General features: G+C 42.6%; 16 protein-coding genes and 1 long non-coding RNA gene across 17 annotated transcripts; 11 read left to right on the top strand and 6 right to left on the bottom strand.

Annotated features, from left to right (window-relative positions):
• Positions 1-4,741: 4,741 nt before the first annotated feature.
• Positions 4,742-6,479, top strand: LOC117549060 (olfactory receptor 2K2-like). Its single transcript, XM_034220649.1, has 3 exons — positions 4,742-5,103; positions 5,747-5,973; positions 6,121-6,479. The coding sequence occupies exons 1-3, from the start codon at positions 4,742-4,744 to the stop codon at positions 6,477-6,479; spliced, it is 948 nt and encodes a 315-aa protein (XP_034076540.1).
• Positions 6,480-7,650: 1,171 nt separating this feature from the next.
• LOC117549061 (olfactory receptor 2K2-like) lies at positions 7,651-9,771 on the top strand. Its single transcript, XM_034220650.1, has 3 exons — positions 7,651-8,012; positions 8,939-9,165; positions 9,407-9,771. The coding sequence occupies exons 1-3, from the start codon at positions 7,651-7,653 to the stop codon at positions 9,769-9,771; spliced, it is 954 nt and encodes a 317-aa protein (XP_034076541.1).
• A 4,980-nt stretch (positions 9,772-14,751) lies between these two features.
• LOC117549062 (olfactory receptor 146-like) lies at positions 14,752-15,700 on the top strand. The gene is given in 2 exon segments (XM_034220651.1): positions 14,752-15,159; positions 15,161-15,700. Coding segments are annotated over 2 exon segments (945 nt in total). The 5' UTR covers positions 14,752-14,754.
• Positions 15,701-29,456: 13,756 nt separating this feature from the next.
• Positions 29,457-30,401, top strand: LOC117549063 (olfactory receptor 146-like). The gene has a single exon (XM_034220652.1). The coding sequence runs from the start codon at positions 29,457-29,459 to the stop codon at positions 30,399-30,401; it is 945 nt and encodes a 314-aa protein (XP_034076543.1).
• A 6,949-nt stretch (positions 30,402-37,350) lies between these two features.
• On the top strand, positions 37,351-38,208 carry LOC117549084 (olfactory receptor 5AC2-like). The gene has a single exon (XM_034220677.1). The coding sequence runs from the start codon at positions 37,351-37,353 to the stop codon at positions 38,206-38,208; it is 858 nt and encodes a 285-aa protein (XP_034076568.1).
• A 7,450-nt stretch (positions 38,209-45,658) lies between these two features.
• LOC117549082 (olfactory receptor 146-like) lies at positions 45,659-46,606 on the top strand. The gene has a single exon (XM_034220675.1). The coding sequence runs from the start codon at positions 45,662-45,664 to the stop codon at positions 46,604-46,606; it is 945 nt and encodes a 314-aa protein (XP_034076566.1). The 5' UTR covers positions 45,659-45,661.
• Positions 46,607-52,487: 5,881 nt separating this feature from the next.
• LOC117549083 (olfactory receptor 146-like) lies at positions 52,488-53,423 on the top strand. The gene has a single exon (XM_034220676.1). The coding sequence runs from the start codon at positions 52,488-52,490 to the stop codon at positions 53,421-53,423; it is 936 nt and encodes a 311-aa protein (XP_034076567.1).
• A 7,405-nt stretch (positions 53,424-60,828) lies between these two features.
• Positions 60,829-64,463, bottom strand: LOC117549092. The gene is made up of 3 exons (XR_004569416.1): positions 64,338-64,463; positions 63,714-64,095; positions 60,829-63,059 (listed from the first exon to the last, which is right to left on the bottom strand). It is a non-coding gene; the product is annotated as an uncharacterized LOC117549092 (long non-coding RNA).
• Positions 64,464-65,847: 1,384 nt separating this feature from the next.
• On the top strand, positions 65,848-67,464 carry LOC117549064 (putative olfactory receptor 52L2). Its single transcript, XM_034220654.1, has 3 exons — positions 65,848-66,199; positions 66,329-66,745; positions 67,454-67,464. The coding sequence occupies exons 1-3, from the start codon at positions 65,848-65,850 to the stop codon at positions 67,462-67,464; spliced, it is 780 nt and encodes a 259-aa protein (XP_034076545.1).
• A 1,380-nt stretch (positions 67,465-68,844) lies between these two features.
• On the top strand, positions 68,845-70,461 carry LOC117549065 (putative olfactory receptor 52L2). The gene is made up of 3 exons (XM_034220655.1): positions 68,845-69,196; positions 69,326-69,742; positions 70,451-70,461. Exons 1-3 carry the CDS (start codon positions 68,845-68,847, stop codon positions 70,459-70,461), a joined length of 780 nt encoding a protein of 259 aa, XP_034076546.1.
• A 1,384-nt stretch (positions 70,462-71,845) lies between these two features.
• Positions 71,846-72,784, top strand: LOC117549066 (putative olfactory receptor 52L2). Its single transcript, XM_034220656.1, has 2 exons — positions 71,846-72,197; positions 72,327-72,784. Exons 1-2 carry the CDS (start codon positions 71,846-71,848, stop codon positions 72,782-72,784), a joined length of 810 nt encoding a protein of 269 aa, XP_034076547.1.
• A 2,387-nt stretch (positions 72,785-75,171) lies between these two features.
• Positions 75,172-78,114, top strand: or101-1 (odorant receptor, family B, subfamily 101, member 1). The gene is made up of 4 exons (XM_034220658.1): positions 75,172-75,214; positions 76,184-76,365; positions 76,667-77,329; positions 77,950-78,114. The coding sequence occupies exons 1-4, from the start codon at positions 75,172-75,174 to the stop codon at positions 78,112-78,114; spliced, it is 1,053 nt and encodes a 350-aa protein (XP_034076549.1).
• A 2,765-nt stretch (positions 78,115-80,879) lies between these two features.
• LOC117549068 (olfactory receptor 5B17-like) lies at positions 80,880-81,836 on the bottom strand. Its single transcript, XM_034220659.1, has one exon. It carries the CDS (start codon positions 81,834-81,836, stop codon positions 80,880-80,882), a length of 957 nt encoding a protein of 318 aa, XP_034076550.1.
• A 5,862-nt stretch (positions 81,837-87,698) lies between these two features.
• LOC117549069 lies at positions 87,699-96,562 on the bottom strand. The gene is made up of 5 exons (XM_034220660.1): positions 96,051-96,562; positions 94,742-95,171; positions 88,695-89,117; positions 88,332-88,646; positions 87,699-87,893 (listed from the first exon to the last, which is right to left on the bottom strand). The coding sequence occupies exons 1-5, from the start codon at positions 96,560-96,562 to the stop codon at positions 87,699-87,701; spliced, it is 1,875 nt and encodes a 624-aa protein (XP_034076551.1).
• A 16,386-nt stretch (positions 96,563-112,948) lies between these two features.
• LOC117549070 (olfactory receptor 5B17-like) lies at positions 112,949-113,896 on the bottom strand. Its single transcript, XM_034220661.1, has one exon. It carries the CDS (start codon positions 113,891-113,893, stop codon positions 112,949-112,951), a length of 945 nt encoding a protein of 314 aa, XP_034076552.1. The 5' UTR covers positions 113,894-113,896.
• Positions 113,897-116,290: 2,394 nt separating this feature from the next.
• Positions 116,291-117,241, bottom strand: LOC117549071 (putative gustatory receptor clone PTE03). The gene has a single exon (XM_034220662.1). It carries the CDS (start codon positions 117,239-117,241, stop codon positions 116,291-116,293), a length of 951 nt encoding a protein of 316 aa, XP_034076553.1.
• A 21,281-nt stretch (positions 117,242-138,522) lies between these two features.
• Positions 138,523-139,473, bottom strand: LOC117549072 (putative gustatory receptor clone PTE03). Its single transcript, XM_034220663.1, has one exon. The coding sequence runs from the start codon at positions 139,471-139,473 to the stop codon at positions 138,523-138,525; it is 951 nt and encodes a 316-aa protein (XP_034076554.1).
• Between the last annotated feature and the right edge of the window lie 3,120 nt (positions 139,474-142,593).

The raw sequence follows: 142,593 nt of genomic DNA on the forward strand, positions 1-142,593 counted from the left end.
ACAGTCCCTGCAGGGTTCTGATCTCTGTGTGGTTGTAACCCCGAAGGAACCACCTATTAAAGTTTCTGCAACAACAAAACATTCAGATCCTGTTCCATTACTTACTTTTATATTTCTAACTTCAAAGTTTATTAGACAGGTTTCAAGTTATTTAACATGTTGCTGGTTCAGACGTACAACAATCATGGGTCATTTGTTTGACATAAGAACACATTTATAACTAAACTGTTTACTGTATTTTCAGACTGCTTTGACAGTGACACTTAGCGAGTGTACTGATTGCCATGCTCCTCTTAAGTTTCGCACTACAGTCCAGTGGAAGGCATCTCTAAACTGTATGCGGGGAGAAGGGCCAGTTTGCTTGCATCTCTGAATGTAGATGTACCTTGTGGCCAGCTAAGCCAAGAAGGCACGTTTATTTATATAGCACCTTTCAACACAAGGCAATTCAAAGTGCTTTACAAAAAGACATTAAGAAAATGGCATTTAAAATCATCATTAAAAAGAAAAGATAATAAAATTAAAAGAAAAAATACAAGGGGTAGACCTCGGACCAAGGTGGAGGGGGTTATATCTCTTCTCTGGGCCTGGGAGCGCCTTGGGACCCCCAGTCAGAGCTGGTTGATGAGGGGGGAAAGGAACGTTTGGGGCTCTCAGCTGGAACTGCTACCCCCGCGACCCGACCAACGGAGAAGCGGGAGAAGATGGATGGAAAAAATACATGGATAAAAGTTACAGTGCAGTTTAAGATGTGATTAGTTCAATTAAAAGCAGCGGCAAAAAGAAAAGTCTTTAGTCTGGATTTAACAAGTAGTCAGAGTTTCAGCGGACCTGCACAACAAAATAAGATTCCATCTTGTATGAGTGGTAGATTCGTCTTTTCACTTATTATTCCGTCCCAGGCCCAACACGCCCTGACCTGATGTTAGACAACAGCAAAAAACAAGACGAAGTTGACTTTCTGGCACTGTTCCTATTTGTATACATCTATAAAAGCTACATACAGTAAAGTAGCTTAAGGAGGTGTAACGCAAGGTTAATACTACAATAATTGTCACATGTTACTATATAGTCAATCAGGTGGTGGAAAAGAAAACAAATCATTCTGAATGGTTATTATTTTTGATTGAACCAGGTGGCAAAAGTTGCAGTTTCATGAAAGTCAACTTGAGGCTGACTCCAAAAGGTACCAATCTCTATAGACACACATGTTTACGGCCTGGTGCAAGGAGTTTCAGTCTCTGTACCCCTTCAATAGCAACTGTACAGGAGGGAATCTTTACGTAACTCATCTGTTCAAAATGTAGTTGGGCTGAAATTCACGTATTCGGGGATGGTGGAATTGAGTTACAGGTAGGTATCATCTCAGGTCGCTAACTGCTCGCTGTCTGCTCTGCTGTCTCACACAGGCCCCTTCAGATCCAAAAACAAGCTGCAAGGTAATGTGACGACTTTCAAAGAGAAAAGCAAGCACAAGTAATGTCTTCGTTCTTTTTTTGAAAAAAACACAAAAGCATTGTACACAATTAAAACCATGAATGTTGTGTAATTAACAAACTGGACAAACTGGTGTTGTTAGTTGATGAGTACTGCAGATATCAAATCAATCAACAGTGACGAGAATACTCATTTCCGGGTGTATGCAGCGAGAGCTGCGTCCCTAGCAACCACGTTACTATGAAAATACTGACACCGGAAATACTGTTTTCGAGCCGTGAGAGATGACGATAACTTTACGTGGACACTGGCCATTCTAAAACCTCTTCAGTAACATAGCGTAGTATATATATATTTCCCTGGCGAGACCTGAACACATCTTAATTTTCTCCACAAAATGTTCTGTCATAGTGAACCAAAAGTCGTGATCGAGGCTTGCTTGTCAATATTCCGGGTATTTCTCCACTGGTGGGCCATGTTAACAATCCTGTGTAACTGTGACGTGTGAGGGGTGAAATGGTGTGGTGCTGTGCATCATTGTCATCGACCACAACCTGCACAGGCCCATGTTTGTAATGGTTTGTAACCTGGTAGTCTGTGATCTGCTGGGGGGCACGACGGTGCTGCCTCGCTTCATGGTGCACTTCTTGACGGGCCCAGAAGAAAATAGCCTACATCTCAGCCATCGCCCAGGCCTTTTGTGTGCACACCTACGGCTTTGCAATGCAGACTATTCTGGGTGTGATGGCCTATGACAGGTATTCAAATGCATCAGCACATGAAGAGAACTACTCACATATTCTCATCCTTCAAACTGTGATGTTACTGTCATGCAGAACTTGGACAGACTGACTCAAAGGATAACGTGTTTGAGAAATCTCAGTAGACATATTCCAGTGATGTCAGGGCACATGCATTTTGGTGATGTTCTGTTTACTGAGGTTATTAGTGCTCTACATTACTTTAGTCTTTAGTCCTAAATTATGGATCATTGTTTATTATCTTTCCAACAACATTTTATTTTGTGTAAAAAGTCCTGAATGAAGACTTCTGATTCGACAAGTTGTTTTGCAGTAAGACGCTGCATACATTGTTCTGCTGATATGAGTCATTTGTCTTTTCGGTCAAGGGACTTTGTTTCGCTCATTGCAACCTGGAAACTGATCACTTTCGCACGTGGATGTTGCATTTTATGCTGCTTGATTATGTTGGTCGCTAACAGGCTGGAATCTGGAATTAGTGCTTACAGCTATATTTCTGTTTGTGTTTGTACGAGAGCCAAGACTAAATAGGGTTAGCCACAGAAAAGCAGGCAAAACGTTGAAAAGATAAGTAAAACATATCTTTAAGTTGAGGCTTGGTGGTTTGTATGATGTAATGAACAGTGCTCTCCCTCTGCAGGTACATTGCTGTGTGTGAACCCACTCAGGTATCACGCCATCATGACATCGGCCCGGCTGCACTCCTGCTGCGGCCCCTGGCCTGGGCTACAGCTGTGATATGTATTGTTGTGCTTTTTTGCCTTTCATGTGAATACCCCGCTGTGTGGCAATACCATCAAACACGTCTACTGTAGCAACCGTGCTATCCTCAACCTGGCCTGCAGTCCCACCCCATTAAACAACATCTACGGTCAGTGCATTTGTTCCTTACAAAGCAACAACCATGCAGTGTGATGTTGAACATTGTCCCTTTTCAACATCCCTTTTTCAGCAGGTATTCAGCATGTTGCTTGATAACTCACTGACAGATTATTTGTCATTTTCGTTGCTTCTCTAGGTCTGTCCCTGGCCTTGAGCGTGAACACAAGCATCTTCCTCGTCATAGCTTTGTCCTACTTAAGAATCCTGCATGCTACTGTAAAACAAGGCAGAGATGCCCGCAGGAAGGCCTTTCTGACATGTGCACCCCACCTTGTTGTGTACGTGCTCTACCAAATAGGTACATTGGTCCTAATTGTAATTCAAAGGTTCCCCTCACTCTCGCAAAACATCAAGAGGTTTTCAGCATCCTGTTTATCGTCATACCACCAGTTATCAACCCCATTATCTACGGACTGGTCAGTAAGAGCTACGTGCTAGCATCATCAAGCATTTTTACAAATGTAGAAGTTCCACAAAAAATTGGAGGAGCTTAACTTCTCAAGGTCATTGCGGTCCTAATCTTTTCCTTGCTATACGATCATCGTAACCTGCTTGTATAGTTTTCCAATAACCTAGCAGATCTATATATCAATATGTTTTAGGTTTTAGAAAAAGACCTGGCCGAGCGAACTGTGTTTTCTTCTCAATGTCTCCTTTTTGAATCTATCTTCAAATGTAAAAAAATGAAATACACTTTCTTATTGTCGTTTTTGTTGGCACTCAACAACAAACGAGATGTTGTCAATGTTGTCAGGAACATATGGGTGACATCTCAGAGACTATGTCCATATTCTATACAGGCTAAAGTTTGAACTCAATCTGTATGTCTTTGACTGAAAACATGTCAAACTGCAATGAAGTAATACTTTCAACATCACAGCAAAGTGTAAAGTCAAGAGCCGAACTGGGGGATTTAGGGCGGGTTGAAAGGAACGTTTATAAAATGAACACAGTGCTTCAAAATGTAGTAGGCCTGCAATTCCCGTGTTCGGGGATGGTCGATTGAGTTACAGGTATTTGCCATCTGAGGTCGCTAACCACTATCTGCTCTGATCCAAATATCCACAAACAAACAGATATTTAGATCAGCCGGGAGTTTTACGGTGGCGTCTCTGACAAGATGGAAAAAATGGAGGTGCCCCCTTTAAGCTTTAGTACAGCTCTTCAGAAATCTATAGGTGACGTCATAGAGACTGCATCATTTTTTATACAGTCTATGGTTTGAGCTTTATGTTTTTGACTGAAAAAAAAGGGCATATGAAAACCACAGCCATGTGTCCAGTCATGTGCTGCGTCGTGTGGTTTAGGGCAGGTCGATGTTTCAACAGAAACATTAAAAAGGCAAACCCACTCGACTCCAACGGTGAGAGCAGAATCCACTCTGACGAGAAGACAGGAGGCGTGACAGCACTCTTCAGGCTCTAGCAGTGGTCTGTTTTGCTGCAGGTAATACTGTGTAATCTTTTGAATTGAGTTATGAATTACAGAGAATGGTAGATGGCAGAGGTCTCTTTATATTTCTGTGTTCTCACCTTTTACTAAGGTGTACTCTAACATCTGAACATACATTTAAAGTTAAGATCATTATTATCAACTTTTGGTAAGGTTTTCATGAACTTGTCTTTCCCAGATCTGCACTGTTTTGGATGGAGAACGTAACTATGGTAACTCCTCTCAAACAGCCTATTGTGTTCGAGCTGGAGGGCTTCTACGTTCCACCAGGCTACGGCGCCTTCTTGTTCGTCCTGGCTCTGTGTAACTACATGGTAATGCTGTTTGCAAATGGTGTGGTGCTGTGCATCATTGTCATCGACCACAACCTGCACAGGCCCATGTTTGTAATGGTTTGTAACCTGGTAGTCTGTGATCTGCTGGGGGGCACGACGGTGCTGCCTCGCTTCATGGTGCACTTCTTGACGGGCCAGAAGAAAATAGCCTACATCTCAGCCATCGCCCAGGCCTTTTGTGTGCACACCTACGGCTTTGCAATGCAGACTATTCTGGGTGTGATGGCCTATGACAGGTATTCAAATGCTCAGCACATGAAGAGAACTACTCACATATTCTCATCCTTCAAACTGTGATGTTACTGTCATGCAGAACTTGGACAGACTGACTCAAAGGATAACGTGTTTGAGAAATCTCAGTAGACATATTCCAGTGATGTCAGGGCACATGCATTTTGGTGATGTTCTGTTTACTGAGGTTATTAGTGCTCTACATTACTTTAGTCTTTAGTCCTAAATTATGGATCATTGTTTATTATCTTTCAAACAACATTTTATTTTGTGTAAAAAGTCCTGAATGAAGACTTCTGATTCGACAAGTTGTTTTGCAGTAAGACGCTGCATACATTGTTCTGCTGATATGAGTCATTTGTCTTTCGGTCAAGGGACTTTGTTTCGCTCATTGCAACCTGGAAACTGATCACTTTCGCACGTGGATGTTGCATTTTATGCTGCTTGATTATGTTGGTCGCTAACAGGCTGGAATCTGGAATTAGTGCTTACAGCTATATTTCTGTTTATGTGTTTGTACGAGAGCCAAGACTAAATAGGGTTAGCACAGAAAAGCAGGCAAAACGTTGAAAAGATAAAGTAAAACATATCTTTAAGTTGAGGCTTGGTGGTTTGTATGATGTAATGAACAGTGCTCTCCCTCTGCAGGTACATTGCTGTGTGTGAACCACTCAGGTATCACGCCATCATGACATCGGCCCGGCTGCACTCCTGCTGCGCCCTGGCCTGGGCTACAGCTGTGATATGTATTGTTGTGCTTTTTGCCTTTCATGTGAATACCCCGCTGTGTGGCAATACCATCAAACACGTCTACTGTAGCAACCGTGCTATCCTCAACCTGGCCTGCAGTCCCACCCCATTAAACAACATCTACGGTCAGTGCATTTGTTCCTTACAAAGCAACAACCATGCAGTGTGATGTTGAACATTGTCCCTTTTCAACATCCCTTTTTCAGCAGGTATTCAGCATGTTGCTTGATAACTCACTGACAGATTATTTGTCATTTTCGTTGCTTCTCTAGGTCTGTCCCTGGCCTGGAGCGTGAACACAAGCATCTTCCTCGTCATAGCTTTGTCCTACTTAAGAATCCTGCATGCTACTGTAAAACAAGGCAGAGATGCCCGCAGGAAGGCCTTTCTGACATGTGCACCCCACCTTGTTGTGTACGTGCTCTACCAAATAGGTACATTGGTCCTAATTGTAATTCAAAGGTTCCCCTCACTCTCGCAAAACATCAAGAGGTTTTTCAGCATCCTGTTTATCGTCATACCACCAGTTATCAACCCCATTATCTACGGACTGGTCAGTAAAGAGCTACGTGCTAGCATCATCAAGCATTTTTACAAATGTAGAAGTCCACAAAAAAGTGGAGGAGCTTAACTTCTCAAGGTCATTGCGGTCCTAATCTTTTCCTTGCTATACGATCATCGTACCTGCTTGTATAGTTTTCAATAACCTAGCAGATCTATATATCAAATATGTTTTAGGTTTTAGGAAAAGACCTGGCCGAGCGAACTGTGTTTCTTCTCAATGTCTCCTTTTTGAATCTATCTTCAAATGTAAAAAAATGAAATACACTTTCTTATTGTCGTTTTTGTTGGCACTCAACAACAAACGAGATGTTGTCAATGTTGTCAGGAAACATATGGGTGACATCTCAGAGACTATGTCCATATTCTATACAGGCTAAAGTTTGAACTCAATCTGTATGTCTTTGACTGAAAACATGTCAAACTGCAAAGAAGTAATACTTTCAACATCACAGCAAAGTGTAAGTCAAGAGCCGAACTGGGGGATTTAGGGCGGGTTGAAAGGAACGTTTATAAAATGAACACAGTGCTTCAAAATGTAGTAGGGCTGAAATTCCCGTGTTCGGGGATGGTCGATTGAGTTACAGGTATGTGCCATCTGAGGTCGCTAACCACTATCTGCTCTGATCCAAATATCCACAAACAAACAGATATTTAGATCAGCCGGGAGTTTTACGGTGGCGTCTCTGACAAGATGGAAAAAATGGAGGTGCCCCCTTTAAGCTTTAGTACAGCTCTTCAGAAATCTATAGGTGACGTCATAGAGACTGCATCATTTTTTATGCAGTCTATGGTTTGAGCTCGAGCTTTATGTTTTTGACTGAAAAAAAAGGGCATATGAAAACCACAGCCATGTGTCCAGTCATGTGCTGCGTCGTGTGGTTTAGGGCAGGTCGATGTTTCAATAGAAACATTAAAAAGGCAAACCCACTCGACTCCAACGGTGAGAGCAGAATCCACTCTGACGAGAAGACAGGAGGCGTGACAGCACTCTTCAGGCTCTAGCAGTGGTCTGTTTTGCTGCAGGTAATACTGTGTAATCTTTTGAATTGAGTTATGAATTACAGAGAATGGTAGATGGCAGAGGTCTCTTTATATTTCTGTGTTTTCACCTTTTACTAAGGTCTACTCTAACATCTGAACATACATTTAAAGTTAAGATCATTATTATCAACTTTTGGTAAGGTTTTCATGAACTTGTCTTTCCCAGATCTGCACTGTTTTGGATGGAGAACGTAACTATGGTAACTCCTCTCAAACAGCCTATTGTGTTCGAGCTGGAGGGCTTCTATGTTCCACCAGGCTACGGCGCCTTCTTGTTCGTCCTGGCTCTGTGTAACTACATGGTAATGCTGTTTGCAAATGGTGTGGTGCTGTGCATCATTGTCATCGACCACAACCTGCACAGGCCCATGTTTGTAATGGTTTGTAACCTGGTAGTCTGTGATCTGCTGGGGGGCACGACGGTGCTGCCTCGCTTCATGGTGCACTTCTTAACGGGCCAGAAGAAAATAGCCTACATCTCAGCCATCGCCCAGGCCTTTTGTGTGCACACCTACGGCTTTGCAATGCAGACTATTCTGGGTGTGATGGCCTATGACAGGTATTCAAATGCATCAGCACATGAAGAGAACTACTCACAATTTGAAGTTTTTTTAAAGACATTGAATGTACAGTTAAGCATTATTATACACAATGACTCTGATTATTTAGTGTTGCAGAATTCTCATTTGATAGATTTCAGTCATGCCAGGCAAATGTGTTTTTGGTTTCTGTTCTTTTTGCGACTGTGGCTTTGAAGGAGTGTGCTCGTCTTTCAATCTGAAGAATGTGGGTTCATTCCCAGCCCATGTCTCAATGTTGATGTATCCTTGGGCAAGATACTTTACCCAGAGTTGCTCCCGATAGCAGATGGTGTGTGAATGTGTGTGTATGTTAGCTACTTAGAGCAAGTGACATATTGCTCCATATGAAATGGGGTGAATGATGATTTGTAAATGTTAAGCACTGTCACAAAGACGGGTTAAAGCGCTATATAAGAACAGTCCACTTACAATTTGTACTAAGTTATTAAAATGTTATGTTTCATGAAGTAGAAAATCACCTTTGTTCCATGTCACTTTGTTCTTTAGTATTTTTAAAGTGCTGAGGTAGGGACTACATTAGATTTGTAATTTATCCTAAGTAAAGCCTTCATGTTTATGGGTTAGTTTAACATCCAATAAAGGGAAGAATACAACACCACAGAAGGTTAAATAATATGCCGCATCAATTGTTATGATGACGTGTGTAATTGGTCTAACTGCTTCAGACAGAAAGGACCAGCTGAAGGACTTTTAATGTTTGCCGAAACGGGTTTGAACCTGGAATTGGAGCTTACAGCTATATTTGTATTTATCTGTTAGTATTAGAGCCAACAATATCAAGTTGGGGGTATTTTTGAGCATACGGAAAGTGGCCACAAGATGCTAAGATAGTTGAAAAGTAGCAAAAGTGTTATATGTAATGAACAGTGCTCTCCCTCTGCAGGTACATTGCTGTGTGTGAACCACTCAGGTATCACGCCATCATGACATCGGCCCGGCTGCACTCCTGCTGCGCCCTGGCCTGGGCTACAGCTGTGATATGTATTGTTGTGCTTTTTGCCTTTCATGAGAATACCCCGCTGTGTGGCAATACCATCAAACACGTCTACTGTAGCAACCGTGCTATCCTCAACCTGGCCTGCAGTCCCACCCCATTAAACAACATCTACGGTCAGTGCATTTGTTCCTTACAAAGCAACAACCATGCAGTGTGTTGTTGTATTGCCCCTTTTCTTAGTTAACATTAAGCTGTCTTTGGCTCTTTTCTGCTCTAACAAATGTACATTTCCCCTCTGTGGGATGAATAAAGATATTCTGATTCTGGTTTCAACATCCCTTTTTCAGCAGGTATTCAGCACGTTGCATGATAACTCACTGACAGATTATTTGTCATTTTTCGTTGCTTCTCTAGGTCTGTCCATGACCTGGTGCGTGGAACACAAGCATCTTCCTCGTCATAGCTTTGTCCTACTTAAGAATCCTGCATGCTACTGTAAAAACAAGGCAGGAGATGCCCGCAGGAAGGCCTTTCTGACATGTGCACCCCACCTTGTTGTGTACGTGCTCTACCAAATAGCCTCAGTGGTCCTAATTGTAATTCAAAGGTTCCCCTCACTCTCGCCAAAACATCAAGAGGTTTTCAGCATCCTGTTTATCGTCGTACCACCAGTTATCAACCCCATTATCTACGGACTGGTCAGTAAAGAGCTACGTGCTAGCATCATCAAGCATTTTTACAAATTTAAAAGACCATCACAACAAATTGGAGGAGCTTAACTTCTCAAGGTCATTGCGTCCCCGATAATTTCCTTAGCTACAGAGTCATTGTACCTGCTTGTATCGTTTTCAATAACCTAGCAGATCTATATATCAAATATGTTTTAGGAAAATACTTGGCCTAGCGCACTGTGTTTCTTCTCAATGTCTCCTTTTTGAATCTATCTTTAAATGTAAAAAAAATAAAATATATATGCACTATCTTATTGTCGTCTTTATTTCTGCCTCAACACTGGCCCTCAACAATCTATGAGATGTTGTCAGGAACTTATGGGTGACATCGCAGAGAACTATGTCCATGTTCTAAACAGGCTACAGTTTGAACTCAAGCCGTATGTCTTTGACTGAAAACATGTCAAACTGCACTGAAGTAATACTTTCAAAATCAGAGCAGTGTAAAATCAAGGGCCGAACTGGGGGATTTAAGGTGGTTGAAAGGAAAGTTCATAAAAATACACACACTGTCCCACAAGTCAACGCTCTGACGGGAAGACAGGAGGTGTGACAAGAAACTTTAGGCTTTGCACAAGAAACTTCAAAGTGCTGCGCCCATTGGACATTACCTTTAGTCATTTTATTGCCAGGTGCTTGATGAATAGCTGTGAGACGTCTGTACATTAAATATCAGTTGTCTGTTTTATACAGGTAATACTGTGAGATCAATTTAATGTAATTCAACATTTTACAAAGAGAGATTCATGACAGAGGCCAATCACTTTTTTCACATTACTGTGTTTAACAATCTTCTACAATTCTCTTTTATAAAGTGCTGTGTCTGTAATTCTTATCACTATTATTACCTGTTTTGAGAGTTTTCATGAACTTGTCTTTCCCAGATCTGCACTGTTTTGGATGGAGAACGTAACTATGGTAACTCCTCTCAAACAGCCTATTGTGTTCGAGCTGGAGGGCTTCTACGTTCCACCAGGCTACGGCGCCTTCTTGTTCGTCCTGGCTCTGTGTAACTACATGGTAATGCTGTTTGCAAATGGTGTGGTGCTGTGCATCATTGTCATCGACCAGAACCTGCACAGGCCCATGTTTGTAATGGTTTGTAACCTGGTAGTCTGTGATCTGCTGGGGGGCACGACGGTGCTGCCTCGCTTCATGGTGCACTTCTTAACGGGCCAGAAGAAAATAGCCTACATCTCAGCCATCGCCCAGGCCTTTTGTGTGCACACCTACGGCTTTGCAATGCAGACGATTCTGGGTGAGATGGCCTATGACAGGTATTCAAATGCATCAGCACATGAAGAGAACTACTCACAATTTGAAGTTTTATTGTACAGAGTGACTCTGATTATTTAGTGTTTCAGAATTCCCATTTTATAGATGGCTGAATGTGGGTTCAATCCAGAGGTCGCGTTAACCGAACATTTCCGTCTATGACGGATTTTTTTTTACAATGACGGAAAAATCTGAAAGCAGTTGGTCATTTTGACGGATTAGAACAAACTCGGAACAGCGCCAAAGTTTCCCCGCAGCGAGGCTCCAAATGCATGCCTGCCAAAAAGGAAATGATACCGTTTCCAAACCCAACGTTGCCGTACAAATCATTGAAATGTCTGTGAGTTTTGGCTTTACGCTGTGCGCACTCCCGCGAGGTGCAGTGGGCATGCATAACACGGCGCTAACAGTTCACGAGCGTGCGCCCCGCCCCCCAGTTGACAGTTCTCTCTCCCCCCCAGAGTGTAAGGCGACGGGCAATACTGAATTTTGACGGAAATGTTACGATCCTGTCCATCAAAATGACGGGCAGTGAAAAAGTCTAGCGCAACCTCTGGTTCAATCCCAGCCCATGCAGTATACATGTTGATGTAAATGTTAGCTACTTTGAGCAAGTGACACATTGCTCCATATGAAATGGGTGAATGATGACTTGTAAATGTAAAGCGCTTTGAGATGTCGTAAAGACAGGTTAAAGCGCTATATAAAAATAGTCCTTTTACCATTTGTACTAAGTTATTAAAATGTTATGTTTAATGAAGTATGAAATAATCTTTGTTGCATGAAATCCCCCCCTGCCTTGTTCTCTAGTATTTGGTCTGTATTGAGGGCTTTTAAAGATATGTGTTTTCTTAAAGTGCTGAGGTAAGGACTTCATTAGATTTCTAATTTATCCTAAGTAACGCCTTAACTAACTTGGTGTTGTATGAACCTTCATACAACACCAAGTTTGTTTAACCAGTTAAGCCCTGAGCCTGTTTTTCCCTTCTAAAAGGGTTACATTAATAATCTTTGTCCTCAAAGTAATGATAAACCTGTGAGTTGGATGTAGAAGAGTCAGAACAATATAGATGTTTTTATTTTAAAGTAAATTCAGATTGAACACAGTAAACTGTAAATTATAGTGTCCGTCCAGAAATTATTTTTTACTTATAGTGAAAACTACCCTTGGATGATGGTAAGGTAGACTAAAAGCTTTAGGAATCCAAAGTACAACATATAATAAGTACCCTGTATCAAGATTGATGTAAAACAAGTGACATTTTACCTTTTTAGAGAGATTTAGCAAAAAAACTCCACCTCTGAGGTGATTTGGGTGGAAATGGGGGTTTTACCGTTTCTCTGGAACACATTGGTCGATTTTGGTGATTGACATCTCTTTTTAACCGTTAGAGCCAATAGAATGGAAGGGGAATCTCCCCCCCCACACACACGGTAAAACAAAAAGGTGGGGGCTTCGCGTGCACAGTTTTGCATGAGAGTGAAGCTGTCTCTAGCTCTGACATCTGGAAACGGAAAAGCAGGTTTATTGCTTATGGATGATCAGAAATAATTTTAAAGTGACACAGACACATTGGATTAACCTATGGATTAACTTCAGCAGCGTTTTTATCATTTTAATGCCATTGAAGACCACTTTTGACCAGACTACGACACAGGTAAACCATGTTAGCATTTTTAGCTACCTAGCGCCACATGTTTTGATATCTGTTTTTGTTTATAAAGTTGCGAGTTCTAATCATGGAGTGATAATGAAGGGTAGGCTACCCCTCGATTCTGTGTCACCTCACGATCATATCGATGGGTTGGATGTGCAGCAAAGATAAATAATAAGGTTTTGTGAGTTAATTTCGGTGCAGTCATCTGTTAGCATGTTTCGCTCGTTGCTAATTCAGAGGCTCAGCGTTAGCATTGTGGGTTTTTTTTTGATTTTTTTTTTTAAATGATCTGTTAGATGTGTTTCTTCCCGTTACATGGATATAAAACATTCATAGTTTATTAAATGAACATGCCCTCAGACACTGTTTCCTGCAAGATGTTGCGGCAGTGCCCCGGTACCGGGGTATCTCAATTACACTACTTTGTTACTCTACGTTACTTAACTCGTTACTTTACTCGCAGGGCCTCACCGTCACATTCCTGTCTATTCTTCGGACGAACTCAAATTAATCGGCATACCTCCACCCCTCGAAAGTTATCGCTGACTCAGCCATGTTTATGCAGCACTGCACGTGGAGATGTGGACGTGCAAGTCGCACAGATTACGTACATATAAACCTGCGGCGGAAACCCCTCTTGTCTGTCAGTGTGATTATGACTGATTTTATAAAAGTAACGAAGTAACGCGTGTCGGGGCAATGTTAGTAACTGTTGTGTGATTACTGAATTATAAAAGCAACGCGTTACACCACTCCGTTACCGACAAAAGTAATATTATTACAGTTTGTAACGCTTTGTAACGCGTTACACCCAACTCTGTCTGTTACACCTCGGTAACACTCTGTCCTTCAGAGACTTGAACTGGTGACTTTCAGGTTTCCAAGCCAAGCCCCTATTGACTTCACCACCACCGCCCATTTTCAGTTCAGCATATATCTGGCCTAGCAGTCAGAGTTCTTTCTCCATATGTCCTGCCTTTATCTCTTTTTAACAAAAATAAAAATATAAATAATGTTGTTGTTGTTTTTTTCCTCCCAACCACTGGTCCTCAACCTATTATATGTTGCTCAAAGCATTTAAAGAATTATGATTCTGATGGGGCATTGGTGGCGAAGTCGATAGGGACTTGGCTTGGCAACTGGAAGGTCACCAGTTCAAGTCCCCGAAAGACCAAGTGCTACCGAGGTGTCCCTGAGCAAGGCACCGTTCCCTACACTGCTCCCTGGGCGCCGTTCAAAATGGCAGCACACTGCTCCTAACACAGGATGGGTCAAATGCAGGGAAACAATTTCCCCACGGGGATTAATAAAGTATATCAAAACAAAATCAAATGATTCTGAAAAGCTTGCTGACAGGTTTATCTGTTGACTATGCTGCTCGCAGGGTGCAATACAAAGAAAAGTATGTATACTATTATTTCAGTGAAGTATAGCAGTGCAGGTGGAAACACTGTAAGGTCAAGCATGGATTTCCAATAGAAAACAGGGGGCCTGAAAGGGGGTTAGAAAAATGTTTTTCTGCGGGCCCTCCATAGGCTGTAAATTCCAATATGAGTTTTGTGCTTGCTTTGCTCAAGTTTGAAATGCCAATGTCAATCAGTATTTTACATTGTATTTCAATAACATATTATAAAACATTTTAACTATGTTTTCTGTTAAACAATCACCAGAATGCTACACTTTGGTAAGTAAGCAAGCCCAGTGAGAAAGAGCTTTGAGCTGAACTGGTAGTACGTTTGTTGATTATTGTATAGGGCTTCTTCAGTGTTGCCTCACACCTTATCTGACGTAAGGATGAATAATTCCCCCTACGATGAAATCCTGTCTATAAAATGTTGCTACAGATGAGATATTGATAGGTGCAGTGTGTCAACAGTGCGTTGGGAAGCGATGAAGAAAGATTAAAAGAAAGGCGGACTCAAATGTTGGATTACTAATCTACAAGCAACTCTTTCTGAACTTTTTCCATTACTCATCATTTTTGGATACATTTAAATCCCAAGTAAAGAATATTTTGTTCCTGCAGCTTTATTTATGAACGATTAAGGTAAATTAAATCGTACCTGTGACTTAAACAAGATGTTGTTCTTTCAGGTTGATGGAAAACTACACCGACAACAGCCTTACACTCCAGCTGGAGGGTCTAAATGTTTCTAAAGAGTATTTGTACCCTGTCTTTCTGTTTATCTTTTTCTCTTACCTATTTATAATTGTCACAAATGTGAGCATTGCAGTTCTGATTTTCCTTGACAAAAACCTTCACCAGCCCATGTATCTACTTTTTTGCAACCTGCCATTTAATGATATTCTTGGAAACTCTATCTTGGTGCCCCGTTTGCTTATAGACATGTTGAGGCCTCCCTCTGAACGCCTTATTGGTTATCATGAGTGTGTGATCCAAGCTTTTACCTCACATATGTTTGGTACCACCTCTCACACAGTGCTGATGATTATGGCTGTTGATAGATATGTGGCTATCTGTAATCCTCTGCGCTATGCTGCCTATAATGACAAACAAGATGGTGATCAAGCTGACAGTTTCTGCCTGGGGAGTAGCCTTGGTTTTGGTCGGGATTCTTCTCGGTCTGACACTACGCCTGAATCGATGCAGGACTGTGATTGAAAGCCCTTACTGTGACAATGCTGGTCTGTTTAAATTATCCTGTGAGAGTGTGTTTATTAATAATGTCTATGGCCTCACTTTCACTGTAGTCCTGTTCACAGCTTCAATCGGCACTATGGTTATCACCTATACTAAGATAACTGTAGTCTGTCTCACCAGTAAGAGCAAGTCTTTGAACAGTAAAGCTCTGAAGACCTGCAGCACTCACCTGGTTCTTTTTCTGATTATGATTTTTAGTGGAATGTCTGTTATTACTCTGCATCGCTTCCCTCAGTACACAAACTACAGAAAATTCACCAGCATTTTGTTTCATATTGTCCCTGGCAGCCTTAACCCCATCATTTATGGTGTGCAGTCAAAAGAGATACGAACGTTTTTGGCCAACTCCTTTAAGTCCAAGAAAGTTTGGCCATTATGTTAGAGAACATGTTCTACCATGTTTGTCCATTGACTATCATCTCTTTTTATAGTTAATAAATATGCAAAGTCCTTGTTAAATCTTTACGACAAACACCAGTAAATTCTAGAAAAAGGTTTTGACATGTACAGCATGAATTGTGGCAATTAAATGCAAACCCACCTATGTTCATCTGCTCCTAGTACCAGACTCCTGGGGCTAGGATGGGTTAAAGCAGAGAACACATGTCACTGTGTGTGCTGTGTGCTCTGCATGTGTGACCATTAAAGAGGGGTTCATCCCTCCCAATTCTTCTTCTTCTATTATATGGCAATAGTACATTCAAAAAATATTTTTGTGTAATATTCCTAAAGATTTCACTATTAGTTGCAAGTTCATATACTTTAAAAGAATGAGCAGATACATAAGATGGATACACATACAGTATTTTGAGTGTACAAGTGTATAACCAAGACATTACACTTTGTTTTTTGTGCTTTATAATGGACACAGAAAGTTTTTGCAAAGTAGTAATGAACAGTTCCATGTATTGTGTGTTCTGTTTTGTTGTGTTCAACACATCATAATGTGCTACTGAGTTTCTTCCTTTTAAGTACACAGTGCATGATCACTTTGAACTGTATGCTCAGTAATAAAGGTTGCAAAGTCCTTGCAAAATATGTGCAATAAATACCAAAAGAGTCATTTTATAGAAAAACTGTTTTAATATGGCTATTAAATGCAAACCCACCTTTGTTCTGCATTAGCACATCACATATAACATATATCCTACTTCTGCCTGAAGGGGCTTTACAATATGTACGGCACACGATACGCTCTGTCCTTAGGCCTTGCAGCAGCTAAGGAAAGACTGAGCTACAATTACAACGCAGAAAATCATTAGAATAGAACAATTTGACTCAACAATAAAAGTTGCAGAGGGCCTCAATGAGTTATTTGGGGCAGCCTGATACTAAAGAGTAACAATATTCCAGCAAAGAAGGAAAAAATACATTTAAAAAGGTTTTTTTGCATATTTCTGAGACAGGATGTGCCTGGTTTTTGTGACCTTACATATTTGGTATTGGAGGCAGTCTTTGAAGTGTTGTTAATTTCCAGTTAAAAGAATGAGCTGAAACATAAGATGGATTCACTTACAATATTTTGAGTGTACAAGTTGTAAGAAATAAAATCCAATGTTTATAGGGCGTAAATTAAATTAAATACACTGTTTTAATTTAAAGCTGTTTTATTCCGAAAACCGGAAATTAAATACATTGTTTTAATTTAAAACTCACACAACGACTTCCTGCAAGTAAATATTGTTAGCTTCAATTTAAGGTTAGCATTAGCATGTGGCTGAAGACTACGTTTTGAAACAGTGAATTCAAGGTTGAATGACACATAGTGTTGCACACTAAAAACACTGTCTTTAACTCTCACTTATTGACACAGCAATACTGTTATTAGGGAATGTTTAAAGGGGACCTATCATGCAAAATGCACTTTTGTACGTCTTTTAAACATGAATATGTGTCCCCGGTGTTCCAGGGAACTCACCAAGTGTCAGAAAATACAACCCTCTCTCTTTTCCTCCATACCCAAATCTTTTAAAAACGGGGCTACAACGAGCGAGTACAGATTCCATCCGACCCGACGTCAGCCCGGAATACTGGGCGGTGACACTCCGCCTACATGGGCAAATCTCCACCTATCAGGGGCATGGGGGGTTGCCACGGCCACGGCCATAGAGTGGCAAAGTCCCTCCCCTTCCGGTGGACCTCCATGGGACCTTATTTCGAAAAAATTATGTATTGAAGTCAATGGAGAGAAAAAGATTATCTTTTGATCCCGTTTGAATTGTGCCACAAATTACACATATGATGTTTGTCAATTTAAAAGATAATTTTGCAAGTAAAAAAAATGTGTCGTAAAACTGTGAACACTTTTGTTTGTGTGAAACGCTGAATGAACTACATCTCTGGTCTCGCAGAACAACACACGTCACCAAGATGGCCGTCACTACTGTCTGTCAACAAAAGGATTGGCTACCCTCACTATCACCCTCACTATCACCCTCTCACCCTCACTATCACCCTCACTATCACCCTCACCCTCACTATCACCCTCACCCTCACCATCACCACAATGAAACACGTCCAGAAGAACGTCATGCAGAGCTGCCTTCCTTTGATTCTCTCTGAACTGCCTGGTCTTTTTAATGTTTAATGTCAACCATTTGTGCAGATAGCGTGAAGTAGAAAAGATCGGCGATCGCCGATGCTAGCTTTAGCGTTTCTCCCCCGGGCTTAAATGGTGTATTATAGAATTATCACACCGGTGACAGTACTCTTCAAAGGGTTCACGAGATATGACTACTACTCTTACTGTTTAACATGTTGGGTTACTTGATGTTACTTCATATTAAGGCTAACAAAAATGACAAGGCTGTAATGCTAACTAACGTGCTAGCTACTAGCTAGGTAGCTAACTTGATCCAGCCACTCCTGGTCCTTTCATCAGACGGGAAGCGAAAGAACGAGCAAGACCCATTGCTGGGATGATAACAACCTGGTACTAAGCACACAGGCATCTTGTTGAAGTTATCTGATCTTAGCCAGCGCCATATCGATAGATTATATCTATATGGTGCTGATCTTAGCTATCTCTTAGTGGAGGAAAACAATTGTGACATCACTTACGCGACTCTGGGATTTGTAGTCTTTCTAGTTGCGTATTTTTCATAGTCTTATATTTCAACAGTTTTACGACAAACTGTGACTTTTTTGACCTGGAAATTATTTTTTAAATTGACAAACATCATATGTGTACCTCATGGCACAATTCAAACGGGATCGATAGATACGTTTTCTCTCTCCATTGACTTCAATAGATTATTTTTCCGAAATAAGGTCCCATGGACCGGAAGTAGATGGGCGTGACTTTGCCACTCAATTGCCGCTGGAAAGCGCTGGAGACGCTGTAGTACATATGCCAGGCCTGTAAGTGGCGCTGTAGTCTGCCACAAAAGCAGCGAAGAAGACTTCCCGCACATGGTTTCCATGGTTGCCCTTCTGTTTATTCTCCGCTGTGGCTCTTTTTCTCCCTTCCCGAGGCAAGCGAGGAAGTTGGTTGAGAGGGGGGGGGGGGGGGGCTTATGGATATACAGAGTTGAAGAGGTGGGTTTTGAGGCGGGACTGGAACAGGGTGAGGGACTCAGACTCACGGAGGTCTTCGGGGAGGGAGTTCCAGAGCTTCGGGGCTGCCACAGAGAAGGCTCTATCCCCGAAGCTCCAGAGTTTGGCCTTGGGGATGGAAAGCAAACCGGCTGAGGTGGATCTGAGGGACCGGGGTGGATGGTAGAGGATGAGGAGGTCAGTGAGGTAGGGGGGGGGGGCAGATGGTGGAGGGCTTTATATGTGAGGACCAGGAGTTTGTAATGGATGCGGTGGAACGGGGAGCCAGTGGAGTTCTTTGAGGACTGGGGTGATGTGATGCCATGATTTGGTGTGGGTGAGGAGTCTGGCGGCTGCGTTCTGGACACGCTGGAGTCTACTGAGGGATGTGGAGCTGATGCCGTAGAGGAGTGAGTTGCAGTAGTCAAGGCGGGAGGAGATGAAGGCGTGAATGAGTCGCTCAGCTTTAGGGCGGGTGAGAGAGGGACGGAGTTTGGCAATATTGCGGAGGTGGAAAAATGAGGTTTTTACAACTTGACGGATGTGGGGCTCGAGGGAGAGGGTGGGGTCAAATATAACGCCAAGGTTGCGTGCCTGGGTGGAGGGGGTGTCATCAATGGGGACTGTCAGGTTGGGGGTTTTGCTGAGGGTGGACTTGGAGCCGATGAGGATGAGTTCAGTTGTATTGCTGTTGAGTTTGAGGAAGTTGTGTTGCATCCAGGATTTTATTGCAGTCAGACAGGATTTGATGTGGGTGAGGGGGGGGTTGTTGGGGGATTTGGTGCTGAGGTAAATCTGTGTGTCGTCAGCGTAACAGTGAAAGTCCAGGTTGTATTGGCGGAGAATCTGACCAAGGTGGAGGATGTAGATGATGAAGAGGAGGGGGCCGAGTACTGAACCTTGGGGAACACCTTGGGTGACTGAAGCTGTGGCAGAGGAGTGGTTGTTGAAGGAGATGAAGTGGGATCTGTCGGAGAGGTAGGACTGGAGCCACCTGAGTGCAGTACCTTCGATACCGATATCCTGGAGTCGGGTAAGCAGGATGGTGTGGCTCACGGTATCGAAGGCTGCACTCAGGTCGAGGAGGATGAGGATGTTGAGGGAACCGGTGTCAGCAGAGGTGAATAGGTCATTGAGGACTTTGATGAGTGCCGTTTCTGTGCTGTGGTGGGGACGAAAACCAGACTGAAGGGGTTCAAAAAGCTGGTTGGTTTGGAGAAGGCAGTGGAGTTGTTTGGAAATGATGCATTCTATTGTTTTTGAGAGAAAGGGGAGGTTGGAGATGGGCCGGTAATTACTGAGGGAGGAGGGATCCAGACCGGGTTTCTTGAGGATGGGAGTGACAGCAGCAGTTTTTAAGGCAGAGGGAACGGTTCCTTGGGACAGGGAGGAGTTGAAAAGGTTGACAAGGTAGGGGCAGAGGACGGGGAGGCAGGACTTCAGTAGAGGGGTTGGTAGAGGGTCAAGCGAGCAGGTTGTGGGTTTGGAGGAGATGATCAGTTTGAGTATTTCAGGGGGGGTAACCAGAGTGAACTGGGAGAGGCGGCCGTGGGGAGGAGGGCTCGGGAGGTCCAGGGAGATGGGGGGAGAAATTGTGGCGGTGGATGTTGGGGGAGATGTATGTGTGTCAGATGCAGCGGATAGGGAGAGATTAATGGCAGTGATTTAGTCCGAGAAAAACTGGAGGAATGAACTCCATAAAGTGGAAGTGGAGGAAGGGAGGGTGTCAGCACGGGGTTTGAGGAGCTTGTTGACGGTGGAGAAGAGGGTCCTGGGGTTATGGGAGGGGTCGGTAAAGATGGTGGAGACGTAAGCAGTTTTTGCGGCAGTGAGGGCGTTTCTGTAGGTAGTAGGGTTGGAAAGGGGCGGAAAGTTTCCGGTACATTTCCGGAAAGTTTCCATGGGAAGTTAAGCTGGGGAATTTTGGAAATATTCGATGCAAAATTAAACAAAAAAACATGACATTTCAACAGTTTTTTTTTTATTTAAGTAGAACAGAACACGTTTTAATTATTGTATTGAACAATAATTTGTTTCATTGAAGAACAAAAACAGGAATGTTGAGTTAAATGTTACTCATCCCCCCCAACCCTACTCATTAAAAAATGAACAAAAATGCACCCCCATCCAAAAATCCCCACAAAGTCCCATTCAACATGCCAATCTCCCTTCAAGCGATCCTCTGCATTTTGGCTAAACCCTTTCATTCAATGGGCTCTTCCTGGGCCTCATCAACATCACACTGAGTCTTCCTCTTCCGTGTCACTGTCCAGCCTTGTTGAGGATGGCTCTGTGTGTTGCCCGAAGGCCAACCAGTTTTTCCACTCTCACATTTGTGTGGTCTCAATAGCCATGCAGTAAGCAGTGTGCTATGGCCAGGATATTCAAGTGTACTTGATTGGCATATGTTTGTTTTAGTCAAGATTATGCTAAAATATACTTTTTATACTATATTTAAGTTCCCTATGAAGAGCCAACCTTCAATTTGGAAAATTCCCAGTTTCTTCCCATTTATTCCCGTTAATTCCCGTGGAAAGTTTCCATCTTTGAAAATTCCCGGAATTTTGCAACCCTAGTAGGTAGTGAGATGGAGTTTATAGGATTCATGGTGAACTGTGAGGGATGATTTCATGGTTAGGCGTTCAAGCTGGCGGCCGGTTTGCTTCAGCTTACGTAGTGCAGGGGTGAACCAGGGTGAGGAGGTTTTAAAAGTGACATTTTTCCTTTTGAGGTTCGAATCCAGGGGGAGAGTAGACGATAGAACGTCGGATAGGTGCTGGGTATCGAAAGAGCATAAATTACAGAAAGTGATGTTCCTGGATGGGGGGGGAGGTGGCGGACGGGGGAGGCGATGGTGAACTGTATGAGTTTGTGGTCAGATAGGGGAAAGGGGCAGGGGTGGAGGAGAATTCAGAAGCGAGTTTGCAGGTGGGGGAGTCCATGTGGATGTTGAGGTTGCCGAGGAGTAACAGACGTGGGGAGAGGGATGAAGAAATGGTGGGGAGTTCAGTGAGATCAGAGTGGAAGGAGGGGTGTGGTTTGGGGGGCGGTAAATGAGGATAACTGTCAGTGAGGGATGGGCTTTGAAGGCGAGGAATTCGAAGGATGGTACTGAGGGGAGGGTGAGTTCTGTAGTCCAGATGTTCTGGTTGTAGATGACAGCCAGCCCACCACCACGGCGTGAGGGGCGGGGTTTAGTGATGTAATTACAACCAGGGGGGGATGTTTGATTGAGGGAGAAGAAGTCATTGGGTTGTTGCCAGGTTTCAGTGAGCAGAAGGAAGTCGATGGATTTGTCCAGAATTATTTAGTGGAGGATGTGGGCTTTATTGTTAAGTGACCGGATATTGAGGAGGGCAAAATTGGTCAAGTGGGGGGTTGGAGGGGTGGTGGCAGGCTGGAGAGGTTGGCCAGGTTAGCAGCGCGGGGTTGGCACGAGAGGGGGGGCAGTGGAGCAGAGGAGGGGGGCTTGATGGTGGGGAGAAATGGCTTGTTATTCAACACGTTCTCACTCCCAACCCGTCACAGACGGTCAGGGCCCCTCCCCGTCACTCTATTACGGACAGGGTACCCCTTGGAAGTCAGTTTTCAACGGGCAGGGCGCCCCATTGACTTGCATAGAGCTCCCTGAACGTTGGTAATAGAGGAGTGGGGATCGCGGCGTAATGCTCTCCGCAGATCCATTCTCACAGCGTTTATCAACCTTTTTCTAACTCAATATCAAGCCACACTTATTGTTTTTACTTCTTTATTTTAATTGAATAATGTAGGACTTTTGTTGCCGTCAGTTATGGGGAGAGTAGGGGCTCAGAATACTGAAATCTGTATTGTTTCATCGTTTTTTCCTTCTAGTTTTGTATTCTTTTCTAAACCACACTGTTGTTTACTCAACAATAACACACAATTGTCCTTGTGTTTATTTATTTGTTTGATTAAAAAACACAAGTTGGAGTCCGTCAGGACCGAGGGTCGGAGCAGCTCATAGTAGTTGCTTTGGAGAATTTTACACCCGGAAGTAAGTATTCTCTCCGCTTCGCTTGACAAACCCCGTGATAGTCCTCAAGCTCTGTGATTGGATGTTTGAGTGTGCGCCGAGGGTTACGCCGAGCATCAAACAACACTTTGAAATGGGATGGAACTACGGCAGACTGTCCAAAACTGGATTTGAACGGGTCCACCCTGTCCCCCCCTCCCCCACCCCGTCCCCAGAACTACACATGCTGGCTATTGTGTGTTTTGTAACATGCTCTATGGCACGTCTCTACTGGGAATTTTTGTTTTAAAAGACGTTTTCGTATTTCCCATAATAAGAAGTTGCCAGTATTAAACTGTGTACATCCCTGGTGGTTTAGGGGATAGGAAACACTCAAATTTAAAACATATAATTAATAAATGGGTGAAAATTGCTTGTGCCCATGATGGGCAGCATTAATATACCCATATGCCAGCTAAGGTCAGAAGAGCTTTATTTAACAACTGGTCTTATGTCTGTGACCCCTCCTGTTGTTAATCGATAAGCCTGAAACATGCACTTGTCAAGGTTCAGAGGCAAATATGGCATAGCCATCGATCATCTTAAGATATGATATACTTTATTGATCCCAAGTTGGAATCATTTGCATTACATTAGCATGTGTAACAGTTGTAAATATGCAGTGGTGTTTATTTGTAAATCATTTAATATAATCACACAAATTATGTGTTTTATATTTAGTAATTCTGTGTTCTTTATTTGTTGAATATTCAATACCTGACAAGGTCAGAGATGAAACACTTGGGTCGCAGCAGGTTCCTCAACAACAAGACATCTATCAATATGTGTGTATACCTCCACCATTGAACTGTCGTATTCTGCACATTTCGTATACCATCTACATACATCTTATAAGAGTATAATACGTATAATATCAATCAATGTTTATTTATATAGCCCAATATCACAAATGTTACATTTATCTTAGTGGTCTTCACAGTTTGTACAGAATATCAGTATGACAATACGACACCCTCTGTCCTTAGACCCTCACATCGTACAAGGAAAAACTTCCGAAGAAAACCCACAGTTTAAAGGGAAAAATGGGAGAAACCTCAGGGAGAGCAACAGAGGAGGGATCCCTCTCCCAGGACGGACAGACGTACAATAGATGCCGTGTGTAAATCAAAAAGATAATACATTTACAACATAGGTAGTCCAAATGTTTGGAAATGCATGTGTCTGTAATAAGAAGATGAATCCACGAGGATGTCAGCAATCTTGTGGGAGCCATCAGGGAAGTAGTATGGTGAGAGTCTGGCAGGACTGAGAGATAGGTTCAGCCACGACTCGAAGTCCAGGACTCAGATCCAGAACTCAGGATAGAGGATCCAGGACACACGACCACAGCAACAGGATTAGCCTCGACTCAGGATCCCGGCGTAGATATGGACACAAAAAGAGATTTGGGGGAAGCTGGGTTAATCGGAACATGAGAGTACACAGGTACAGACAGACAGAAAGACGGAGTAAGGTGCCCCCCCCAACAGTCCAAGCCTATAGCAGCTAAACTAACGTGTCTACATACATGCACTCCCTTAGGATAGGTTGAGGGAAAAGGGTAGCAAGTAAGAAGTAGGAAACAGAGGTGGAGAGGCACACAGGGAGAGAGGTCCCCACTGGAACCTGAATTGGTTAGAGGTAAGGAGTAGGTCTGTGGCTACGTTCCACACTCCCGGGCCGGGCTAGGCCTCTCTGCAACCTGTTACCCTCTATTAGAACCTCGAGAGGTCAGAGAGGGGAAAGGTTTGGATAAAGTTTTAAATATAAGATCTAAGTTTTTAGGATTTAAGTGAAAGAGTAAGAACTAAAATGTATAGGTGAAGAGGCACAACGTATCTACGTCAATGCACTCTTATTAGATTATTTTGTTTTATCACTATAAGCTTTATCAAAAAGGAAGGTCTTAAGCGCACTCTTAAAAACGGGTAGGGTGTCTGCCGCCGGAACACAAACTGGAAGCTGATTCCTCAAATGTGGAGCTTGATAAGAAAAGGCTCTGGCTCCCATTGTACTTTTAGAGACTCTAGGAACAACCAACAACCCTGCATTCTTGGAACACAATGCCCTAGTAGGACAGTAGGGTATAATGAGTTCTTTAAGGTAAGATGGCGCCTGCCCATTAAGGGCTTTGTAGGCGAGAAGAAGAATTTTAAATTATATCCTGTGTTCTATAGGGAGCCAGTGTAAGGCAGCCAGAACAGGAGTAATGTGGTCCCTTTTCCTAACTCTGGTTAGTACACAAGCTGCAGCATTTTTAATCAGCTGAAGCGACTTGACTGACTTCTTGGTACACCCTGATAATAAAGAGTTACAATAATCCAGCCTAGAAGTAACAAATGCATGGACTAGTTTCTCTGCATCGTTTTGAGGCAAGATATGCCTGATTTTGGCAATGTTGCGTAGATGGAAGTAGGCGGTCCTTGAAATTGATTTTATGTGGGCGTTAAAGGATAAATCCTGATCAAATATAACACCAAGATTCCTTACAGTCTCACTGGAGGCCAAATTAATGCCATCCATAGTTAGTATATCTTTAGATAGTTTGTTTCGTAGATTATTTGGGCCGAGTACAATAACTTCAGTTTTGGTCGTGTTTAACATCAAAAAGTTTAAGGTCATCCACGTTTTTAAGTCCTTAAGGCAGTCTTGCATTTTATTTAGGTGATTGGTCTCATCAGGCTTGATGGATAAATATAGTTGAGTATCATCCGCATAACAGTGGAAATTTACAGAATGATTCCTTATAATATTGCCTAGCGGAAGCATATATAATGTGAACAAAATAGGTCCAAGCACTGAGCCCTGTGGCACTCCATGGCTAACTTTGGTTTGCGTGGAAGATTCATCGTTGACACACACAAACTTAGAGCGTTCAGATAGATAGGACCTAAACCAGCCTAAAGCATAATATCAGTTAAAATAAGTGCTTAAACATAAAGTAGTTAACATTGCAGGAAAGCAATATATTAGTACTTTGTCAGGCTTAATATGTATACCCCCAAAGCTTTTTTCTTATTAAAAAAAAAAGTATTCTTTAATGTTTAAATAAATCCTTATTAGTTTGTCTGTCTGTGTCTCCTATTAATATCTAATAATACAAATAATACATTTAAATAACGTGCTTTAACCACCAGGTGTCCCTTTCTATCAACTGTGCACCCTTATGGTGTAAATATACCAATATACCGATTGGATCAAATATAAAAGTCAGCTGAATTAGTATTGATACTGCAAGGAGACTTATATTGTGAAGAGAAATTGAAGATTTTGTTTAATTGCTGATATATTTATGATCCACGTCACATATTCAGTTTCGGTGGCAGTTCCTCCTGTTTGTCCAGAAGTCTTCTCATCAGGCTCTATAAATAGCAAACTACGGCAGATATGTAATATTTAATGCAGCCAAACCGTGTATTACAATGCCGTTATGTGATGACTTTCAAAGAGAAAAGCAAGCAAACTCGGAATAAAGTATTATTTTATTTTTAAAAAATGTTTTCGGATTTCACATCAACAGGAAGTCCGGTTAACTAAAATGTCCGTGCGGAACAATACCCCAACCCATAGATCCATGGGTGAATAATGTCAATCACCACATTACACAAATCCCTTCACATTTAAATTTAAATTTACATTAAAGTATTTCATGAGGCCTTCTAAAGTGTTTTTAAATATAATTAGGGTTGTAGTTGAAGAGTTTGTAACAGACAATGGCACGTCCATTAATTCCACAACCACTAGTGCTGGGGGGAAACGATTATTTTGAAAACGATTAATCGGGCGATTATTTGATCGATTAGTCGACTAATCGAACGATTATTTTTCTGTTGTTCAATTCATAAAAAACGTAATGTAAAATTTTTTTTTTTTCACGATACTGTGTCTCAGGGGATCTTAATATTTAAGAACCTATTAATGTGTTATACCAGATTAACGGAAATAATCTCAGCTAACTGACGATACAAACCATGTTTACCAACACAAAACAAAACACAAGTCTCATAAGAAGCAAACTAAAATGCTATCTAAATGACCCCTGAGCGAAAAATGCTAACGGACATTGGCACAGAACTCAAGATAACCCTTATTACTTATCGTAGCTGCACATACAAGATATCCGATTAAAGCTGAGACTCAACAGATTATGTAGGTACATAGTATCATCACTGAGTGATCCGGACTCACGACAGGGGAAGCAAATACAGTCATCACAACACGTACCTTCACAGAGCTTCTAGGGAGATCGTCTCACCGCCGTAGCTGTCAATCTGATCAAAATACGTGTTCAATGGCATTACAATGAGAAAAAACGCGGCTGAATCGGTTAATCCATAGGTTTTTAACGTCTATGTATAAAAAAATTATTGAATTTATAATCCATAATTCCATTTTAATGTAAAAATCGGAGAGCAAATGCTAGCTGCTAATGGTTGCCACCACAGCTAGCTGCTGCTTCCGGTCAAGCAGCAGTCTCAGTGAGATATAAATATATAAATATCTTTGCGTTTTGGACTAACTTTAAAATATTCCCATGCTTTTGAAGACCTAGGGCGAGATGTTTTCGTTTGGGGGCTTCGTGCGCAATCCTGTGAGGAGGAGGAGGTGGTAGCCGTTTCAGTCTCCATTGTGTTAGAAGTGCGATTGCGAACTGCTTGTTGCTTTGGGTGACCCACGTGTGTGTGGCGACCATATATACAGTCTATGGTGGCGACGCGTCGACGCGGAAATATGTCGTCGACGATATTTTGAAGTCGACGTCGACGCGTCGCTACAGCACTAACAACCACACACATGGATTAACATCGATTTAATACATTAATGTAGCCTTTGTTTCTGCTATGTCACATCATTCTATTTCTATTTCTATTTCACATCATTCATCCACATCTGTGAAGTAACTAAAGGTATTCCATACATGTAGTGGAGTAAAAGTACACCATGTACCTCCGAACTGTAGTACAAGTACACAGTAGCAAAACATTTAAATACTCCAGTAAAGTACAAGTACCTCAACATTTTACTCAAGTACAGTACAATATAATAACATAATTATATATATTTCATTTATTTCACATCTAAATAAAGCAATTAATTCGGTTAACAATTTGTTAGTTTTTCCCTTTAAAAAATAACAAAAAGTAAATACAAGAATACGGTTAAAGTACCGGATCGATAAGCAGTATCTATAAGACAAGTAGTACTGTAAAAAACCTTAACGATACCCATCCCTAGATATATCCTATTACACAAATAAAGTGTTAAGAGAGTGAAATGTTGCTTTACGAATTTCAACACTTGATGCTGTCCCATTGATTCCGATTTCAGAAACCTGTATTTGCCCAAATGAATTGGTTTAAAGAGAGAAAACATTTTGACTAAAATGTAATTTTTCATCGACTAAAACATCAGTATGTAGAATACGAAAGAAGTTGTCAAAGATGAAATACTTGCTGCCATAAGAAAATATATAGCTAGTCTAAAGGCTAGAGAATTAAAGAACATCAAAGAACACAAACCTGACCAACGTTAAAAGGGCAAGTCGGTAGGTCTGTTGTTTCGATTGGATAAGAATAAGGAGAATAAGCCAACAAAGAGGACCAAAACACCCGTCTGCTACTTCCTCTGACAAAATATCAATCAACAAAATGTCAGACTTTATCTTTTGAGTTTGGTACACATTACTTCCAGGACAATGCAAGCCCTTTACTTTCTATCCAACAATTAAAAAGATCATATCCTCCTCCCTTTTTCAACTGTTGTACTTTATAAAGATAACTCCCAACAAATGAGATGGAGGCCCTTCTACTTTAAAAAGGGGCTAAAACAACTTCAACACTGTTACAAAGTTTGACTTACTTTGCATGTAGTGACTGGTTTTCTTCAGAGTACAGTTAGCAGTTTGGGAATATGCAATACAGCTTGCATGCTGGGACAGGGATTTAAGCAAGTCATTTTTTTCCACGTACATTTTCTTTGTTAAAAGAATGCAGTATTTTTAGAGCGGATGGTTATCAATTTCAGACTCAGGAAAAAGGGAAACAGTTCCCTTTCTTGTCGTGGGTGGTGAAAGTTGTACATTGTAGTTTATTAAAAGTTGAGAGGCAAGGATTAAACGTTTTAGCGTTGCATCACACATTCCCTAACCGTAGATTCCCCTACAGATGGAAACACGTCTTTACGACATTTTAAAAGAGCACACCTGTTGGATATTGCCAGCAATGGACAGGGTGACACAAGAGGAGAAGTCGAAGGATTGGAAGCAGAGCCACTCAAAGAAGGTTTTTACTTATCTACATGTTTCCCTACAATACTTTATCTTCTACTGTATACCTTATTTCTATATTGTTGCTACTTTCATGATAAACCTACTAAGAGAGAACATAGATTACAATTGTTGAAAAAATAAATAAATGATATAAATGTAAAAAATACGATATATTTAATAATATGGATATCCCACAGCCTCATAGTGCTGTTGTGGTTAATAACACACTAGTACTGAAATAAACACAATCTCTGATATCCAAAATGCTCGGACATTACTCTGACATTTCTTTGTTATTTCAGGATGATGGAAAACTTCACCTACAACAGCTTCATGTTACAGCTTGAGGGATTGAATGTCCCAGAAGATTCTATGCACCATGTGTTTGTTGTTATCTTTTTATCCTACTTATTTATAATGTTTGCAAATATAGGCATTGCCGTTCTGGTTTGCATGGACAACAACCTTCACCAGCCCATGTATCTACTTTTGTGTAACCTGTTATTCAGTGATTTACTTGGAAACTCTATCTTGGTGCCCCGTCTGCTTATGGACATGTTGAGGCCTCCCTCTGAGCGCATCATCAGTTATTACGAATGTGTGCTACAAGCTTTTACTACACACATGTTTGGTACCACAGCTCACACAGTGCTCATGATTATGGCTTTTGATAGATATGTGGCTATCTGTAATCCTCTGCGCTATCATACAATAATGACAAACAAGATGGTGATCAAGCTGACAGTTTCTGCCTGGGGAGTAGCCTTGGTTTTGGTCGGGATTCTTCTCGGTCTGACCATACGCCTGAATCGATGCAGGACTATGATTGAAAGCCATTACTGTGACAATGCTGCACTTTTTAAACTGTCCTGTGATAATGTGTTTATTAATAATGTCTATGGCCTCACTTTCACTGTAGTCCTGTTCACAGCTTCAATCGGCACTATGGTTATCACCTATACTAAGATAACTGTAGTCTGTCTCACCAGTAAGAGCAAGTCTTTGAACATTAAAGCCTTGAAGACCTGCAGCACTCACCTGGTTGTGTATCTAGTCATGATTTTTAGTGGGATGTCTATTATTGCTCTGCATCGTTTCCCTCAGTATACATACTACAGAAAAATGTGTACTGTTTTTTTTCATATCGTTCCCGGCAGCCTTAACCCCATCGTTTATGGTCTCCAGTCAAAGGAGATACGAATGTTTTTTTCCAATATCTTTAGATCCAAGAAAGTTTTTGCAAAGTAGTAATGAACAGTTCCATGTATTGTGTGTTCTGTTTTGTTGTGTTCAACACATCATAATGTGCTACTGAGTTTCTTCCTTTTAAGTACACAGTGCATGATCACTTTGAACTGTATGCTCAGTAATAAAGGTTGCAAAGTCCTTGCAAAATATGTGCAATAAATACCAAAAGAGTCATTTTATAGAAAAACTGTTTTAATATGGCTATTAAATGCAAACCCACCTTTGTTCTGCATTAGCACATCACATATAACATATATCCTACTTCTGCCTGAAGGGGCTTTACAATATGTACGGCACACGATACGCTCTGTCCTTAGGCCTTGCAGCAGCTAAGGAAAGACTGAGCTACAATTACAACGCAGAAAATCATTAGAATAGAACAATTTGACTCAACAATAAAAGTTGCAGAGGGCCTCAATGAGTTATTTGGGGCAGCCTGATACTAAAGAGTAACAATATTCCAGCAAAGAAAGAAAAAATACATTTAAAAAGTTTTTTTGCATATTTCTGAGACAGGATGTGCCTGGTTTTTGTGACCTTACATATTTGGTATTGGAGGCAGTCTTTGAAGTGTTGTTAATTTCCAGTTAAAAGAATGAGCTGAAACATAAGATGGATACACTTACAATATTTTGAGTGTACAAGTTGTAAGAAATAAAATCCAATGTTTATAGGGCGTAAATTAAATTAAATACACTGTTTTAATTTAAAGCTGTTTTATTCCGAAAACCGGAAATTAAATACACTGTTTTAATTTAAAACTCACACAACGACTTCCTGCAAGTAAATATTGTTAGCTTCAATTTAAGGTTAGCATTAGCATGTGGCTGAAGACTACGTTTTGAAACAGTGAATTCAAGGTTGAATGACACATAGTGTTGCACACTAAAAACACTGTCTTTAACTCTCACTTATTGACACGGCAATACTGTTATTAGGGAATGTTTAAAGGGGACCTATCATGCAAAATGCACTTTTGTACGTCTTTTAAACATGAATATGTGTCCCCGGTGTTCCAGGGAACTCACCAAGTGTCAGAAAATACAACCCTCTCTCTTTTCCTCCATACCCAAATCTTTTAAAAACAGGGCTACAACGAGCGAGTACAGATTCCATCCGACCCGACGTCAGCCCGGAATACTGGGCGGTGACGCTCCGCCTACATGGGCAAATCTCCACCTATCAGGGGCATGGGGGGTTGCCACGGCCACGGCCATAGAGTGGCAAAGTCCCCCCCTTCCGGTGGACCTCCATACCTTCACGGTATCGAAGGCTGCACTCAGGTCGAGGAGGATGAGGATGTTGAAGGAACCGGTGTCAGCAGAGGTGAAGAGGTCATTGAGGACTTTGATGAGTGCCGTTTCTGTACTGTGGCTGGGACGAAAACCAGACAGAAGGGGTTCAAAAAGCTGTTTGGTTTGGAGGAGGCAGTGGAGTTGTTTGGAGATGATGCGTTCTATTGTTTTTGAGAGAAAGGGGAGGTTGGAGATGGGACGGTAATTACTGAGGGAGGAGGGATCCAGACCGGGTTTCTTGAGGATGGGAGTGACAGCAGCAGTTTTTAAGGCAGAGGGAACGGTTCCTTGGGACAGTGAGGAGTTGAAAAGGTTGACAAGGAAGGGGCAGAGGACGGGGAGGCAGGATTTCAGTAGCGGGGTGGGTAGAGGGTCAAGCGAGCAGGTTGTGGGTTTGGAGGAGATGATCAGTTTGAGTATTTCAGGGGGGGTAACCAGAGTGAACTGGGAGAGGGCGGCCGTGGGGAGGAGGGCTCGGGAGGTCCAGGGAGATGGGGGGAGAAATTGTGGCGGTGGATGTTGGGGGAGATGTATGTGTGTCAGATGCAGCGGATAGGGAGAGATTAATGGAATTTTTTTTTAAAAGACTTTTTCGTATTTCCCATAATAAGAAGTTGCCAGTATTAAACTGTGTACATCCCTGGTGGTTTAGGGGATAGGAAACGCTCAAATTTAAAACATATAATTAATAAATGGGTGAAAATTGCTTGTGCCCATGATGGGCAGCATTAATATACCCATATGCCAGCTAAGGTCAGAAGAGCTTTATTTAACAACTGGTCTTATGTCTGTGACCCCTCCTGTTGTTAATTGATAAGCCTGAAACATGCACTTGTCAAGGTTCAGAGGCACATTTTGCAAATATGGCAGTAGCCATCGATCATCTTAAGATAAGATATACTTTATTGATCCCAAGTTGGAATCATTTGCGTTACATCAGCATGTGTAACAGTTGTAAATATGCAGTGGTGTTCACAAATTCTGTGTTTTATATTTAACAATTCTGTGTTCTTTATTTGTTGAATATTCAATACCTGACAAGGTCGGAGATGAAACACTTGGGTCGCAGCAGGTTCCTCAACAACAAGACATCTATCAATATGTGTGTATACCTCCACCATTGAACTTTCGTATTCTGCACATTTCGTATACTATCTACATACATCTTATAAGAGTATAATACGTATAATATCAATCAATGTTTATTTATATAGCCCAATATCACAAATGTTACATTTATCTTAGTGGTCTTCACAGTTTGTACAGAATATCAGTATGACAATACGACACCCTCTGTCCTTAGACCCTCTGTCCTTAAACCCTCTGTCCTTAGACCCTCACATCGTACAAGGAAACACTTCCAGAGAAAACCCCACAGTTTAAGGGGAACATGGGAGAAACCTCAGAGAGAGCAACAGAGGAGGGATCCCTCTCCCAGGACGGACAGATGTGCAATAGATGCCGTGTGTAAATCAAAAAGATAATACATTTACAACATAGGTAGTCCAAATGTTTGGAAATGCATGTGTCTGTAATAAGAAGATGAATCCACGAGGATGTCAGCAATCTTGTGGGAGCCATCAAGGAAGTAGTATGGTGAGAGTCTGGCAGGACCGCAGAGACAGGTTCAGCCACGACTCGAAGTCCAGGACTCAGATCCAGAACTCAGGATAGAGGATCCAGGACACACGACCACAGCAACAGGATTAGCCTCGACTCAGGATCCCGGCGTAGATATGGACACAAAAAGAGATTTGGGGGAAGCTGGGTTAATCGGAACATGAGAGTACACAGGTACAAACAGCCAGAAAGACGGAGTAAGGTGCCCCCCCCCCCAACAGTCCAAGCCTATAGCAGCTAAACTAACGTGTCTACATACATGCACTCCCTTAGGATAGGTTGAGGGAAAAGGGTAGCAAGTAAGAAGTAGGAAACAGAGGTGGAGAGGCACGCAGGGAGAGAGGTCCCTGCTGGAACCTGAATTGGTTAGAGGTAAGGAGTGGGTCTGTGGCTACGTTCCACACTCCCGGGCCGGGCTAGGCCTCTCTGCAACCTGTTACCCTCTATTAGAACCTCGAGAGGTCAGAGAGGGGAAAGGTTTGGATAAAGTTTTAAATATAAGATCTAAGTTTTTAGGATTTAAGTGAAAGAGTAAGAACTAAAATGTATAGGTGAAGAGGCACAACGTATCTACGTCAATGCACTCTTATTAGATTATTTTGTTTTATCACTATAAGCCTTATCAAAAAGGAAGGTCTTAAGCGCACTCTTAAAAACGGATAGGGTGTCTGCCGCCCGAACACAAACTGGAAGCTGATTCCACAAATGTGGAGCTTGATAAGAAAAGGCTCTGGCTCCCATTGTACTTTTAGAGACTCTAGGAACAACCAACAACCCTGCATTCTTGGAACGCAATGCCCTAGTAGGACAGTAGGGTATAATGAGTTCTTTAAGGTAAGATCGCGCCTGCCCATTAAGGGCTTTCTAGGTGAGAAGAAGAATGTTAAATTCTATCCTGTGTTCTATAGGGAGGCAGTGTAAGGCAGCCAGAACAGGAGTAATGTGGTCCCTTTTCCTAACTCTGGTTAGTACACGAGCTGCAGCATTTTGAATCAGCTGAAGCCACTTGACTGACTTCTTGGTACACCCTGATAATAAAGAGTTACAATAATCCAGCCTTGAAGTAACAAATGCATGGACTAGTTTCTCTGCATCGTTTTGAGGCAAGATATGCCTGATGTTTGCAATGTTGCGTAGATGGAAGTAGGCGGTCCTTGAGATTGATTTTATGTGGGCGTTAAACGATAAATCCTGATCAAATATAACACCAAGATTCCTTACAGTCTCACTGGAGGCCAAATTAATGCCATCCATAGTTAGTATATCTTTAGATAGTTTGTTTCGTAGATTCTTTGGGCCGAGTACAATAACTTTTTGGTTTTGGTCATGTTTAACATCAAAAGGTTTAAGGTCATCCACGTTTTTAAGTCCTTTAGGCAGTCTGCATTTTATTTAGGTGATTGGTTTCATCAGGCTTGATGGATAAATATAGTTGAGTATCATCCGCATAACAGTGGAAATGTACAGAATGATTCCTTATAATATTGCCTAGCGGAAGCATATATAGTGTGAACAAAATGGGTCCAAGCACTGAGCCCTGTGGCACTCCATGGCTAACTTTGGTTTGCGTGGAAGATTCATCGTTGACACACACAAACTTAGAGCGTTCAGATAGATAGGACCTAAACCAGCCTAAAGCATAATATCAGTTAAAATAAGTGCTTAAACATACAGTAGTTAACATTGCAGGAAAGCAATATAATAGTACTTTGTCAGGCTTAATATGTATACCCCCAAAGCTTTTTTCTTATTAAAAAAAAAGTATTCTTTAATGTTTAAATACATTCTTATTAGTTTGTCTGTCTGTGTCTCCTATTAATATCTAATAATACAAATAATACATTTCAATAACGTGCTTTAACCACCAGGTGTCCCTTTCTATCAGCTGTGCACCCTTATGGTGTAAATATACCAATATACCGATTGGATCAAATATAAAAGTCAGCTGAATTAGTATTGATACTGCAAGGAGACTTATATTGTGAAGAGAAATTGAAGATTTTGTTTAATTGCTGATATATTTATGATCCACATCACATATTCAGTTTCGGTGGCAGTTCCTCCTGTTTGTCCAGAAGTCTTCTCATCAGGCTCTATAAATAGCAAACTACGGCAGATATGTAATATTTAATGCAGCCAAACCATGTATTACAATGCCGTTATGTGATGACTTTCAAAGAGAAAAGCAAGCAAACTCGGAATAAAGTATTATTTTATTTAAAAAAAACGTTTTCGGATTTCACATCAACAGGAAGTCCGGTTAACTAAAATGTCCGTGCGGAACAATACCCCAACCCATAGATCCGTGGGTGAATAATGTCAATCACCACATTACACACATCCCTTCACATTTAAATTTAAATTTACATTAAAGTATTTCGTGAGGCCTTCTAAAGTGTTTTTAAATATAATTAGGGTTGTAGTTGAAGAGTTAGTAACAGACAATGGCACGTCCATTAATTCCACAACCACACACATGGATTAACATCGATTTAATACATTAATGTAGCCTTTGTTTCTGCTATGTCACATCATTCTATTTCTATTTCTATTTCACATCATTCATCCACATCTGTGAAGTAACTAAAGGTATTCCATACATGTAGTGGAGTAAAAGTACACCATGTACCTCTGAACTGTAGTACAAGTACACAGTAGCAAAACATTTAAATACTCCAGTAAAGTACAAGTACCTCAACATTTTACTCAAGTACAGTACAATATAATAACATAATTATATATATTTCATTTATTTCACATCTAAATAAAGCAATTAATTTGGTTAACAATTTGTTAGTTTTCCCCTTGGATTGGTTTAAAGAGAGAAAACATTTTGACTAAAATGTAATTTTTCATCGACTAAAACATCAGTATGTAGAATACGAAAGAAGTTGTCAAAGATGAAATACTTGCTGCCATAAGAAAATATATAGCTAGTCTAAAGGCTAGAGAATTAAAGAACATCAAAGAACACAAACCTGACCAACGTTAAAAGGGCAAGTCGGTAGGTCTGTTGTTTCGATTGGATAAGAATAAGGAGAATAAGCCAACAAAGAGGACCAAAACACCCGTCTGCTACTTCCTCTGACAAAATATCAATCAACAAAATGTCAGACTTTATCTTTTGAGTTTGGTACACATTACTTCCAGGACAATGCAAGCCCTTTACTTTCTATCCAACAATTAAAAAGATCATATCCTCCTCCCTTTTTCAACTGTTGTACTTTATAAAGATAACTCCCAACAAATGAGATGGAGGCCCTTCTACTTTAAAAAGGGACTAAAACAACTTCAACACTGTTACAAAGTTTGACTTACTTTGCATGTAGTGACTGGTTTTCTTCAGAGTACAGTTAGCAGTTTGGGAATATGCAAGACAGCTTGCATGCTGGGACAGGGATTTAAGCAAGTCATTGTTTTCCACGTACATTTTCTTTGTTAAAAGAATGCAGTATTTTTAGAGCGGATGGTTATCAATTTCAGACTCAGGAAAAAGGGAAACAGTTCCCTTTCTTGTTGTGGGTGGTGAAAGTTGTACATTGTAGTTTATTACAAGTTGAGAGGCAAGGATTAAAACGTTTTAGCGTTGCATCACACATTCCCTAACCGTAGATTCCCCTACAGATGGAAACACGTCTTTACGACATTTTAAAAGAGCACACCTGTTGGATATTGCCAGCAATGGACAGGGTGACACAAGAGGAGAAGTCGAAGGATTGGAAGCAGAGCCACTCAAAGAAGGTTTTTACTTATCTACATATTTCCCTACAATACTTTATCTTCTACTGTATACCTTATTTCTATATTGTTGCTACTTTCATGATAAACCTACTAAGAGAGAACATAGATTACAATTGTTGAAAAAATAAATAAATGATATAAATGTAAAAAATACGATATATTTAATAATATGGATATCCCACAGCCTCATAGTGCTGTTGTGGTTAATAACACACTAGTACTGAAATAAACACAATCTCTGATATCCAAAATGCTCGGACATTACTCTGACATTTCTTTGTTATTTCAGGATGATGGAAAACTTCACCTACAACAGCTTCATGTTACAGCTTGAGGGATTGAATGTCCCAGAAGATTCTATGCACCATGTGTTTGTTGTTATCTTTTTATCCTACTTATTTATAATGTTTGCAAATATAGGCATTGCCGTTCTGGTTTGCATGGACAACAACCTTCACCAGCCCATGTATCTACTTTTGTGTAACCTGTTATTCAGTGATTTACTTGGAAACTCTATCTTGGTGCCCCGTCTGCTTATGGACATGTTGAGGCCTCCCTCTGAGCGCATCATCAGTTATTACGAATGTGTGCTACAAGCTTTTACTATACACATGTTTGGTACCACAGCTCACACAGTGCTCATGATTATGGCTTTTGATAGATATGTGGCTATCTGTAATCCTCTGCGCTATCATACAATAATGACAAATACGATGGTGATCAAGCTGACAGTTTCTGCCTGGGGAGTAGCCTTGGTTTTGGTCGGGATTCTGCTCGGTCTGACCATACGCCTGAATCGATGCAGGACTATGATTGAAAGCCATTACTGTGACAATGCTGCACTTTTTAAACTGTCCTGTGATAATGTGTTTATTAATAATGTCTATGGCCTCACTTTCACTGTAGTCCTGTTCACAGCTTCAATCGGCACTATGGTTATCACCTATACTAAGATAACTGTAGTCTGTCTCACCAGTAAGAGCAAGTCTTTGAACATTAAAGCCTTGAAGACCTGCAGCACTCACCTGGTTGTGTATCTAGTCATGATTTTTAGTGGGATGTCTATTATTGCTCTGCATCGTTTCCCTCAGTATACATACTACAGAAAAATGTGTACTGTTTTTTTTTCATATCGTTCCCGGCAGCCTTAACCCCATCGTTTATGGTCTCCAGTCAAAGGAGATACGAATGTTTTTTTCCAATATCTTTAGATCCAAGAAAGTTTTTGCAAAGTAGTAATGAACAGTTCCATGTATTGTGTGTTCTGTTTTGTTGTGTTCAACAGATCATAATGTGCTACTGAGTTTCTTCCTTTTAAGTACACAGTGCATGATCACTTTGAACTGTATGCTCAGTAATAAAGGTTGCAAAGTCCTTGCAAAATATGTGCAATAAATACCAAAAGAGTCATTTTATAGAAAAACTGTTTTAATATGGCTATTAAATGCAAACCCACCTTTGTTCTGCATTAGCACATCACATATAACATATATCCTACTTCTGCCTGAAGGGGCTTTACAATATGTACGGCACACGATACGCTCTGTCTTTAGGCCTTGCAGCAGCTAAGGAAAGACTGAGCTACAATTACAACGCAGAACATCATTAGTATAGAACAATTTGACTCAACAATAAAAGTTGCAGAGGGCCTCAATGAGTTATTTGGGGCAGCCTGATACTAAAGAGTAACAATATTCCAGCAAAAAACGAAAAAATACATTAAAAAAGGTTTTCCTGCCTATTTCTGAGACAGGATGTGCCGTCCCTAAAGTTCTTTTTAATGTTCCAGTTAAGAACATATCTTAACAAAGATTCCTTGGAGATAATTCTTGAAGCCAGGGTAATACCTAGCCAAACTAACTATATCTTTATTGTTTGGAAGTTGTTTGTGACGAAGTATAATCATTTCTGTGTAGAACATCTAAACATTTCAGGTGATTTAGGCTTCTATGTCATTGAGGCGTGCTTGATGTTTAGTTGACATACTTTAATCTGACATGACAGACAGACATAACTCGGTATCATCTAATCGACAATTAAAGGTTATAAAGTATTTAATCATTATATTGCCTAAAGGAAGGTGAATAAAAAAGGTCCAAGTACAGAGCCTTGCGTGACTATAGGATTAATTTTATTGTATTGACGATTCATCAATAACACGTACAGTACAAATGGAGATCTCTCAGATTAATAGAATAGATTAGTGAGATTCATTTAATGACAATTACATTTTCCAGTCTCTGCTATAAAGTGTGCTGGTGAAGGTTGTTGAATACAGCACTAATACCTTGTCTGATGCAATTAGAAGGTCATTTGTAACTCCCACCAGTGCTGTCTCTGAGCCGCTCTCTAAATCTTGACAGGAAATCTTCAAATAAACTATTATTATGTGAAGAAAATCCCAAAACTGTTTTATTTTGAGTATTATTTTTTTCGTAAAGTGCCTTTCTCTGTAATATCTAATATTTCTGTTTAAAATTCAAGCCAAATACGATACCCGTCTCCCAAACCATTGCCATTACAAAGGGTGCCCATCATCTGGTTTCTAACCAGCCCTTTATATCTTACAATGACCTCACAAATCCGTTGTCTACTCTAAAGTTATACATATCCTGTTTCAAGCAGACTTTACTTTATACTTTTTAAAAATGATTTGTTTTGGGAAACAAAGTGGTCTTCCCGGCTTCCAATAGCCATCCTGTTACAGGTTGTACTTATTTTTAAGGGTATACTTTCAGTTCACACATTCCCGCGCAGTGGCGCAAATGTTTGCTCTGGTCGGAGAACGTACTGCAGAATAGCGTGAAGCCTAAAAATTGTAAATGTGCAGACAGCCCACCACCTCAGCAACAAACTGTTCTGTCGACTGACGTCTGGCAGGCGGTACCGCAGTACCCGGACTAAAACCACCAGACTCAGGGACAGTTTTATACCACAGGCTTTAAGAATGCTAAACACCTGAGCTCTGTTAAGTGCCTCGATAAACATTCATCTGTTGTCATCTTGCAATGTATTTATTGTTCTAAATATTTTATTATATACACTGAACAAAAATATAAATGCAACACTTTTGTTTTTGCTCCCATTTTTCATGAGATGAACTCAAAGATCTAAAACATTTTCTATAAACACAAAATAACCATTTCTCTCAAATATTGTTCACAAATCTGAAAAAATCTGTGATAGTGAGCATTTCTCCTTTGCCGAGATAATCCATCCCACCTCACAGGTGTGGCATATCAAGATGCTGATTAGACAGCATGATTATTGCACAGGTGTGCCTTAGGCTGGCCACAATAAAAGGCCACTCTGAAACGTGCAGTTTTGCTTTATTGGGGGGGTCTGGGGGGGTCCGAAAACCAGTCAGTATCTGGTGTGACCACCATCTGCCTCACGCAGTGCAACACATCTCCTTCGCATAGAGTTGATCAGGTTGTTGATTGTGGCCTGTGGAATGTTGGTCCACTCCTCTTCAATGGCTGAGCCAAGCTGCTGGATATTGGCAGGGACTGGAACACACTGTCGTATACGCCGATCCAGAGCATCCCAAACATGCTCAATGGGTGACATGTCCGGTGAGTATGCTGGCCATGCAAGAACTGGGATGTTTTCAGCTTCCAGGAGTTGTGTACAGATCCTTGCAACATGGGGCCGTGCATTATCATGCTGCAACATGAGGTGATGGTCGTGGATGAATGGCACAACAATGGGCCTCAGGATCTCGTCACGGTATCTCTGTGCATTCACAATGCCATCAATAAAATGCACCTGTGTTCGTCGTCCATAACATACGCCTGCCCATACCATAACCCCACCACCACCATGGGCCACTCGATTCACAACATTGACATCAGAAAACTGCTCACCCACACGACGCCACACACGCTGTCTGCCATCTGCCCTGAACAGTGAAAACCGGGATTCATCCGTGAAGAGAACACCTCTCCAACGTGCCAGACGCCATCGAATGTGAGCATTTGCCCACTCAAGTCGGTTACGACGACGAACCGGAGTCAGGTCGAGACCCCGATGAGGACGACGAGCATGCAGATGAGCTTCCCTGAGACGGTTTCTGACAGCAGAAATTATTTGGATATGCAAACCGATTGTTGCAGCAGCTGTCCGAGTGGCTGGTCTCAGACCATCTTGGAGGTGAACATGCTGGATGTGGAGGTCCTGGGCTGCTGTGGTTACACGTGGTCTGCGGTTGTGAGGCCGGTTGGATGTACTGCCAAATTCTCTGAAACGCCTTTGGAGACGGCTTATGGTAGAGAAATGAACATTCAATTCACGGACAACAGCTCTGGTGGACATTTCTGCTGTCAGCATGCCAATTGCACGCTCCCTCAAAACTTGCGACATCTGTGGCATTGTGCTGTGTGATAAAACTGAACATTTCAGAGTGGCCTTTTATTGTGGCCAGCCTAAGGCACACCTGTGCAATAATCATGCTGTCTAATCAGTATCTTGATATGCCACACCTGTGAGGTGGGATGGATTATCTCGGCAAAGGAGAAGTGCTCACTATCACAGATTCTTTCAGATTTGTGAACAATATTTGAGAGAAATGGTTATTTTGTGTTTATAGAAAATGGTTTAGATCTTTGAGTTCATCTCATGAAAAATGGGAGCAAAAACAAAAGTGTTGCATTTATATTTTTTGTTCAGTGTATGTTTCATCGTTGGAGGAGCTCGGGTCCTAAGATTTTCATTGCCATTTCTACACTGTAGCTTATGTGCATATGACATTCAAACCTTTGAATCTTGAACTGCTTGCACATCCGCATGACCACAGCGGTCCACAGCAACTGAAGACTAAAACATTTACGAGCCTTTCAATTTATGATTAAGGGAATGGCCGCATTTAGTAGCATGTGGATGCAACTATCAACCTCATTGCTGATTTAAGGATAAGCTGGGCAATTATATCTTTCATGAAGCTGCAACTTGGAAAGCACCTTCATAACTGTTATTATATGCAAAGCCAAACCAATTTAGCGCGTTTAAAGCTCAAAAGTCCTTTATACCTGTTTAGCCCTGAGCCTGTTTTTCAGGTCTCAGGCCCGAAAATGACATTCCCAGAACAAATGACCATATCTTCCCTTCTAAAAGGGTTAAATTAATAATATTTTTTCTCAAAGTATTGATAAACCTGTGAGTTGGATGTTGAAAAGTCAGAATCAATATAGATGTTTCTTATTTTAAAGAAAATTCAGATTGAACATAGTAAAAAACTTTAAATTATAGTGTCCGTCCAAAATATATGTTGTACTTATAGTGAAAACTAACCTTGAATGATGGGTTAGTAGACTAAAAGCTTTAGGAATCCAAACTATAATATATAATAAGTACCCTATATCAAGATTGATGCAAAACAAGTGAAATTTGACCTTTTTAGAGAGATTTAGCACAAAACCCCACTTCTGGGGTCATTTGGGTGGATTTTACATTACATGACATTGCATTTAGCTGACGCTTTTATCCAAAGCGACTTACAATAAGTGCATTCGACCAGGAAGACACAACCTTGAAGAAAACAGAATCATAAAGTACATCAGGTTTCATAGAGCCAAACATTTCAAGTGCTACTCAACTGGCTTTAGATAAGCCAGTCCTTTATTAGTATAAAAGTGCTTCGTTAATAGTTCTATCGCTCGAAGTGGAGTCGAAAGAGATGAGTTTTCAGTTTGCGCCGGAAGATGTGCAAGCTATCTGCCGTCCTGATGTCAATGGGGAGCTCATTCCACCATCTTGGAGCCAGAGCAGCAAACCCACGTGTTTTCGCCGATGGGAACTTGGGTCCCCCTCGCAGCGAGGGTGCAGCGAGTCGTTTGGCTGATGCAGAGCGGAGTGCACGCGCTGGGGTGTACGGTTTAACCATGTCCTGGATGTAGGAAGGGCCAGATCCATTCGCAGCATGGTAAGCAAGTACCAGTGTCTTGAAGTGGATTCTGGCAGTTACCAGAAGCCAGTGAAGGGAGCGGAGGAGCGGAGTGGTGTGGGAGAATTTAGGAAGGTTGAAGACCAGACGAGCCGCTGCATTCTGGATGAGCTGCAGAGGTCGGATGGCACATGCAGGTAGACCAGCCAGGAGGGAGTTGCAGTAGTCTAGGCGTGAGATGACGAGAGCCTGGACCAGAACCTGAGTCGCTTTCTGAGTCAGCTGGGGACGTATCTTCCTGATGTTGTAAAGCGTGTATCTGCAGCAGCGGGTTGTAGCAGCGATGTTTGCAGTGAAGGACAGGTTGTTATCTAGGGTCACACCCAGATTCCTTGCAGTCTGAGTCGGGGAAACAACTGAGGTGCCGATGTTGATTGTTAGGTCAAGAGTGGGACAATCTTTTCCCGGGAGGAAGAGCAGCTCAGTCTTGTCAAGGTTGAGCTTGAGGTGGTGAGCAGACATCCACTGAGAGATGTCAGCTAGACAAGCAGAGATGCGTGCGACGACCTGGGTCTCTGAGCGGGGAAAGGACAGAATTAATTGAGTGTCATCAGCGTAGCAGTGGTAAGAAAAACCATGCGGGCTAATGACTGATCCGAGCGAGTTTGTGTACAAGGAGAAGAGGAGGGGACCAAGAACAGAGCCCTGAGGGACCCCCGTAGTTAATTGATAAGGGTCGGACTCAGACCCTCTCCAAGTCACCCTGTAGGTACGGTCTTTCAGGTATGAGGTGAGGAGGGAAAGTGCAGAGCCAGAAACTCCAAGTTCTTGGAGAGTGTGAAGGAGGATCTGATGATTCACCATGTCGAATGCAGCAGACAGGTCCAAAAGGATGATGACAGAGGAGAGGGAGGCTGCTTTAGCAGTGTGCAGTTCCTCAGAGACAGCAATGAGAGCAGTTTCTGTGGAGTGACCTGCCTTGAAACCAGACTGGTGCGGATCCAGAAGGTTGTTCTGATTGAGATAACAGGAGAGTTGTTTAAAGACAGCGCGTTCAAGTGATTTAGACAGGAACGGGAGGAGAGAGACAGGCCTGTAGTTTATAACATCAGACGGGTTGAGAGTGGGTTTCTTTAGGAGAGGGTTTACTCTTGCCTCCTTGAGACTGTTTGGAAAGTGACCAGAAGTTAGAGAAGTGTTGATGAAATGGGTGAGAAACGGTAGAATATCAGGAGCGATAGTCTGAAGGAGGTTTGAAGGGATAGGGTCCAGAGGACAGGTGGTAGGGCGGGCAGAGGTAATGAGGGTAAGAACCTCACTTGGAGAGAGAGGGGAAAAGGAGGTAAGTGTGTTGGTGTGTTGGTGGTTGGTCTGGTGACCCATTTCCATATCTCTGGCCCCCCCTTGCTGGAATTTGATGATTGACACCTCTTTCTAACCGTCAGAGCCAATGGAATCGAGGGGAACTCCCCCACACACACACACATTACCAAATAAGGAATGAGAGTGACGCATAGCCAAAACCGGAAGCTGCAATAACTCTGGTGGCCACCATTGGAAGCTGCGGCTCAGTGGGTAGTGTGCTGGACTTGGAATCAGGGGGTACCAAGTTCGAGTCCCACTGCAGTCAGCATGTCGTTGTGTCACTGAGACACTTCATCCCAAATTGCTCCTGTGGGTATTGTCCACAGTATGTAAGTCAACCTTTTTAAATTAACCGATTCAGCCGCGTTTTTTCTGGTTTTAATGCCATTGAACACGTCTTTTGATCAGATTGACAGTTACGGTGAGACGATCTCCCGTAACAGCTCCGTAAAAGCTCCGTAAAGGTACGTGTTGTGATGTCTGTGTTTGCTTCCCCTGTCGCGAGTCCGGATCACTCAGTGATGATACTATATACCTAAATAATCTGTGGAACCTCAGCTTTAATCGGATATCTTGTAAGTGCAGCTACGATAAATAATAAGGGTACCTTTATCTTGAGTTCTGTGCCAAAGTGCGTTAGCATTTTTCGCTCAGGGGTCATTTAGATGCTTCTTATGAGACTTGTGTTTTGTTTTGGTAAAAATGGTTTGTATCGTCAGTTAGCTGAGATTATTCCCGTTAATCTGGTATAACACATTAATAGGTTCTTAAATATTAAGATCCCTTGAGACACAGTGTCTCAAAGGGGTCTTTGAGGCTTAACAGGTTGTCAAGGATCTACTGGCAACTTTCCTCAATAATCCCCTCCTTGCAGTCTTTCAGTTTCTGTTGACAGCCTCTGCTGCATATAGGCGAATTCCCAAATGTTCAAATCTACATGTACTAAAGAGTGCAACAGCGAAAAACGTTTCAGTGTCGTTGGGTTTTACCAGTAGGGCAGGAGATTCAAGAAAACACTGAAGAACTTGAGACAAAAAGGTATGGATCAACTGTTTAACACATTTCACAACTTTTTGGGAATCCTTTCTGACTCCTTTCTTCTTTCAGCAGCTAAAGAAAAAAGGAGAAAAATAAAGCACATACGTAGACACATACTTCCTTAAATGATCTTTAGTGCAACAAAATATAATAAACCAGAATATCTGTTAATGTGAGGGAAGTTTATGTTCTTATACTATATATATATGCTGTTCACTCATACTATCCGTACCCTCTATCTGTACCCTCTATCTGTACCCTCTATCTGTCCCCTCTCTTAAAATATGATCCCTGATTGTTTTGTTTGCAGTTTCAGGTTGATGGACAACTACACATATAACAGCCTTAAACTCCAGCTGGAGGGTTTCAATGTCTCGGAAGAGTCTGTGTTCTCTGTCTATCTGTTTTTTCTTTTCTGCTATATTTTTATAATTGTTGCAAATGTGGGAATTGTTGTTCTGGTTTTCCTTGACAAAAACCTTCACCAGCCCATGTATCTACTTTTTTGCAACCTGCCCTTTAATGATATTCTTGGAAACTCTATCTTGATGCCCCGTTTGCTTATGGACATGTTGAGGCCTCCCTCTGAACGCATCATTAGTTATTATGAATGTGTGATCCAAGCTTTTACCTCACATATGTTTGGTACCGCTAGTATGACAGTGCTCATGATTATGGCTTTTGATAGATACGTGGCTATCTGTAATCCTCTGCGCTATGCTGCTATAATGACAAACAAGATGGTGATCAAGCTGACAGTTTCTGCCTGGGGAGTAGCCTTGGTTTTGGTCGGGATTCTTCTCGGTCTGACCATACGCCTGAACCGATGCAGGACTATGATTGAAAGCCCTTACTGTGACAATGCCGGTCTGTTTAAATTATCCTGTGAGAGTGTGTTTATCAATAATGTCTATGGCCTCACTTTCACTGTAGTCCTGTTCACAGCTTCAATTGGGAGCACAATAATCACCTATACTAAGATAACTGTAGTCTGTCTCACCAGTAATAACAAGTCTTTGAACAGTAAAGCCTTGAAGACCTGCAGCACTCACCTGGTTGTGTATATCATCATGATTTTTAGTGGAATGTCTATTATTGCTCTGCATCGTTTCCCTCAGTACACTGACCACAGAAAACTCTGTAGCATTTTATTTCATATTGTTCCCGGCAGCCTCAACCCCATCATTTATGGTGTGCAGTCAAAAGAGGTACGGAGATTCTTGACTAAGTGGTTACAGCCCAAGAAAATTGTGCCATCCTTCTAAAGACAATTTCCAATGTTTATTTATAAACGTATTAATACAAAAAATATTTAACGTGAAAAGGCTGCCCTACTATAATTCATGATATTTTGTTTGCAACTCATGACAGTCCCTCTTACAGCTTGATAAAAGAAAGGTATACATATATAATTTCACTAGTGGTAATTCAAAAACAATTACCAAGGCATTTATTTTAGATAATTGTCATAATGATATGCATCTTCATTTTTTATAATCCCAGATTGTAAGAGAATATTTTCATCTGATCTGTTTATAGAGTCTTTTATGGTTCCTTAGAGTCTGTGATACTGCAAACATCTGCTTGTAGTCAGTCAGAGACTTCTCTGTGGGTTGAGGTCACAGGTCAAACGCGTCTCCTATGTCCGAGGGTTGACCTGGCAGCATCACTTTGAGACAAGCAGATCATTGTCTTGCATCGGCTAATTGATTATACGCGGGCTTTCTGGAAGCCCGCCTCTCCTCGTGTTGGTTAGATGTTTTGTGTCTTTTGGGTTCAGAGATCGCTGGTGGAGCACTGGGCATGTGTGAAACTAAGTGATCTCCCCGGCCGTTATTGTCTGTACTGTGATCAATAAACTCTTCAGTGCTCTTGGCTAACAACGGTTCCAGACTCCTTCATTCTACCTCAACATTGCAACAACAGAAGTTTACCTTCACACAGATAATATATGTTTTATGTGGTTAAATGTAGATATGATCATAACCACTTGCCTAGTTCTGATGTGTGTTTTCTACAATTGTGCCATCACTATTAAGCTAGAAATATGTTGGGAAAGAAGAGTCTAGTTCTTGTTGATGATTAACAACCTTATTTTCTCTATACTATAGTACCATATTGATTTCTCAGTGAATATGAAGTAGCATTATAGCTTTGAACATAGCGCAGCGCAGTGTAGTTATAGTTTATCTGTTGGTGATTAGATGCTAAACCTCTTCAAGACTCACGCCAAGTCCCTGTTTCCTGCTTGCAACCTGTTGATTAAGGTGAAATTCAAAGTGGGGTAACCTTCGAAGTCACAAAAAACTCCTGCTCAGGGTCATTTAAGGTGGGCTAACATTCAAGTTGAACCACTTAAAAAATAAAATTAGAAAATTGAGTTGCTTCTCTGAGTCTTGGTTGGTTGAGATTTTTTTTCTATTTATTATCCCTTAACAGTTTTGATTATATTTAACTGTCCTTTTAAAATGGGATTATTTTGCTCATTGCTTTATGTCTTGATGTTTTCCATGTTTTTTTCCATGTTAACCACAAATTGACTTGTAGCTGATATGTACTAATAAACTGGCCCTGTCTTTGTTTTATTACTTTTTTTACTTCTTATTTCAATATATATATATATATGGGTTCACCTTTAGACTTGTTAAAAACTGATTTAACAGTCCTTTTCCTCATTTGTAACTTTCACCAGTGCTTTGACATTCTAAAAACCTGACTAAATATCCTCAAATTAACCAATGGTTTATTTAAAAAAAGGGTTAGACTGCATTAGATTCAAACTATATATGATACTCGTCTCCCAAACAATTGCCATTACAATGGGTACGGATTGTGTGGTTTCTATCCAGCCCTCTATATCGTACAATTACCTGTAATCTGTTGTTTCCACCTAAGTTACACATACACACGCCTGTCTTTACTTTAGTTTGTATTCAACCGATACTTGTTTAATGTCATCTGTTGCTTACATTCTGTATAAATAAATATCATCCTACTATTGAGCTCCTGTTGCCAGCCTCCCTCAGTCGCTGACCTTTGTTTTTCATTTAGAGGGTGTACTTTTTACACTTTGTATGAAGAGTCCAGTTGGGAGCTCTTCCACATTTAGTTTGTTTGCCAAGAAGAAGAAAACAAGTGTTTTTAAAAAAGGTGGCCTTGCACTAAAAAGATAACAACGCCGCCACCAACTCCAGTTGAGTTTTTATTGTGTATGCGTGAAAATCAAGATCAATGTAGACCCTACATTAAAGTATGAATGAAACCATGTGCACTATGGCATGACCACACTGGTCCACTAAAACAGAATATGCATAGTATGTACAAGCCTTTAAAGCAGAGGTGTCCAAACAATGGCCCAGGGGCCAAATGCGGCCCGTTGTTCATTTTTAATTGGCCCTCAGCTAATTCTAAAAGTTTAATGTAATATGGCCCACACCTGAAACCTGTGCTTGTCTTATATTATACTTCTTACATATACATGTAAACAGATATTACACAGTAGTATTCATGTGCAAATAAACCTAATTTCAAATAAATTCAGTCAATTAAAGATGAAAACATTTTCTAACAAATCTTAGTTAAGAAAAAAAAGAAATAACTTATTTGCATAACAAGCTTGAAATAGACTCTTCTTACTTTCCCTTATTATAAGCAATCTGAGGCTTCTGTCGTAAGGCTGCGAACACAATAAAGTAAACCCTATGGAGGGCTGGGATGTAGGCTGTTGTTTTTTTTAAGCATATTCTAATATATATATTTGCAAGAAATCTACAAGAGATTGCACAGTGCAATTAGAGAGATACAGTACGTCCACGTTTTTGAGCAAGTCCATGAATCCAGTCTTTGTCAAGTCTGTCACCTCCTTCGCACAGCTGCTGGCGCCACTTCGACTGGTCCTCCGCCAGCCTCTCCCAGCCATCCGTCGCAATGTCCAGGGCCTTCATGTCACACTTTACGACATCTTTGAAGCGCAGCAGTGGTCGTCCTCTGCCTCTGGAACCAGCGCTCAGCTCGCTGTATAAGATGTCCTTTGGCAGGCGGCCGTCTGGCATTCTGTGAAGGTGACCGTGCCACCGCAGCCTCCTGACCTTCAGCGTTTGGAACATTGACTTGCTGCCCGTGCGCGCCAGCATCGCCTCTTTCGTGACCTTGTCCCGCCATGTGATCCGGAGGATGTTGCGCAGGCACCCCATGTGGAAAGCATTCAGCTTCCTTTCGTGCCGCACGTAAGTAGACCACGCCTCGGAACCATACTGCAGGATGCTGACCAGGCAACATTCAAGGACTAAGACACGTGATCCTTCACGTGTCTTAGTGTGCTCTGTGAGGTTTTTGTTGCTCCAGGCTCTTGAGCGCAAACGAATGAAAGACGTTGCGGCTTTGCCGATACAAGTCTGGATCTCCTTACCTAACGACAGGTCACTGTTGATTGTTGAACCAAGATACGTGAAGTGGTCAACAGCCTCCAGCACATGCTCGTTCTCCATTACCGGCAACTGTCTTTTTGATGTTGATGATCAGTGCAACTTCAGAGCATGCTGAACTGAATCTGTCCATCAGGCGATGTAGATCAGATGCGCTGTGAGACACCAGAGCTGCGTCGTCCGCGAATAAGGGCTCACGCACTAGCACCTTCCGTACCTTGCTTTTCGCGTGCAGTCGGGCCAGGTTAAACAGCTTCCCATCTGATCGCGTGTGCAGGAAAACGCCGTCTTCATCCACGTGATCGTTGAATGCATGATACAGCACAACAGAGAAGAAGATGCCGAAGAGCTTGGGCGCTAACACGCAGCCTTGCTTGACTCCACTGCGAACGACGAAGCTGTCTGAAGTAGATCCTTCAAAGAAAACCATTGCTGACATGTCCTCGTGAAGCGATTTGAGCAGCCCGAGCAGTGTCGGTGGAAGCCCAGTTTCTGCAAGATGGCGAACAGTCCTTCCCGACTCACCATGTCGAACGCCTTCTTCAAGTCGACAAACGCCATGTACAGTGGTTTGTTTTGCTCTTGGCACTTTTCTTGCACCTTGCGCGCCGTGAAGACCATGTCTGTTGTTGAGCGGCCACTTCGAAACCCGCACTGTGACTCTGGGTACACGCGAGCGGTCAGTTTCTGGAGCAGCACCAGCAGAATTATGGAGAAGACCTTGCCAAGCATGCTCAGCAGCGAAATGCCACGGTAGTTGTTACAGCCGCTTTTGTCGCCTTTGTTCTTGTAAAGCGTGATTATCTTTGCGTCCTTCATGTCCGATGGGAAAGTGGCAGCTTGCCAGCATTGCCAGAGCAGCTTGTGCATGTGCGGCAGTAATCAGCTGTCATATTTGAGGAGATCAGCCGGGATGCCATCCATGCCCGCAGCTTTACCCTTAGCAGTGTGCTTCAGCTTGTTCACTAGCTCTGCCATGGTTGGCAAGTTGTCCAGCTCAGCATTGATGTCCAAGCTGGGTGTTGAGGCCAAAGCCACGTCGCTGATGCTCCTTGGTTTGCCATAGAGCTCTGAGTAGTGCTCAACCCATCTTGACATCTGCTGCCCTGTGTCAGTGATCAGTGCTCCTTCTGCAGACTTCAGCGGACACACCTTCTTTGCTCTCGGCCCAATAGCCTTGTTCAGGCCCCTGTACAGGTTACCAGTGTCTGGATCCGCAGTGAATCCCGGACACATGGTACGAACAATCCAGCTTCCCAGCCGGAGATGTACATTTGAATTCCGCTCTTGATTACGGTTTAGAATTATTCTTTGATTGGTAGGTGAAATTGTAACGTCAATGCTTGCTGCGACCACTCCATCGAAGCAATAGATGTGGCGGGTCAGAATCTAACTGACCAGGGGCTGCCTGGCTTGAGGCGGGCGGTAGATGATCATTGCGGCACGATGACCCCTCCCACCGACGCAGAGGACCCGTGGTCAATACGTTGGCGCCAGCATTGGCTGCAGGAGATGGCCGTTGGCTCACGAGGAGCTCATCCGTCCTTTGATAGGTTTTGTATTTAGTCCTGCTGGGTGTCTCCATCACCCTCCACACAAGGCCGAGGCCAGGTGGGGGAGCCCTTTTTAGTCGCCGACGACCCGACCATTGAACGGCTAGCACTGGTTTACATGGTACCAATTGGAGTCAAGGACTTAGCTGACAATATAAAGCATATCCTAACATCAAAAATAATGTACCTACATTTGATTGAGTTTGCTTATTTATGAGGGAATATACCTTACCTCTAGCGAGGGGCCCAGCCCATAGTAGTTTTTTCTGTATGTGGCCCTCAGTGAAAGAGTTTGATCACCCCTGCTTTAAAGTAATGCATAATTAAGGGCATGGCCCCGTAAAGTAACATGTGGGTGCACTAACAGGTTTTTCTTCTAGCTGTTCGCCCTGATCGAGAAACAGAACTGCACAGCGCCATGAACTGTTAACTAATATTTTTAATATGCTGCAAGTGATCAATAAAGTACTTCTTATCTTATCTTGAGTGGTGAAGGACCTGGAAATATAATAACTGTGATTATATGCACAACCAAACCAGTAGGCATCTGAAGCTCACAATACCTTTCAATGTTGACATAGTTCCCTTGATAACTTTGCTCAATAATACCCTTCTTATACTGTTGTTCAGTTTCTCATGACGGCCTGTCTTAGATACTGATGTTATCAATTCTTAATGATTTCTTTACTTTGGTAATTTTTTCTAGGACTGTGTTGTGTGGGCTGTCATTTTACAAAAAATGTAAAATCTGTGGTGCAATTGAGGATAGAATAGAGTCACAGCTTGTTGGGTCCAAAGTATTGATAAATGAATTCCCTAAAGTAAAAATCACGTCTACAAAAGAGTGCAACAGTAAACAACTTTCAGTGCTGATGGGCTTTACCAGCAGGGTAGGAGACACCAAAAGAGAAGACAGATCGGAACGAGAGACACAAAAGGAAGGTAGTATTTATTCAAGCTGTTGTGTCACAAATGTCACCACTTTTTAAAATAATTTCTGATTCTTCCAGATAGAGAAAGGGCAGAAGTAAAACATGCTACCTTAAAACAATATATTGTGCAATCAAATACCATTGACTAATATCTGGCAAATTCAGGAAAATATGAACATTTTGGTTCCTCTTCAAAGAAAAATGGTCTATGATCATTTGTTTTGTTCTTCTAGGACGATGGAAAACTACACCTACAATAGCCTTACCCTCCAGCTGGAGGGGTTCAATGTTTCGAAAGACTCTATGTACTTTGTCTTTGTCTGTTTCCTTTTCTCATATGTATTTATAATTGTTGCAAATGTGGGAATTGTTGTTCTGGTTTTCCTTGACAAAAACCTTCACCAGCCCATGTATCTACTTTTTTGCAACCTGCCCTTTAATGATATTCTTGGAAACTCTATCTTGGTGCCCCGTTTGCTTATAGACATGTTGAGGCCTCCCTCTGAACGCATCATTAGTTATTATGAGTGTGTGCTCCAAGCTTTTACCTCACATATGTTTGGTACCACTAGTGTGACAGTGCTCATGATTATGGCTTTTGATAGATATGTGGCTATCTGTAATCCTCTGCGCTATGCTGCCATAATGACAAACAAGATGGTGATCAAGCTGACAGTTTCTGCCTGGGGAGTAGCCTTTGTTTTGGTCGGGATTCTTCTCGGTCTGACACTACGCCTGAATCGATGCAGGACTGTGATTGAAAGCCCTTACTGTGACAATGCGGGGCTGTTTAAACTGTCCTGTGAGAGTGTGTTTATTAATAATGTCTATGGCCTCACTTTCACTGTAGTCCTGTTCACAGCTTCAATTGGGAGCACAATTATCACCTATACTAAGATAACTGTAGTCTGTCTCACCAGTAAGAATAAGTCTTTGAACAGTAAAGCTTTGAAAACCTGCAGCACTCACCTGGTTGTGTATATGATCATGATTTTTAGTGGAATTTCAAACATTGTGCTGCATCGATTCCCTCAGTACTCTGACTACAGAAAACTCACTTGCATTTTGTTCCATATTGTTCCCGGCAGCCTTAACCCCATCATTTATGGTGTGCAGTCAAAAGAGATACGCAAATTCTTGTTTGAGCGCAAGAAAGTTAAACCATCCTACTAAAGATAATTTCCATATTGTTTATTTATATTTGTATCGCATAAAAAATATATAGGGGGTAAAAAAGGAGTGCCCTATTGTAGTTAATGGCATGATATCACTACTGCAGTTAATCAATGCTATTTACAAAAACCTTTTATTTCTTTATGGGTAATTATGATAAACATATATCTTTCTAAATATTTCATCAACCAATATAATAAATACTTCCTATGGTGAAATGTAGAGAAAATAACAAACAAAGCACCTAGCTCTGAAGTATATATTCTTAAATGTTTCCATCACTGTCAAGTTAGACTTCTGCTAGGATAGGAAAGTGCGGTTCATGATTCTTAATTAGCTATTTGATGATTGACATAACATTAGTAAGTAAGTAAAACTTTATTTATATAGCACCCTTCTCAACACGGATGTACAAAGTGCTTTACAGTACAGTACACAGGACACAATTCAAAGTACAACTATAAAATTTAGAATAAAAGGCATAAAACAGCAGCAGGTAATACATAGGATAAAACATACGATAAAGCACCAATAAAAAGACAGCTACTAACTCACCTCCTCCGACGACCCAAAGGCGCGTCGGATCAGTTGGGTCTTTAACTGCCCCTTAAAAATCTCTATTGAGGCCGAGGTTTTTATTATCTGGGGGAGTTTGTTCCAAAGCCTTGGGGCCACCGCCTCAAAGGCACGGTCACCCTTAGTCTTTAGCCTGGTTTAGCGATTAATTCCACTTCATTGATTTTGCTGGCCTGTATATGATGACGGTGAGAATGAAGTAGCAGTTACAGTAAAGCTTTTTTTTTACCATTTATGTTTTTCATAAAGCAATGTGAATTAATTTGTTGCCTAAATGTGCTATTAAAATAAACTTACCTTGGTTTTGTTTGATTGAGTGATATTATCAACCCTTATTACATAGCTTAGTTGAATACTCGATTCTGATTGGTCAATTCAGAACATGTGACACGTTGTTAATCCAGAACAGACAGACCGCTGTCAAGGATTTATTCAGTGGGAATGCTGATACAGCATAAAATTCTTTATTTATTTTTTAAAATTCGGGTTATTTTGCGCCTCTTCTGCTCCCACATTCCACATCGCAGAAACTCAGTTCAAACATCAAAACGTTCAGCTCGGTCGGGAATTGTTGGCTATTACTTTTCTCATTCATAACTTTCATAATTCCAGAGATATATCCCATAATTCATCACATTTTTAACATGGAAGTCAATGGAGAAACTCTTCAGACTTGAAAAATCTTCATGCGACTTCAACTGCTAACTGTTCCTTCATACTTTCACTCAGAAACCTCATTCCAACTTTCAAATGTTACACATCTTTCTGACATTATTCGTGTAACACAACTTTTGAATCTGATACATACTTTTAGAGATATTAAACATTGTTCAGACCTTGGTAAAGAGGCCTTCTTCAGATTTTAAAGTGTGTGATGTCACAGCTAGAGTGGAGGAGAGATTTAATTTTTCCTTCATATTTTCTTTTAAACCTGCCATAATTCCCAAACCCTACATTCCTGAGACATCGTTGTTCATGACAAACGTAGGAAAACATCTCGTAGCTTGAAACATTTAAAGAAATTAGGCAAAAATAATTAAACAAAATGCCTCTTAAGGGCATGAAGTGACAAAAACTTTCAACATGTCTCCATTAAACCCCATTGTAAGTTCAGCCTCATCTTTCCCGAACACAGCAGCCGCACACCTTTAGTTCATCTGCCAAAAAGGCCACATTATTAACCCCAAAGTACACAAAAAGTACACTTCAGATGCTCAAGTTCCTTGACATGCTTCAAGCTTTGAAATGTCACAGATATCTGTTACGGTTCTTCAACAAAACATTCACATGTAAGAGGTTTATCTCTCATTCAGAACTATGAAAATGCTCTCCTCTCACTGATTACTGCACATCACCATGGAAACCTTTGATCTCTGGACACGTCGTTAGCTCAAATATAAACACCTGTGTCATGGAACACGATGACTGACATGCTCAGATTTCAGATAAAGGTTAACACAGCTCTACATCAAATCTGATGTTACGTAATGTGGTGTTATTATGGCAACGCATCCCTCGACATAAAACAGCAGCAGACTTCAGATAAAGATTAACGGTCCTGCCCTCAACAGCTCTACGTCAATTATGGGGTGTCTTCATATGCCGTTTCCACGGAAACGCATCCCTCGCCTTAAAACACGATGCCGCTGTAGCTCCAATGGACACGGTCCGGTCGTCCCACAATCTTCACCTGTATATCACCTCTCCATGCCTCAACAGCTCTATGTCAAATCCGACATTTCACCATATGCCGTTTCCGTGGAAACGCATCCCTCGCCATAAAACACGATGCTGTCGTAACGCCTATGAAAAGGGTCAAAACAGCACCAGACTTCAGATAATGGTTAACGGTTCAGCCCTCAACAGCTCTACGTCAATTATGGGGTGTTATCATATGCTATTTCCATGGAAACGCATCCCTCGCCATAAAAGACGATGTCGCTATAACTCCTATGAAAATGTTCAAAAAGTGCTCAAACTTCACATGTGTGCTAACAGTCCAGCCGTGAAGACATCTATGGGACAGTTTTGAGATTTCTTCAATTGCCGTTGCCATGGCAACACAATGCTCACCATGAAACACGGTTTTCTCATAACTTCAGTGAAAATGCTCCAAACGGCCCAAAACTTCACAGGTTTGGTAACGATGCAGCCATCAACGCATCTAAGCATATTATAGGATGTCATCAAATGCCGTTGGCATGGCGACATATCATTCGCCATCAAGTTAGTTCAAAAGTTTGCAGTTCAAATATTCTGCTGCTTTTCCAAGCCTTTTTACTTTATTTTCTTCTCTCATCACACATTCAAGCCCCCAGTGTTCATGTATCATTTCAATCTAAATTCTTCACTTTCTTCTTACACATTACATTTCAGCATAGCAGTTTAGCATCAGCTTTTCAGCATAAAGCATTCCCACTAGAAATTTCTTCAGGAATTGCATTCTCTAGTTGACCGCTGTTAAGGACGCTCACATCTGCAGAAAGAAGTTTGGTCGATTTAACTGTATACAGTTTGGCTGAAAAGCAAACTGCATGCAGTTTGCTTTTCGAACAGACAAGACAAGAGCGACAAGAAAACAGCGGAGAAGTAACGGGGCAGAAACCCTCCTTTTTACGCAGCGGTCTTTTAAAGGTAGCTGCACCACCAAAATACACAGAAGTGATTCCCCACCGGGTAATAACAACATGTTTTTTAACTTTGTCTATCACAAAGCTAAAGGTACAGTAGGGTAGGGAAGAATGGAGAAACACGTTCGAGTGCGCTAGAATTTGAAAGTACGCGGCCGAAAAAAACATTATACATCATAGCTAAATCATACAATGTACATATCCCTAGCTGCTTATAATCACAATACAAGGCTAACATTTACATACTTCATACAATGCAAGAAATATTAGTCGTTAACGTTGGCAACTTATATAACATTAAGCTGCAATATTCAGATTTAAGTGTAATATTGACTGCTGCCTTTGACCTTAAACAAGGCCAATATAAAGCTACAATGTCACTTATATTAGCTGCTAACCATCAGTAGGCTAACATCAACATACATTTTAAAGTGTGATTAACACTAGATGCCAACTTTGAACCTCACAAATGTAATGCAAAGAGTACATTTGTTGCTGCTTGGAACCATCAAAATGGGCGATCATGTATACAATATGCTAAGCATTCAATTGGTTAAGTCCTGAGAGAATTGCTGCATGTCGACAGCAACATGAACGGATTATTAAGTTACTTACCACATCTGGAAACCACTGAGGCTACCAATTTAGCGTGTTAGCAAGCTGATAATGTAACAAAGAACGTAATGAATAACTTTGCAAATCATCATCAATAATATTTTTGAAAAACTGACACTAGCTGCTTAATTTATACAACACAGAGACCACATTGGCTGCTAACCATTGCACTAATGCTAAGCTACATACCACACAACCCAGTCTCACGGCATTTCGTGTTATAGTCACGACATGTAATCTATTGTTTCGTGTTCACCAACACGATTTTCCCCTTTTTTTCGTGTCACACAGAACGATTTTAAAAGCAATGTATTTCTATTGGTAGTATGTTTCGTGCCTGCGTCTTTTTGTCCGTTCAGGTCTTGGAAGATCGGAAACTGTGGGGTTCATAAAAACATGTTTTTACTCAATATCAAGCCACGATTATTGTTTTTATTTTAAATCGTATAATGTCTGACTTTTTTGCCGTCTGTGAGGAAAATAAATGTCTCAGAGCCTCAGAATACTGAAATCTGTATTTTTTAGAATCTTTTTTTCCTTCTAATTTGTTATTCTTTTCTAAATAACACACTGTTATTTACTCACCAATAACACACAATTATCCTTGCTTTTATTTATTTGTTTAATTCCATAATCTCTGGCTTTTTTGGCCTCCGTCAGGAACTGAATTTCAAAATAAAAATAACCGGAAATAGACGTAGGAGTTTAGGATGGCCGAAGACACTACACTACCCATAATCCCCAGCTATCGTTTAGGACTACTGTCCCTGTGATTAAGTTCAAGTGCATCCTTTCAAACTGCTAGTCACATCCTCATGTAAATGGAAATGTATCGAGGTCAGAAAAGTTATGGAGTTATTTTGTATTTATCGTACGATAAGTCAATTAATTGCACACAATAAAACAATGGAAACAAACATGTGTTTGACTTTCATTAGTGAATGAAACTTTGTGCCCTTTATAGTCTGTGTCCAATATTGTGTATTTGTATATATTGTATATCCTATATGCTAAGGTCCCGCTGCTGACACGATAGCTGTCATTTAGTGTGCATATGTGTAATTAAACCCATGATATCAAAATCTCACTCCAGCCAGGAACCCAAAGTTGGCAACCCTGATATGACGTCACGGGTAACGTGATGTCAGCGCAACGGCCATAAAGTTAAAGTTAAAGCCTTTTATTGTCATTATACACAGAGTATAATGAGATTCAGAGTGCAACTCTGTCCCGGTGTGCATAAAATACAAACAAATACATAACACTAAAAAACACGGCAATGGAAGTACCAAAACAGACACTGTAATACGTCATACCTGTTCAATGTTTTGTTTTACCGGACATACAATGGTTAACTTCTGTGCCATTGTCAGGTGATCGAAACAGGGGGCCGAAGTCATTTTACAGGCTGCCGGGTTCACCAGGGTGAAGCAACTCATGAACTTTCAAAGCGTTGCCGGGAAAAATGGCTCAATAGGATCGGACGGGAGGATCTCAAACCGTTCAACCACAACTATACTCGTGTTTGTGGGGATAATTTCACGTCAGGTAAGTGTCGGGTTTTACATACAAACATTCAAAATGAACATATAACCCACGTACTAAGACATGGATCTTAACAAGGAAATAGGAATCCTGGAGTCTGTGTCATCGATCGAGATATCAGATTGTGGAGTTGGAGTATCTACAAAGTAAAGTCATCCCTTGGCTCAAGTCATCTTCACACCAGTCTGTCAATCCCCCGCAGTGCTTCGTTTAACTGTAATTTAAAGTAATTCCTCCCCCTACTGGCCATTTGATTATATGTAAACAGTAAAGGCTGTACAGTCCCTGGTATCTTTTCAGAGGCTTTTGGTTTGCTCAATTATTTGTCATGTTCCAATGTCTTGACACCAGCATTTTAAATATATCTAAAGTCTGACTTCGCCTGTCAAAAGAGGTCACATTTGTATGAATTAACAGTTCACCCAGGATATAACTGACCTACAATCTGATTTATTTGCAGGTAAACCAGTGGCACTTTTTGACAAAAATCATCCTGACTGGGCACCGTCTGTCAAATTTGGCAACGAGAAAATTACAGCACCTTCCCCTGCTACACATGCCAGGTATAAACGCGTCAGAAAAAGGTCATCCATCGCACTACTTGATCTCTACAGCATGGTGTCTGATATTCCATCTCTAAAAGAGCCCGCACCAGTCCTGGGAGCCACTGGGGAAGAAGAAGGAGTGATTGAACCAGAGACTGGCACTGCAACTCAGACTGATTTGACTGGTGAAATGATTGACAAAATGTCATTTGAAATTAATAATGTAACAACAGAAAACTTAAAAGAAAAGCTTGTAAAGTCCACCATTTCATTACATTTAAGGGCGATGATGACCGTGTGCGGTTCTACACGGGACTTCCTACTTTTGACATTCTAATGATGGTATACAATCTTGTGGAACTGCACATCAGTGTGAACGCTAAGAGTTCACTGTCTAAATAGTTTATACTGACACTAATGAAATTAAGATTAAACCAACCCCTGCAAGAGCTGGCTTATAAATTCAACACATCCACGTCTACAGTATCCCGTGTGTTTACCTTGATTATCGACGTCATGTTCAAACGTATGAGTTTCCTTTTGAAGTGGCCATCTCGAGAGGAACTCCAACTGACAATGCCTATGGGTTTCCGCACTCATTTTGGTACTAAAGTGGCTGTTATAATAGACTGCTTTGAAGTTTACATTGACAGGCCATCAAATGTAATGGCACGGGCTCAGACTTGGTCAAACTACAAGAATCACAACACCATAACATTTCTGATAGGAATCTGTCCGCAGGGTGTTATATCATTCATTTCAAGGGCATGGGGTGGCAGGTCCAGTGATAAGCATAACATGGTGGCTTCTTACTGTAGATAACATTTTGCCTGTTGATTTGATTTTGGCAGACCGAGGTTTCAATATAAGTGACTCAGTGGGTTTCATGTGTGCTGAGGTTAAGGTGCCTGCATTCATGAAAGGCCGGAAACAATTATCAATGAAAGATGTTATTGACACAAGGAAAATTACTAACGTGCAAATTCATGTTGAGCGTGTCATAGGATGTGTAAGGCAGCGATATACCATTTTGGGAGGACCAATTCCTATAGATTTGTTACTTTCTAAAGATGTGGATGGGATTACATAGATGGATAAAATAGCTGAAGTGTGCTGCGACCTGAATAATGTGTGTGACACTGTAATACCCGTTGATTGAGCCTTTACATTCTGTTACACCCCAATCAACCCATATCAGATTGAAAAATATGACATGTTTGTATTGTAATTATTATTACATTATTGTCAATGTTGCACTTGGTCAATTACATGTCTTGATAATCTGAGCAGTGGTTTGGGGTTTGGTTGTGTAGGGGAATGTTTGAACAATGATTTAAGCTGTTTTCAGGAAGATTAACGTTTTTCTCTCAAGTTTTCTAAAGTCAGATTGGACACATCCCAAATAGCTTGAATGTGGTTTCAGACCTGCACTGCACACTGGAATAGTACTGGTAGAATATTTAAGCTTGGGTAAATACATTTTGAAAAAAACAATTGAAAGGGCAAAGTATTATATTTATTACAGGTTTCCATTTACCCAGTGGAAAACAAGTACATGCTCCTCTAACTGTAAGCTGCAGAGATCACCTCACATAACAGAGAGATTAACATTGTGTCCATATTACAGTTTTTTTCAATGCTAAAACACGTTTTTTGAAAGCAGGGCTTATTTTCTCAAAACACATTCACAAAACCATACACACAAAGTGCAACACACCTCAGTATACTGCAGACTGAAGCACTGCACCCAGAACTACAGAAACACTTACCAAAACCAAACTGTTGCACCGAATGCACACACTTCATTCATAGTACAAGACATTTTGTAAAACCACCATCGTGCTCAAGCACACTCATCTTTTATGGTGTTTGATAGAGAATTATGCAAATAAAGATTGTTCAAGTCTCCAAAATATGTGCAGAAACACAAATATACTGTTGTTATACTTTTGCTTTTCAGAAAGTGGAAAGTTGAATTGTAAATTGGGTGCAGAGCTGAACATGTGTTTGGAGTTTTGGAGATTTGAGCTGAGGTTTTGCTCTTTGAGTGTCAGTTCAAATAATGATGCTTTTTGTGTCATTTCAGTGTGCACAACTTGTTTTGATTGTTACACTTACATGTTCTTTATATAGATTTGAAAGAAACATGTTCAGTCAAATACATATATACACTGTCATTCAGATTGATTAGTACCTCTGTTTCTTTTGAGAGGGGGCATGCTGATGACATTTGTCACAATACCAGCTTCCTTTGGGGGCAACTGTTATACCAACACATTCAAAATGAAACCAGGTAGTTTCACAATCTGTGTTATCACATCCTATCATGGGAAGCTTTTCCTCTCCACGACAAAGGCACCATTTGGGTATCAGTGGTTGGGTATCGGTTGGCTGAGTCAGAGTGGCACATAGAGCAGGGTCTGGTATCAGGCAGAGAGGCCTTTTTGGTGCAGTAATGGAGACTGGTGTAGTTGCACTGGAAATTCTGGTGAAGACTTACCCACTCAACTCGAGGAGAATGACCTTCTGAAATAATTCATGAGCTTTGGGGTATACCTTCTCTCAAAAGTCAATATCTGGGGTTATGCGTTCAAAATGAATCTTTCCATTCACCCACAGAACAAAGTCAGCATATTCAACATCACATAGAAATAACTGGGTCTGCACTTGATATAAATAGGCATGGGTCTTCTTCCGCCTGTCCTGTCCATCACGTGATTCCAGACATGTATGGTCTGACGGTGCAGCAACACAGTAGGGGCATTTCATTTCCAAAACACCTACACCACAGCACTTGCAGGACACAACACCATCTGGAGTAGCACCTAAATATGGAAATGTTGGCGATAACACGAGCCCAGAGTCCTGGCGAATGAAACCATCATGTCGATTCATAATTGTAATGTAATCTTCACGTGCTGATTTCTCGTGATTACATCCCCATTCAGTAGCTGCAGTTTTACATTTTGTGGCTTCTGGGTAACAAATAGCTTTAATCAAGCCAAGCCATGGTTTGGTTGCACTTGTTGAACATGCTGCCTTCATACGAGATGCTGTAATCCGCCCAGCTCTGTATCGATACCAGAGTTTGGATTTGGCCTGTGTTTTTGTGGCCTTCTCAATGACATCCGCCTCCAGCTTGGTGATAGCTACATTGATCCCTGGGCTTTATGGTCCATTTCTAGGCAGTTCTCACTTTTTAAACTAGAAAGCGCCTTAGGAAATGTTGACAAAGTCACTTTTGAGACAAAATCAGCATTGTGTGGAGCTGAGATTGTCAATATTGCACACTTCCTTCCAGTAGATTTCAGTGATGCCAGGAAAGACTGTTGCTCAGCATCTGTCGCTTTTGGAATCTCCCTCGAGTGACGTAAAAGTGATGTTGTTGTTAAATTAGCTGCATCGCCAAGGCTGTCAATTGCTTGGCTTAAACGATTCCTTCGGGTTTTAGCCGAACTAAAGTCAATGTCAGTCAATGTCAATGTCAGTTACATCCTTCACTGATCCAGGTAGAAGCCAATACGCCTTTTCCTGGGTAACTGTCTTGGCATCACGTATCCGTACAGATGTTTCTATGTAGAAAAGGAGAGATGCAACATGGGTACATGTTGATCCCAAACCAGCCTTGCAGTTGCAGTTAGCTGTGATGACTGCACCATCCTTCTTCATCAGTAGCCTACCCACGGACATGTTGGCGGCAGCCCAATACTCTGAGAATGCAATACCTGAAAAATAAAATACAAAAATATTATTGGATTGTTGACTATTTAGAACCACCAATATGTTGGTCCAACTTTACTTTCAAATACTGATTGTTTACACAACCAGTGGGTGGTCAGCTCTTGTCATATTCCTATGCTAGGTACCGCATAACAGAAGCTGACAACCAAGAATAGGTTCACAACTTTTGTAATTTAAATATATTGCAATATATTATGATACTTTATTTATAAAGCCCTTTTCATAAAGCATGTGTAGCTCAAAGTGCTTTACAAAATGGCCCACATCACAAGTTAAAAATAAACCACAAGAAATTCCCCTCAGATCAGATGTTAAGACCTTTACAGGCACATGCAGCATAGCAACAACATATAACATTTTAACAGGTTAAGAGACACGGCAAGGTAAAAGGTATGATAATACAAATAAATAATAAGACACAAGACTAAGTTAATTGATGCAACAATATAAAACCCCATCAAATAAAGTAAACATATAGATATAGGTACAACAAAAATAAAAGCTGGTGTTTAAACATGTCCACTGAGTTGGCCTCTGATATTTCTTGGATACAAGCTGCCTCACCCATTTTATTTTTGGGGGACTTTAGGGATATTTAAAAAGCCAGCTGAAGAGGACCTCACCAAATATTTACTCACTTTTCTAGCTATTACAGCCACATCTCCTTGATATGCAACGCAAACGTCGCGGATCCACACGGATGTGAACTCTTTATGTGCCTAGAGTCCTTTGTACGCCTTCATTTCCTCCATGGTGTTCAATGGAATAGGCGAAAAAAACAGGTAGTTCACGATATCACAGTAGGAAAGTGAAGGCCATGCATTTATATCGGTGCTGTAATCCTTAACGGGAATCAAATAAAGGTCCACCGAACCAATCGACGCACATTTTTCCCTGTAAACGGTCTTATCCTCCGGGTTTAGTGATTCGTAGTAGCCTTTCATTTCCGCCATTTTTTAACGCTCCCGCCAGTAGAGTGGTACTCCAAGATGTCTGACGTGAAATCCTGTGACCTGACCTCTATTAAAACAAACACACCTATTTACCATCTGCAGATTATACCTATTAACTCCATGACCTGTTGGTATTTCTCTCTGTTAACCGTAATTATGGACATTAATCTTCTGCTAGCATCAACCGTTTTCAGAAAGCTAAGCTAGCTGCGTCTGCTATAAATCTGACAAGCCGGCAGCTGAATTTAACGTTATTTCTACAATTAGCTTAAACTTGGATTAATAACAAATTGCCAAAAAAGTACTTACATAGTAGAAGAGTCTTCAATACGGAATAGGAACTGGCGTCATGGCCATATGTGAAGGATAAGCACCACAAATGAATATATAAGCTAAAACCGGTTAAAACTGGTTCTGTCAGGTGCAGGGCAGTTGGGATAGGAATATTTGATTTGTCCTTTTTTCGTCAATAACATTTTATATTTAAAAAGAAAAACATATTTAATGTATTGTGTCTTTTTGTATTATCATGAATTGATTTGACTATTTTCTTTTAAATAAAAAAATGAATTTCTATTATTACAATAGTCCTTGTAAGGTGACTTCAAATCCATACCAGATATAATTACTACACTGGACAAATAAGACATATTTATATTGGATATAAGTGTTGTTTATTTTATATGAATACATTAAAGGAACATTTATTAAAATGGTCAGATGTGAGTGAAAAATACCGCTTTTAAGGCATCCAAAAGAATGGTGGTGTATGTATTTTATAAAATGGCAAAAACTAATTAAATTCACACCAAACAAGCTTGGTCACAGTAACCCTTGAAGATTACGTAATGTTTCTTAGGTAGTGATCAAGGTTTTCCCCACAGGAAATAGGGCTGATAAAACAGACTCCATTGAGTTTATTCGTCAGAGGAGGCCTGAACAGGAAGGCATCTAGACTGTTGCACAGAGAGGTTGTTATTATTGTTTTACTGACTTACTTAACAGTAACATCAATTTAGTTTTTCATGCATCTCAGTACAGCTGGTAATAGTGCAGAGCAATTGTTGTAAGTTACTTTGTTTTCATGCAATTTAAACTTTAGTGTTGGATTTCAAGATTTCATTTTATGTTATTATCTAAACATAACTTACCTTATTGTTTCAAGGCACACGTCTAAATACTTTGGGTGGTACTAATTTATATGAACTATATTCAAACAAATCTGCAACTGGTACACTCTGGCATTCTGTTTATGCATCTCTGGTTTTCCAGCTGTGGCACCGGCATTGTAGAGCAGCCAAATCAAAAGGTTGCAATAATGCAATGTAATGTCTATGAGAGAGATTTCCTTTCAGCATTATGCAAACATTTTTACAATTTTTAAAAGAGTTTGATCTTTTGTCTTACAGTTATTTTGTCTTTGTCTTGCTATTGTCTGGGTTTCCATTTAAAGCATTCTAGAACTGTGTCCGTCCAATGTTGAGATTTTGCATCAGAGATCAGTTTTACTCAAATGTGTACAGTGTAGGTACTTTCACTTCAAATGAACTGTCTGTCTGCTTTATGTGTTTCTTTAAATATGTGTCAGTGTTTCGACAGCACCTTGGCCAATAGAAGAACACAACTTCACTTACAATGGTTTGCCTTATTGATGGCTAATGTACTTGCAGGATTCTCTTATATATTTTTAGTTTTTTGTCGTACACTGACTACCGACCGTCATGTTGGGAACCACTGTTACCAGTTCTTTCATTGCTCTAAGTATGTTGCTGATTGGTTCTCTCCTCTCTTTTTCTTCTTCTATTTCTGCAGAGCTCTGATGGAAAACTATACATTCAACAGCCTCACTCTTCGGATGGAGGGGTTAAGCGTCACGGAAACTAACAAGTACCCTATCTTCTTATTCCTGCTCTTGGCTTACATGTTCATCCTCATTGCCAACGTGGGCATTTTGATACTGATATGGAAAGAGAGGAGCCTCCAGCAGCCGATGTACCTCCTCTTCTGTAACCTGTCGGTGAACGACGTTATGGGAAACTCTCTCCTTGTTCCCCGGCTGCTCTCAGACATCATGGTGCCGCCGTCTGAACGCTTCATTCACTACTATGAATGTCTGGTACAAGCGTTCACCACACACATGTTTGGCACCAACGCTCACACTGTGCTCATGGCTATGGCTTTTGACAGATATGTGGCCATCTGTCATCCATTGCGCTATGCGAGCATAATGACCGGCACAATGGTGATAAAGCTGACCGTTTCTGCCTGGGGAGTGTCTTTCGTTTTAGTGGCCATTCTGCTCGGTATGACCATACGGCTGAACCGGTGTCGGACTTTAATCACAAACCCTTACTGCGATAATCCCTCCATCTTCAAACTATCCTGTGAGAATGTGTATGCCAATAACGTGTACGGCCTCACCTTTACTGTAGTCCTGCTCATGGCCTCTATCGGCTGTGTAGTCCTCACCTATTTCAAAATCACAGCAGCTTGTTTGACCAGTAAGAGCAAGTCTTTGAACACCAAAGCCTTGAAGACCTGCAGCACTCATCTGTGCCTGTATCTCATGATGCTTGTCAGTGGGTTTGTCCTGATCATCCTCCATCGCTTCCCCCAGTACCCAGAGTACAGGAAGATAGCGGCCATTCTGTTTAACGTTGTTCCTGGCAGCCTGAACCCCCTCATCTACGGGCTGCAGTCCAAAGAAATACACAAGTGTTTGTCAAATATATTCCATTTTAAAAGAGTTAAACCCTCCATTTGATTAAAGTCATTTAAGTGAATATCTGATTATATTCTTCAATAATTGACTCGAACAATACCCATTAAATCTGCAAACGGTATGAATTGTACCAGATACTGTACACTTGATTCAAAGAGAAGCTGTTTTTTCCAAACATGTGAAAAGAGGGAGAGGTTAACCAAGTGCATGTATTTAAAGAGTCACCTAGTTCTGTTTTTTAAATGTTGACTTTGATATGTTAGTTTATTGTAATGTATATCCTTGCTGTTAACTCAGATACTGAACATTCTAATACATATTATATAAATTCACTTACATTTGATGTGTTAAACTTTTCCCAAAATCTGACTTTCTTTTGTCGTCTTACTTTAATGAAGATGTTTTGAATCGGTATCACTGTAAAATAAAATGTTCACAGTCATCTAAAGTCTGAGATTCATTTTTTAGAGTTTGATCTTTGGAGAATGTTTTTTAAGAAATGGTCTTTGGTGCATAAATAAGCACAGTTGGGGAAACTAGAAAAAGGTTCTGAGTTTGTCACTTAGTCAATAGTTGTGTGTTGTATATCTGAAGGCATTCATTTGACTATTACACTGCAAATTGACTTTCAAGCTTCGATGAATCTCAAGCTTTGGACTCAGGATAACTGGAAGCCTCCCACTTTTCCTTATCCGTTCTGCAGCCCAGCTCTAGTTCGTTATCGACATTTAGCTTCTTAATATGGAGGCTCAGTATGTTACTCAGAGTGAGATGAAGAAGTGAGGAAAATGGTCAGTTATGAGTAAATAAAACAGCTATGCAAGGCATCCCAAGAGAGTAACTAAAATATGTGAAGAATCATGGTATGAGATATTAAATTGGTGCATTTAGGCAAGTTTATTGATATAGCACTTTTCAACACAAGGCAATTCAAAGTGCTTTACAAAAAATGAAAGACATTAAGAACATGGCATTTAAAATCAGATATTAAAAAGAAAAGCTAATAAAATAAACATTAAAAGAAAAAATACATGGATAAAAGTTACAGTGCAGTTTAAGATGTGAATAGTTCAATTAAAAGCAGCGACATTTAGATTACAAAGTTAAAACACAGCATGATTTACATGAACTCCCAACCAACAAGCAGGATCACAGTAACCCATGAGGATTACGTAATGTTTCTTAGGTAGTGATCAAGGTTTCCCCCACAGGAAATAGGGCTGATAAAACAGACTCCATTGAGTTTATTCTTCAGAGGAGGCCTGAACAGGAAGGCCTGAACACTGCTGCACAGAGAGGTTGTTATTGTTGTTTTTCTGACTTTCATGAACGTCAATTGAACAGAGCCATTAGTGTAAGTTACTTTGTTTTCAGGCCTCTTTAAGTATAGTTGGTTTGGTTGATTCATTGTTTGCAAAGGCGAGATCTAAATGTAAATTACCTTAATGTTTGACAGCACACATCTGAAATAACCTGGGTAGGTAATCTAATTTAAATAAACTAGATTAGAGATTCAAACAAATCTGCAATTAGCACATAAATATATACTATTTCCATTTCCTTTCAGCTTTACAGTATGTCAATCATTTTACAATGTTTACAAGAGTTAGATCTTCACTCCTTAACATTCAAGTACACTTATTTGATACTATTCTTTTGTCCTCTCTTTAGTACATTTCTACATATAATATCATAGTGTTCTATTGTCTGTGTTACCATTAGCACTGATGTAAAGCCTTTAGTTCTTTGTGTGTCCTGTGCTGTTGAGACTGAACGGTTATTCATTGTAATTGCTAGTGTTGTCTACATCAGTGGTTCCCAGTGTTTTATGTTTTGAAAATAATTACACATACTTCCGTCGCAGACTGAAAACAAAAGAAAGGCTATCTGTTACAAAGGTTCCTTTCATTTGAACATAATGCAGTTTCAGGATTCTACATGTAAGTTGCTTTGGATAAAAGCATTAGCTAAATGCAATGCAATGTAAAACTGTACTGAGGCTAATTAAGCGTTTTCTTAACCATTCCATTTTGTCTGTCTGCTCTTAATTGTTTCTCTCCTCTCTTTTTCTTCTTCTATTTCTGCAGAGCTCTGATGGAAAACTATACATTCAACAGCCTCACTCTTCGGATGGAGGGGTTAAGGGTCACGGAAACTAACAAGTACCCTATCTTCTTATTCCTGCTCTTGGCTTACATGTTCATCCTCATTGCCAACGTGGGCATTTTGATACTGATATGGAAAGAGAGGAGCCTCCAGCAGCCGATGTACCTCCTCTTCTGTAACCTGTCGGTGAACGACGTTATGGGAAACTCTCTCCTTGTTCCCCGGGTGCTCTCAGACATCATGGTGCCGCCGTCTGAACGCTTCATTCACTACTATGAATGTCTGGTACAAGCGTTCACCACACACATGTTTGGCACCAACGCTCACACTGTGCTCATGGCTATGGCTTTTGACAGATATGTGGCCATCTGTCATCCATTGCGCTATGCGAGCATAATGACCGGCACAATGGTGATAAAGCTGACCGTTTCTGCCTGGGGAGTGGCTTTCGTTTTAGTGGCCATTCTGCTCGGTATGACCATACGGCTGAACCGGTGTCGGACTTTAATCACTAACCCTTACTGCGATAATGCCTCCATCTTCAAACTATCCTGTGAGAATGTGTATGCCAATAACGTGTACGGCCTCACCTTTACTGTAGTCCTGCTCACGGCCTCTATCGGCTGTGTAGTCCTCACCTATTTCAAAATCACAGCAGCTTGTTTGACCAGTAAGAGCAAGTCTTTGAACACCAAAGCCTTGAAGACCTGCAGCACTCATCTGTGCCTGTATCTCATGATGCTTGTCAGTGGGTTTGTCCTGATCATCCTCCATCGCTTCCCCCAGTACCCAGAGTACAGGAAGATAGTGGCCATTCTGTTTAACGTTGTTCCTGGCAGCCTGAACCCCCTCATCTACGGGCTGCAGTCCAAAGAAATACACAAGTGTTTGTCAAATATATTCCATTTTAAAAGAGTTAAACCCTCCATTTGATTAAAGTCATTTAAGTGAATATCTGATTATATTCTTCAATAATTGACCCGAACAATACCCATTAAATCTGCAAACGGTATGAATTGTACCAGATACTGTACACTTGATTCAAAGAGAAGCTGTTTTTTCCAAACATGTGAAAAGAGGGAGAGGTTAACCAAGTGCATGTATTTAAAGAGTCACCTAGTTCTGTTTTTTAAATGTTGACTTTGATATGTTAGTTTATTGTAATGTATATCCTTGCTGTTAACTCAGATACTGAACATTCTAATACATATTATATAAATTCACTTACATTTGATGTGTTAAACTTTTCCCAAAATCTGACTTTCTTTTGTCGTCTTACTTTAATGAAGATGTTTTGAATCGGTATCACTGTAAAATAAAATGTTCACAGTCATCTAAAGTCTGAGATTCATTTTTTAGAGTTTGATCTTTGGAGAATGTTTTTTAAGAAATGGTCTTTGGTGCATAAATAAGCACAGTTGGGGAAACTAGAAAAAGGTTCTGAGTTTGTCACTTAGTCAATAGTTGTGTGTTGTACATCTGAAGGCATTCATTTGACTATTACACTGCAAATTGACTTTCAAGCTTCGATGAATCTCAAGCTTTGGACTCAGGATAACTGGAAGCCTCCCACTTTTCCTTATCCGTTCTGCAGCCCAGCTCTAGTTCGTTATCGACATTTAGCTTCTTAATATGGAGGCTCAGTATGTTACTCAGAGTGAGATGAAGAAGTGAGGAAAATGGTCAGTTATGAGTAAATAAAACAGCTATGCAAGGCATCCCAAGAGAGTGACTAAAATATGTGAAGAATCATGGTATGAGATATTCAATTGGTGCATTTAGGCAAGGCAAGTTTATTGATATAGCACTTTTCAACACAAGGCAATTCAAAGTGCTTTACAAAAATGAAAGACATTAAGAAAATGGCATTTAAAATCAGTCATTAAAAAGAAAAGCTAATAAAATAAACATTAAAAGAAAAAATACATGGATCAAAGTTACAGTGCAGTCTAAGATGTGAATAGTTCAATTAAAAGCAGCGACATTTAGATTACAAAGTTAAAACACAGCATGATTTACATGAACTCCCAACCAACAAGCAGGATCACAGTAACCCATGAGGATTACGTAATGTTTCTTAGGTAGTGATCAAGGTTTCCCCCACAGGAAATAGGGCTGATAAAACAGACTCCATTGAGTTTATCCTTCAGAGGAGGCCTGAACAGGAAGGCCTGAACACTGCTGCACAGAGAGGTTGTTATTGTTGTTTTTCTGACTTTCATGAACGTCAATTGAACAGAGCCATTAGTGTAAGTTACTTTGTTTTCAGGCCTCTTTAAGTATAGTTGGTTTGGTTGATTCATTGTTTGCAAAGGCGAGATCTAAATGTAAATTACCTTAATGTTTGACAGCACACATCTGAAATAACCTGGGTAGGTAATCTAATTTAAATAAACTAGATTAGAGATTCAAACAAATCTGCAATTAGCACATAAATATATACTATTTCCATTTCCTTTCAGCTTTACAGTATGTCAATCATTTTACAATGTTTACAAGAGTTAGATCTTCACTCCTTAACATTCAAGTACACTTATTTGATACTATTCTTTTGTCCTCTCTTTAGTACATTTCTACATATAATATCATAGTGTTCTATTGTCTGTGTTACCATTAGCACTGATGTAAAGCCTTTAGTTCTTTGTGTGTCCTGTGCTGTTGAGACTGAACGGTTATTCATTGTAATTGCTAGTGTTGTCTACATCAGTGGTTCCCAGTGTTTTATGTTTTGAAAATAATTACACATACTTCCGTCGCAGACTGAAAACAAAAGAAAGGCTATCTGTTACAAAGGTTCATTTCATTTGAACATAATGCAGTTTCAGGATTCTACATGTAAGTTGCTTTGGATAAAAGCATTAGCTAAATGCAATGCAATGTAAAACTGTACTGAGGCTAATTAAGCGTTTTCTTAACCATTCCATTTTGTCTGTCTGCTCTTAATTGTTTCTCTCCTCTCTTTTTCTTCTTCTATTTCTGCAGAGCTCTGATGGAAAACTATACATTCAACAGCCTCACTCTTCGGATGGAGGGGTTAAGGGTCACGGAAACTAACAAGTACCCTATCTTCTTATTCCTGCTCTTGGCTTACATGTTCATCCTCATTGCCAACGTGGGCATTTTGATACTGATATGGAAAGAGAGGAGCCTCCAGCAGCCGATGTACCTCCTCTTCTGTAACCTGTCGGTGAACGACGTTATGGGAAACTCTCTCCTTGTTCCCCGGGTGCTCTCAGACATCATGGTGCCGCCGTCTGAACGCTTCATTCACTACTATGAATGTCTGGTACAAGCGTTCACCACACACATGTTTGGCACCAACGCTCACACTGTGCTCATGGCTATGGCTTTTGACAGATATGTGGCCATCTGTCATCCATTGCGCTATGCGAGCATAATGACCGGCACAATGGTGATAAAGCTGACCGTTTCTGCCTGGGGAGTGGCTTTCGTTTTAGTGGCCATTCTGCTCGGTATGACCATACGGCTGAACCGGTGTCGGACTTTAATCACTAACCCTTACTGCGATAATGCCTCCATCTTCAAACTATCCTGTGAGAATGTGTATGCCAATAACGTGTACGGCCTCACCTTTACTGTAGTCCTGCTCACGGCCTCTATCGGCTGTGTAGTCCTCACCTATTTCAAAATCACAGCAGCTTGTTTGACCAGTAAGAGCAAGTCTTTGAACACCAAAGCCTTGAAGACCTGCAGCACTCATCTGTGCCTGTATCTCATGATGCTTGTCAGTGGGTTTCTCCCCATCATCCTCCATCGCTTCCCCCAGTACCCAGAGTACAGGAAGATAGCGGCCATTCTGTTTCACGCTGTCCCTGGCAGCCTGAACCCCCTCATCTACGGGCTGCAGTCCAAAGAAATACACAAGTGTTTGTCAAATATATTCCATCTAAAAAAATTGAAACCGTGAATTTAATTCCGGATGTTTTTTCTAAACAGGAGTGATCTTCCCTTTGATGTTCGATAAAGACCATAATAGTAAACGTTAACTGTTAAAACTGCAGAAAGACGGATCGTTACCGTGCAGTTTGTCAAAGAGTAACATTTAAAAAGGAAGAAAGCCAATGACCAATGTTATGCACTCCAACAGTCATCTGGTTTGTGTCGATATGATCAAATGGAAGTTTGTTTGCTTTTATATATTGCCCTTACTTTGAAACTTTTAAAATGAATAATGTAAAATAAAGTTGATTGTGTATAAATTCCCATATATGCTGTTCATCTTTTGAAAATGTGTCTTTCACAAACAAGCTTTGGTTGGTAAAATTGTAAAATAAAATGTATAAAATCATCTGGTTGAGATTCCTATTTTAGAGTTGAATCTTTATTCCAACAAATTGCACACTACACTAATACATACAGTATGTTACATAACTTTGACCCCATACATAATAATAATAATAATTTGTGTTATTTATAGAAAGATATTTCAGAAACAGATTCAGAATTTGATTCATTGCAAGGTAGGTTTTCACAAACAAGGAATCCACATTGGAGTATGATGGCACAACTCTTCATACAGGTAGGCGGCAGTAGTTCGTATGCGTCACTCACCGTAAGGGCTTCACGGAGTGGACGCGTACACTTCGCACGAGTTAAAACGGGGCCCCGCGCGTGCGAGCAGACGACTGGACCCTTTCCCTTGGGGGGTGTCCACGAGGCGCTAAAAATAAGCGGGTGTGCTCGTTGCACTCGGGGCGCCCGGCAGATTGCCGTGGGGAAAAAGCGGGTCTGTGGCCCTTCTGGGGCAGAGCTGCATTTTTCCAAAGTCCCAACCAGACTCACGCTGTTCGCGCCAAGTCCACAGGGAGGCACAAGGCATCCACTTCGAAATACACCATGTCCATCAGTAGGGTTTGAAGCGGACGACCACTTCCAATACGCCGCCAGGATCCCGGGTATTTGAGGCGAACGTTTGGACAATGTCAAAATGTTTGAAGTCTTGCATAGGCTCCATATGGGTACAGGGACACATTGGGTCCTGGGGAATTCACCCACAAAGTGTGGGGGCCATGCCACGTTGACCCCATTAACACACTTGGGAGATATAAGTCCATGTCCACTTCACATACATTACTTAAATGCTGATCTCTGGTATGTTAAGTGAATTAAATACACAAGACGATGCAGAAATGTATTTAAAGTGCACATCCAAATAAAATACTTAACTGCAGGATCTCGGGTACACAAGACGATGCAGTTATGTATTTGAAGTGGACAGGGCCATATTTCAACATTGCTACCGGCCAGCAAGCTGATACTTGAACTGTGTCATGCCTCCAGCCCATGGATTGAGTGTGTCGATCTTGGAGATGATTGGAGAAACTTTAAGTTTTTGACCTTTTCAAACTCATCTCTGAAGAAAAACAGGTCAAAATTAAAGTGGCTCCGATTTGCATGACAGTTGGTGTACTGAGGAAAGTGGCCTCACAGATAACTAATTCAAAGTGACGTGCATGTAGCTCTTGGCATCTTTGCATTATGACCTTCTACATTTCAAATACCACAGGTTGTGTAGTGATGTATTTGAGGAACTATCGACATCGCATACCTGAGGTCGTGCAGTAAAGTATTTGACGTGCATAGTACGTCAAATATATAACTGCAGTTTAGTGGTGGTGACGTGAAGCTTTTTACTACTAAAGTGGTGTTAATATGTGGAGATTATCCTGCTGAACTAAATGTGTAAAGTTTGGACTCCAAGCAATTAAACTAAAGAGTTTATGGTCTTTAATTAGGACATTAAAAACATTTGAAGCATCCACATGTTACTTTGGCAACACGGACAATTAGCCCGTGTTTATGATGCTTTTCTTTCCAGGTGTTTTCTTTTAACCACATAGGTAACTTAAAATTGGTCCCTTTGGTATTCTTTTGCTGTCCTGTGTACAATTTATGTTTTTAATGAAAGGGATGTTGTGTCACTTTGTGTAATTAAGGTTGGTTGTTTTCACAATTATCTCTGTTATCATCAGAAAAAGCTCAGTTGCTTTTGAAAAAGGAAAAAACGTGGATGTGGATAAAAGTCTGCTGACTGAACCCGACTGAGAAGAGCCACGTTGGATGTTTAGCTCTCAGGTAATATCTCCATGCTTTTAAAAAACAGAGTTAAAGAATTGGTGTTTTGTTAAAGCTTTCTGATGCTTTGAATACTATTTATTTGCTCTTAATTTTAACCTGGTGAAGTCACGTTCAAAACTTGTATTGTATTAGTATTTGTAATCATTGTGCACTTGTTGTCTCTTGGCAGTATTAGTGTCTGCGTCCACCGCCTGTTGTTCTGTCTGCTGAGGAGAGATGGAGCTTTTCCTGTTTGATATTTCTCCTGAAAGCCCCAGAGGTCTGTAAGAGTTTCTGTGCTTTGCATTCATTAAGCTGATCAATGTTATCGCTTAGAAGACAATGGGTGAGCAATTATGGCACAATTACAAAGGAGTGACCAAATAGATTGTTTGTGTATTTGTATGTCAAAGCTTGAAGGCATTAACTCACAATTTATGATTCAAAGTGAAATCAGGATGTTTAGTTGTTTAAATCTACATGACTTTAGAGCAAACAAAAATTACTTTTTCTCATATTCAGATTTATTAAAAACACGATTAATTCTGTACGACGTTGTCAACCTTTCAGTTTTTTACGTGTGGAACTTACGCTTATATATACTGCTAATCTATTCACCCACATTCTTTACAAACATTGAATTAATATGTTGAGGTTGTAGAAATCTGCAGTGATGGACATTAGTACGTTTATTTACTCAAGTAGAAATACCTCAAGTTGTCTTTGAGTTCCTGCTACTTCCTATACGTTTACTTCACCACAATTCAGAGGGAAATATTGTACTTTATACTCAGCCTTATTTATTCGATAACTTTAGTTACTTTAAAGATTCTGGACAATAGCACTAAAAAGTAGTCACTAATAACTGATAATGTATTGTCCTATAAATGTGTTTTAAAATGGGCCATTGTGCAGAATGAGTACTTTTACTTTTAGTACTTTAAATATATTTTGATGGTAATACTTTCGTACTTTAAAGACTTTTGATTGCAGGGCTTTATATACATTGTGTTCTTAGTACTTTAACTACTAACTGGGTACTTGTTCATCAGAGACAGGGGGTTCATACCAGGCATTTGGAGCATTTTAAATGTGTATTTTTTTACTATTATAAGTGTTTTCATTGTCTTAGTGTTTTTATATTTAGTGCACCGTAACCTATTTGTAAATCTGCATGAATAACAATGATATACATGCTATAAACCAGTAATCACTAACGCCTCTCTTCCCTGTCTCCCTCCATCCCCAGAGTCTTTCCTGCCGTTGTCGACCAATCACAGGTCGGGGTCTGTTAACGTCACCTGGGAGCCCGATGTCACTTTCTTCATCCAGGGCCTCGCCAGCCTGGGAGAGAAAAAGATGATCCTGTTTGTGATCCTGCTTCTGGGTTACATTATCATCCTGGGAGGAAACAGCATGATCATCTTTGTGGTACAAAACTAAATCTCTTTATCGGTCAGGGTCTGTTGTTCAGTCATGCCGTTACATGTAAACGTCTGCTCTGCCTTGATCTGACATAAAGCGGTAAAAACTGTGAATAAAGCAGTAACTAATGGTGAAAATGGTAAAAATGTAGCTTAAACCTGTTTAAAAATAACATTTATCACAGCTTCTGGCAGGCTGATGCAAGATGATACGGCACATTTGGGTTCCTGTTTACACAGTACAGTATCTCTGCCTCAGTCTGACCTGAAGTCTTGGTTTCGTAAGAACTGCCATTTTTCTCCTGCAGGCGTTGACAGATTCGAAGCTCAGCTCTCCGATGTACTTCTTCCTCTCCAACCTCTCCTTTGTGGACATCGTCTACACCACCACCACCATCCCCAACATGCTGTCCGGCCTCCTGACACACGTTCAAACCATTTCGGTCCCCGGCTGCTTCCTGCAGATGTATTTCTTCATCCAGTTAGCCGTTACCGGCCGTGCCATCCTGACCGTCATGGCGTACGACCGCTACGTAGCCATCTGCAACCCTCTGCGCTACACGGCCATCATGACGCGACCCGTGAGGCTAATCCTCATCACGGGAGCCTGGAGCTTCGGCGCCTTCTGCACGCTGCCGTCCGCCGTTATGGGGTGGCAGCGGTCTTACTGCGGCCCGTACGTGGTGAGACACAGCTGGTGTGACCCGTCGTCCGTACGCCGGCTGGTGTGCGGTGACACGTCGGTGGATAACATCGTGTCGCTTTCCTTTGCCATGGTGTCGCTCCTGACCACAGGAGTCCTCATCCTCACCTCCTACGTCCTGATCGGTGTTTCCATGTCCAGGATGGGCGTGGCTCAGAGGCTGAAGGCTGTTGGGACGTGTGCCGCCCATCTGATCGTGGTGTCCATCTCTTACGGTTCGGCCTCATTTGTATACATCTCCTACCGGGTGGGGAACTTTTCACCAGAGGTAGGTGATGACACCTCAGTGTTTCCGTTAAACATTAAAAAAAAGTAGAATTCCGTCAAATTCAAATCTCTCCGGTCATATTTCATTTTATTTTTATCTTTGATTTCATCTTTAACTTTATTAATCTCTAATCTGTGTGAATCTGTGTTGTCCTGTTTTTCATTCTTACCCTGTTGCTGTTAAACTACTGAACTTCCCCACGGAGATTAATGAAGGTTCATCTTATCTTATTTTATCTTATCTTAAAATAATTTGCCATAAGCACAATTTAAAGTGTACTAAAAGTAGTCTAAACAGAGGAGTCAGCACTAGCCCGGCTTAATATAAAATAAATCGACCTGCCTTTGATGATACCTTCCTTTATATAGCTTTCTTCATCACTTTTGTGTTCACAAATAACGATCCATCACCAAACTGTGCTGTCGTGAAGGGAAACTTCATTTTTGGCAGATGACATTTGGTTTTAAATGTTGATTTAAAGTAATCCTGGAAATAAATTCAGTTTTGTTGAATAGGAAATCAATAATCCATAATCAACCTGCCGCGATAGTGCGTAGAAATGCTTTCTCTCCTTGTGTGATAATGTGTTTAATAAAACATGACATCTGATGTTGATCCAGGTGCGTATCATTGTGTCCGTGCTGTACTCCGCCCTGACTCCGTTCCTGAACCCGATGATCTACAGTCTGAGGAACAAGGAGCTGCAAGACTCCATCCGGAGGTCTCTGAGCAGCTTCAGACCTGCTGCCGTGTCCCCCAGAAAGGACGTCTCCACAGTGTCCTGACAGGAAGTCTATCCAAAACAAACATGAGTAGTACCCGAGCGAAGTAGAAATACCTCAAATTGTTTTTGAGTTCCTGCTGCTACCTACACTTTTACTTCACCACAATTCAGAGGGAAATGTTGATTCAGGACAATAGCACTAAAAAGGAATCACTAATAATTGATTATGCATTGTTCAATATATGTGTTTTAAAATGGGCCATTGTGCAGAATAAGTACTTTTACTTTTAGTACTTTAAATACATTTTGATGTGAATACTTTTGTACTTCTTCTCAAGAACTGAGTACTTGTTCATCAGAGACAGGGGTTCATATTTAGTGCATGGCCGATATGATTTCTATGTTTTCTCGCCCCCAACTCGTCAACCACGCATCAAACTATGACTCTCTAGTTTTGGACGCACAGTTTTTCCTGTATAGCCGTTGTTAATGGAGTAGTGCTGGATTCTGGAATGAGTCGAACAACCAGGGTAAAAGTTGTCTTGAATAAAAAAAACAGTGTTTCGATATTGTTTTTTTAAATCAGTGTGTAGTAATGGCTCCTTGTCCTGTTTCATATCTCTGGGAGTTCCAATAAAGAGTCAAATCACCTCTAAACGTTTCAAATGGTGAATCTAAGTATGTAGTGTCTCTACTTTGACATGTCTCCATGCTTTAATGTTCAAAAAGCTCTTTACTTTTCTCATACTGCCTGTGCTGCACAGGGTTTTTAGTCTTTGCAGACCATGCACACAAACCAATAGAACACACTACAGGAGAGGGAACACCACAGCAAGCAGAATAGGGCCTCTTTAAGCATCACTTACAACCTGTGAGACTGATGGCTATGTACAAAATAATTGACATATTTGAACCACTCTTTATTCAAACGAAAGTATGCAACAAAACGAAATACAGTATAATAAATCTCCCATCTGAATATAAAGTTACAACATTCCTTATAAAGCTTACATTGGAAATGTAAAATATATTAAACTGAGGATTTACAGTACTTAATAATAGTGAAAAATATCTTAATGTGTCTAGCAAGAAGATAAAATATATATACACTGAACAAAAATATAAACGCAACACTTTTGTTTTTGCTCCCATGTTTCATGAGATGAACTCAAAGATCTAAAATATTTTCTATAAACACAAATAACCATTTCTCTCAAATATTGTTCACAAATCTAAAAAAATCTGTGACAGTGAGCACTTCTCCTTTGCCGAGATAATCCATCCCACCTCACAGGTGTGGCATATCAAGATGCTGATTAGACAGCATGATTATTGCACAGGTGTGCCTTAGGCTGGCCACAATAAAAGGCCACTCTGAAACGTGCATTTTTGCTTTATTGGGGGGGTCTGGGGGGGTCCGCAAACCAGTCAGTATCTGGTGTGAGAGGTAGGATTAGGGTTAGGGTTAGGGGTAGGGGTAGGGTTAGGGTTAGGGGTAGGGGTAGGGTAATGTTGTGAATCGAGTGGCCTGTGTTCGTCGTCCATAACATATTTCTGCCCATACCATAACCCCACCACCACCATGGGCCACTCGATTCACAACATTACCCTACCCCTAACCCTACCCCTAACCCTACCCCTACCCCTACCCCTACCCCTACCCCTCACACCAGATACTGACTGGTTTTCAGACCCCCCCAGACCCCCCCAATAAAGCAAAACTGTACATTTCAGAGTGGCCTTTTATTGTGGCCAGCCTAAGGCACACCTGTGCAATAATCATGCTGTCTGTGAGGTGGGATGGATTATCTCGGCAAAGGAGAAGTGCTCACTATCACAGATTTTGAAAAGTGTTGCGTTTATATTTTTGTTCAGTATAAGTAATGCAATTAATTAATTTGCAAATGATTAATTTACTCAATGGTACAGTGTCCTTGGATGTCATGAAAGGCGTCCTTAAATAAAATGTATTATTATTATTATGTATTAGTCCTGCAGCGGGAAAATGTATAACGTTACTGCAAAAGTGACATAGCAGGTTAAAGGGCAAGCAATGGTAAGTAGTTATTGCAGTTAAATATAGAGAAAAAGCACACGTTGGAGATAAAAGTAAGTACCCATCTATGGCTGAAAAATGAGTGGCAGCATTTAAATATGTAAGTGTACATATTAAGGTTTGAGATAAAATGTATTGCACATAAAAATCATTACAGTCATTGCACAGCACAACTGCCCAAAAAAGTGTATATATTGCACATTACAGGTTGAAAATGTTCTAAATTTGAATTATTCTCAGAAAAATTTACCCATTTCTAATTTCTTCCAAAAATCAGTTTGTCCTGAAAGTTTGACTTTTTTTCTAAAAATGCAAAATAAAAAAGTTGAATTCATCAAAGAAAATCTTTTGATTGTTAATGTTGGGGATGAACGTGCATCTATCTCAGGGTACTTGACTCGTATAAGGAGAGGTTTGAACATTCATCAGTTATTTATGAAAGCTTTTTACATCCTTAACGCTGTTGAAAATGAGTAGCAGCATTTAAATATGGAAGTGTACATGTTAAGGTTCGAGACACTTAAAAAATGATGTATTGCACATAAATATAAGTATGGTTATTGCACAGTACAGGTTGAAGACGTTCTAAATTTGAATTTCAAACCGATTTCTAATTTATTCCAAAAATATGTTTGTTCTGTAAACTTTTTCTGAAAATGCAAAATAAAAAGTAGAATTCATCAACTAAAATCTTTAAATGTTTAATGTTGTGGATGAATGTGCTCTCAGGGTACTTGACTCGTATAAGGAGGCGTCTGAACATTCATCAGTTATTTATGAAAGCTTTTCCCATCCTTAACTCTGTTCCTGTGAAACACGCTGAAGATCTTCAGTCGGAGCTCTTTGCACTGCAGCCCGTAGATGACGGGGTTCACGAGGGGAGGGATGACGAAGAACAAGATGGACGCCACCTTCCCGCTGTCCGCCCACTCCGGCCGCCGGTGCATGATCATGGGCATGAAGGACATGGTCAACATGATGACGTACACGGCCAGGTGAGTGCCGCAGGTCTGAAGCGCCTTGCTGTTCGGAGTCTTGTTCCTCCCCGTCAGACACACTAAAGCGATCCTCAGGTAGGTGAGTGTGACGCTGCACATGGAGGATCCCAGGATCACCACCGCGCTGCCCAGCCCGTAGATGTGGTTGTAGAGCAGGCTCTCGCAGGACAGCTTGAACAAGGAGGCGTTGTCGCAGAACGGGTTGACGATAACCCGCCGGCAGCGAGACAGACGGATGCTCAGCCACATCAGGATGGCCACGGAGATGAATGCCGTGAGCCAGGCACCCGCCGACAGCCTCACGACCATCCGGAGCGTCATGATGGTGGCGTAGCGCAGAGGGTTGCAGATGGCCACGTAGCGATCAAACGCCATGATCATGAGCACGGAGTGGGAGGTGCCCGCGTGGAAGTGGGCGGCGAAGGCTTGGACCACACAGTCGATGTAGTTAATGGATCGCTCTGAGATGGGAGTGAAAGCATCACTCAGGATCCTCGGGATGATGGCAGAGGCCCCGAACGCATCGTTAATGCTCATGTTGCAGAACAGCAGGTACATGGGCTGGTGCAGGCTGCGCTCCGTGCTGATCAGAACCGCCAGCCCGATGTTGGACACCATGATGAAGAAGTAGATGAGGAGGAGGAGGATGAAGGCCGGGATGGAGGACTGAGGCGTGACCTTTAACCCCTCAAACAGTATAATGTCCAGGTCCCCAGTTTGGTTCTCCATCCTGCAGAGAGACGGGTTATTAATGGTGATGCAGTTTCAACCTAAAACAGAGCAAAATAAGTCATCAGGAATATTTCAGAATAAAAAATATTATTTATTTACTTTGTCAGAAATATATTGATTCTTCTGGGCAACATAACAAAACTAACCGCATATAAGCTTTAAATGACGCTGAACCCCAGTGCACATAGAAAACCCATAACCCTAACCCATGTATTAGCCAGGGGTTCCCAAACGTTGCCATGCCAAGGACCCCATATAGCATGATCCTCTGGCGGGGACCCCCCTGTTGCAATTTATTTTTAAATGATGAGTACATTATGATGGAGAATATGACAAATGAATCATACAGCTTAATACATTTTCTTAATATATATTTGTATTAATAATTAATAATTAGTTATTCTTCTAAAATGTTTTTGTATTTATCTTTTGTTTGTCATTCATTACATTCATTGTGTCTTCTGTTATGAACATTCTTAACACAATATTAAACAGTAATATCAACAGTAAAGTATTTTTAAAGTGATTTATGTCTTTATAATATTATATAATTTTTAACAGTAATATGAACAATTAACATATATTTTTAGCATTTTTGAAAGCTACTTATGCCTTAATACTATTATATATAATATTCAACAGTAATATTAACAATAGACATATTTATATTCATATATATAAACATCAATATTTGCTACATCCGTGCTCTCATCCGGCTGCAGAGCGAAACATTCACTCGCTCTCACTTGCTCCAAAAGCTGAGCAGATACTCAGTTTCACTCTCAGCAGCGGCAGCTCGATTCTGATTGGCTTGAAGGCGGTCGTGTGATTTTAAAAAATATATATATATTAATAAATAAAAAATATTAAAAGATTGGCATCAAAGGACACATAGACTGATAGATATGCAGTTATTAATAACATCTAAAAAAATAAAAATGTAACTTTAAAAAAAAAAGATTCCTCTTTCCCTCAAACTTTGCGTGACCCCCCTGGCGCCCCCTGGCGGCCCCCCGGGGGGTCGGGGCCCCCACTTTGAAACGCACTGTATTAGGTAATTACACTTATACACTTACGCTTGTCCATGTTTATATGTTTTATTTTACAATTATACAACGATAAACTACCTGAAAGTTCATATTTAATCTCAACAATTCCACTTAAATGATGAAATACAAAATACCAACAAATATTCACATTTTTCCAACTTTGAGTTCAGACGCTTAATTTCTCTTGAAATATTAGTTTCATTCAAAGAGAAATAATGAATATGAAATAAGATTAACTTTATTAATCCCAAATTGGGTTAATGGGTCATGTTTTCGTTTCATACGTTGAACATTGCAAACTTGAATAAATCATTTAAATTATATATTTGTGTCCGGCTACTATACATCGTTCTTAATGTGATGTATAGTAACTTTGATAGCTGTCCATACCTTCAGCCTACAAGAAAAACACAAGTTGTTTATTCACAGCCCGAACGCTCATCGAGATGACTGGATCATCTGTGACAAGTTGTGATCAGCTCCGATTAAATAGTGATATAGCTGTTCTGGATTAACAACGTGTCACGTTTTCTGAATTGACCAATCAGAATCGAGTATTCAACTAAACCATGCAAACCATATCTGTAGATTATTTGACAAATAAAACACTGTTGACGGGCTAAATTACAGCGAACACAATATATTATCCACATTAAGTGTGCAAGAACGGCATATTATATTAAATATCAATGTAAAACAGTGATAAGTTATAAGTCCAGTGAACACAGAGACGCTATGGACTTCCTCTATCTATTTCTGAACACGTCAGTAAAGACATCGCACTCTAACGTCTCATAATACTTTAAATGTAAAATCAGAGTCAGAAAACCAATGTATTTCACTCTAACCGGCCGTCACACTGACACCACGTTTATAACAAAATACAAATATTAAAATCAAAGAAGATCATGAAGTGTCTTGCATGTCTAACATTTCTCCACATTTCATTATTTTTTATTGTTAATTGTTGATTCCACTTTTTAAGTATTTGTATTTTATTTTAATGTTGAACACACTGGTCCTGTAAGAAAATCATTTCTCAAATTGGGATTAATAAAATATATATCTATCTATTTTAAGAAGGATTTTCATTTGATTTTCAAAAATGTTTAATCTGGAGAAAACAAGTATCTGTTAGTTTTCACCTTTGTTTGCATCCAACATAAACCTAGAACCATCTGCAATATAGCCTCTGAATATTTTGAAGCTGAAACCCTTTAGCTTTTGTACACAGGTCCTAAAATCTCTCAAAACTCACTTTTTCACTCTAGCTTTCAAACTCTCTCAACAAACCCCCCTTTTTCTCCACAATTGGATTTTTTTGTTTCGTTTGTTTTGTTTCTGTTCTGATTCTATGTCAAGCTCTAGGAAAAGCACTTTACAAATCCCATGTATTATTATTATTATTATTATCATTATACCAGCTAGAAATGGCTAAAACCGTATCTTTTGAGCTTTGAAATTACTTTAATTAAGTTTTTGCAGTAACCTCATTTAGTTTTTTCACTAGACTAGTTCATTATTACATTTTAAATATCTTGCCCACTAAACCTCAAATTCTTTAACTCTGCTGCATTATTATCACCAAGTCACAGATGGTGTTTCAACAAATCACAACAAACCAGATAACAGTTGTAAAAAGTGATTTGTCTGCAGACAGAAAAACATTTAGATTTGACATATTTTCCATCAAGTTAGAAATCACAACGCTAAACATCTGCAGTTTCAACAAAAGCATTTAAACAGTGAAGACATCAGTGTGTGTGGTTGGTGTGTGTGTGTGTGTGTGTGTGTGTGTGTGTGGTTGGTGTGTGTGTGTGTGTGTGTGTGTGTGCGTGTGTGTGGTTGGTGTGTGTGTGTGTGTGTGTGTGTGTGTGTGTCAGGCTTACCGCTGCTGTCGTGAACCTTCTCCTGACAGACCGCTGTTGGGCTGACACTCAGCTTTTATAAGCCGACGGACCAGACGGAAAGCTGCGTCTCTTTTTAGCGGCTAGATCTCCATGGTAACTGATGCTGAACGGCAAACCTCAGGACCAGGTTAGGTTGCAGGCTAAGAGATCAACTCAGTGAAAGCACCGCCTGCTGACCAATCAGAGCTCAGTGTGCGGAGTTTAAAGCGATCAAGTCATATTACAGGAGAAAGGAAATACAGAAAAGCTGCCGTTCAATTCAATTCAATTCAAAACCTTTATTCATCAGGTAAAATCCCATTGAGATCAATGATCTCTTTTTCAAGGGAGACCTGCAGCAGTAGGTTCCACAAGAAGACATAAAAACATAAACAACAGAACAACAAGAGGACATCATACAGCAAAATGTACAGGGATTACAATTTACATATTTAACCACATGTACAGGTACCAACAGCATCTGATTGTGTAGCATCCAACCTTTAAAAACATGTAGTGGTACTAGCTTGGTAATTTTCCATTCTTTTTGCAGACTGTTCCAAGTTAGTGGAGCTGCCGTTGCAGGAAAGACGCCGACGTGTCGCACCTATCATTCATATCACATCATATCAGAGTCACATTAAGTACAGTCCGTATCACTTCATAATGTATCTTTTATTTCATTATCTGAGTCAGCTGAGCCGTATCTGGCCGTGCAACACTCACAGCGTCACAGACTGGAGGCAGAAGGATTATTTTAAGCAACACATTAAGTTGAGGAAACACTGGAGTCAAATATAATGAAAGTCAGATGGTGTCGGGTGGTGACGGGCAGTGATATCATAAAGCTGTTAATGTACGCATTCAAACACTTGTTCTGTTCCCAGCTGTGTTCACCTTGCAGGTGCAGCTCTGTGGCTTTGATCCTGGATCAAGTGTTTAAGTCATGGATGTTTAAAGTTGAACTTCTTCATATGTCTAATATTATAGTTCACTTTTCATTCAGGAAGTATGACGCTGCGCTGTCAGTGCGCTTCTCCATGTTTGTGATTGGTCAAATGTTGCTAACCTCGCATCTTTCACGTGAACGCGCTCTCAGCCGGACAGAGAAACCCTGGGTTGAGTTACCGAGTTGATAACCAGCGCCGTAGGACCGCTTAGCGTGATCGCGTTTGTTTTGGGTTAGTTAAGACAGATAACTCAAACATATCCAGGGTCTGTTGAACTGGCTTCGTCGTACAGGGCACAGGTGTCACCCTGGAGACGGTTGCCTTCAACTCGGCATGTTGTCAGTGTTTCTGTCAGCGTGGATCTGATGAGGAGGGGGGGGCAACACGATGCATTTAACTGATTATTTTATCTCTGTTGTAGAGCCGATGAATGGGAGTCGGAGGCGGGGTGTTCAGTATAGAACTCCATACTTTATTATCTTGAACATCAGACAGGTAATACATTAGCTGTTACTGCATGTAAAGCTAGCATGAATGAACCATCAACCCGGTGCCCTCGCTAACGGGTCCGGGTTGCAACACACACCAAACACACAGTGAATGATGTCCTCACACGTGACACCACACAAGCCCCCCCAGAATTCACATATAAACAAAGTCTGTGCGGCGGAGAGGAACGACACGCCGACCCCCACGACTCCTGAGCACGGGAGTCGGAAAAGCGACTTCCGCCTGTGCGTCCCCCGGAAGAGGAGGGACCGGAACAACAGGTCCTAAATCCGTGACCGGGGTCACAGCCGGGGGGCGTCCCTGTCGCAGAGGTCGAGCCAGCACCACCGGCTGGCCCAAGTCCAGGTGAGCAGCCTTCACCCGGTCTACTGAGACGTGCTCGGCTTTGCCACCCAGGTCGACCACCAGGTGCTTGTCCCTGTGCTCCAAAAACTGAAAGGGGCCGTAAGGGGGTTGTAGGGGGCCTCTGTGCACGTCGTGCCGGATGAACACGTGCCCTGCCGGTCCCTACTGAGTAGTAGGGACCGGAGCAAAAGACCCAGTGACGTCTTGTAGGAAAGCCCGCTGGGCTGTCGCCGACCAGGGAGCCGATGTATTAGGGAGGAAATCCCAAGGAACCCTCAGCGGCCGACCGTACACCATCTCAGCTATAGAACACTGCAGATCCTCTTTAGGCGCAGTCCTCAGGCCCAACATCACCCAAGGCAGCTTGTCGACCCAATTACCGTCCGTAAGGCCGGCCTTGAGGGCCGTCTTCATGGAGCGATGGAACCGCTCACAAAGGCCGTTAGCCTGAGGGTGATAAGCGGTAGTCCTGTGCAGCTTAACCCCCAGACCACTTGCCACGGCGTTCCAGAGCTCGGACGTGAACTGTGAGCCCCTGTCCGAGGAAATGTCTGACGGGGTGCCAAAACGACACACCCACGTCGCAATGAAAGCCCGGGCAATGTCTGCGGCTGATGTTGACACGAGAGGAACCGCCTCCGGCCAACGGGTCATCCTGTCCACCATGGTGAGGAGGTAGGAAAAGCCCTGAGAGGAGGGCAATGGACCAACCAGGTCGATATTGACGTGGTCAAACCTCCTCTCAGGCACCAGGAAACGCTCCAAAGGGGCCTTCGTGTAGCGGTGCACCTTAGCGCGCTGACAAGACATGCACTCACCAGCCCAAGTCCTCACATCCTTCTTCAGCCCATGCCAGACGAACTTCGCGGCCATCAAGCGCACCGAAGGCTTAACACTGGGGTGTGACAGTCCGTGCACTGCCTCAAACACAGAGCGCCTCCAGCTGGCGGGAACGACTGGCCGCGACAGGCCCGTGGAAACGTCGCACAGGAGGGTAACGCCCGCGTCGACGAACACCATGTCCTCCAAGCGCAGCCCCACGCCCTCCACCTTCAGAGCCTGGACGCCGGGGTCTGTGACCTGGTCCGCCGCCATGCGAGTATAGTCCAGGCCCAACTAGACTGCTCCGATAACGACCCTAGAGAGGCAATCTGCAACCAGGTTCGACTTGCCAGCCACGTGTTTAATGTCTGTGGTTAACTCCAAGATGTAGGAAAGCTGCCGCTGCTGATGTGCCGACCAAGGCTCCGCCACTTTAGACATGGCGAAAGTGAGCGGCTTGTGGTCGACAAACGCCGTAAATTCACGGCCCTCCAGCAAAAAACGGAAATGCCGCAAGGCCAAATAAAGTCCAAGGAGCTCTCGGTCAAAGGCGCTGTACCTGCGTTCTCTGGGCGTCAGCTGGCGGCTGAAAAAAGGCGAGTTGCTGCCAAGCGCCCTCCACCCACTGCTCGTGCACCGCACCAACAGCGTAGTCCGATGCGTCTGTGGTAATGGAGATGGGAGCCGTGGATGATGGGTGCGCCAACAGGGCCGCCTGAGCCAACGCAGTCTTGACCTCCGTGAAAGCAGACGCAGCTTCCGCCGTCCGATCGCCTGGACGGGGGTCGTACCTTTCAAAGCCTCATACAGCGGCCGCATAATGTGAGCGGCCCGGGCGATGAAACGGTGGTAGAAAGTCACCATCCCCAGAAACTCCCGGAGCGACCGGGCTGTGAGTGGACGAGGAAAAGCCACAACACTCTCCACCTTCGCCGGCAGGGGTGCTACACCGCCTTTGGTGACGCGGTGTCCGAGGAAGTCAATGTCAAACACCCCAAACTGGCACTTTGCAGGATTGATTATCAACCCGTGTTGGCTGAGCCTCGCGAAAAGGGCTCGGAGGTGTGACAGGTGCTCTTCCACCGAAGCGCTGGCGACAAGTATGTCGTCCAGGTAGACGAACACGAACGGCAGGTCCCGCAGCACCGAATCCATCAGGCGCTGGAACGTTTGGGCGGCGTTCTTGAGCCCAAAAGGCATCCGCAGGAACTCGAAAAGTCCAAACGGCGTTATCACTGCTGTCTTAGGGACGTCCAGGGGATGCATGGGCACCTGGTGGTAACCACGCACCAGGTCCACTTTCGAAAACACCGACGTACCGGCCAGATGTGCCGAGAAGTCTTGGATGTGCGGCACCGGGTAACGGTCAGGTGTCGTGGTGTCGTTGAGGCGGCGGTAATCCCCACAAGGGCGCCAACCACCGTTCGGCTTGGGAACGACGTGTAGAGGAGAGGCCCAAGGACTGTCAGAACGGCGGACGATGCCCAGGCGTTCTATGGTTGAAAACTCCGCCCTCGCTTCAGCAAGATTAGAAGGGTTCAACCGCCGGGCTCTGGCGTAGACTGGGGGACCTTCGGTGGAGACGTGGTGCTCCACCCCATGCTTGGTGGTGAGCGTGGAGAAGGTGGGCAGCGTCAGGTCTGGAAACTCAGCCAACAGCCTGAGAAAAATGTCTGCTCCCGACAGCGAGCCCAACAGCCCGTCGTACGCTGCCTTGCCAAGTGTACACACGAGGGAGGAAAACGTCAAAGCATCAACCAAACGTTTATTTTTAACGTCCATAAGGAGTCCGTGAGCACATAAAAAATCCGCCCCGAGGAGGGGAAAATAAATGTCTGCCGTCACAAAATCCCAGTTGAACTGCTGTCCTCCAATACACAAACACATAGGCCTCACGCCGTATGTGCGAATGGGGCCGCCTTTAGCCGTCGTCAACCGGGGTCCATGTCCCCCACGAGCGACATCTTCCCTCGAAGCAGGAACTACACTCCGTTGAGCTCCCGTGTCACACAAAAACAAGCTTCCCGAGACTCTGTCGCTGACGAAGAGAAGCCTGCTCGTGCCGCCAACGCTCAGGGCCACTACCGAGCGCTGGCTCCTCCGTTTCCCGGAGGCTTGTAGCTGCATGGAGCGACACACTTCTTCGCGCTGGTCCCGAACCGCGCGTGGTAAAAACACTCTCCTGTGTCTCCACGCCGGCTTGCTGCTGTCGCGTCCAGTCTCCCCCAAGCTTTCTTAACTGTTGTGGGGGCGCTGAGAGTCACAACTAATGCCTCTGCACCGGACTGCTGGGTAGCCAGGAAAAAACGGTCGGCCTCTTCAGCCAAGGCACGGGGCTCCGTAATGGACGTGTTGGCAAGCACCGTCTGGACCCGGGAAGGCAAGTGGCGCAGGAACGTCTCCATGAACAAAATCCGGGGGTCTCCCCCCCCTAGCAGATTTAGCATTTTCTCCATTAGCTGAGATGGCTTGCTGTCTCCTAGGCCTTGAATGTCAAGTATCTGGCGGGCCCTCTCCTTAGCAGATAAGCTAAATGTCTTAAGGAGAAGGGCCTTAATCGCCTCATATTTGCCATGGTGTGGGGGTCTGCGATAAATCCGACCAACCTGGACGACGTGGAGCTTCCTAGCGCTGCTACAACATGGTAGTATTTCAGGTCCCCGTCACGGACCTGTCGGCAAGCGAAGTGCGCCTCCTCGTGTGCAAACCACGCCGCAGCGGCATGCTCCCAAAATCTCCGGCAGCTTTACGAAAACATCGCAATTAGCTATGTTCATTGGGTCTTCGGAAACTTTCTCGAAAACGTTGGGGTCACCAGTGTAGAGCCGATGAATGGGAGTCGGAGGCGGGGTGTTCAGTATAGAACTCCATACTTTATTATCTTGAACATCAGACAGGTAATACATTAGCTGTTACTGCATGTGAAGCTAACATGAATGAACAACCAACCCGGTGCCCTCGCTAACGGGTCCGGGTTGCAACACACACCAAACACACAGTGAATTATGTCCTCACACATGACACCACACTGTACAATAAACGACATGCTAACCAACATGTAGCTCAGATCAGAGACTTCACGGTTTTATTATGTAGAAGTCAATACCAAAATAAGTGGGATCCTCGATTGCAATTTTGTACAAAAATAAAACAATAATCCCATTTATTTCAACATGAACTCCTTCATTGCCCTTTCCATACGTTTTAAAACATCATGGTTACATTACATGGCAACTGAGGAGCCTGTGAATATTTGTTATGGTTAAATACTAGATTTAACAATTAAAGTCCTCCAACTCATACGACCAAATAGGTCGATTGTTCAAGCCCTTATTACGACCAAATAGGTCGATTGTTCAAGCCCTTATTACGACCAAATAGGTCGATTGTTCAAGCCCTTATTACGACCAAATAGGTCGATTGTTCAAGCGCTTAGTATGACCAATACGTTTTAAAGTTTTCGACCTCTAGTCCTCCCGTAGACTGCAAACGTTACAGAGGGTCGTTTATTCACAAATAACCCTCTCTGTAAAATTAAAGGATAGTTTGGCCATTAAAACGCTTTTTGATTAGATTTCTAGCGAGAAGTGTATATTGTACTTTTAGAATCCACGTCCAGTGGATGTGTAGGATCTATAGTTTGATAGAAATTACGAAGAGGATTTGAGGTTTCACCAGGAGAACGTGTATATGCGGCAGCTTCCATGTAAAGTTAGCGTCAACCCTCATGGGGTGAAAACAATATTTCCGGTCTCGAAGTTTTCACAATAAAACCAATGATCAAATGATTTAACCGTGATATCTGCAGAACTCATCCACTAAAAAACATCAGTTTATCCTTGTTGATTACACGACATTAATTGGTTTAAATTGTGTACAATGCTTTTGTGTTTTTCCCATAGGTTTTTCCCTTTCGATTCTGAGAGACACATTTCTTTTTTCAGAGGTTTTGATAGGCTAAAACATCGAACTACCCATAATCCTGGATGTTTTAGCAGCAATGTACGTTGGGTGTTTATGCGATATGAAATCGGAAAACATAAATAAAAAAATAAAAAAACTTTATTCCGAGTGTTCTTGCTTTTCTCTTTGAAAGTCATCACATAACGGCATTGTAATACACGGTTCGGCTGCATTGAATATTACATATCTGCCGTAGTTCTTTATTTATAGAGCCCTGATGAGAAGACTTCTAGACAAACAGGAGAACTGCCGTCAAAATTGAATATGTGACGTGGATCATAAATATATAAGCAATTAAACAACATCTTACATTTCTCTTCACACAATACGTCTCCTTGCAGTATCAACACTAATTCGGATTACTTTTATATTTGATCCAATTAGTAGATAGTCTGTATTTACACCATAACGGTGCATAGCTGATAGAAAGGGACTTGTAGTTTTTAAAGATATTACTGATTTTCTTTGAATTGAAGAATGTAAAGACTGAGTTGAGAGAATAGTGGGTGATGGGAGACACATCTCTGGAATCACAATTTCAATAGCTGATATTATTATGTTTTATAACTAGACCACTGTTTTTTTAACCTGTAGTGGTTAAAGCACGTTATTGAATTGTGTTGTTGAATGTTATATTTGATGAACAATTCAATTCAATTCAATTCAAAACCTTTATTTATACAGATAAAACCCATTGAGATCATAGACCTCTTTTACAATGGTGACCTGCTTTAATTAGTTCCAAACATTAATACAAACATGACAGAAAACAAAGGACATTATATGATACTACAGTTTGTATACTAGTAGCATTTACAGACACCAATATTTTCTGATTGTATAGCGTCTATCCTAGCTTTAAAAACATGAAATGGAATCAAACTGCTTAGCTTCCATTCCTTTTGTAGACTGTTCCATGCTAGCGGCGCTGCGCATCTAAAAGCTGTATTTCCTAATACAGTCCTAGCAGTTGGCACATGTAATACAACCACAGCTTTAGATCTCAGGCAGTAGCCATTTACAATACGCTGTGAATGAAAATGAACACATTTAAATATTAAGAGTAGCCTACATACAACATTGGGGGAAAGTAGAAAGCATGATATAAATATAGAATAGAAAAGATCAAGAAGATACTGTAGTGATCTCTACAATAAAACAGTTTAGTGCAGGACGTCCAAAGATATTAACAGGAGGATGCAAAACAGACAAACTAATAGGGCTTTATTTAAACATTAAAGAATACTTTAAGTTAAGGTCTTCATTTGAATAAGAAAAAAACATTGGGGTTATCCACAGATAAATATGAAGTCTGACAAAGTGCTTAATGTCCAATATATTGCATAGTTTATTTTGGCCCTTGACAATCACCTTCCCTGAATTTGACGCAGGTGTAACTAAAGTCTGATTTAAGGGTTGTTTATATTTCACATCATTAATCAGAATCTGCAAAGTGACTAAAATAAATGCAGTGGAGTAAAAATACCAGCTTAAGCTCTGAATTGTAGTGGAGTATAACAAAGTAGTACATGCTGCTGTAACAAAAACATTTCCCAGCTTGGGATCAATAAAGTATATATCTTATCTTATCTTAAGATGATCGATGGCTACTGCCATATTTGCAAAATGTGCCTCTGAACCTTGACAAGTGCATGTTTCAGGCGTATCAATGAACAACAGGAGGGGTCACAGACATAAGACCAGCTGTTAAATAAAGCTCCTCTGACCTTAGCTGTCATGTGGGTATATTAATGCTGCCCATTATGGACACAAGCAATTTTCACCCATTTATTAATTAAATGTTTTAAATGTGATAACACCACTGTGTTTCCTATCCCCTAAACCTCCAGGGATGTATACAGTTTAATACTGGCAACTTCATTGCGGGAAATACGAAAATGTCTTTTAAAACTACAATTCCCAGTAGAGACGTGCCATAGAACATGTTGCGAAACACACAATAGCCAGCATGTCTGCCGTTGTTCCATTTCATTTCAAAGAGCTGTTTGACGCTCAGCGTAACCTTGTCGCACTGCCACTCCAACATCCAATCACAGGGCTTGAGGGCTAATCAAGGGGTTTGTAAAGCAAGGCGGATGCTGTAGTCCCAAACGATAGCTGAGGATTCTGGGTAGTGTAGTGTCTTCGGAAACTCTTAGTGTCTAAACTCCGAAAAAACTATTTGTTTCTCCAAATCGAAGGTTAAAAACACAAAAGCATTGTACACAATTTAAACCAATCAATATTGTGTAATTCACAAGGATAAACTGATGTTTTTTAGTGGATGAGTAATGCAGATATCACTGTGTAATCATTTGACAGTGAGGGGAATACTTCCGGTTTTATTATGTAAACTTCGAGACCGGAAATACTGTTTTCACCCCGTGAGGGTTGACGCTAACTTTACATGGAAGCTGCCGCATATACACGTTCTCCTGGTGAAACCTCAAATCCTCTTCGTATATCTATCAAACTATAAATCCTACACATCCACTGGATGTAGATTATAAAAGTACAATATACACTTCTCGCTAGAAATCTAATCAAAAGCGTTGTAATGGCCAAACTATTGCACAATTTAGGATTTTCCAGAGAGGATTATTTGTGAATAAAAGAATCTCCGGAGCGTTTACAATCAACATGTTGTTTCTTACACGACCACTAGAGGTGCTACACTTTGAAACGTGACTCTGGGTCGTAATATGCGGCTGAACAATCGACCTATATGGTCGTTTTTTGTAAGAGGACAGGCTGGTATATTCTTAACAAATAAAGACAGACAACATGTATAACGTATAAATATTGACTCTTTTATTATACACATTACCCTTTCTTTCTCTGAACAATGTATAGTGAAGACACATATTGTAATACTTTATCTTATGATATATCTACCATCTTATGGAAACAATACAGCAAAGAAGCTATTAAATAACATCTTTCAGGACTTTTGAAGATCAATTTGTGCCTTTGGTTGCATCTGATCCTTAAATAAAATACAGGGTTTTGTCTGCACGGGGTAACAGAAAGACATCTGAGTATCGAATAGGTTCTCGAGATAATTTATACATATTATAAACGAGATCAGCGCCACAGTACTCGTACTATATCTTTCTGGAAAAACCCCTGAATATAATTTAAAACGTTTAAAGCAACAGTCAGGAATGTTTCTAACATAAGAAACGGCCATCTTTATGTTCTGCACACTGTGACTAACAAAGTGGGAGAAGAGACGCAAATGTACGCAGAATTGTGTCTAAATAAACGTGAGAATGTCCAAAACATTAGATAACAGGACATTTTCAATTGTGTTTCCTCACCATTTAACTACATGTATTCCCATTTGTTAATTTCTGATCGTCACAATTCTTTACCTTCACTTTCCCAGGGGTTGCCCTTTTGAATATGATGATAATCTTTTCTCTTACTGCTTTGATTTGCAGTCCATAGATAATAGCGTTCATAGCCGGCGGGACCACGTGGATGATGATGGACGCCAGCTTCCTGTGATCCGATAGGTGAGGGAAGCGGTGCAGGATGATGATGATGCAGCCTGAAAACAGCAGGATGGCGTACGCGGCCAGGTGAGTGGCGCAGGTCTGCAGCGCCTTGCTGTTCAGAGCCTGGCTCTTACTGCGCAGACACACCATGGCGATCCTCAGGTAGGTGAGCATGACGCTGCACAGGGACATGGCCATTATGAGCATGCCGGCGCCGAGGCCGTAGACGTGGTTGATGAGAACGTTTTCGCAGGACAGCTTGAACAAGGAGGCGTTGTCGCAGAATGGGTTGAGGATAACCCTCCTGCAAGGCAAGGCAAGGCAAGTTTATTTATAAAGCATTTTTCAACCCAAGGCAATTCGGTACCACTTTACAAGACCACCCTTATAAAGGATTCATAAAGGGTTATGAATTAGGTTATTAATTAGGTTGTAAACAGTTTATTAATCATTAAGAAGCATTTATAAACCAGTTCTAACATAGTTTTCATACGTCAACACAGGCTCACTATTTGGCAAGATGACTAAGCCTTATATTGGCTACTTAACGAGAATCAACTCAGTGAGCAACAGATACCAAGGATGCTGGCTGATGAAGGAGACGAAATAAGCTAAGTAGCCAATATAAGGCTTAGCAGTACAGATAAATGTGGGCTCACTATTTGGCAAGCAACCGGTCAACTGGTTATCTCATGTCTTATAAAAGCTTATTAATGATTTGAAAAGTGTTCATAAATTAATTACACACTATTCGTGAACCATTCATAAGGGTAGTCTTATTGTAAAGTGGTACGGGCAATTCAACGTGCTGTACAAAAATGAAAGACATAAAACACCTTAGAAACATCAAAAAGCAAAGATAATAAAACATGAATAAAAGTTACAGTGCAGTTTAAGATGTGAATAGTTCAATTAAAAGTAGCAGCAAAAAGAAAAGTCTTCAGCCTGGATTTAAAAGTAGTCAGAATTGCAGCGGACCTGCAGGTTTCTGGGAGTTTGTTCCAGATGTTTGACAATATCACAAACCAAATTCTCACATTCCTCTATCTAGTCTTCCCGTGAAATTATAGTTATTTTGACAGTTTTCTAAGCTTTTTATAATCCTTTCATCCATTTTGAATCCCCAGACAACACATTTCCCCTGTTTACTGTTATACGAACCCATCTTTGATAATTTAACCACCTGCAGCGAGACAGACGCACACTGAGGCCGATGAGGATCCCCACCAGCAGGAAGGAGAGCGACCACGCCCACACCGACAGACCCAGCAGCATCCTGTGGGTCATGTTGGCTGCGTAACGCAGTGGGTTGCAGATGGCCATGTAGCGATCGAACGCCATGATGATCAGCACCGTGTGAGAGATGCATAAATGGAGGTGAGCACAGAAGGCCTGGAGGACGCACTCATCATAGGACATGAAGTGCTGAGACATGGGGATAAAGACGTCACTCAGGATCCTCGGGATGATGGCGGAGGCCCCGAACACATCGTTAATGCTCATGTTGCAGAACAGAAGGTACATGGGCTGGTGCAGGCTGCGCTCCGTGCTGATCAGAACCACCAGCCCGATGTTGGACACCATGATGAAGAAGTAGATGAGGAGGAGGAGGATGAAGGCTGGGACAGAGGAATGAGGCGTGACCTTCAACCCCTCCACAATTAGAACATCCAAATCTAAAGTTTGGTTCTCCATTCTGCGGGGGGAGGATCCTGCAGAGAGAACAGTGACTGTGATGTGCAGTGCAAAGTTAAATACACTTTACAAACAAAGGACACTACAGGAGTATAAAGGATCTTCCGTACCACTTTATAATAATACTATCCTTATAAAAGGTTTACGAATAGTTTGTAATTCATTATTAGTATTAATTAGGTTGTGAACACTTTATAAATTATTAATAAGCTTTTATAAGACATGAGATAAACAGGGCAACTCTGACCGGTAGCTTGCTAAATAGTGAGCCCACATTTATCTGTACTGCTAAGCCTTATTAGAAATGGTAGTAACTCATTAATAAATGGGAATGTGTTTTACACTTTACAATAAGGCTCCCTTTTGGCAAATATAAATGTTAGTAACTCGTAAATAAATGGTCATTAGAGATGCCAAGAAACATCAAGATGGAAGGGGGGATAATCAACTCAGTGAGCAACAGATACCAAGGATGCTGGCTGATGAAGAAGACGAAGTAAGCTAGGTAGTCAATATAAGACTTAGTAGTACAGATACATGTGGGCTCACTATTTAACTTACTTCGTCTTCTTCATCAGCCAGTATCCTTGGTATCTGTTGCTCACTGAGTTGAGTCATCTTGCCAAATAGTGTGCCTGTGCTGATGTATGAAAACTATGTTAGAACTGGTTTATAAATGGTTCTTAATGATTAATAAAGTGTTTACAACCTAATTATAAACCCTTTATGGATCCTTTATAATGGTAGTCTTATTGTCAAGTGGTACTGGATCTTCTAAATATGCTGCATGTTTTGTAACTGATGGCCGAACTCACAGTTAAAGTCCTTTGCGAACACTAAACCTGCAACAATTAGAAAAAAAGTAAATATTTAATTTCCAGAATGAAGCTCAAACTGTGATCATACAAAAGAGCATTTTGCTGCTTATGTGGCATTTGCAAGTATTGAAGTGAAGAGACATTTGGTGCAAAATGTTCCCTTTAATATGCATATGAGCCTCTTTGCAAAGTCATACCAATTCGCAAAGAACAGCACTAACAGTCATGGTGAAATATTTAGCATCTTCAGTGAGTTGTGGTCACTCAAAGCATTTTATCTGAAGGGTCTCACCCAGACTTTCCACTAGTAATGACTGCGTTAAAATGTCTTTCTTAAATTGTGTGCGTGAAAGATTATTTTACAATTGAATTTCCAAGATTAAAGATATTTACAAGGGATTTCAGATATGTACCGACATGATCATCAAGATGATATATATATATATATATACACATCATTAATCAGAGTAGAAGTACACAGTAGAAGATTGAAATACTCAAGTATAAGTACTTCAGAATTGTACTATACAGTATATGAGTAAATGTACTTCGTTACTTTACACCTTTGAAAGCAGACATATCAATAATTACATTTTTATATTAACTAATAACATGTTTCCAAGCGACCATTGAGTTGTTGATCCAATTTTCTAGAATGGACGCTAGTTAGAACGGCATTATTAATATGTCAGCTTAGAGTTATAACAAATCAACATAAAAAGTAATACATATTTGTCATTTAAATTGAATAAAGTCAAAGGTAGAAGAGACACATTGTTATTAAGTTCCAGGTATGTACACTCAAGATTTCCATTGGTAAGAAACTGAAATAAAGAACTTATTAAGAACTCATGAGAAGTGAGTTCGAGATACCTGAACAAGTTTTACTATTGACTTCTATACAAACTCAATTACAGATATCTATGTTTCATTTTTGACATTTAATAGCTCCACATTTTGACTATAAACAACAGACAAAAACAGATAATAAAACATCCTGAAAATGTTAGGGTTAGGGTTAGAAACGAAGAGACATCGCAAAGCATCAAGTAATTCAATACACGCCCTACTAAATAAAATAAGTCATAAAGTAAATCTGATATTTTTGCAATAGTTACATTTTCGCGTGTACTAACTTCAGTTTTGTGAAGTTATTTTAAAGTGCAAGCCTTGCAGTGAAGCTATTAGAGATAAGAGATTTGATAGAGTAAGTAAACAGGGGAAAGTTTGATAATGTGTGTGAGAGTGTGTGAGGCTCACCTCTGACGGGGACCTCTCCATCCTGACGGAGGTGAACTGTTAATACTTTTTATAATCTGATGGAGACTGGGACTCCAACCAGGAGGGTGTACTGGCCTCCCAGTTCCCTACAGGCAACCCTCAGGGCCTTTCACTGAGTCATTATCTTGTTTTGGTTTCAACTTTTTCAAACTCCTCAAAACTTTCATGCAACCTTTATTTTTCACTTGGAAATACATTGAGGCAAAGCTCAAAAACAACAACACGATTTCCTAGCCACCAACAAACACCAATAATAAACCAAACAAGTGGCCAATGGATAAACCATAACAAGCCTGGAATTCAAATAGAACATTTTCCCAATCTGATAAACAGCATGTGTGAAAGACACCATTGTCCAAGACTGATAAGAAGTTCCCCACAAGTGGCCTACTACAATTAATAGACAACGTTGTACATTAAAATAAAGTTTATCCCATTATATTCTTGTTATTTCAGTCATATTACCTTCTTCTTTACCCCAAATAAATGTAAATAAATACATCTCAATATCTTAGCAAAATACAGGAGAATTCACATATTTGAAGTTGAGTTCAAAATTAAAGTCGAGTTGAAATGTTGGTGTGGTGCAATTAATGAGGGCCAGGGTGCCGTTGCCCACCCCCTACTTTGTGCCCCTGGTGTAGTATGGTTTGAAGTTTGAAGATGAGTGTGTTCCAAGAGAGGGTGACAGAATTAGGGAGTCAGGAACTTGAGAAACCGTTTTTTTTACGGCCCTGTCAAAAATGTGAGTGCTCAGTATAAAAGTTTAAAAAATAAATGGTTTGAGAAATGTTCCATACTATGTTTAATAGCTATGATATAGAGAAGAGGTCTTCAATGTGTCAGAGACCCATTTCCTGGAAGAGAGACGGGCCAGGGTTAGGGAATGCTCCGGTATTGGGACAAAATTAACATGGGATCACTCCGGTGATTGTACGTACTTCGTCTCACTGGAATATTAACGGTCAGATTGAATACAACATTGACCCAATTTCTCCGGGCAATGACGGGAGAGTTTTGAAAGTGACAAAACACTGTTTTCACACATTTAAAACCACTTAAACAATTAAACAATGTTTACCCAGGATTCAGGCACCTTCCCTGGCTTGTAAAATGTGGTGATGCGCCCTGGAGGTATCAGACTATTTAAAATATGTATACCCAGAATTCAATCACTTTTCCTGGCTTGCAAAGTGCTGTGAAGCAGCCTGTTCTCTGAGGAGTGCTCAAGTGTGGGAGGATGTGTAAGGCAGAGTAGGGTAACAACAAAAGTTAAAGTGTGAACCTCCAGCAGGGCAGGTGCTGCTGTGAATAAGGCCGAATATGGATGCTGGTGTGCGGACAGTAAAGCACCACAAAATCCACCTCCTTTAAGTGTTACCAGGGCCATGAGAACATCCTCCACAGGAGGGTGGGTGGTGCTGCTGTGAATAAGGCCGAATATTGATGCTGGTGAGCGGACAGTAAAGCACCACAAAATCCACCTCCTTTAAGTGTTACCAGGGCCATGAGAACATCCTCCACAGGAGGGTGGGTGGTGCTGCTGTGAATAAGGCCGAATATGGATGCTGGTGTGCGGACAGTAAAGCACCGCAAAATCCACCACCTTTAAGTGTCACCAGGGGCATGAGGTTCTGGAGGGTGTGAACATCTGTGTTTAGTCCGTGGGGGAGTGCTTAAGTCCGGGGGTCCAGGGTCTCATGGTGTGCGAGGTTATGGAAGTATGCATGATTTTCGAAATTCTCGAAAAAACGGCTAAGTGCCAACGGAGGAGGGGCTAAAGGCGGAAGCCCCGGAGACATTTGCACCCCCCCGTTGCATTTTACAACGGAGAGGGGAATCGAGACCTCCATTCCTCCGTCGAAAAAATTCATTCATCTTTTCCAAGCTACCATCTGCACGAAATCGGAAACCCGGTTTTTGAGAGCACTTAGAAAAAAACGGGCTATTTTCCATCATGTAGAAATCATGGAGGAATGCATCCGCTACATGAGCACTTTGGATCGGATACAATTGTTGCCTGGAGGACCCCCAATCATGGTTCTTACCAAACTTTAAGTTTTTGAACTGGTCTCTGGAGGAATTCAAGGGGAGTTGTCACGGAATTAGGAGAAACTATTTTCGGATACAATTTCTCCATTTTCACCCCTTTTCTCTGGTTCTCCCAAAATATAACAGAGTATTTCCTGACTCTGGATGAATGTAAGGGCAGTTGTCAGGGGACTGTACCTGCATTAAGAGACACTATGCCGGGCGCTCCGGATGGAGCGCCCGGAGGTACTGTTGTCCCCACGTTACCATGTTGTCTGGAGGATAGGACCGAGAGATGACATACTCTCTACCCGGGTTACAAGTCACTATTTTTGGACCCTTTCTTTGCTTTACCACTGTTCTATCACTCTTTCCTCCTTTGACCATAAAACGTGTTTCCTGCTGGGGTACTGCCTGGTTCCGGGGCACCCCAAACCCTCTCATGGTCGGGGCACCATGAATTGATGCATCGGACCCAATGTTGCCATCACCAGCCCCGCGTTGGTGCGGAGGTGGGACCATTTAGCCAAGTGGTAACCCAAGTCCTCCTTTGGTCCGTGTAGCAGGCATTTAATCATCAAACCCATTGTTGCAATCACCAGTATTGCTAACGCATATAAACGGAGAAACACAAAAGACTTTGAAATAATTGAAATACAATTATCTGTTTTAGTAAGGATGTCGTCCGAATGCCCGGTGTGCAGACTCTTCTATCTGGCTTTGAACAAGCATATTAAGCACAAACATGCATTGCGTAACTTGGAGGAAAGAGGCATCATTCTTAAAATGGCTAGTGGCAGAATAAATGTTCGGACCAAACCCTGTCCCATCACAGGGTGTTCGTTTGCTGGGAATAAACTGGACCGTCATGGCCACCCTGAGTTCTCCCGAGATGAGGCACATCAGGTCCTGGCAAGGCTGAAGCATAGTGTGGCCCTGCAGTTGCTCCATGACCTCCGAGAGACTAATCCCATCATTGGAATGGCTACATCATTGGATATAGACAATGAGGAGGAATACCCGGTGCACCCTCCACCCTTCTCCCCACATACTGAGTGTGACGAAGAGGACTACAGGCAGGTGATGCTGGAACATGTGGCATTGAGGGCTCAGAAGGATGCCCTCATTGATGAGGTGAAGACCCTGCGCTCCAGGCTGAAAAAGGGGCTAAAACCCAGGCAGCAGTGTGCCACTGCTGCTGTGCTTGAGGAAGAGGAAGAACATATATACGATTTAAGGGCCTGGCAATCTCAAGTACCTCCGGCATAAACACAGCAGCCTCCGGTAGTCAGACCCCTCTCAAGACCCCGGTCAAGACTGTCATGCGGTCTCCAGCAGCCTCCGGTAGTCAGACCCCTCTCAAGACCCCGGTCAAGACTGTCATGCGGTCTCCAGCAGCCTCCGGTACTCAGACCCCTCTCAAGACCCCGGTCAAGACTGTCATGCAGTCTCCAGCAGCCTCCGGTAGTCAGACCCCTCTCAAGACCCCGGTCAAGACTATCATGCGGTCTCCAGCAGCCTCCGGTAGTCAGACCCCTCTCAAGACCCCGGTCAAGACTGTCATGCGGTCCCCAGCAGCCTCCTGTAATGAGGACTGGCCCTCTCCTCACTGGTCCACTGGGAAGGGACGGGGGAATACCATGCGTGAAATCACGTTGCCTCAAAGCATGGAGACGTACTTCCTCGTATTCATGGCCCATGGTGTTAACCGGCTGTCAGATTGGCTGTTCCTAAAAGACACGGAGAGGGTCCGTGGCTGGAGCGAGCATATTGTAAAGTCGGGCCGGGCAGTCACAACATCGCTGTTGTTCCTGAAGAATGTGAACCATTTCCTGAGGTACTTGTCTGAGTCAAAGCTCCGGGGGTGCCGGCTCACCCAGTCTGATATGACCCACATCATCAGAGAGGTGAAAGCCAACATGAAAGACTTGAACAAGTCTGTCACTGTCCACCAGTTCAGGATGAAGAGGAACAAGCTGGATCGTCTGCCGAGCCAGGCGGAGCTTCTCGCCGCCATGGCGGCCGCGGAGAAGCGCATCCCTGATTTACTTGACCTGATGGCTTGCAACCCAACCTCAATAACCCAGTACCTGCTATATGGCTATCTAACCCTCCATTGAACCCTACTGTATGGCCACCGTCCGGGTGTGTACGCAAACATGACCAACACTGAGGTGTTAGAGGCGGACATAAGGGGCACTGCTGAGGGCTACATCATCCACGTGCAGGATCACAAGACTGCCAAGACATTTGGCGAAGCACAGCTGGTGCTTACAGTAAAGGAGTTTAGCTGGGTCATGCGGTGGATGGGGATAAAAGAGGGCTTGTCGGCTCCTTAGAATGAATTATTCCTTTTCACAACGGGGAAGCATGCCTCCAGGAACCTGAACGCTCACTTGAAGAGGGCTTGGGCAGATGCTGGGCTAGAAACAGCCGTCACCTTCACAATCCTGCGCACTGACCTGGCAGACAATATCAAGCATCACCAAGATCCAGAAATCAGGTCGATTCTCGCCAGGTTTATGTGTCACGACGTAAGCACTGCAGATCGGTTCTACGCGAATACGCCTGGAATAAAGGAGGGATTGAAGATCCGATCCATGTTCAGGGCGGCAGCAGCAGCAGCAGCATCATCGGAAGGAGTTCTACCGCCGTCAGATACCTCCGAAGAGGACTCAGAGGCGGATAGCAGCGATACCTCTTCTTCAGGGCCGGTTGATACTCCTGATGTGGGGGTAGAGGCCGTGGACTCATCCTCTTTCCCTCGGTGCACCGTACAAGTTAGACGGCTAATATGGCCCCCGGGCCCCCGCTAATCATGTTTTTATCATGTGTTTATTATGTTTATTATGCATATTGTGTATACTGTTTTTGTAAAAATCATGTGATAATTAAATAAATAAAAAAACATTTTAATAACGTTTAAGGTTCCCAGGGGTTGATACAGTGCCAGGTATCAGACTATTTAAACAAAGTTTACCCAGGATTCAGACACCTTCACTGGCTTGTAAAATGTGGTGATGCGCCCTGGAGGTATCAGACTATTTTAAACAACTTTTCCCCGCCTTTGAAACACTTATTTCCTGGGTTTTAGCCTGTCATTTTGCAAGATATGATTTAACATTGAAGCTCTCCTGTAAATTGACATATTCTGCCCATCTCCAGGAGAGCTTCAATGTTAAATGATATCTTGCAAAATGACAGGCTAAAAATCTCTTCCAAACGTTTAAAAACACTTCCCCCGACAATTTAAACATTATTTCTGGCTTGTAACGTGCAGTGGTAGTATCAGACTATTTAAAGGGTTACCAGGGCGATGAGAACATCCTCCACAGGAGGGTGGGTGGTGCTGTGAATAAGGACGAATATGGATGCTGTTGGGCGGATGATAAAGCACTGCAAACTCCACCCCCCTTTAAGGTTCCCAGGGGCACGAGGTTCTTGAGGGTGTGATCATCTGGGTTTAGTCCGTGGGGGAGTTCTTAAGTTCGGGGGCCCGGGGACCCAAGGTGCGCGAGGTTATGGAAGTGTGCATGTCAGGGAGAGATGCTGGAGCTGCTTAGTCCGTCATTTGGTGGTCTTGGAGCGGCCACAGAGAGGTGCTTTTCCCGGTGTATTTCATGGAAGTCTGACATAGCCTGTTTGCTCATGTCAGGGAGCGATGCTTGAGGTCTGTAGTCCGTCCTTTGGGGGTCTTGGAGCTGCCACAGAGAGGTGGTTTTCGCGCTCTGTCTCCCGGTAGTGTGAAATAGCCTGTTTGCTCATGTCAGGGAGCGATGCTGGAGGTCTGTAGTCCGTCCTTTTGGGGTCTTGGAGCGGCCACAGAGAGGTGCTTTTCCCGGTGTATTTCATGGAAGTCTGACATAGCCTGTGTCCTGTGAAATAGCCTGTTTGCCCATGTCAAATATTGCTATTAATTGATAACTTTGAATAGGAATCTCTGTTTGACATATGTTCAGAATGTGCTATTTATCCAGAAATAGCACATTCTGAATGACCCAGTGTACACATCGTTGTGTACCTCTGTGTCACAGCCCGCTGCTGCTCTCTCTCTCTGTATTCACAGCACTTTTACCCAGCTTTCACACACTCATTCCTGGGTAAGAAAGCCATGTGCATCACCCTGGATCTCTGCCTGTGTGCCTGTGAGTGTGGGACCCTGCTTACAGCAGTGAACCTGTTGCCAGCATTACAAACATATTAATCAGGCATTTTAACACTTTTTTCCCATGAAAATGATTTTTATTCACTATCATGGGGCTATATAAATCAAATTCCGGGTAATTAGGAGCACAATTGTACCTTTTACTATTTAAATGTATTTGTATTATATATTTTTGGGCTATTAAAATGACATTTCTGGTTGACTTTGTCAGTTTATGGAGCTTAGCCCACAATTCCCGGAGGTTCCAGGCCAAATTTGGGAGCTCATAGGCGGCCTGCCATGCGCCCCCACCCGTGGAGACCAAAAAAAGTAAAGAAAACGGTCAATTATATCTTAAAATAATCAAAAATGAAGTTTTGAAAAATTCTCGAAAAAATGGCTAAGCGCCAACGGAGGAGGGGCTCAAAAAAGCTCAAGTCTTCGGCGCTTCCGGCGGAAGCCCCGGAGACATTTCCACTCCCCCGTTGCATTTTTCAACGGAGAGGGGAATCGAGACCTCCCTTCCTCCGTCGAAAAAATTAATTCATCTTTTCCAAGCTACCATCTGCACGAAATCAGAAACCCGGTTTTTGAGAGCACTTAGAAAAAAACGGGCTATTTCACATGATGGGGAAATCATGGAGGAATGCATCCGCTACATGAACACTTTGTTTTTGAACTGGTCTCTGGAGGAATTCAAGGGGAGTTGTCACGGAATTAGGAGAAACTATTTTCGGATACATTTTATCCATTTTCACCCTTTTCTCTGGTTCTTCCAAAAGTTAACTTAGACTTTTTCTGACTCTGGAAGAATGTGAGGGGAGTTTGGGGAGACTCTACCCGCAAATGAAGCACTATTTTTGGATACATTTTATCCATGTTCACCCATTTTCTATGGTTCTTCTAAAAGTTAACTTAGACTTTTTCTGACTCTGGAAGAATGTGAGGGGAGTTTGGGGAGACTCTACCCGCCAATGAAGCACTATTTTCGGATACATTTGATCCATTTTCACCCATTTTCTATGGTTCTTCTAAAAGTTAATTTAGACTTTTTCTGACTCTGGAGGAATGTGAGGGGAGTTGTCAGGGGACTCTACCTGCATTATGATGCAGTATTTTGGGATACATTTTGCCCATTTTCATGGTTCTCCCAAAGGTGAACTCAGACTTTTTCTGACTCTGGAGCAATGTAAGGAGAGTTGTCAGGGGACTCTACCTGCATTATGATGCAGTATTTTGGGATACACTTTGCCCGTATTGATGGTTCTCCCAAAGGTGGTATCAGACTTTTTCTGACTCTGGAGCAATGTAAGGAGAGTTGTTAGGGGACTCTACCTGCATTATGATGCAGTATTTTGGGATACACTTTGCCCGTATTGATGGTTCTCCCAAAGGTGAACACAGACTTTTTCTGACTCTGGAGCAATGTAAGGAGAGTTGTTAGGGGACTCTACCTGCATTATGATGCAGTATTTTGGGATACATTTTGCCCGTATTCATGGTTCTCCCAAAGGTGAACTCAGACTTTTTCCTGATTTCTCACTGATCGAATTGCAAACGTGACCCGCCATCGGAGGGCCTCCGCCGGCCCGGCCTCGTGCCGGTGCTCTTGCGGTCGGTTTCTCCGAACTGCGGGTTATTCTCCTCTGACCGCACTGATCGAATGGCAAACGCGACCCGCCATCGGAGGGCCTTCTCCCCCGGTCCACGTGCCGGTGCTTTGGCTGTCGGTTCCTCCGAACTGCGGGTTCGACTCTAATGGCCGGGAGGGTGTGCTGTGTGGCGGTAACCCTGCATGTCTCTTCCCTCCTGGGCCGCCCGATATGAAGCGTGACCGAGACGAACCGTCTGACTCAGGGGTCCCACCACGGGTCCCGCAGCGGGACGGAGGTTCCGGGCTGGAACCTCCGCCGCGGTGCGCCCGGCAAACACTGTTGTTTCTCGAACCCTCCACTGTTGCATAGCGGCCTTCGTCGGCTGCGGCATTCAGCAATTGGCCTTGCTCCGGGCACCGGTTCCCCCGGGGACCAGTGTTCGGTGGCTTCACATGATATAGGGTCGACCCTACTTCATCACAGGCTACCCTCATTAAATCAGTTATGGTTCCTTTGATCGCTCTAACGTTACTTGGATAACTGTGGCAATTCTAGAGCTAATACATGCCAACGAACGCTGACCTTCAGGGATGCGTGCATTTATCAGACCCAAAACCCGTGCGGGGTGCTCTCCGGGGCGCCCCGGCCGCTTTGGTGACTCTAGATAACCTCGAGCCGATCGCTGGCCCTCGTGGGCGGATGTATTTCCAAAAAGCTGTGAAAATACACCTATATCCGTCAAAAAACACAGCACAGAAACAGTTCTTCTGAAAATCACAAACGACCTCTTCCTCTCCTCTGACTCCGGCAACTTGAACATCTTCATCCTCCTCGACCTCACCGCAGCATTCGACACCATCAACCACGCCAACCTGCTGTCCCTCCTCGAATCATCACTCAACATCACCGACACTGCATTCTCCTGGCTGAAATCCTACCTCACCGACAGACATCAGTTTATCAAAATCAACAACTGCACCTCCTCCACTGCTCCTCTGTCCCAAGGCGTCCCCCAGGGTTCGGTGCTTGGCCCCCTCCTCTTCATCCTCTACATGCTCCCCCTTGGCAAAATAATTTGTCACCACAACCTTCAATTTCACTGCTACGCCGATGACATCCAACTTTATATCTCAACAAAAACCATCCCCCCCACAACACACTCCACTCTCACCAACTGTCTCTCAGAAATAAAAGCATGGATGCAAACAAACTATCTCCAACTGAAGAGTGCCAAATCAGACATCATCATCATCGGCCCCCCATCCCGTACCAAAGACATCCAGAATTTCAACTTCACCATTGACAGCCACACTCTATCTCCCCCCCCCTCACATCCGCAACCTCAGAGTCATCTTCGACAGTCAGCTCAAATTCAACCACCACATAAATCACATCACCAGGACCGCCTTTTTCCACCTCAAAAGCATTGCCCGTCTCCGCCCATCACTCTCCTCCTCTGCTGCTGAAACCCTGATTCATGCATTCATCACTTCACGACTCGACTACTGCAATAGCATCCTCTACGGCAGGGGTACTCAATACAAATCTTAAAGGTCCAAAATAAATGTTTCAATAAGACAAAGGTCCGTTTATTACAATTTATTATCCGTTTTACAAGATTCTTAACACGAGGTTGCAAAAACAAAAATAATCTGTATGCAGCAGTTTTCATTGTTATTGTGTCTGTGCTTGACCCCTCAGAGTTGCAGTGTAAGAGCTGCAGTTATGAATAAAGGCAGCTGCACCCTCTTTCATTCAGCATTCCCATTATTGCTTTATAAATGTAGCCCCCCTTGTGTGTCCACTGAGGTTCGTCAGGCCCAACACATCTTCAACAAACTCCCCCTTTGCCTCATCATAAAAACTCACAAACACCAGCAACTGAGCATTGTCAGTGGTGTCAGTGGACTCACCCACAGCTAAGGAAATGCACTGTGCATTTTTTATTCCATCACAAAGCTGATGAATCAAATCACCAGCCAGTGTTTATGTTCTTCTGGTTGCTGTGGAATCTGAGAGGGGGATTTGCTTGATTTGACCTGTTATTTCCTCTTTTTGTTTGCCTTCAACATGGTCTCCATCACTTCAGTCATGCATTATTTTATACTGCAGTTATTATCCAGTGGAAAGTCCTTACCTACTGGCCTAGTTAAATCAAAGTGGTTACTTTTTTTTGGCTGGGCAGTGTAGTTTTACACACCGTCTTATTTGACTTTCTCAGGACTTAAAACAGTTTTTTGGGGGCAGACCCCCTCAAAGAAAACAATATATTTACACACGTAAGGTCATCATCTTAATAGTTGTGTATGCTCATCCGTGAGCAGAGCATCAAGTTGACATGTCTATTACAGCTGAATGCGGCGATTACCATTTTGTTCAGCAAAACGCCTCACAAACGATTTAAGATCAACAGCTTTAGTGCGTTTTGATTCAATGCTGAGTACAGCCACACTGACAGTCTCTTCTCTGTCAGACCGCAAATACCTCATTCCTTCAGTGCTTGGGTCCGAATGCTTCTCGTTTTGCGCCGTCCAGTTCAAAATGAAATCGCCGCCAATCGTATGTCCACGCTCGCGCCAGGACCGGGGGACGTGCATGACGTGCATCTTGTGCTGCATTCACTTGTACTCGGACATTAGAGACTTTCTCTCATAAATGTCCGATGAGCCACAACTTTTCTTTCAAAACAAAGCTGCCAACTGGGGTGGCAGCTGGGGTGGCAAGGCCTATTTGTAGGGTGTCAGTTGCCACCCCGGTAGGTGAAACTAGGCTACTAGCTACAGTACAGATGGAACTAGATGAGCTGTTAACTCTCGCTCTGAATTTTTTTTTTTTATTCTCGCTCTGACTTAGACAGGTTGAAAGAGACACACACATTTTTCCCACCCGCATTCCGCGAAGACCCGCCCTACTGTGCCTCTGATTCGCAGATTGTTTGGGGGAAAAAAACGCTGACTGGATGCTGAATGTGATTGGACCAAAGCGTTGACACACACAGGTGGAACACAGTGGAACAGTCAGACATGCAGAGCGCTGTTTGCAGTGGACATAGCGGAGAATTTTGACTCGTTGCGAATGCGTTGTGGCGATGTCTCACATATAATACAGAGAGATAATACATATACAAAGTATAATTTGCTCAGAGTCCGGAGACAGTGGTGGTTCGGTCCGGATCCGGACCGGAGTCCGTAGTTTGAGGATGCCTGCTCTACGGCATACCATCCAACCTCCACAATAAACTCCAACATATCCAGAACTCTGCTGCCCGCCCGCCTCCTCACCCACACCCGCTCCCGAGACCACATCACTCCCGTCCTCCAGAACCTCCACTGGCTCCCTGTCCGTCAAAGAATCCACTTCAAAGTCCTCCTGATTACTCACAAAGCTCTCAACAACCAGCCCCCCCTACCTCACAGACCTGCTGCACCACCACACCCCCTTCCCGCTGCCTCCGCTCATCAGAAGCCAACCTCCTATCCTTCCCCACCCACATCAATCACCGGACCTGGGGGGACAGAGCCTTCTCCGTCGCTGCCCCCTCCCTCTGGAACTCACTCCCCCAACCCATCAGAGACTGCACTGACCTCACCACCTTCAAAAAACTCACAAAAACTCACCTCTTCAACCTGGCTTTTAATGTGTGATTGTTTTTGTATTATTTGACTTTAACTTTAACTATATATGTATTTGTTCTTCCTTTCTTTTCTTTTCACTATATCTGTAAAGCGTCTTTGAGCACCTGTAAAAGCGTTAACAATATAAATCTATTATTATTACACTGAACAAAAATATAAATGCAACACTTTTGTTTTTGCTCCCATTCTTCATGAGATGAATTCAAAGATCTAAAACATTTTCTATGTACACAAAATAACCATTTCTCTCAAATATTGTTCACAAATCTGAAAGAATCTGTGATAGTGAGCACTTCTCCTTTGCCGAGATAATCCATCCCACCTCACAGGTGTGGCATATCAAGATGCTGATTAGACAGCATGATTATTGCACAGGTGTGCCTTAGGCTGGCCGCAATAAAAGGCCACTCTGAAATGTTCAGTTTTATCACACAGCACAATGCCACAGATGTCGCAAGTTTTGAGGGAGCGTGCAATTGGCATGCTGACAGCAGGAATGTCCACCAGAGCTGTTGTCCGTGAATTGAATGTTCATTTCTCGACCATAAGCCGTCTCCAAAGGCGTTTCAGAGAATTTGGCAGTACAACCAACCGGCCTCACAACCGCAGACCACGTGTAACCACACCAGCCCAGGACCTCCACATCCAGCATGTTCACCTCCAAGATCGTCTGAGACCAGCCACTCGGACAGCTGCTGCAACAATCGCTTTGCATATCCAAATAATTTCTGCTGTCAGAAACCGTCTCAGGGAAGCTCATCTGCATGCTCGTCGTCCTCATCGGGGTCTCGACCTGACTCCGGTTCGTCGTCGTAACCGACTTGAGTGGGCAAATGCTCACATTCGATGGCGTCTGGCACGTTGGAGAGGTGTTCTCTTCACGGATGAATCCCGGTTTTCACTGTTCAGGGCAGATGGCAGACAGCGTGTGTGGCGTCGTGTGGGTGAGCTGTTTTCTGATGTCAATGTTGTGAATCGAGTGGCCCATGGTGGTGGTGGGGTTATGGTATGGGCAGGCGTATGTTATGGACGACGAACACAGGTGTATTTTATTGATGGCATTGTGAATGCACAGAGATACCGTGACGAGATCCTGAGGCCCATTGTTGTGCCATTCATCCACGACCATCACCTCATGTTGCAGCATGATAATGCACGGCCCCATGTTGCAAGGATCTGTACACAATTCCTGGAGGCTGAAAACATCCCAGTTCTTGCATGGCCAGCATACTCAGCGGACATGTCACCCATTGAGCATGTTTGGGATGCTCTGGATCGGCGTATACGACAGTGTGTTCCAGTTCCTGCCAATATCCAGCAGCTTGGCTCAGCCATTGAAGAGGAGTGGACCAACATTCCACAGGCCACAATCAACAACCTGATCAACTCTATGCGAAGGAGATGTGTTGCACTGCGTGAGGCAGATGGTGGTCACACCAGATACTGACTGGTTTTCAGACCCCCCCAGACCCCCCCAATAAAGCAAAACTGCACGTTTCAGAGTGGCCTTTTATTGTGGCCAGCCTAAGGCACACCTGTGCAATAATCATGCTGTCTAATCAGCATCTTGATATGCCACACCTGTGAGGTGGGATGGATTATCTGGGCAAAGGAGAAGTGCTCACTATCACAGATTCTTTCAGATTTGTGAACAATATTTGAGAGAAATGGTTATTTTGTGTATGTAGAAAATATTTTAGATCTTTGAGTTCATTTCATGAAACATGGGAGCAAAAACAAAAGTGTTGCGTTTATATTTGTGTTCAGTGTATATTATATAGTATGAGTACTGTGGCAATGATCTTGTTTATAAGATATATAAATTATCTCAACAACCTGACGTCCGAGCTCCGTAAAAACAAAACTGTCTCTGCGTCTGACGCTCTGTTTGATACTCATATTTCTGGAGTCATTATACAGTTTTTGAGGAACAGAACAATTATTTTCTGGCATCACTTTAACATTTTACGGGGGAAATCTGCATTTTGGTTTGAGGGCACAGTGCTCCTGTTACCCGGTGCAGACCAAACCCTGTAACCTTTCTATTGTGCGTACAATAGTAAGCTGTTTTAAATAGTATTTAGCTGTAGCTAGCTAGCTTGCTGCACATGGCTTCAGCATAGCTGAGTTAGCTCACATGGTCAGACAGGGATTAAGGTTTGACAGTAACCATGTTTTGTCAACTAATCAGAATATATATTTGTTTTCATATTTTGGAAATATGTATCTATAATAGATACATATTTCCAAATATTTTCCATAAGATATTTTAATCTTTTAAAAATACACATTGAATTTGGCGGCCCCCCACAGTTACTCTTAAGACTCCTGTTTAAGATCAATGATATTGCATCTGTTATAGAATAATAATAATAATAATAATAATAATAATAATAATAATAAATGTTATTCATATAGCGCTTTTCACAACTCAAAGATGCTTTACAGTATGAGGGAGGACAGGCAAACAAGTAAATATAGTAGAATGAGATAAACAAAAAAAGGCAGTCAAGAGGAAGTTGATTGAGAGGGGGATAGTGTTGTATATCCATATATTACATATAAAGCATATATGTACCATACTTGCACCATTAAGTGTGCACCACTTCAGAAAATACATGTCATATACCATGAATTGAGAAAGACCTGCACATCATTTCAAACGGGGCTACGACGACACTGATAATGTTTTTATGATTCCTGTTTCTTTCCAATATGTATGGGCCGTATTATGAAGGAAATCAAAAGGTCAAACTCAGTTTACTCGTGTAAAGGTACTTTTTATTTCATTGTCATTTCAGTGCATTGTTAGGATTTCAGATCAGGGTTTTAACATTTCAGCAAGTGGAATAGTTTTATTGACATGTATTTACAGTATTGTGTCATTTACCCCCCGTCGTTGTATTCCTGGTGAACATGATAAAGATTTTCTGTCGGACCGCTTTGATTTGCAGTCCGTAGATAACCGTGTTCATAGCGGGAGGAACCACGTGGAACAAGATGGACGCCAGCTTCCTGTGATCCGACAAGTGCGGGTAACGATGAAGGACGATGATGATGGAGCCGGACACGAACATGATGACGTAGACGGCCAGGTGAGTGGCGCAGGTCTGCAGCGCTTTTCTGTTCAGAGTCTTGTTCTTACTGCGCAGACACACTAAAGCGATCCTCAGGTAGGTGAGCGTGACACTGCCGAGCGACGAGCCCAGCAGGACCACGGTGTATCCAAGGCCATAGATGTTGTTGATGAGCACGCTCTCACAGGACAGCTTGAACAAAGAGGCGTTATCGCAGAACGGGTTGAGGATAACCATCCTGCAGCGAGACAGACGCACACTGAGGCCGATGAGGATCACCACCAAGAGGAAGGAGATGGTCCACGCCCACACCGACAGACCCAGCACCATCCTGTGGGTCATGATGGTGGCGTAGTGCAGTGGGTTGCAGATGGCCACGTAGCGATCGAACGCCATGATCATGAGCACGGTGTGAGTAGCACTCGCATAAAAGTGAGCACAGAAGGCCTGGAAGGCGCAGTGGATGTAACCAACGTAGCGCTCCGAGATGGGAGTAAAGATATCGCTCAACAAGGGCGGGATGATGGCAGAGGCCCCGAACGCATCGTTAATGCTCATGTTGCAGAACAGCAGGTACATGGGCTGGTGCAGGCTGCGCTCCGTGCTGATCAGAACCACCAGCCCGATGTTGGACACCATGATGAAGAAGTAGATGAGGAGGAGGAGGATGAAGGCCGGGATGGAGAACTGAGGCGTGACCTTCAACCCCTCCAGGAGCAAAGTATCTCCCTCTAGGGTCTGGTTCTCCATACTGCACAGCGTTATTGGATCCTAGTAAATGATGGACAGAGAAAAATGTCTTTACTCTCAAATACAGCACCCTGCTGAAGATAATAAATCATACACAGCTCTGGAAATAAATAAAAAGACCTGCAAAATGACCTGGTTTTACTGTTTATAGAAGTTTCAGTGATACTTTATTAGAATAAACCTGTGTGTCTATACAGAAAATAAAGGCCATACAAAGACATTTATATAAACCTACTCATTAAGAACAAATAGAGACATGCCTTAAAGAAATGAAAAGGTCTTAATTAACCGGGTATACTTGAAAATTGGGCACTTACTTTAAATTTAGGAAAGTGTTCTCAGTTTGCCGTAGCCGAGAGGTGACAAGAAGACCTCAAACTGTTTTGAGTTTTTCGATGAATCATGTCATCAGTAATGGTGCAGACCTGAACACAAGCCTTATCCTGCATTAGAAAAGTAAAAACAACTGTGAAAATGTCAAATAAATAGTAAATATAACAATCGAATTATGATATATAATTATAATAATTCCTAAAATAAACAGTAAAACTATTACGTCTTATACAAGTCAATAAATTCATGTGTTTATTTATTACAGGACAGGTTTTCATTCATGTCAGCAAGGCCACAATTCACAAATGGGTATTACATTTGGTTTTCTTTGATTTTACAGTCCTAGATTAATTTGGGAATAAAAATCTTCAGAAATTAGAAAAAAGTAGTAAGGCTGCTGGAGAGCAAAGTTTACTGACTTATTAAAATATTATTAAAATACATTTTATACAATCTTTAAAACAGTATCATAATTGAGTGAAGGCTTTATTTCAGGTGTTATTCATTTTCCTTTTCGTTAAATTTACTTAAATACAGTTTCTTTTTTTTATTTCTTTGTCCAAATTCTTTTCGAACACTTTCAAAACCTGATTGAAAAAGTGAAATTAAAGCCAACTAGAAACAATTATAGTAATTCATTAAATATCCACAGATTTCAGTTCAAGATAAAAGAGACTGTATTATTATTCCTCTAGTGCTGTGCAACGACAAGACACTAGGTAATCCAATTAAACGTATATAACATGTAAGTGAATTATTGTCTGGGTATGATAATTGATATTGGAAAGCATGTACAAATATTTACAAAAAACTGAATATAATATATAATATAAAACTAAAGACGTTTTGAATTTAACCTCAATACACATACTCTACATATATACTGTATATATATATAAATATCAATTTAAAAAGATGATGCAGCATATGTGTGTATCTCACATTGTGAAGCTATTACGGGGACTCAACGTGGTGTCCTGTTAAAGGGGTTCACTTTTAAAATGAAAGATGCATATTGATCAAAAATAAGGAGGTTACATCAGGCATTTTGTTTCTTGAAAAAGTGTTAGAAAGAGTGAACAAACTACAAAACATATTCAGAGCAATATGCAAGAAGCATACAAGTGAACCAGTAGTGAATATATACAGATATATATGTTGGAATAATCAAATCAAATGAAACGTTATCTATATAGCACTTCTCATACACAATGGTAACTCAAAGTGCTTCACAGAAACAATACTATCTCCCCATGAACACTTAATACCACATAAATAAAATAAGAATAAAATACAATTCAGTTAAAAGCTCAATTAAAAAGGTCTGGAGTTTGCTCTCTCTATAATGAGTCTTTAGAGTCTAACAGAGACAGATGATGAGTTGAGGTGTGTGTCTCACCTGTGTCACCTGGAGCTCCTGCAGAGAGCCGGCGCCGCAATGCCTTTTATAATCTGAAACACTGTCCCGCAGCGCTGCACACTCAACGGCTTTCATTAAAGATCACTGTTTCTGTGCTACAGAGAAAACACCTCTGGAAAATATAAAATAAACGTTTTAGTTTAGCTGTTTTGGATGCATAAATACGAGTAGTATGACTTCCAGTCCAACCCTTTCACTTCAAAACTATGATATTTACAGGCCAAACCATTAATTTATGATAAAATAAATGTGAATGGCAGGTCTAGTTCCGACTTTAGGGGGCATCACATTTTTCATAGTTTAATCATTTCTTTCTTGGCCCATGCTAAACTCTTTTGCTGAGTTTCATTAAAAGTGTTTCTGTGATCCTACAGACTGACAAACCAAACTGAAAACACTGTCAGAGTAATAAGAGTCATGAAACGATCCGTAAAAAACAAGTTCATAAGATTTTATTTAAATATTATTCTGGATGTAATCACTATTTACAGCCTTAATGCATTCATACATTGAAAAATAAGATGTATTTTGGAACAATGCAGTTCTTTGAAGCGTCATTTATAATAACATGATACACACTATGGGTCAGGGGTATTTCTGTCGATACACTGCTATCCAGTCACTTCAACATAATCAACACCGTGTCATTTAGCATCCATTGAAGCGACTTTACTCTTATGAAACAGAGCCATAACCCTCTGCCGGACCTCTTTGATCTGCAGGCCGTAGATCAGAGCGTTCAGGGCGGGCAGCACCACGTGTCCCATGACGGACGCCACCTTCCTGTGGGCCGCCAGCTGAGGGAAGCGGTGCAGAATGACGATGATAAAGCCGGACACCAGCAGGATGGCGTAGACGGCCAGGTGAGTGGCGCAGGTCTGCAGCGCTTTTCTGTTCAGAGTCTTGTTCTTACTGCGCAGACACACCATGGCGATCCTCAGGTAGGTAAGCGTGACGCTGCCGATGGACGAGCCCAGCAGGACCACGGTGTATCCGAGGCCGTAGATGTTGTTGATGAGCACGCTCTCACAGGACAGCTTGAACAAGGAGGCGTTATCGCAGAAGAAATGGACAATAATCCACCTGCAGCGAGACAGACGCACACTGAGGCCGATGAGGATCCCCACCAAGAGGAGGGGGATCACCCACGCCCACACGGACAGAACCAGCACCATCCTGTGGGTCATGATGGTGGCGTAGCGCAGAGGGTTGCAGATGGCCACGTAGCGATCGAACGCCATGATCATGAGCACGGTGTGAGAGGCGCTGGCGTGGAGGTGGACGCAGAAAGCCTGGACGACGCAGTCCATGTACCGGATAACCCGCTGCGAGTCCGGCGTCAGGAGGTCCCGCAGAACATGAGGGATGATGATGGTGGCCCCGAACACATCGTTGATGCTCATGTTGCACAGCAGGAGGTACATGGGCTGGTGGAGGCCGCTGCTCCTTAAGATCAGCACCACCAGGCCGATGTTGGACACCATGATGAAGAAGTATACGATTAGGAGAAGGATGAAGGAAGGAATATAAGACTGGGAGGGGAGATTGAACCCCTCTAGGATCAGGATATCTTTACCAAAAGTGCTGTTTTCCATAGCTTTCTATTATGTGGCAATACAGGCTTTTATATGTTAAAAGTTATATAGAGTTACAGTTGCAGAAAATCAAAGACATGTACCTGAAGATCTTTGAAAAAAGTCTCAATAAAGTGACTACAATGATTCTAAATATGCCCACATCACATAACAATGACTCGCTGTAAATAAGACGCATACATTCTGTTTTTTGCAGAAACAGAAGCACTTAACATATTAAGTCACCATGTGTTCAAAGTCAACATTTACATCAGTTCATTAAATGGTTGATTCACCTAAAATGAAAAAAGACAATTTTAAATGGTATTTCAATATTGGATGAAGTTCCACAATGAAGAGTTGTTCCTGAAGGCCGTTAGTTATTGACAGCAACATAGACACTGATTCTGTTCATTTTAAGCTCAACATAGAACAGGTTTCAGATCAGATCAAAACTCCAATAAAAACCTTGAAATGGGGAGAAAATGTGAATTACCTGAAGATGGTTAAATAAAGTCTTAATAAAGTTACCACACTGAATCTAAATGTTTTCACATCACAATAAAAATGACTCGCTGTAAATTGGACGCATACATTTTGTTATGTCGCAGAAATAGAGACACTTAACATATTAAGTCACCATGTGTTCAAAGTCAACATCAGTTCATTAAATGGTTGATTCACCTAAATTGAAATCGTTTAATTTAAAATGGTATTTCAATATTGGATGAAGTTCCACAATGAAGAGTTGTTCCTGAAGGTTGTTGTCTACAAAAGACACATGTTTGACAGTTTGAGTTATGGACAGTAACATAGACACTGGTTCTGCAAAGACAAAGTGTTAATTTTAAGCTCAACACAGAACAGGGTTCAGATCAGGAAAAAACTCCAACAACAACCTTGAAATGGGGAGAAAATGTGAAAGGAAACAGCAACAGAGGAGGGACCCCTCTTCCAGGACAGACAGATACATCCCTGTTGAATAGTTTTCAATGTCATTTTTCAATGCTATGAGAAACAAAACAACTTTACATTCCCCTATAATGCATTAAAGCGATGGCAGAAAGAAACACACCAACAAGACATGAGAATTGAAACTGTAGCTGGTTCAAATTGTGGTAAACCAGCATTCGAAGGAAGCTTGAGCACTGAGAAATCCTATCAACTGCTACAGTGAATAAAGGATATGTGAATGTACATTCATTAATGAAGCACAATGTCTAACAGCAGCTGCTCAGACACAGTCCTGCCTCCACCTCCGACCAGAAGTGGAGACTTTTATTTGGTGCATCGTGCGTTGATAGGTCAATGGTAACTTGGCAACAATGAAGCTTCATTATGTGTATCTAACGAAGGTTAATTCAAGATATTGGCAGGAAGGGTGGCTAAGACATATATGACTAAATATCTTGGGGTTTGCTCGTGTGTTACCAAGCAGCAACCTCCGGTTCTAATAAATAAAGCCAACACGGCCTTGTGATCTTCAAATGGCCACTTTAGGGCTCTGAAAGTGAGATAATCCCCATTGACCCCCATGTTAAAAGGCCCAACCCTATACAGCAGACACAAACATGTTTGCAGCCTGGTGGAAGAAAAAAAACGTTCTGGCCTATTTATAACAGCTATCCCGAGGTTTACATTTGTATATAAGTTGCTTGTTTAATATAAATGTAATGATGCAGGAATGAGTCCTAAAACCTGTAAATTAGTCAGCATGTTGTCACCTTCAGTCCCCTGGTCTGTAGGTCAATGGTTTTTAGTTTTGGTTGTTATCCTGAAATAAGGTCTGTGGTTAACACAAGCTGAAGAGGTTAGAATTCTACGGCCTAAAATACGTCAGTAAATACCAGAGGTGGGGACTCGAGTCACGTGACTTGACTGGAGTCCGACTCGAGCTTGAGACAGATGACTTGAAAGGACTTGACTTTTTTTAATTAAATATTTGCGTTTGTTTTTGTATTGAGATATTACGTTTAGTTTTTTCGAAATGTGATTTTAGACTCCACAGTTGCGCAAACTGACTATGACTATAGAATAAATAGACACAATCACTAATCCCAGGTTCTGATGGGCTAGATACCAACGAGGGGAATAGTCCGAAGAAAGTTTAGCTTGCAATATTGAAAGTAGCAAGGTCGAGTGCAGAGACTGAGAGAACACAAAGAGGTAGTCAGAACAGCACATCACACCGGCCTTGACTCTGTATGGGAGCCGCGCTCCCCCGCAAAGCTAGGAAGCAACATTATGGTTTCCCGCTATATCTGAAGAAACGTTAGAGAAAACAAATTAGTATGATGGTGCCAGAGTAGGGAGGGACTTCCACAGGCCGGCCGAATGCTGATTGGAGGATCGTGTTGCCAAGAGACTCTATCTGAGTCTGCGCACCGACCAAAGATAACCAGGTCTAAACCGAGGTATCTCTTCAGCTAGTCTTGACCAATCATAAATGTACGGGCAACGCCCTGTGTAATAAAATGTATTGTCGCACGAGATTCGAGGCTCTTGACGGATTTGGTGGTTACAGATGACAGCCTTGCTGCCTGTGATTCCCAAAGACGTGACGAGTCCTTGGCCAAGTGATATATATCTTTTGCTCTCTTTACAAAAACTTAGAAGTTGTCTGTCTTTTCTGGAATTCTGAACCCAACACAACCCAGGAGTGTCAGTTAACATGGCAGCGGCTAGCTTTACTCCAAAAATAGTCAAGTTTTGATTCAAGGATTATGTTGTCGATGACGCTAATAAGAAAAGAACAGCGTTATGAAGGGTCTGCAGCATAACGGTCAGTGACAGGACCACCACAGTCCACAACATCCAACTTCATTCGTCACTACAAAAAAACCCACGGAGAAAGGTAGGCTACGTGGATGTGTTGTGTTAGCTAGAAAGCTAACGTTAAGTTTAAGCTACGTTAGACTTGGTTTCAAATTGATTAAGCAAAGAGAAGACAAAACGGTAAATGAACACTAGAACCGCCAAGGGATATATTTGGACTAATCCTGATACTGACAGGCTGTCAGGAGAGGGAGAGAGGGAGAGGAAAAGAGATGCCTCGTTTATTTCCCCTGTGTTATTATCAGCAGTTACTGTACATTTTTGAATAATGTAGTTAATCTACTTTTAGTAGTTTGTTTAAATGTTTTAATGATGTTGTTTTTGTTTGTAGAAGTGCATCATTCCTTGATTTATTGTAAAATGAATCTGAACTTTTTGATCCGTTTGTTACGCAGAGTGAAGCAGGTAGGACCCAAACGCAGATTACACTTGACGATACCTTTATTTCAAGGACTTTAAATAAACTTGGACAAACAAAACACTCTTCGTTGAACTGGGTCACATACAAAAGAAGCACCAACACTGAACACAGGAGGAGACAAGACTAAATACAGGGAGGGGTAATCACAAGACGAGAAACAGCCGGGCAGGGGAGGAGAAACACAAGGGCCACAGGTGAACACAATCAGATAACTAGACACACCAGGGAAACTAACGACGGGAGGAAAAACACAGGAAGAAGGACCAGACAATATACCAAGAGGAAAACATGACAGGGAGAACCGCAAAAACACCCAAACCTACAAAACTGCAACCGTGACATGAACTTAGGAGTGTGACACTGTTATGATGATATAACTGATATGACTGGTCTCCTGCTCTCTCCCAAATGGAGCTTTTCCCTCTTCAAGCTACCTAACTTCACTCCTTCCACCTTTGAATTCCATGCCGTCACAGTAACCCATCCTATACAATTAACCATTGTTGTTCTCTACCGTCCACCAGGCGCCTTGGGGGACTTCTTGGAGGAATTAGATCATCTCCTCTCACTCATCCCTGAAACTGGCCCTCCCGCTGTACTTCTCGGAGACTTCAACCTCCAGACAGGGAAGATAGACGAACTAACATCTCTGTTAACCGCCTTTGCTTTCTCACTGTCTCCGTCCCCACCGACTCATAAAGCTGGCAATGTCCTTGATCTCATATTCTCAAGGAACTGCGCTACTTCTAACCTCTCTGTAAACCCGCTCCACACATCCGATCACTTCTTCATTTCATTCTCTCTACCCCTTTCCAAACATAACAAACTAATCTCTTCTCATCCTGCACTTGTCCGCCGTAACCTTCGCTCCCTCTCCCCCTCTACCTTTGCCTCATCGGTGCTCTCAGCCCTCCCTTCCTCTGACTCGTTCCAACTCCTGCCTCCAAACTCTGCTGCAGAAACTCTTCTCTCTACTCTCTCATCCTCTCTGGACTCGCTCTGTCCTCTCACATCTCGGCAGGCTCGTCAGTCCCCTCCTGCTCCCTGGCTAAATGATGCACTGCGTGCTAATAGAACCGTCCTTCGGGCAGCAGAGCGGAAACGGTGGAAATCCAAACACCGTGACGACCTCCTAACCTATCAAGCTCTCCTCTCCTCTTTCTCTGCTTCGATCTCTCAGGCAAAAAGCACTTTCTTTCAAGATAAGATCCAATCTTCCTATTCCAATCCTAAAAAACTATTCTCCATCTTCTCCACCCTCTTGGACCCTCCAAAAGCCCCTCCCCCCTCCTCACTTCTGTCAAGCGACTTTGTTACCCACTTTGAAAAAAAGGTTGATGATATTCGCTCTTCTTTTTCTGACTCACCTTTACTCACCACTGGGTCACCAGACCCTCCTTCCACCAACACACTGACCTCCTTTTCCCCTCTCTCTCCAAGTGAGGTTCTTACCCTCATTACCTCTGCCCGCCCCTACCACCTGTCCTCTGGACCCTATCCCTTCAAACCTCCTTCAGACTATCGCTCCTGATATTCTACCGTTTCTCACCCATTTCATCAACACTTCTCTAACTTCTGGTCACTTTCCAAACAGTCTCATGGAGGCAAGAGTAAACCCTCTCCTAAAGAAACCCACTCTCAACCCGTCTGATGTTATAAACTACAGGCCTGTCTCTCTCCTCCCGTTCCTGTCTAAATCACTTGAACGCGCTGTCTTTAAACAACTCTCCTGTTATCTCAATCAGAACAACCTTCTGGATCCGCACCAGTCTGGTTTCAAGGCAGGTCACTCCACAGAAACTGCTCTCATTGCTGTCACGGAAGAACTGCACACTGCCAAAACTGCATCCCTCTCCTCTGTCATCATCCTGTTGGACCTGTCTGCTGCATTCGACACGGTGAACCATCAGATCCTCCTTCGCACTCTCCAAAAACTTGGAGTTTCAGGCTCAGCACTTTCCCTCCTCACCTCATACCTGAAAGACCGTACCTACAGGGTGACTTGGAGAGGGTCTGAGTCCGACCCTTGTCAATTAACTACAGGGGTCCCTCAGGGCTCTGTTCTTGGTCCCCTCCTCTTCTCCCTGTATACAAACTCGCTCGGATCAGTCATTAGCCCGCATGGTTTTTCTTACCACTGCTACGCTGACGACACCCAATTAATTCTGTCCTTTCCCCGCTCAGAGACCCAGGTCGTCGCACGCATCTCTGCTTGTCTAGCTGACATCTCTCAGTGGATGTCTGCTCATCACCTCAAGCTCAACCTTGACAAGACTGAGCTGCTCTTCCTTCCGGGAAAAGATTGTCCCACTCTTGACCTAACAATCAACATCGGCACCTCAGTTGTTTCCCCAACTCAGACTGCAAGGAATCTGGGTGTGACCCTAGATAACAACCTGTCCTTCACTGCAAACATCGCTGCTACAACCCGCTGCTGCAGATACACGCTTTACAACATCAGGAAGATACGTCCCCAGCTGACACAGAAACCGACTCAGGTTCTGGTCCAGGCTCTCGTCATCTCACGCCTAGACTACTGCAACTCCCTCCTGGCTGGTCTACCTGCATGTGCCATCCGACCTCTGCAGCTCATCCAGAATGCAGCGGCTCGTCTGGTCTTCAACCTTCCTAAATTTTCCCACACTACTCCGCTCCTCCGCTCCCTTCACTGGCTTCCGGTAACTGCTAGAATCCACTTCAAGACACTGGTACTTGCTTACCATACTGCGAATGGGTCTGGCCCTTCGTACATCCAGGACATGGTTAAACCGTACACCCCAGCGCGTGCACTACGCTCTGCATCAGCCAAACGACTCGCTGCGCCCTCGCTGCGAGGGGGACCCAAGTTCCCATCAGCAAAAACACGTGGGTTTGCTGTCCTGGCTCCAGGATGGTGGAATGAGCTCCCCATTGACATCAGGACGGCAGATAGCTTGCACATCTTCCGGCGCAAACTGAAAACTCATCTCTTTCGACTCCACTTCGAGCGACAGAACTATTAACGAAGCACTATTATACTAATAAAGGGCTGGCTTATCTAAAGCCAGTTGAGTAGCACTTGAAATGTTTTTGCTCTATGAAGCCTGATGTACTTATATGATTCTGTTTTCTTCAAGTTGTATTTTGTTGGTGGAACGCACTTATTGTAAGTCGCTTTGGATAAAAGCGTCAGCTAAATGCAATGTAATGTAATGTAATGTAATGATAAACTGAAGCAATTTCAAAATTAACCCAATTAAGTGAGTTTTAAATCGTCCTGCTTAGTTCATAAGGAAATTATGAAGAGCAACAAATTAAATGATTTGAAAATGATATCTCTGTAGGTGCTGACGCTGTTGGCGGTTCTAGTGTTAACATACAGTTCAATTAAATATGTATAATTGTAAATGCCATATATGATTTTCTTACCTGGAATTCTGCCTTTTTGAACAGGCTTTTTGAGTCCTAGCTATATTGTCTGCAGTTCTAGGGTTAATATGAATCTAATATGATTGTCATCGGTCTAAATTAGATTTCAAATGATTAACTGTGTATGTAATGAAGATCATAGTGTGGGTTGAATCCATTTTCATAACCACTGTCTTTTAACTGATTGAAATGCGGAAACTGGGATTATTCATCAGAATTTCGTATGACTTGACTTGACTTGCTTGACCTGAGCAATGACTTGACTTGACTTGCTTGACCTGAGCAATGACTTGACTTGCTTGACCTGAGCAATGACTTGACTTACTTGACTCTCCCCACAGTGACTTGGGACTTTCTTGATACTTGTAGGTCAAGACTTGAGACTTGCTCATGACTTGCACATGTAGGACTTACTCCCACCTCTGCTAAATACCCAACTGGTGAATTTCAAGATGGCGGTTGCTAACAAGTGTCTAAATGAGACGACTTAACGTCATCACGCTCAACATTAGCCAACTTTAGCTTGGTGGTGGTGACGCGAAGTCATCTGACCGTGCAGTAGTTCCTTAATGGCCCAACATTAGCCTCCTTTAGCTTAGCGGTGGTGACGCGAAGTCATGTGACCGCTCTGTAGTTTCTCTATAGCCCAACATTAGCCACCTTTAGCTTAGCGGTGGTGACGTGAAGTCATGTAACCGTGCTGTAGTTACTTTATAGCCCAACATTAGCCACCTTTAGCTTAGCGGTGGTGACGTGAAGTCATGTAACCGTGCTGTAGTTCCTCTATAGCCCAACATTAGCCACCTTTAGCTTAGCGGTGGTGACGCGAAGTCATGTGACCGTGCTCTAGTTCCTTCATAGCCTAACATTAGCCACCTTTAGCTTAGCGGTGGTGACGTGAAGTCATGTAACCGTGCTGTAGTTCCACTATAGCCCAACATTAGCCTCCTTTAGCTTAGCGGTGGTGAAATGAAGTCATGTAACCGTGCTGTAGTTCCTCTATAGCCCAACATTAGCCACCTTTAGCTTAGCGGTGGTGACGTGAAGTCATGCGACCGTGCTGTAGTTCCTTCATAGCCCAACATTAGTAACCTTTAGCTTAGCGGTGGTGACGTGAAGTCATGTAACTGTGCTGTTGTTCCTCTATAGTCCAACATTAGCCACCTTTAGCTTAGCGGTAGTGACGTGAAGTAATGTGACCGTGCTCTAGTTCCTTTATAGCCAAACATTAGCCACCTTTAGCTTAGCGGTGGTGAAGTGAAGTCATGTAACCGTGCTCTAGTTCCTTTATAGCCAAACATTAGCCACCTTTAGCTTAGCGGTGGTGAAGTGAAGTCATGTGACCGTGCTGTAGTTTCTCTGTAGCCCAACATTAGCCACCTTTAGCTTAGCGGTGGTGAAGTGAAATCATGTGACCGTGCTCTAGTTCCTTTATAGCCCAACATTAGCCTCCTTTAGCTTAGCGGTGGTGAAGTGAAGTCATGTGACAGTGCTGTAGTTTCTCTATAGCCCAACATTAGCCACCTTTAGCTTAGCAGTGGTGACGTGAAGTCATGTGACCGTGCTGTAGTTCCTTCATAGCCCAACATTAGCCACCTTTAGCTTAGCGGTGGTGACGTGAAGTCATGTAACCGTGCTGTAGTTCCTCTATAGTCCAACATTTGCCACCTTTAGCTTAGCGGTGGTGACGTGAAGTCATGTGACCGTGCGGTAGTTGCTTCATAGCCCAACATTTGCCACCTTTAGCTTAGCGGTGGTGACGTGAAGTCATGTAACCGTGCTGTAGTTCCTCTATAGCCCAAGATTAGCCTCTTTTAGCTTAGCGTTGGTGACGTGAAGTCATGTGACCGTGCTGTAGAACTTTATAGCCCAACATTAGCCACCTTTAGCTTAGCGGTGGTGACGTGAAGTCATGTGACCGTGCTGTAGTTCCTTTATAGCCCAACATTTGCCACCTTTAGCTTAGCGGTGGTGACGTGAAGTCATGTGACCGTGCTGTAGTTCCTTTATAGCCCAACATTAGCCACCTTTAGCTTAGCGGTGGTGACGTGAAGTCATGTGACCGTGCTGTAGTTCCTTTATAGCCAACCATTAGCCACCTTTAGCTTAGCGGTGGTGAAGTGAAATCATGTGACCGTGCTCTAGTTCCTTTATAGCCCAACATTAGCCACCTTTAGCTTAGCGGTGGTGAAGTGAAGTCATGTGACCGTGCTGTAGTTTCTCTATAGCCCAACATTAGCCACCTTTAGCTTAGCGGTGGTGAAGTGAAATCATGTGACCGTGCTCTAGTTCCTTTATAGCCCAACATTAGCCTCCTTTAGCTTAGCGGTGGTGAAGTGAAGTCATGTGACCGTGCTGTAGTTTCTCTTTAGCACAACATTAGCCTTCTTTAGCTTAGCGGTGATGACGTGAAGTCATGTAACCGTGCTGTACTTCATCTATAGCCCAACATTAGCCTCCTTTAGCTTAGCGGTGGTGACGTGAAGTCATGTGACAGTGCTGTAGTTCCTTTATAGCCCAACATTTGCCACCTTTAGCTTAGCGGTGGTGACGCGAAGTCATGTGACTGTGTTGTAGTTCCTCTATAGCCCAATATTAGCCACCTTTAGCTTAGCGGTGGTGACGCAAAGTCATGTGACCGTGCTCTAGTTCCTTCATAGCCCAACATTAGCCACCTTTAGCTTAGCGGTGGTGACGTGAAGTCATGTAACCGTGCTGTAGTTCCTCTATAGCCCAACATTAGCCACCTTTAGCTTAGCGGTGGTGACGTGAAGTCATGTGACAGTGCTGTAGTTCCTTTATAGCCAAACATTTGTCACCTTTAGCTTAGCGGTGGTGAAGTGAAGTCATGTGACCGTGCTGTAGTTTCTCTACAGCCCAACATTAGCCACCTTTAGCTTAGCGGTGGTGAAGTGAAGTCATGTGACCGTGCTCTAGTTCCTTTATAGCCCAACATTAGCCACCTTTAGCTTAGCGGTGGTGAAGTGAAGTCATGTGACAGTGCTGTAGTTTCTCTATAGCCCAACATTAGCCACCTTTAGCTTAGCGGTGGTGACGTGAAGTCATGTGACCGTGCTGTAGTTCCTTCATAGCCCAACATTAGCCACCTTTAGCTTAGCGGTGGTGACGTGAAGTCATGTAACCGTGCTGTAGTTCCTCTATAGTCCAACATTTGCCACCTTTAGCTTAGCGGTGGTGACGTGAAGTCATGTGACCGTGCGGTAGTTGCTTCATAGCCCAACATTAGCCACATTTAGCTTAGCGGTGGTGATGTGAATTCATGTGAACCGTGCTGTAGTTCCTTATAGCCCAACATTAGCCTCTTTAGCTTAGCGGTGGTGACGTGAAGTCATGTGACCGTGCAGTAGTTACTTTATAGCCCAACATTAGCCACCTTTAGCTTAGCGGTGGTGACGTGAAGTCATGTGACCGTGCTGTAGTTCCTTTATAGCCCAACATTAGCCACCTTTAGCTTAGCGGTGGTGACGTGAAGTCATGTGACCGTGCTGTAGTTCCTTTATAGCCCAACATTAGCCACCTTTAGCTTAGCGGTGGTGACGTGAAGTCATGTGACCGTGCTGTAGTTCCTTTATAGCCCAACATTAGCCACCTTTAGCTTAGCGGTGGTGACGTGAAGTCATGTGACCGTGCTGTAGTTCCTTTATAGCCCAACATTAGCCACCTTTAGCTTAGCGGTGGTGACGTGAAGTCATGTGACCGTGCTGTAGTTCCTTTATAGCCCAACATTAGCCACCTTTAGCTTAGCGGTGGTGACGTGAAGTCATGTGACCGTGCTGTAGTTCCTTTATAGCCCAACATTAGCCATTCTTTAGCTTAGCGGTGGTGACGTGAAGTCATGTGACCGTGCTGTAGTTCCTTTATAGCCCAACATTAGCCACCTTTAGCTTAGCGGTGGTGACGTGAAGTCATGTGACCGTGCTGTAGTTCCTTATAGCCCAACATTAGCCACCTTTAGCTTAGCGGTGGTGACGTGAAGTCATGTGACCGTGCTGTAGTTCCTTTATAGCCCAACATTAGCCACCTTTAGCTTAGCGGTGGTGAAGTGAAGTCATGTGACCATGCTGTAGTTCCTCTATAGCCCAACATTAGCCACCTTTAGCTTAGCGGTGGTGACGTGAAGTCATGTGACCGTGCTGTAGTTCCTTTATAGCCCAACATTAGCCACCTTTAGCTTAGCGGTGGTGAAGTGAAGTCATGTGACCGTGCTGTAGTTCTCTTATAGCCCAACATTAGCCACCTTTAGCTTAGCGGTGGTGAAGTGAAGTCATGTGACCGTGCTGTAGTTCCTTTATAGCCCAACATTAGCCTCCTTTAGCTTAGCGGTGGTGACGTGAAGTCATGTGACCGTGCTGTAGTTCCTTTATAGCCCAACATTAGCCTCCTTTAGCTTAGCGGTGGTGACGTGAAGTCATGTGACCGTGCTGTAGTTCCTTATAGCCCAACATTAGCCTCCTTTAGCTTAGCGGTGGTGACGTGAAGTCATGTGACCGTGCTGTAGTTCCTTTATAGCCCAACATTAGCCACCTTTAGCTTAGCGGTGGTGACGTGAAGTCATGTGACCGTGCTGTAGTTCCTTATAGCCCAACATTAGCCACCTTTAGCTTAGCGGTGGTGACGTGAAGTCATGTGACCGTGCTGTAGTTCCTTATAGCCCAACATTAGCCACCTTTAGCTTAGCGGTGGTGACGTGAAGTCATGTGACCGTGCTGTAGTTCCTTTATAGCCCAACTTAGCCACCTTTAGCTTAGCGGTGGTGACGTGAAGTCATGTGACCGTGCTGTAGTTCCTTTATAGCCCAACATTAGCCTCCTTTAGCTTAGCGGTGGTGACGTGAAGTCATGTGACCGTGCTGTAGTTTCCTTTATAGCCCAACATTAGCCACCTTTAGCTTAGCGGTGGTGAAGTGAAGTCATGTGACCGTGCTGTAGTTCCTTTATAGCCCAACATTAGCCTCCTTTAGCTTAGCGGTGGTGACGTGAAGTCATGTGACAGTGCTGTAGTTCCTTTATAGCCCAACATTAGCCACCTTTAGCTTAGCGGTGGTGACGTGAAGTCATGTGACCGTGCTGTAGTTCCTTTATAGCCCAACATTAGCCACCTTTAGCTTAGCGGTGGTGACGTGAAGTCATGTGACCGTGCTGTAGTTCCTTTATAGCCCAACATTAGCCTCCTTTAGCTTAGCGGTGGTGACGTGAAGTCATGTGACCGTGCTGTAGTTCCTTTATAGCCCAACATTAGCCACCTTTAGCTTAGCGGTGGTGACGTGAAGTCATGTGACCGTGCTGTAGTTCCTTTATAGCCCAACATTAGCCTCCTTTAGCTTAGCGGTGGTGACGTGAAGTCATGTGACCGTGCTGTAGTTCCTTTATAGCCCAACATTAGCCACCTTTAGCTTAGCGGTGGTGACGTGAAGTCATGTGACCGTGCTGTAGTTCCTTTATAGCCCAACATTAGCCACCTTTAGCTTAGCGGTGGTGACGTGAAGTCATGTGACCGTGCTGTAGTTCCTTTATAGCCCAACATTAGCCACCTTTAGCTTAGCGGTGGTGACGTGAAGTCATGTGACCGTGCTGTAGTTCCTTTATAGCCCAACATTAGCCACCTTTAGCTTAGCGGTGGTGACGTGAAGTCATGTGACCGTGCTGTAGTTCCTTTATAGCCCAACATTAGCCACCTTTAGCTTAGCGGTGGTGACGTGAAGTCATGTGACCGTGCTGTAGTTCCTTTATAGCCCAACATTAGCCTACCTTTAGCTTAGCGGTGGTGACGTGAAGTCATGTGACCGTGCTGTAGTTCCTTTATAGCCCAACATTAGCCACCTTTAGCTTAGCGGTGGTGACGTGAAGTCATGTGACCGTGCTGTAGTTCCTTTATAGCCAAACATTAGCCACCTTTAGCTTAGCGGTGGTGAAGTGAAGTCATGTAACCGTGCTCTAGTTCCTTTATAGCCAAACATTAGCCACCTTTAGCTTAGCGGTGGTGAAGTGAAGTCATGTGACCGTGCTGTAGTTCTCTGTAGCCCAACATTAGCCACCTTTAGCTTAGCGGTGGTGAAGTGAAATCATGTGACCGTGCTCTAGTTCCTTTATAGCCCAACATTAGCCTCCTTTAGCTTAGCGGTGGTGAAGTGAAGTCATGTGACAGTGCTGTAGTTTCTCTATAGCCCAACATTAGCCACCTTTAGCTTAGCAGTGGTGACGTTAAGTCATGTGACCGTGCTGTAGTTCCTTCATAGCCCAACATTAGCCACCTTTAGCTTAGCGGTGGTGACGTGAAGTCATGTAACCGTGCTGTAGTTCCTCTATAGTCCAACATTTGCCACCTTTAGCTTAGCGGTGGTGACGTGAAGTCATGTGACCGTGCAGTAGTTGCTTCATAGCCCAACATTAGCCACATTTAGCTTAGCGGTGGTGACGTGAAGTCATGTGACCGTGCTGTAGTTCCTTTATAGCCCAACATTAGCCTCCTTTAGCTTAGCGGTGGTGACGTGAAGTCATGTGACCGTGCTGTAGTCCTTTATAGCCCAACATTAGCCACCTTTAGCTTAGCGGTGGTGACGTGAAGTCATGTGACCGTGCTGTAGTTCCTTTATAGCCCAACATTAGCCACCTTTAGCTTAGCGGTGGTGACGTGAAGTCATGTGACCGTGCTGTAGTTCCTTTATAGCCCAACATTAGCCACCTTTAGCTTAGCGGTGGTGACGTGAAGTCATGTGACCGTGCTGTAGTTCCTTTATAGCCCAACATTAGCCACCTTTAGCTTAGCGGTGGTGACGTGAAGTCATGTGACCGTGCTGTAGTTCCTTTATAGCCCAACATTAGCCACCTTTAGCTTAGCGGTGGTGACGTGAAGTCATGTGACCGTGCTGTAGTTCCTTTATAGCCCAACATTAGCCTCCTTTAGCTTAGCGGTGGTGACGTGAAGTCATGTGACCGTGCTGTAGTTCCTTTATAGCCCAACATTAGCCTCCTTTAGCTTAGCGGTGGTGACGTGAAGTCATGTGACCGTGCTGTAGTTCCTTTATAGCCCAACATTAGCCTCCTTTAGCTTAGCGGTGGTGACGTGAAGTCATGTGACCGTGCTGTAGTTCCTTTATAGCCCAACATTAGCCTCCTTTAGCTTAGCGGTGGTGACGTGAAGTCATGTGACCGTGCTGTAGTTCCTTTATAGCCCAACATTAGCCTCCTTTAGCTTAGCGGTGGTGACGTGAAGTCATGTGACCGTGCTGTAGTTCCTTATAGCCCAACATTAGCCACCTTTAGCTTAGCGGTGGTGACGTGAAGTCATGTGACCGTGCTGTAGTTCCTCTATAGCCCAACATTAGCCACCTTTAGCTTAGCGGTGGTGACGTGAAGTCATGTGACCGTGCTGTAGTTCCTTTATAGCCCAACATTAGCCACCTTTAGCTTAGCGGTGGTGACGTGAAGTCATGTGACAGTGCTGTAGTTCCTTTATAGCCCAAACATTAGCCACCTTTAGCTTAGCGGTGGTGAAGTGAAGTCATGTAACCGTGCTGTAGTTCCTTTATAGCCCAACATTAGCCACCTTTAGCTTAGCGGTGGTGACGTGAAGTCATGTGACCGTGCTGTAGTTTCCTTTATAGCCCAACATTAGCCACCTTTAGCTTAGCGGTGGTGAAGTGAAGTCATGTAACCGTGCTGTAGTTCCTTTATAGCCCAACATTAGCCACCTTTAGCTTAGCGGTGGTGAAGTGAAGTCATGTGACCGTGCTGTAGTTTCTCTATAGCCCAACATTAGCCACCTTTAGCTTAGCGGTGGTGACGTGAAGTCATGTGACCGTGCTGTAGTTCCTTTATAGCCCAACATTAGCCTCCTTTAGCTTAGCGGTGGTGAAGTGAAGTCATGTGACAGTGCTGTAGTTCTCTTATAGCCCAACATTAGCCACCTTTAGCTTAGCGGTGGTGACGTGAAGTCATGTGACCGTGCTGTAGTTCCTTTATAGCCCAACATTAGCCACCTTTAGCTTAGCGGTGGTGACGTGAAGTCATGTGACCGTGCTGTAGTTCCTTATAGCCCAACATTAGCCACCTTTAGCTTAGCGGTGGTGACGTGAAGTCATGTGACCGTGCTGTAGTTCCTTTATAGCCCAACATTAGCCATCCTTAGCTTAGCGGTGGTGACGTGAAGTCATGTGACCGTGCTGTAGTTCCTTTATAGCCCAACATTAGCCTCCTTTAGCTTAGCGGTGGTGACGTGAAGTCATGTGACCGTGCTGTAGTTCCTTTATAGCCCAACATTAGCCACCTTTAGCTTAGCGGTGGTGACGTGAAGTCATGTGACCGTGCTGTAGTTCCTTTATAGCCCAACATTAGCCACCTTTAGCTTAGCGGTGGTGACGTGAAGTCATGTGACCGTGCTGTAGTTCCTTTATAGCCCAACATTAGCCACCTTTAGCTTAGCGGTGGTGACGTGAAGTCATGTGACCGTGCTGTAGTTCCTTTATAGCCAACCATTAGCCACCTTTAGCTTAGCGGTGGTGAAGTGAAATCATGTGACCGTGCTGTAGTTTCTCTATAGCCCAACATTAGCCACCTTTAGCTTAGCGGTGGTGAAGTGAAATCATGTGACCGTGCTCTAGTTCCTTTATAGCCCAACATTAGCCTCCTTTAGCTTAGCGGTGGTGACGTGAAGTCATGTGACCGTGCTGTAGTTTCTCTTATAGCACAACATTAGCCTTCTTTAGCTTAGCGGTGATGACGTGAAGTCATGTAACCGTGCTGTACTTCATCTATAGCCCAACATTAGCCACCTTTAGCTTAGCGGTGGTGAAGTGAAGTCATGTGACCGTGCTGTAGTTTCTCTATAGCCCAACATTAGCCACCTTTAGCTTAGCGGTGGTGAAGTGAAATCATGTGACCGTGCTCTAGTTCCTTTATAGCCCAACATTAGCCTCCTTTAGCTTAGCGGTGGTGAAGTGAAGTCATGTGACCGTGCTGTAGTTTCTCTTTAGCACAACATTAGCCTTCTTTAGCTTAGCGGTGATGACGTGAAGTCATGTAACCGTGCTGTACTTCATCTATAGCCCAACATTAGCCTCCTTTAGCTTAGCGGTGGTGACGTGAAGTCATGTGACAGTGCTGTAGTTCCTTTATAGCCCAACATTTGCCACCTTTAGCTTAGCGGTGGTGACGCGAAGTCATGTGACTGTGTTGTAGTTCCTCTATAGCCCAATATTAGCCACCTTTAGCTTAGCGGTGGTGACGCAAAGTCATGTGACCGTGCTCTAGTTCCTTCATAGCCCAACATTAGCCACCTTTAGCTTAGCGGTGGTGAGGTGAAGTCATGTAACCGTGCTGTAGTTCCTCTATAGCCCAACGTTAGCCACCTTTAGCTTAGCGGTGGTGACGTGAAGTCATGTGACAGTGCTGTAGTTCCTTTATAGCCAAACATTAGCCAACTTTAGCTTAGCGGTGGTGAAGTGAAGTCATGTGACCGTGCTGTAGTTTCTCTGTAGCCCAACATTAGCCACCTTTAGCTTAGCGGTGGTGAAGTGAAATCATGTGACCGTGCTCTAGTTCCTTTATAGCCCAACATTAGCCTCCTTTAGCTTAGCGGTGGTGAAGTGAAGTCATGTGACAGTGCTGTAGTTTCTCTATAGCCCAACATTAGCCACCTTTAGCTTAGCAGTGGTGACGTGAAGTCATGTGACCGTGCTGTAGTTCCTTCATAGCCCAACATTAGCCACCTTTAGCTTAGCGGTGGTGACGTGAAGTCATGTAACCGTGCTGTAGTTCCTCTATAGTCCAACATTTGCCACCTTTAGCTTAGCGGTGGTGACGTGAAGTCATGTGACCGTGCGGTAGTTGCTTCATAGCCCAACATTAGCCACATTTAGCTTAGCGGTGGTGATGTGAAGTCATGTAACCGTGCTGTAGTTCCTCTATAGCCCAAGATTAGCCTCTTTTAGCTTAGCGGTGGTGACGTGAAGTCATGTGACCGTGCTGTAGACCTTTATAGCCCAACATTAGCCACCTTTAGCTTAGCGGTGGTGACGTGAAGTCATGTGACCGTGCTGTAGTTCCTTTATAGCCCAACATTAGCCACCTTTAGCTTAGCGGTGGTGACGTGAAGTCATGTGACCGTGCTGTAGTTCCTTTATAGCCCAACATTAGCCACCTTTAGCTTAGCGGTGGTGACGTGAAGTCATGTGACCGTGCTGTAGAACTTTATAGCCCAACATTAGCCACCTTTAGCTTAGCGGTGGTGACGTGAAGTCATGTGACCGTGCTGTAGTTCCTTTATAGCCCAACATTAGCCACCTTTAGCTTAGCGGTGGTGACGTGAAGTCATGTGACCGTGCTGTAGTTCCTTTATAGCCCAACATTAGCCACCTTTAGCTTAGCGGTGGTGAAGTGAAGTCATGTGACCGTGCTGTAGTTTCTCTATAGCCCAACATTAGCCACCTTTAGCTTAGCGGTGGTGAAGTGAAATCATGTGACCGTGCTCTAGTTCCTTTATAGCCCAACATTAGCCTCCTTTAGCTTAGCGGTGGTGAAGTGAAGTCATGTGACCATGCTGTAGTTTCTCTTTAGCCCAACATTAGCCTTCTTTAGCTTAGCGGTGATGACGTGAAGTCATGTAACCGTGCTGTACTTCATCTATAGCCCAACATTAGCCTCCTTTAGCTTAGCGGTGGTGACGTGAAGTCATATGACAGTGCTGTAGTTCCTTTATAGCCCAACATTTGCCACCTTTAGCTTAGCGGTGGTGTCGCGAAGTCATGTGACTGTGTTGTAGTTCCTCTATAGCCCAATATTAGCCACCTTTAGCTTAGCGGTGGTGACGCAATGTCATGTGACCGTGCTCTAGTTCCTTCATAGCCCAACATTAGCCACCTTTAGCTTAGCGGTGATGAGGTGAAGTCATGTAACCGTGCTGTAGTTCCTCTATAGCCCAACGTTAGCCACATTTAGCTTAGCGGTGGTGACGTGAAGTCATGTGACAGTGCTGTAGCTCCTTTATAGCCAACATTAGCCAACTTTAGCTTAGCGGTGGTGAAGTGAAGTCATGTGACCGTGCTGTAGTTTCTCTGTAGCCCAACATTAGCCACCTTTAGCTTAGCGGTGGTGAAGTGAAATCATGTGACCGTGCTCTAGTTCCTTTATAGCCCAACATTAGCCTCCTTTAGCTTAGCGGTGGTGAAGTGAAGTCATGTGACAGTGCTGTAGTTTCTCTATAGCCCAACATTAGCCACCTTTAGCTTAGCGGTGGTGACGTGAAGTCATGTGACCGTGCTGTAGTTCCTTCATAGCCCAACATTAGCCACCTTTAGCTTAGCGGTGGTGACGTGAAGTCATGTAACCGTGCTGTAGTTCCTCTATAGTCCAACATTTGCCACCTTTAGCTTAGCGGTGGTGACGTGAAGTCATGTGACCGTGCTGTAGTTGCCTTCATAGCCCAACATTAGCCACATTTAGCTTAGCGGTGGTGATGTGAAGTCATGTAACCGTGCTGTAGTTCCTCTATAGCCCAACATTAGCCTCTTTTAGCTTAGCGGTGGTGACGTGAAGTCATGTGACCGTGCTGTAGTACTTTATAGCCCAACATTAGCCACCTTTAGCTTAGCGGTGGTGACGTGAAGTCATGTGACCGTGCTGTAGTTCCTTTATAGCCCAACATTAGCCACCTTTAGCTTAGCGGTGGTGACGTGAAGTCATGTGACCGTGCTGTAGTTCCTTTATAGCCCAACATTAGCCACCTTTAGCTTAGCGGTGGTGACGTGAAGTCATGTGACCGTGCTGTAGTTCCTTTATAGCCCAACATTAGCCACCTTTAGCTTAGCGGTGGTGACGTGAAGTCATGTGACCGTGCTGTAGTTCCTTTATAGCCCAACATTAGCCACCTTTAGCTTAGCGGTGGTGACGTGAAGTCATGTGACCGTGCTGTAGAACTTTATAGCCCAACATTAGCCACCTTTAGCTTAGCGGTGGTGACGTGAAGTCATGTGACCGTGCTGTAGTTCCTTTATAGCCCAACATTAGCCACCTTTAGCTTAGCGGTGGTGACGTGAAGTCATGTGACCGTGCTGTAGTTCCTTTATAGCCCAACATTAGCCACCTTTAGCTTAGCGGTGGTGACGTGAAGTCATGTGACCGTGCTGTAGTTCCTTTATAGCCCAACATTAGCCACCTTTAGCTTAGCGGTGGTGAAGTGAAGTCATGTGACCGTGCTGTAGTTCCTTTATAGCCCAAGATTTGCCACCTTTAGCTTAGCGGTGGTGACGTGAAGTCATGTAACCATGCTGTAGTTCCTCTATAGCCCAAACATTAGCCACCTTTAGCTTAGCGGTGGTGACGTGAAGTCATGTGACCGTGCTCTAGTTCCTTTATAGCCCAACATTAGCCACCTTTAGCTTAGCGGTGGTGAAGTGAAGTCATGTGACCGTGCTGTAGTTCCTCTATAGCCCAACATTAGCCACCTTTAGCTTAGCGGTGGTGACGTGAAGTAATGTGACCGTGCTGTAGTTCCTTTATAGCCCAACATTAGCCACCTTTAGCTTAGCGGTGGTGACGTGAAGTCATGTGACCGTGCTGTAGTTTCTCTATAGCCCAACATTAGCCACCTTTAGCTTAGCGGTGGTGACGTGAAGTCATGTGACCGTGCTGTAGTTCCTTTATAGCCCAACATTAGCCACCTTTAGCTTAGCGGTGGTGACGTGAAGTCATGTGACCGTGCTGTAGTTCTCTTTAGCCCAACATTAGCCTCCTTTAGCTTAGCGGTGATGACGTGAAGTCATGTAACCGTGCTGTAGTTCCTATATAGCCCAACATTAGCCTCCTTTAGCTTAGCGGTGGTGACGTGAAGTCATGTGACCGTGCTGTAGTTCCTTTATAGCCCAACATTAGCCTCCTTTAGCTTAGCGGTGGTGACGTGAAGTCATGTGACCGTGCTGTAGTTCCTTTATAGCCCAACATTAGCCTCCTTTAGCTTAGCGGTGGTGACGTGAAGTCATGTGACCGTGCTGTAGTTCCTTTATAGCCCAACATTAGCCACCTTTAGCTTAGCGGTGGTGACGTGAAGTCATGTGACCGTGCTGTAGTTCCTCTATAGCCCAACATTAGCCACCTTTAGCTTAGCGGTGGTGACGTGAAGTCATGTGACCGTGCTGTAGTTCCTTCATAGCCCAACATTAGCCACCTTTAGCTTAGCGGTGGTGACGGTGAAGTCATGTGACCGTGCTGTAGTTCCTTTATAGCCCAACATTAGCCACCTTTAGCTTAGCGGTGGTGACGTGAAGTCATGTGACCGTGCTGTAGTTCCTTTATAGCCCAACATTAGCCTCCTTTAGCTTAGCGGTGGTGACGTGAAGTCATGTGACCGTGCTGTAGTTCCTTTATAGCCCAACATTAGCCACCTTTAGCTTAGCGGTGGTGACGTGAAGTCATGTGACCGTGCTGTAGTTCCTTTATAGCCCAACATTAGCCACCTTTAGCTTAGCGGTGGTGACGTGAAGTCATGTGACCGTGCTGTAGTTCCTTTATAGCCCAACATTAGCCACCTTTAGCTTAGCGGTGGTGACGTGAAGTCATGTGACCGTGCTGTAGAACTTTATAGCCCAACATTAGCCACCTTTAGCTTAGCGGTGGTGACGTGAAGTCATGTGACCGTGCTGTAGTTCCTTTATAGCCCAACATTAGCCACCTTTAGCTTAGCGGTGGTGACGTGAAGTCATGTGACCGTGCTGTAGTAACTTTATAGCCCAACATTAGCCACCTTTAGCTTAGCGGTGGTGACGTGAAGTCATGTGACCGTGCTGTAGTTCCTTTATAGCCCAACATTTGCCACCTTTAGCTTAGCGGTGGTGACGTGAAGTCATGTGACCGTACTGTAGTTCCTTTATAGCCCAACATTTGCCACCTTTAGCTTAGCGGTGGTGAAGTGAAGTCATGTGGCCGTGCTGATGAGTTGTGGTGTGTGTGTCTCACCTGTGTCACCTGGAGCTCCTGCAGGGAGCCGGCGCCGCAACGCCTTTTTATAATCTGAAACACTGTCCCGCAGCGCTGCACGCTCAACGGCTTTCATTAAATATCACTGTTTCTGTGCTACAGAGAAAACACCTCCGGAAAATATAAAATACACATTTTAGTTTAGCTGTTTTGGATGCATAAATACGAGTAGCATGACGTCCTATTAAACAGTCCAACCCTTTCACAAAACTATGATATTTACAGGCCAAAATATTAATTTATAATAAAATAAATGTGAATGGCAGGCCTAGTTCCGACTTTAGGCGGCATCACATTTTTTATAGTTTAATCATTTCTTTCTTGGCCCATGCTAAACTCTTTTGCTGAGTTTCATTAAAAGTGTTTCTGTGATCCTACAGACTGACAAACCAAACTGAAAACACTGTCAGAGTAATAAGAGTCATGAAACGATCCGTAAAAACCAAGTTCATAAGATTTTATTTAAATATTATTCTGGATGTAATCACTATTTACAGCCTTAATGCATTCTTACATTGAAAAATAAGATGTATTTTGGAACAATGCAGTTCTTTGAAGCGTCATTTATAATAACATGATACACACTATGGGTCAGGGGTATTTCTGTCGATACACTGCTATCCAGTCACTTCAACATAATCAACACCGTGTCATTTAGCATCCATTGAAGCGACTTTACTCCTATGAAACAGAGCCATAACCCTCTGCCGGACCTCTTTGATCTGCAGGCCGTAGATCAGAGAGTTCAGGGCAGGCAGCACCACGTGTAGCATGACCGCCGCCACCTTCCTGTGGGCCGCCAGCTGAGGGAAGCGGTGCAGAATGATGATGATGAAGCCGGACACCAGCAGGATAGCGTAGACGGCCAGGTGAGTGGCGCAGGTCTGCAGCGCTTTTCTGTTCAGAGTCTTGTTCTTACTGCGCAGACACACCATGGCGATCCTCAGGTAGGTGAGCGTGACGCTGCCGATGGACGAGCCCAGCAGGACCACGGTGTATCCGAGGCCGTAGATGTTGTTGATGAGCACGCTCTCACAGGACAGCTTGAACAAGGAGGCGTTATTGCAGGAGAAGTGGACAATAATCCACCTGCAGCGAGACAGACGCACACTGAGGCCGATGAGGATCCCCACCAAGGGGAGGGGGATAGCCCACGCCCACACGGACAGAACCAGCACCATCCTGTGGGTCATGATGGTGGCGTAGCGCAGAGGGTTGCAGATGGCCACGTATCGATCGAACGCCATGATCATGAGCACGGTGTGAGAGGCGCTGGCGTGGAGGTGGACGCAGAAGGCCTGGACAACGCAGTCCGTGTACCGGATGACCCGCTGCGAGTCCGGCGTCAGGAGGTCCCGCAGAACATGAGGGATGATGATGGTGACCCCGAACACATCGTTGATGCTCATGTTGCACAGCAGGAGGTACATGGGCTGGTGGAGGCCGCTGTTCCTTAAGATCAGCACCACCAGGCCGATGTTGGACACCATGATGAAGAAGTATACGATTAGGAGAAGGATGAAGGAAGGAATATAAGACTGGGAGGGGAGATTGAACCCCTCTAGGATCAGGATATCTTTACCAAAAGTGCTGTTTTCCATAGCTTTCTATTATGTAGCAACACAGGCTTTTATATGTTAAAAGTTATATAGAGTTACAGTTGCAGAAAATCAAAGACATGTACCTGAAGATCTTTGAAAAAAGTCTCAATAAAGTGACTACAATGATTCTAAATATGCCCACATCACATAACAATGACTCGCTGTAAATAAGATGCACACATTCTGTTTTTTGCAGAAACAGAAGCACTTAACATATTAAGTCACCATGTGTTCAAAGTCAACATTTACATCAGTTCATTAAATGGTTGATTCACCTAAAATGAAAAAAGACAATTTTAAATGGTATTTCAATATTGGATGAAGTTCCACAATGAAGAGTTGTTCCTGAAGGCCGTTAGTTATTGACAGCAACATAGACACTGATTCTGTTCATTTTAAGCTCAACATAGAACAGGTTTCAGATCAGATCAAAACTCCAATAAAAACCTTGAAATGGGGAGAAAATGTGAATTACCTGAAGATGGTTAAATAAAGTCTTAATAAAGTTACCACACTGAATCTAAATGTTTTCACATCACAATAAAAATGACTCGCTGTAAATTGGACGCATACATTTTGTTATGTCGCAGAAATAGAGACACTTAACATATTAAGTCACCATGTGCTCAAAGTCTACATCAGTTCATTAAATGGTTGATTCACCTAAATTGAAATCGTTTAATTTAAAATGGTATTTCAATATTGGATGAAGTTCCACAATGAATAGTTGTTCCTGAAGGTTGTTGTCTACAAAAGACACATGTTTGACAGTTTGAGTTATTGACAGTAACATAGACACTGGTTCTGCAAAGACAAAGTGTTAATTTTAAGCTCAACACAGAACAGGGTTCAGATCAGGAAAAAACTCCAACAACAACCTTGAAATGGGGAGAAAATGTGAAAGGAAACAGCAACAGAGGAGGGACCCCTCTTCCAGGACAGACAGATACATCCCTGTTGAATAGTTTTCATTGTCATTTTTCAATGCTATGAGAAACAAAACAACTTTACATTCCCCTATAATGCATTAAAGCGATGGCAGAAAGAAACACACCAACAAGACATGAGAATTGAAACTGTAGCTGGTTAAAATTGGGGTAAACCAGCATTCGAAGGAAGCTTGAGCACTGAGAAATCCTATCAACTGCTACAGTGAATAAAGGATATGTGAATGTACATTCATTAATGAAGCACAATGTCTAACAGCAGCTGCTCAGACACAGTCCTGCCTCCACCTCCGACCAGAAGTGGAGACTTTTATTTGGTGCATCGCGCGTTGATAGGTCAATGGTAACTTGGCAACAATGAAGCTTCATTATGTGTATCTAACGAAGGTAAATTCAAGATATTGGCAGGAAGGGTGGCTAAGACATATATGACTAAATATCTTGGGTTTGCTCGTGTGTTACCAAGCAGCACCCTCCGGTTCTAATAAATAAAGCCAACACGGCCTTGTGATCTTCAAATGGCCACTTTAGGGCTCTGAAAGTGAGATAATCCCCATTGACCCCCATGTTAAAAGGCCCAACCCTATACAGCAGACACAAACATGTTTGCAGCCTGGTGGAAGAAAAAAACCTTCTGGCCTATTTATAACAGCTATACCGAGGTTTACATTTGTATATAAGTTGCTTGTTTAATATAAATGTAATGATGCAGGAATGAGTCCTAAAAACCTGTAAATTAGTCAGCATGTTGTCACCTTCAGTCCCCTGGTCTGTAGGTCAATGGTTTTTAGTTTGGGTTGTTATCCTGAAATAAGGTCTGTGGTTAACACAAGCTGAAGAAGTTAGAATTCTACGGCCTAAAATACGTCAGTAAATACCAGAGGTGGGGACTCGAGTCACATGACTTGACTCGAGTCCGACTCGAGCTTGAGACAGATGACTTGAAAGGACTTGACTTTTTTTAATTAAATATTTGCGTTTGTTTTTGTATTGAGATATTACGTTTAGTTTTTTCAAAATGTGATTGGGTGATTATAGCGCCGTGTGCGCAAACCTGGCAACTGTGGAGTCTATTTTTATATAACATTACAAGACTGATTCTTATTATTACATTATGTATATGCTTATTGTGCTCATGAGATTGATATGACTATAGAATAAATAGACACAATCACTAATCCCAGGTTCTGATGGGCTAGATACCAACGAGGGGAATAGTCAGAAGAAAGTTTAGCTTGCAATATTGAAAGTAGCAAGGTCGAGTGCAGAGACTGAGAGAACACAAAGAGGTAGTCAGAACAGCACATCACACCGGCCTTGACTCTGTATGGGAGCCGCGCTCCCCCGCAAAGCTAGGAAGCAACATTATGGTTTCCCGCTATAATCTGAAAGAAACGTTAGAGAAAACAAATTAGTATGATGGTGCCAGAGTAGGGAGGGACTTCCACAGGCCGGCCGAATGCTGATTGGAGGATCGTGTTGCCAAGAGACTCTATCTGAGTCTGCGCACCGACCAAAGAGAACCAGGTCTAAACCGAGGTATCTCTTCAGCTAGTCTTGACCAATCATAAATGTACGGGAAACGCCCTGTGTAATAAAATGTATTGTCGCACGAGGTTCGAGGCTCTTGACGGATTTGGAGGTTACAGATTACAGCCTTGCTGCCTGTGATTCCCAAAGACCTGATGAGTCCTTGGCCAAGTGATATATATCTTTTGCTCTCTTTACAAAAACTTAGAAGTTGTCTGTCTTTTCTGGAATTCTGAACCCAACACAACCCAGGAGTGTCAGTTAACATGGCAGCGGCTAGCTTTACTCCAAAAATAGTCAAGTTTTGATTCAAGGATTATGTTGTCGATGACGCTAATAAGAAAAGAACAGCGGTATGAAGGGTCTGCAGCATAACGGTCAGTGACAGGACCACCACAGTCCACAACATCCAACTTCATTCGTCACTACAAAAAAACCCACGGAGAAAGGTAGGCTACGTGGATGTGTTGTGTTAGCTAGAAAGCTAACGTTAAGTTTAAGCTACGTTAGACTTGGTTTCAAATTGATTAAGCAAAGAGAAGACAAAACGGTAAATGAACACTAGAACCGCCAAGGGATATATTTGGACTAATCCTGATACTGACGGGCTGTCAGGAGAGGGAGAGGGAGAGGAAAAGAGATG

Source organism: Gymnodraco acuticeps, unplaced genomic scaffold (assembly GCF_902827175.1).
Source record: "Gymnodraco acuticeps unplaced genomic scaffold, fGymAcu1.1, whole genome shotgun sequence".
NCBI classification, from domain to species: Eukaryota; Metazoa; Chordata; class Actinopteri; order Perciformes; family Bathydraconidae; genus Gymnodraco; species Gymnodraco acuticeps.

What these genes read in the sequence shown, in the direction of transcription:
- LOC117549060 (XM_034220649.1), top strand. Translation starts at nt 4,742, where the DNA reads ATGGTAACTCCTCTCAAACAGCCTATTGTGTTCGAGCTGGAGGGCTTC. An exon ending in GGTGTGATGGCCTATGACAG is followed by an intron (nt 5,104 to 5,746) that starts GTATTCAAATGC and finishes CTCCCTCTGCAG; the next exon opens with GTACATTGCTGTGTGTGAAC. An exon ending in CCCATTAAACAACATCTACG is followed by an intron (nt 5,974 to 6,120) that starts GTCAGTGCATTT and finishes TTGCTTCTCTAG; the next exon opens with GTCTGTCCCTGGCCTGGAGC.
- LOC117549066 (XM_034220656.1), top strand. Translation starts at nt 71,846, where the DNA reads ATGGAAAACTATACATTCAACAGCCTCACTCTTCGGATGGAGGGGTTA. An exon ending in CGCTCACACTGTGCTCATGG is followed by an intron (nt 72,198 to 72,326) that starts CTATGGCTTTTG and finishes TGGCCATTCTGC; the next exon opens with TCGGTATGACCATACGGCTG.
- LOC117549082 (XM_034220675.1), top strand. Translation starts at nt 45,662, where the DNA reads ATGGACAACTACACATATAACAGCCTTAAACTCCAGCTGGAGGGTTTC.
- LOC117549069 (XM_034220660.1), bottom strand. Translation starts at nt 96,562, where the DNA reads ATGGAGAACCAAACTTTAGATTTGGATGTTCTAATTGTGGAGGGGTTG. An exon ending in CAACCCCTGGGAAAGTGAAG is followed by an intron (nt 89,118 to 94,741) that starts GTAAAGAATTGT and finishes ACACTTGGCAAG; the next exon opens with GCAGCGTACGACGGGCTGTT. An exon ending in TGTTTTCGAAAGTGGACCTG is followed by an intron (nt 88,647 to 88,694) that starts GTGCGTGGTTAC and finishes GACGTCCCTAAG; the next exon opens with ACAGCAGTGATAACGCCGTT.
- or101-1 (XM_034220658.1), top strand. Translation starts at nt 75,172, where the DNA reads ATGGAGCTTTTCCTGTTTGATATTTCTCCTGAAAGCCCCAGAG. An exon ending in ACAGCATGATCATCTTTGTG is followed by an intron (nt 76,366 to 76,666) that starts GTACAAAACTAA and finishes TTTCTCCTGCAG; the next exon opens with GCGTTGACAGATTCGAAGCT. An exon ending in TGGGGAACTTTTCACCAGAG is followed by an intron (nt 77,330 to 77,949) that starts GTAGGTGATGAC and finishes ATGTTGATCCAG; the next exon opens with GTGCGTATCATTGTGTCCGT.
- LOC117549072 (XM_034220663.1), bottom strand. Translation starts at nt 139,473, where the DNA reads ATGGAAAACAGCACTTTTGGTAAAGATATCCTGATCCTAGAGGGGTTC.
- LOC117549071 (XM_034220662.1), bottom strand. Translation starts at nt 117,241, where the DNA reads ATGGAAAACAGCACTTTTGGTAAAGATATCCTGATCCTAGAGGGGTTC.
- LOC117549061 (XM_034220650.1), top strand. Translation starts at nt 7,651, where the DNA reads ATGGTAACTCCTCTCAAACAGCCTATTGTGTTCGAGCTGGAGGGCTTC. An exon ending in GGTGTGATGGCCTATGACAG is followed by an intron (nt 8,013 to 8,938) that starts GTATTCAAATGC and finishes CTCCCTCTGCAG; the next exon opens with GTACATTGCTGTGTGTGAAC. An exon ending in CCCATTAAACAACATCTACG is followed by an intron (nt 9,166 to 9,406) that starts GTCAGTGCATTT and finishes TTGCTTCTCTAG; the next exon opens with GTCTGTCCATGACCTGGTGC.
- LOC117549063 (XM_034220652.1), top strand. Translation starts at nt 29,457, where the DNA reads ATGATGGAAAACTTCACCTACAACAGCTTCATGTTACAGCTTGAGGGA.
- LOC117549084 (XM_034220677.1), top strand. Translation starts at nt 37,351, where the DNA reads ATGGAAAACTTCACCTACAACAGCTTCATGTTACAGCTTGAGGGATTG.
- LOC117549083 (XM_034220676.1), top strand. Translation starts at nt 52,488, where the DNA reads ATGGAAAACTACACCTACAATAGCCTTACCCTCCAGCTGGAGGGGTTC.
- LOC117549070 (XM_034220661.1), bottom strand. Translation starts at nt 113,893, where the DNA reads ATGGAGAACCAGACCCTAGAGGGAGATACTTTGCTCCTGGAGGGGTTG.
- LOC117549064 (XM_034220654.1), top strand. Translation starts at nt 65,848, where the DNA reads ATGGAAAACTATACATTCAACAGCCTCACTCTTCGGATGGAGGGGTTA. An exon ending in CGCTCACACTGTGCTCATGG is followed by an intron (nt 66,200 to 66,328) that starts CTATGGCTTTTG and finishes TGGCCATTCTGC; the next exon opens with TCGGTATGACCATACGGCTG.
- LOC117549068 (XM_034220659.1), bottom strand. Translation starts at nt 81,836, where the DNA reads ATGGAGAACCAAACTGGGGACCTGGACATTATACTGTTTGAGGGGTTA.
- LOC117549065 (XM_034220655.1), top strand. Translation starts at nt 68,845, where the DNA reads ATGGAAAACTATACATTCAACAGCCTCACTCTTCGGATGGAGGGGTTA. An exon ending in CGCTCACACTGTGCTCATGG is followed by an intron (nt 69,197 to 69,325) that starts CTATGGCTTTTG and finishes TGGCCATTCTGC; the next exon opens with TCGGTATGACCATACGGCTG.